At 39.5% G+C, this 144,179-nt stretch overlaps 4 protein-coding genes, 1 long non-coding RNA gene and 2 pseudogenes across 7 annotated transcripts; 6 read left to right on the plus strand and 1 right to left on the minus strand.

Moving 5' to 3' along the window:
• Window positions 1-31,330: 31,330 nt before the first annotated feature.
• On the minus strand, window positions 31,331-33,759 carry LOC146667562 (uncharacterized). 2 transcript variants are annotated; one of them, XR_014912082.1, is made up of 4 exons: window positions 33,638-33,759; window positions 33,222-33,540; window positions 31,617-31,826; window positions 31,331-31,391 (listed from the first exon to the last, which is right to left on the minus strand). It is a non-coding gene; the product is annotated as an uncharacterized LOC146667562 (long non-coding RNA). The 2 variants fall into 2 exon arrangements; XR_014912081.1 differs by having other exon boundaries at window positions 33,222-33,759.
• LOC146667563 (serine protease 1-like) lies at window positions 33,446-42,466 on the plus strand. Its single transcript, XM_085409249.1, has 6 exons — window positions 33,446-33,550; window positions 40,801-40,996; window positions 41,091-41,264; window positions 41,714-41,775; window positions 42,073-42,215; window positions 42,296-42,466. Exons 3-6 carry the CDS (start codon window positions 41,095-41,097, stop codon window positions 42,452-42,454), a joined length of 534 nt encoding a protein of 177 aa, XP_085265375.1. The 5' UTR covers window positions 33,446-33,550; window positions 40,801-40,996; window positions 41,091-41,094; the 3' UTR covers window positions 42,455-42,466.
• Window positions 42,467-53,993: 11,527 nt separating this feature from the next.
• Window positions 53,994-64,551, plus strand: LOC146667564 (uncharacterized). Its single transcript, XM_085409243.1, has 2 exons — window positions 53,994-54,045; window positions 63,362-64,551. Exons 1-2 carry the CDS (start codon window positions 53,994-53,996, stop codon window positions 64,549-64,551), a joined length of 1,242 nt encoding a protein of 413 aa, XP_085265369.1.
• Window positions 64,552-77,495: 12,944 nt separating this feature from the next.
• Window positions 77,496-80,393, plus strand: LOC146667565 (ras-related C3 botulinum toxin substrate 2-like; annotated as a pseudogene).
• A 14,952-nt stretch (window positions 80,394-95,345) lies between these two features.
• Window positions 95,346-98,554, plus strand: LOC146667566 (uncharacterized). The gene is made up of 2 exons (XM_085409244.1): window positions 95,346-95,397; window positions 97,374-98,554. Exons 1-2 carry the CDS (start codon window positions 95,346-95,348, stop codon window positions 98,552-98,554), a joined length of 1,233 nt encoding a protein of 410 aa, XP_085265370.1.
• A 12,081-nt stretch (window positions 98,555-110,635) lies between these two features.
• Window positions 110,636-123,970, plus strand: LOC146667567 (somatostatin receptor type 3-like). The gene is made up of 2 exons (XM_085409247.1): window positions 110,636-110,709; window positions 123,086-123,970. Exon 2 carries the CDS (start codon window positions 123,151-123,153, stop codon window positions 123,931-123,933), a length of 783 nt encoding a protein of 260 aa, XP_085265373.1. The 5' UTR covers window positions 110,636-110,709; window positions 123,086-123,150; the 3' UTR covers window positions 123,934-123,970.
• Window positions 123,971-126,143: 2,173 nt separating this feature from the next.
• LOC146667568 (ras-related C3 botulinum toxin substrate 2-like) lies at window positions 126,144-129,970 on the plus strand (annotated as a pseudogene). Its single transcript, XR_014912079.1, has 5 exons — window positions 126,144-126,242; window positions 126,666-126,783; window positions 126,925-126,987; window positions 127,386-127,545; window positions 129,465-129,970. The product of XR_014912079.1 is annotated as a ras-related C3 botulinum toxin substrate 2-like (transcript).
• Window positions 129,971-144,179: the final 14,209 nt, after the last annotated feature.

Raw genomic sequence — 144,179 nt, forward strand, 5'->3', positions numbered from 1 at the left:
GGTAAGTAACTTTCTTGCACTGAGGTCTGTTTATTGCAAATATCTTTGACTTGTTTTTATGCCTTATAATGTTTATGTGTGTATTTATGTCTTGTATTGCTGGTAAGTAACTTTCTTGCACTGAGGTCTGTTTGTCGCAAATATCTTTGATTTGTTTTTATGTCTTGTAATGTTTATGTGTGTATTTATGTCTTGTATTGCTGTTAAATGTGTATTTTTGTCTTGTATTGCTGTTAAATGTGTATTTTTGTCTTGCATTGCTGGTAATGAACTTTTTTGCACTGAGGTCTGTTTATTGCAAATATCTTTGACCTGTTTTTATGCCTTGTAATTTTTATGTCTGTATGTATGTCTTCAATTGCTGGTAAGCAACTTTCTTACACCGAGGCCTGTTTATTGCAAATATCTTTGACTTGTTTTTATGTCTTGTAATGTTTATGTGTGTATTTATGTCTTGTATTACTGGTAATTAACTTTTTTGCACTGAGGTCTGTTTATTGCAAATATCTTTGACCTGTTTTTATGTCTTATAATGTTTATGTGTGTATTTATGTCTTGTATTGCTGGTAAGTAACTTTCTTGCACTGAGGTCTGTTTATTGCAAATATCTTTGACTTGTTTTTATGCCTTATAATGTTTATGTGTGTATTTATGTCTTGTATTACTGGTAATTAACTTTTTTGCACTGAGGTCTGTTTATTGCAAATATCTTTGACCTGTTTTTATGCCTTATAATGTTTATGTGTGTATTTATGTCTTGTATTGCTGGTAAGTAACTTTCTTGCACTGAGGTCTGTTTGTCACAAATATCTTTGACTTGTTTTTATGTCTTATAATGTTTATGTGTGTATTTATGTCTTGTATTGCTGGTAAGTAACTTTCTTGCACTGAGGTCTGTTTGTCACAAATATCTTTGACTTGTTTTTATGTCTTATAATGTTTATGTGTGTATTTATGTCTTGTATTACTGGTAATTAACTTTTTTGCACTGAGGTCTGTTTATTGCAAATATCTTTGACTTGTTTTTATGTCTTATAATGTTTATGTGTGTATTTATGTCTTGTATTGCTGTTAAATGTGTATTTTTGTCTTGCATTGCTGGTAAGTAACTTTCTTGCACTGAGGTCTGTTTGTCACAAATATCTTTGACTTGTTTTTATGTCTTATAATGTTTATGTGTGTATTTATGTCTTGTATTGCTGGTAAGTAACTTTCTTGCACTGAGGTCTGTTTGTCACAAATATCTTTGACTTGTTTTTATGTCTTATAATGTTTATGTGTGTATTTATGTCTTGTATTACTGGTAATTAACTTTTTTGCACTGAGGTCTGTTTATTGCAAATATCTTTGACCTGTTTTTATGTCTTATAATGTATTTATGTCTTGTATTGCTGTTGAATGTGTATGTATGTCTTCAATTGCTGGTAAGCAACTTTCTTACACCGAGGCCTGTTTATTGCAAATATCTTTGACTTGTTTTTATGTCTTATAATGTTTATGTGTGTATTTATGTCTTGTATTGCTGTTGAATGTGTATGTATGTCTTCAATTGCTGGTACGTAACTTTCTTGCACTGAGGTCTGTTTATTGCAAATATCTTTGACTTGTTTTTATGTCTTATAATGTTTATGTGTGTATTTATGTCTTGTATTGCTGTTAAATGTGTATTTATGTCTTGTATTGCTGGTAATTAACCTTTTTGCACTGAGGTCTGTTTATTGCAAATATCTTTGACCTGTTTTTATGTCTTATAATGTATTTATGTCTTGTATTGCTGTTGAATGTGTATGTATGTCTTCAATTGCTGGTAAGCAACTTTCTTACACCGAGGCCTGTTTATTGCAAATATCTTTGACTTGTTTTTATGTCTTGTAATGTTTATGTGTGTATGTATGTCTTGTATTACTGGTAATTAACTTTTTTGCACTGAGGTCTGTTTATTGCAAATATCTTTGACTTGTTTTTATGCCTTATAATGTTTATGTGTGTATTTATGTCTTGCATTGCTGTTAAATGTGTATTTATGTCTTGTATTGCTGGTAAGTAACTTTCTTGCACTGAGGTCTGTTTATTGCAAATATCTTTGACTTGTTTTTATGTCTTGTAATGTTTATGTGTGTATTTATGTCTTGCATTGCTGTTAAATGTGTATTTATGTCTTGTATTGCTGGTAAGTAACTTTCTTGCACTGAGGTCTGTTTGTCGCAAATATCTTTGACTTGTTTTTATGTCTTATAATGTTTATGTGTGTATGTATGTCTTGTATTACTGGTAATTAACTTTTTTGCACTGAGGTCTGTTTATTGCAAATATCTTTGACTTGTTTTTATGCCTTATAATGTTTATGTGTGTATTTATGTCTTGTATTGCTGTTAAATGTGTATTTTTGTCTTGTATTGCTGTTAAATGTGTATTTATGTCTTGTATTGCTGGTAAGTAACTTTCTTGCACTGAGGTCTGTTTATTGCAAATATCTTTGACTTGTTTTTATGCCTTATAATGTTTATGTGTGTATTTATGTCTTGTATTACTGGTAATTAACTTTTTTGCACTGAGGTCTGTTTATTGCAAATATCTTTGACCTGTTTTTATGCCTTATAATGTTTATGTGTGTATTTATGTCTTGTATTACTGGTAATTAACTTTTTTGCACTGAGGTCTGTTTATTGCAAATATCTTTGACCTGTTTTTATGTCTTATAATGTTTATGTGTGTATTTATGTCTTGTATTGCTGGTAATTAACTTTCTTGCACTGAGGTCTGTTTATTGCAAATATCTTTGACTTGTTTTTATGTCTTGTAATGTTTATGTGTGTATTTATGTCTTGTATTACTGGTAATTAACTTTTTTGCACTGAGGTCTGTTTATTGCAAATATCTTTGACTTGTTTTTATGTCTTGTAATTTTTATGTGTGTATTTATGTCTTGTATTGCTGGTAAGTAACTTTCTTGCACTGAGGTCTGTTTGTTGCAAATATCTTTGACTTGTTTTTATGTCTTGTAATTTTTATGTGTGTATTTATGTCTTGTATTGCTGGTAAGTAACTTTCTTGCACTGAGGTCTGTTTATTGCAAATATCTTTGACTTGTTTTTATGTCTTGTAATTTTTATGTGTGTATTTATGTCTTGTATTACTGGTAATTAACTTTCTTGCACTGAGGTCTGTTTATTGCAAATATCTTTGACTTGTTTTTATGTCTTATAATGTTTATGTGTGTATTTATGTCTTGTATTGCTGTTAAATGTGTATTTTTGTCTTGTATTGCTGTTAAATGTGTATTTTTGTCTTGCATTGCTGTTAAATGTGTATTTTTGTCTTGCATTGCTGGTAAGTAACTTTCTTCCACTGAGGTCTGTTTATTGCAAATATCTTTGACCTGTTTTTATGTCTTATAATGTTTATGTGTGTATTTATGTCTTGTATTACTGGTAATTAACTTTTTTGCACTGAGGTCTGTTTATTGCAAATATCTTTGACCTGTTTTTATGTCTTATAATGTATTTATGTCTTGTATTGCTGTTGAATGTGTATGTATGTCTTCAATTGCTGGTAAGCAACTTTCTTACACCGAGGCCTGTTTATTGCAAATATCTTTGACTTGTTTTTATGTCTTGTAATGTTTATGTGTGTATTTATGTCTTGTATTGCTGGTAAGTAACTTTCTTGCACTGAGGTCTGTTTATTGCAAATATCTTTGACTTGTTTTTATGTCTTATAATGTTTATATGTGTATTTATGTCTTGTATTGCTGGTAAGTAACTTTCTTGCACTGAGGTCTGTTTATTGCAAATATCTTTGACTTGTTTTTATGTCTTGTAATGTTTATGTGTGTATTTATGTCTTGCATTGCTGTTAAATGTGTATTTATGTCTTGTATTGCTGGTAAGTAACTTTCTTGCACTGAGGTCTGTTTGTCGCAAATATCTTTGACTTGTTTTTATGTCTTATAATGTTTATGTGTGTATGTATGTCTTGTATTACTGGTAATTAACTTTTTTGCACTGAGGTCTGTTTATTGCAAATATCTTTGACTTGTTTTTATGTCTTGTAATGTTTATGTGTGTATTTATGTCTTGCATTGCTGTTAAATGTGTATTTATGTTTTGTATTGCTGGTAAGTAACTTTCTTGCACTGAGGTCTGTTTGTCGCAAATATCTTTGACTTGTTTTTATGCCTTATAATGTTTATGTGTGTATGTATGTCTTGTATTGCTGTTAAATGTGTATTTTTGTCTTGTATTGCTGTTAAATGTGTATTTATGTCTTGTATTGCTGGTAAGTAACTTTCTTGCACTGAGGTCTGTTTATTGCAAATATCTTTGACTTGTTTTTATGCCTTATAATGTTTATGTGTGTATTTATGTCTTGTATTACTGGTAATTAACTTTTTTGCACTGAGGTCTGTTTATTGCAAATATCTTTGACTTGTTTTTATGTCTTGTAATGTTTATGTGTGTATTTATGTCTTGTATTGCTGGTAAGTAACTTTCTTGCACTGAGGTCTGTTTATTGCAAATATCTTTGACTTGTTTTTATGTCTTGTAATGTTTATGTGTGTATTTATGTCTTGTATTGCTGTTAAATGTGTATTTTTGTCTTGTATTGCTGTTAAATGTGTATTTTTGTCTTGCATTGCTGTTAAATGTGTATTTTTGTCTTGCATTGCTGGTAAGTAACTTTCTTCCACTGAGGTCTGTTTATTGCAAATATCTTTGACCTGTTTTTATGCCTTATAATGTTTATGTGTGTATTTATGTCTTGTATTGCTGGTAAGTAACTTTCTTGCACTGAGGTCTGTTTATTGCAAATATCTTTGACTTGTTTTTATGTCTTATAATGTTTATGTCTGTATTTATGTCTTGTATTACTGGTAATTAACTTTTTTGCACTGAGGTCTGTTTATTGCAAATATCTTTGACCTGTTTTTATGTCTTATAATGTTTATGTGTGTATTTATGTCTTGTATTGCTGTTAAATGTGTATTTATGTCTTGTATTGCTGTTAAATGTGTATTTTTGTCTTGCATTGCTGTTAAATGTGTATTTATGTCTTGTATTGCTGGTAAGTAACTTTCTTGCACTGAGGTCTGTTTATTGCAAATATCTTTGACTTGTTTTTATGTCTTATAATGTTTATGTCTGTATTTATGTCTTGTATTACTGGTAATTAACTTTTTTGCACTGAGGTCTGTTTATTGCAAATATCTTTGACCTGTTTTTATGTCTTATAATGTTTATGTCTGTATTTATGTCTTGTATTGCTGGTAATTAACTTTTTTGCACTGAGGTCTGTTTATTGCAAATATCTTTGACTTGTTTTTATGTCTTATAATGTATTTATGTTTTGTATTGCTGGTAAGTAACTTTCTTGCACTGAGGTCTGTTTGTTGCAAATATCTTTGACTTGTTTTTATGTCTTGCAATGTTTATGTGTGTATTTATGTCTTGTATTACTGGTAATTAACTTTTTTGCACTGAGGTCTGTTTATTGCAAATATCTTTGACTTGTTTTTATGTCTTATAATGTTTATGTCTGTATGTATGTCTTCAATTGCTGTTAAGTAACTTTCTTGCACTGAGGTCTGTTTGTTGCAAATATCTTTGACCTGTTTTTATGTCTTTTAATGTTTATGTGTGTATGTATGTCTTCAATTGCGGTTAAGTAACTTTCTTGCACTGAGGTCTGTTTGTTGCAAATATCTTTGACCTGTTTTTATGTCTTTTAATGTTTATGTGTGTATGTATGTCTTCAATTGCGGTTAAGTAACTTTCTTGCACTGAGGTCTGTTTGTTACAAATATCTTTGACCTGTTTTTATGTCTTATAATGTTTATATTTGTACTTATGTCTTGTATTGCTGGTAAGTAACTTTCTTGCACTGAGGTCTGTTTATTGCAAATATCTTTGACCTGTTTTTATGTCTTATAATGTTCATATTTGTACTTATGTGTTGCATTGCTGGTAAGTAACTTTCTTGCACTGAGGTCTGTTTGTTGCAAATATCTTTGACTTGCTTTTATGTCTTATAATGATTATGTGTGTATGTATGTCTTCAATTGCTGTTAAGTAACTTTCTTGCACTGAGGTCTGTTTGTTGCAAATATCTTTGACCTGTTTTTATGTCTTATAATTTTTATATTTGTACTTATGTGTTTCATTGCTGGTAAGTAACTTTCTTGCACTGAGGTCTGTTTGTTGCAAATATCTTTGACCTGTTTTTATGTCTTATAATTTTTATATTTGTACTTATGTGTTTCATTGCTGGTAAGTAACTTTCTTGCACTGAGGTCTGTTTGTTGCAAATATCTTTGACTTGCTTTTATGTCTTATAATGTTTATGTGTGTATTTATGTCTTGTAATGATTATGTCTGTATGTATGTCTTCAATTGCGGTTAATTGACTTTCTTGCACTGAGGTCTGTTTGTTGCAAATATCTTTGACCTGTTTTTATGTCTTATAATGTTTATATTTGTACTTATGTGTTGCATTGCTGGTAAGTAACTTTCTTGCACTGAGGTCTGTTTGTTGCAAATATCTTTGACTTCTTTTTATGTCTTCTAATGTTTATCTGTGTATTTATATCTTGTAATGATTATTTGTGTATGTATGTCTTTTATTGCTGGTAAGTAACTTTCTTGCACTGAGGTCTGTTTGTTGCAAATATCTTTGACTTCTTTTTATGTCTTCTAATGTTTATGTGTGTATTTATGTCTTGTAATGATTATGTGTGTATGTATGTCTTGGATTGCTGGTAAGTAACTGTCTTGCACTGAGGTCTGTTTGTTGCAAATATCTTTGACTTGTTTTTATGTCTTGCAATGTTTATGTGTGTATTTATGTCTTGTATTGCTGTTAAATGTGTATTTATGTTTTGTATTGCTGGTAAGTAACTTTCTTGCACTGAGGTCTGTTTGTTGCAAATATCTTTGACTTGTTTTTATGTCTTGCAATGTTTATGTGTGTATTTATGTCTTGTATTACTGGTAATTAACTTTTTTGCACTGAGGTCTGTTTATTGCAAATATCTTTGACTTGTTTTTATGTCTTATAATGTTTATGTCTGTATGTATGTCTTCAATTGCTGTTAAGTAACTTTCTTGCACTGAGGTCTGTTTGTTGCAAATATCTTTGACCTGTTTTTATGTCTTTTAATGTTTATATTTGTACTTATGTCTTGTATTGCTGGTAAGTAACTTTCTTGCACTGAGGTCTGTTTATTGCAAATATCTTTGACCTGTTTTTATGTCTTATAATGTTTATATTTGTACTTATGTGTTGCATTGCTGGTAAGTAACTTTCTTGCACTGAGGACTGTTTGTTGCAAATATCTTTGACTTGCTTTTATGTCTTATAATGATTATGTGTGTATGTATGTCTTCAATTGCTGTTAAGTAACTTTCTTGCACTGAGGTCTGTTTGTTGCAAATATCTTTGACCTGTTTTTATGTCTTATAATGTTTATATTTGTACTTATGTGTTTCATTGCTGGTAAGTAACTTTCTTGCACTGAGGTCTGTTTGTTGCAAATATCTTTGACCTGTTTTTATGTCTTATAATGTTTATATTTGTACTTATGTGTTGCATTGCTGGTAAGTAACTTTCTTGCACTGAGGACTGTTTGTTGCAAATATCTTTGACTTGCTTTTATGTCTTATAATGATTATGTGTGTATTTATGTCTTCAATTGCTGTTAAGTAACTTTCTTGCACTTAGGTCTGTTTATTGCAAATATCTTTGACCTGTTTTTATCTCTTATAATGTTTATGTCTGTATGTATGTCTTCAATTGCTGTTAAGTAACTTTCTTGCACTGAGGTCTGTTTGTTGCAAATATCTTTGACCTGTTTTTATGTCTTATAATGTTTATATTTGTACTTATGTGTTGCATTGCTGGTAAGTAACTTTCTTGCACTGAGGTCTGTTTGTTGCAAATATCTTTGACCTGTTTTTATGTCTTATAATGTTTATATTTGTACTTATGTGTTGCATTGCTGGTAAGTAACTTTCTTGCACTGAGGTCTGTTTGTTGCAAATATCTTTGAACTGTTTTTATGTCTTATAATGTTTATATTTGTACTTATGTCTTCAATTGCTGTTAACTAACTTTCTTGCACTGAGGTCTGTTTGTTGCAAATATCTTTGACTTGTTTTTATGTCTTCTAATGATTATGTGTGTATGTATGTCTTGTATTGCCGGTAAGTAACTTTCTTGCACTTAGGTCTGTTTATTGCAAATATCTTTGACCTGTTTTTATGTCTTATAATGTTTATATTTGTACTTATGTCTTGTATTGCTGGTAAGTAACTTTCTTGCACTGAGGTCTGTTTGTTGGAAATATCTTTGACTTGATTTTATGTCTTATAATGTTTATGTGTGTATTTATGTCTTGTATTGCTGGTAAGTAACTTTCTTGCACTGAGGTCTGTTTATTGCGAATATCTTTCACTTGTTTTTATGTCTTATAATGTTTATGTCTGTATGTATGTGTTCAATTGCTGTTAAGTAACTTTCTTGCACTGAGGTCTGTTTGTTGCAAATATCTTTGACCTGTTTTTATGTCTTATAATGTTTATATTTGTACTTATGTGTTGCATTGCTGGTAAGTAACTTTCTTGCACTGAGGACTGTTTGTTGCAAATATCTTTGACCTGTTTTTATGTCTTGTAATGTTTATGTGTGTATTTATGTCTTCAATTGCTCTTAAGTAACTTTCTTGCACTGAGGTCTGTTTATTGCAAATATCTTTGACTTGTTTTTATGTCTTTTAATGTTTATGTGTGTAAGTATGTCTTCAATTGCTCTTAAGTAACTTTCTTGCACTGAGGTCTGTTTATTGCAAATATCTTTGACCTGTTTTTATGTCTTGTAATGTTTATGTGTGTATTTATGTCTTCAATTGCTGTTAAGTAACTTTCTTGCACTGAGGTCTGTTTGTTGCAAATATCTTTGACCTGTTTTTATGTCTTATAATGTTTATATTTGTACTTATGTCTTGTATTGCTGGTAAGTAACTTTCTTGCACTTAGGTCTGTTTATTGCACATATCTTTGACCTGTTTTTATGTCTTTTAATGTTTATGTGTGTAAGTATGTCTTCAATTGCTCTTAAGTAACTTTCTTGCACTGAGGTCTGTTTATTGCAAATATCTTTGACCTGTTTTTATGTCTTGTAATGTTTATGTGTGTATTTATGTCTTCAATTGCTGTTAAGTAACTTTCTTGCACTGAGGTCTGTTTGTTGCAAATATCTTTGACCTGTTTTTATGTCTTATAATGTTTATATTTGTACGTATGTCTTGCATTGCTGGTAAGTAACTTTCTTGCACTGAGGACTGTTTGTTGCAAATATCTTTGACTTGCTTTTATGTCTTATAATGTTTATGTGTGTATTTATGTCTTCAATTGCTGTTAAGTATCTTTCTTGCACTGAGGTCTGTTTGTTGCAAATATCTTTGACTTGTTTTTATGTCTTATAATGTTTATGTGTGTATTTATATCTTGTATTGCTGGTAAGTAACTTTCTTGCACTGAGGTCTGTTTGTTGCAAATATCTTTGACCTGTTTTTATGTGTTGTAATGTTTATGTGTGTATTTATGTCTTGCATTGCTGGTAAGTAACTTTCTTGCACTGAGGACTGTTTGTTGCAAATATCTTTGACTTGTTTTTATGTCTTTTAATGTTTATGTGTGTATGTATGTCTTCAATTGCTGTTAAGTAACTTTCTTGCACTGAGGTCTGTTTGTTGCAAATATCTTTGACCTGTTTTTATGTCTTATAATGTTTATATTTGTACTTATGTGTTGCATTGCTGGTAAGTAACTTTCTTGCACTGAGGACTGTTTGTTGCAAATATCTTTGACTTGCTTTTATGTTTTATAATGTTTATGAGTGTATTTATGTCTTGTATTGCTGGTAAGTAACTTTCTTGCACTGAGGTCTGTTTGTTGCAAATATCTTTGACTTGCTTTTATGTTTTATAATGTTTATGTGTGTATTTATGTTTTGTATTGCTGTTAAGTAACTTTCTTGCACTGAGGTCTGTTTGTTGCAAATATCTTTGACCTGTTTTTATGTCTTATAATGTTTATATTTGTACGTATGTCTTGTATTGCTGGTAAGTAACTTTCTTGCACTGAGGTCTGTTTATTGCAAATATCTTTGACTTGTTTTTATGTCTTATAATGTTTATGTCTGTATGTATGTCTTGTATTGCTGGTAAGTAACTTTCTTGCACTGAGGTCTGTTTGTTGCAAATATCTTTGACTTGTTTTTATGTCTTATAATGTTTATATTTGTACGTATGTCTTGTATTGCTGGTAAGTAACTTTCTTGTACTGAGGTCTGTTTGTTGCAAATATCTTTGACCTGTTTTTATGTCTTATAATGTTTATATTTGTACGTATGTCTTGTATTGCTGGTAAGTAACTTTCTTGTACTGAGGTCTGTTTGTTGCAAATATCTTTGACCTGTTTTTATGTCTTATAATGTTTATATTTGTACGTATGTCTTGTATTGCTGGTAAGTAACTTTCTTGCACTGAGGTCTGTTTGTTGCAAATATCTTTGACCTGTTTTTATGTCTTATAATGTTTATATTTGTACTTATGTCTTGTATTGCTGGTAAGTAACTTTCTTGCACTGAGGTCTGTTTATTGCAAATATCTTTGACTTGTTTTTATGTCTTATAATGTTTATGTCTGTATGTATGTCTTCAATTGCTGTTAAGTAACTTTCTTGCACTGAGGTCTGTTTGTTGCAAATATCTTTGACTTGTTTTTATGTCTTATAATGTTTATATTTGTACTTATGTGTTGCATTGCTGGTAAGTAACTTTCTTGCACTGAGGTCTGTTTGTTGCAAATATCTTTGACTTGCTTTTATGTTTTATAATGTTTATTTGTGTACTTATGTCTGGTATTGCTGTTAAATGTGTATTTATGTCTTGTATTGCTGTTAAGTAACTTTCTTGCACTGAGGTCTGTTTGTTGCAAATATCTTTGACCTGTTTTTATGTCTTGGAATGTTTATGTGTGTATTTATGTCTTGTATTGCTGGTAAGTATCTTTCTTGCACTGAGGTCTGTTTGTTGCAAATATCTTTGACCTGTTTTTATGTCTTATAATGTTTATATTTGTACTCATGTCTTGTATTGCTGGTAAGTAACTTTCTTGCACTGAGGTCTGTTTGTTGCAAATATCTTTGACCTGTTTTTATGTCTTATAATGTTTATGTCTGTATGTATATCTTGTATTGCTGGTAAGTAACTTTCTTGCACTGAGGTCTGTTTATTGCAAATATCTTTGACTTGTTTTTATGTCTTATAATGTTTATGTCTGTATGTATGTCTTCAATTGCTGTTAAGTAACTTTCTTGCACTTAGGTCTGTTTGTTGCAAATATCTTTGACTTGTTTTTATGTCTTATAATGTTTATATTTGTACTTATGTGTTGCATTGCTGGTAAGTAACTTTCTTGCACTGAGGTCTGTTTGTTGCAAATATCTTTGACCTGTTTTTATGTCTTGGAATGTTTATGTGTGTATTTATGTCTTGTATTGCTGTTAAGTAACTTTCTTGCACTGAGGTCTGTTTATTGCAAATATCTTTGACTTGTTTTTATGTCTTATAATGTTTATGTCTGTATGTATGTCTTCAATTGCTGTTAAGTAACTTTCTTGCACTGAGGTCTGTTTATTGCAAATATCTTTGACTTGTTTTTATGTCTTATAATGTTTATATTTGTACTTATGTGTTGCATTGCTGGTAAGTAACTTTCTTGCACTGAGGTCTGTTTGTTGCAAATATCTTTGACCTGTTTTTATGTCTTGGAATGTTTATGTGTGTATTTATGTCTGGTATTGCTGTTAAATGTGTATTTATGTCTTGTATTGCTGTTAAGTAACTTTCTTGCACTGAGGTCTGTTTGTTGCAAATATCTTTGACCTGTTTTTATGTCTTATAATGTTTATATTTGTACTCATGTTTTGTATTGCTGGTAAGTAACTTTCTTGCACTGAGGTCTGTTTGTTGCAAATATCTTTGACTTGTTTTTATGTCTTATAATGTTTATATTTGTACTTATGTGTTGCATTGCTGGTAAGTAACTTTCTTGCACTGAGGTCTGTTTGTTGCAAATATCTTTGACCTGTTTTTATGTCTTGGAATGTTTATGTGTGTATTTATGTCTGGTATTGCTGTTAAATGTGTATTTATGTCTTGTATTGCTGTTAAGTAACTTTCTTGCACTGAGGTCTGTTTGTTGCAAATATCTTTGACCTGTTTTTATGTCTTATAATGTTTACATTTGTACGTATGTCTTGTATTGCTGGTAAGTAACTTTCTTGCACTGAGGTCTGTTTATTGCAAATATCTTTGACTTGTTTTTATGTCTTATAATGTTTATGTCTGTATTTATGTCTTCAATTGCTGTTAAGTAACTTTCTTGCACTGAGGTCTGTTTGTTGCAAATATCTTTGATTTGCTTTTATGTTTTATAATGTTTATTTGTGTACTTATGTCTGGTATTGCTGTTAAATGTGTATTTATGTCTTGTATTGCTGTTAAGTAACTTTCTTGCACTGAGGTCTGTTTATTGCAAATATCTTTGACTTGTTTTTATGTCTTGGAATGTTTATGTGTGTATGTATGTCTTGTATTGCTGGTAAGTAACTTTCTTGCACTGAGGTCTGTTTGTTGCAAACATCTTTGACCTGTTTTTATGTCTTGGAATGTTTATGTGTGTATTTATGTCTTGTATTGCTGGTAAGTATCTTTCTTGCACTGAGGTCTGTTTGTTGCAAATATCTTTGACCTGTTTTTATGTCTTATAATGTTTATGTGTGTATTTATGTTTTGTATTGCTGGTAAGTAACTTTCTTGTACTGAGGTCTGTTTGTTGCAAATATCTTTGACCTGTTTTTATGTCTTATAATGTTTATATTTGTACGTATGTCTTGTATTGCTGGTAAGTAACTTTCTTGCACTGAGGTCTGTTTATTGCAAATATCTTTGACTTGTTTTTATGTCTTATAATGTTTATATTTGTACTTATGTCTTCAATTGCTGTTAAGTAACTTTCTTGCACTGAGGTCTGTTTGTTGCAAATATCTTTGACCTGTTTTTATGTCTTATAATGTTTATATTTGTACGTATGTCTTGTATTGCTGGTAAGTAACTTTCTTGCACTGAGGTCTGTTTATTGCAAATATCTTTGACTTGTTTTTATGTCTTATAATGTTTATATTTGTACTTATGTCTTCAATTGCTGTTAAGTAACTTTCTTGCACTGAGGTCTGTTTATTGCAAATATCTTTGACCTGTTTTTATGTCTTATAATGTTTATATTTGTACTTATGTGTTGCATTGCTGGTAAGTAACTTTCTTGCACTGAGGTCTGTTTATTGCAAATATCTTTGACTTGTTTTTATGTCTTATAATGTTTATATTTGTACTTATGTGTTGCATTGCTGGTAAGTAACTTTCTTGCACTGAGGTCTGTCTGTTGCAAATATCTTTGACTTGCTTTTATGTTTTATAATGTTTATGTGTGTATTTATGTTTTGTATTGCTGGTAAGTAACTTTCTTGTACTGAGGTCTGTTTGTTGCAAATATCTTTGACCTGTTTTTATGTCTTATAATGTTTATATTTGTACTCATGTTTTGTATTGCTGGTAAGTAACTTTCTTGCACTGAGGTCTGTTTATTGCAAATATCTTTGACCTGTTTTTATGTCTTATAATGTTTATATTTGTACGTATGTCTTGTATTGCTGGTAAGTAACTTTCTTGCACTGAGGTCTGTTTATTGCAAATATCTTTGACTTGTTTTTATGTCTTATAATGTTTATGTCTGTATGTATGTCTTCAATTGCTGTTAAGTAACTTTCTTGCACTGAGGTCTGTTTGTTGCAAATATCTTTGACTTGTTTTTATGTCTTATAATGTTTATATTTGTACTTATGTGTTGCATTGCTGGTAAGTAACTTTCTTGCACTGAGGTCTGTTTGTTGCAAATATCTTTTACTTGCTTTTATGTTTTATAATGTTTATTTGTGTACTTATGTCTGGTATTGCTGTTAAATGTGTATTTATGTCTTGTATTGCTGTTAAGTAACTTTCTTGCACTGAGGTCTGTTTATTGCAAATATCTTTGACCTGTTTTTATGTCTTATAATGTTTATGTGTGTATTTATGTCTTGGAATGTTTATGTGTGTATTTATGTCTTGTATTGCTGGTAAGTAACTTTCTTGCACTGAGGTCTGTTTGTTGCAAATATCTTTGACCTGTTTTTATGTCTTGGAATGTTTATGTGTGTATTTATGTCTTGTATTGCTGGTAAGTAACTTTCTTGCACTGAGGTCTGTTTGTTGCAAATATCTTTGACCTGTTTTTATGTCTTGGAATGTTTATGTGTGTATTTATGTCTTGTATTGCTGGTAAGTATCTTTCTTGCACTGAGGTCTGTTTGTTGCAAATATCTTTGACCTGTTTTTATGTCTTATAATGTTTATGTGTGTATTTATGTTTTGTATTGCTGGTAAGTAACTTTCTTGTACTGAGGTCTGTTTGTTGCAAATATCTTTGACCTGTTTTTATGTCTTATAATGTTTATATTTGTACGTATGTCTTGTATTGCTGGTAAGTAACTTTCTTGCACTGAGGTCTGTTTGTTGCAAATATCTTTGACTTGTTTTTATGTCTTATAATGTTTATATTTGTACTTATGTGTTGCATTGCTGGTAAGTAACTTTCTTGCACTGAGGTCTGTTTGTTGCAAATATCTTTGACCTGTTTTTATGTCTTGGAATGTTTATGTCTGTATGTATGTCTTCAATTGCTGTTAAGTAACTTTCTTGCACTGAGGTCTGTTTGTTGCAAATATCTTTGACTTGTTTTTATGTCTTATAATGTTTATATTTGTACTTATGTGTTGCATTGCTGGTAAGTAACTTTCTTGCACTGAGGTCTGTTTGTTGCAAATATCTTTGACTTGCTTTTATGTTTTATAATGTTTATTTGTGTACTTATGTCTGGTATTGCTGTTAAATGTGTATTTATGTCTTGTATTGCTGGTAAGTAACTTTCTTGCACTGAGGTCTGTTTATTGCAAATATCTTTGCCTCTTTTTTATGTCTTATATTGTTTATGTCTGTATGTATGTCTTCAATTGCTGTTAAGTATCTTTCTTGCACTGAGGTCTGTTTGTTGCAAATATCTTTGACCTGTTTTTATGTCTTGTAATGTTTATGTGTGTAAGTATGTCTTCAATTGCTCATAAGTAACTTTCTTGCACTGAGGTCTGTTTATTGCAAATATCTTTGACCTGTTTTTATGTCTTATAATGTTTATATTTGTACTTATGTGTTGCATTGCTGGTAAGTAACTTTCTTGCACTGAGGTCTGTTTGTTGCAAATATCTTTGACCTGTTTTTATGTCTTATAATGTTTATATTTGTACTTATGTCTTGTATTGCTGGTAAGTAACTTTCTTGCACTTAGGTCTGTTTATTGCAAATATCTTTGACCTGTTTTTATGTCTTATAATGTTTATATTTGTACTTATGTCTTCAATTGCTGTTAAGTAACTTTCTTGCACTGAGGTCTGTTTATTGCAAATATCTTTGACCTGTTTTTATGTCTTATAATGTTTATATTTGTACTTATGTGTTGCATTGCTGGTAAGTAACTTTCTTGCACTGAGGTCTGTTTATTGCAAATATCTTTGACTTGTTTTTATGTCTTTTAATGTTTATGTGTGTATGTATGTCTTCAATTGCTCTTAAGTAACTTTCTTGCACTGAGGTCTGTTTGTTGCAAATATCTTTGACCTGTTTTTATGTCTTATAATGTTTATATTTGTACTTATGTGTTGCATTGCTGGTAAGTAACTTTCTTGCACTGAGGTCTGTTTGTTGCAAATATCTTTGACTTGTTTTTATGTCTTATAATGTTTATATTTGTACTTATGTGTTGCATTGCTGGTAAGTAACTTTCTTGCACTGAGGTCTGTTTGTTGCAAATATCTTTGACTTGCTTTTATGTTTTATAATGTTTATGTGTGTATGTATGTCTTCAATTGCTCTTAAGTAACTTTCTTGCACTGAGGTCTGTTTGTTGCAAATATCTTTGACCTGTTTTTATGTCTTATAATGTTTATATTTGTACTTATGTGTTGCATTGCTGGTAAGTAACTTTCTTGCACTGAGGTCTGTTTGTTGCAAATATCTTTGACTTGTTTTTATGTCTTATAATGTTTATATTTGTACTTATGTGTTGCATTGCTGGTAAGTAACTTTCTTGCACTGAGGTCTGTTTGTTGCAAATATCTTTGACTTGCTTTTATGTTTTATAATGTTTATGTGTGTATGTATGTCTTCAATTGCTCTTAAGTAACTTTCTTGCACTGAGGTCTGTTTGTTGCAAATATCTTTGACCTGTTTTTATGTCTTATAATGTTTATATTTGTACTTATGTGTTGCATTGCTGGTAAGTAACTTTCTTGCACTGAGGTCTGTTTGTTGCAAATATCTTTGACTTGCTTTTATGTTTTATAATGTTTATGTCTGTATGTATGTCTTCAATTGCTGTTAAGTAACTTTCTTGCACTGAGGTCTGTTTGTTGCAAATATCTTTGACCTGTTTTTATGTCTTGTAATGTTTATGTGTGTATTTATGTCTTGTAATGATTATGTGTGTATGTATGTCTTGGATTGCTGCTAAGTAACTTTCTTGCACTGAGGTCTGTTTGTTGCAAATATCTTTGACCTGTTTTTATGTCTTATAATGTTTATATTTGTACTCATGTCTTGTATTGCTGTTAAGTAACTTTCTTGCACTGAGGTCTGTTTGTTGCAAATATCTTTGACCTGTTTTTATGTCTTATAATGTTTATATTTGTACTTATGTGTTGCATTGCTGGTAAGTAACTTTCTTGCACTGAGGTCTGTTTGTTGCAAATATCTTTGACTTGCTTTTATGTTTTATAATGTTTATGTGTGTATTTATGTTTTGTATTGCTGGTAAGTAACTTTCTTGCACTGAGGTCTGTTTGTTGCAAATATCTTTGACCTGTTTTTATGTCTTATAATGTTTATGTGTGTATTTATGTTTTGTATTGCTGGTAAGTAACTTTCTTGCACTTAGGTCTGTTTATTGCAAATATCTTTGCCTCTTTTTTATGTCTTATATTGTTTATGTCTGTATGTATGTCTTGTATTGCTCTTAAGTAACTTTCTTGCACTGAGGTCTGTTTGTTGCAAATATCTTTGACCTGTTTTTATGTCTTATAATGTTTATATTTGTACTTATGTGTTGCATTGCTGGTAAGTAACTTTCTTGCACTGAGGACTGTTTGTTGCAAATATCTTTGACTTGCTTTTATGTTTTATAATGTTTATGTGTGTATGTATGTCTTCAATTGCTGTTAAGTAACTTTCTTGCACTGAGGTCTGTTTGTTGCAAATATCTTTGACTTGTTTTTATGTCTTATAATGTTTATATTTGTACTTATGTGTTGCATTGCTGGTAAGTAACTTTCTTGCACTGAGGTCTGTTTGTTGCAAATATCTTTGACTTGCTTTTATGTCTTATAGTGTTTATGTGTGTATTTATGTCTTGTAATGATTATGTGTGTATGTATGTCTTGGATTGCTGCTAAGTAACTTTCTTGCACTGAGGTCTGTTTATTGCAAATATCTTTGACTTGCTTTTATGTTTTATAATGTTTATGTGTGTATTTATGTCTTCAATTGCTCTTAAGTAACTTTCTTGCACTGAGGTCTGTTTGTTGCAAATATCTTTGACCTGTTTTTATGTCTTATAATGTTTATATTTGTACTTATGTCTTGTATTGCTGGTAAGTAACTTTCTTGCACTGAGGTCTGTTTATTGCAAATATCTTTGACTTGTTTTTATGTCTTATAATGTTTATGTGTGTATTTATGTCTTCAATTGCTCTTAAGTAACTTTCTTGCACTGAGGTCTGTTTGTTGCAAATATCTTTGACCTGTTTTTATGTCTTATAATGTTTATATTTGTACTTATGTGTTGCATTGCTGGTAAGTAACTTTCTTGCACTGAGGTCTGTTTGTTGCAAATATCTTTGACTTGTTTTTATGTCTTATAATGTTTATGTCTGTATGTATATCTTGTATTGCTGGTAAGTAACTTTCTTGCACTGAGGTCTGTTTATTGCAAATATCTTTGACTTGTTTTTATGTCTTATAATGTTTATGTGTGTATTTATGTCTTCAATTGCTCTTAAGTAACTTTCTTGCACTGAGGTCTGTTTGTTGCAAATATCTTTGACCTGTTTTTATGTCTTATAATGTTTATATTTGTACTTATGTGTTGCATTGCTGGTAAGTAACTTTCTTGCACTGAGGTCTGTTTGTTGCAAATATCTTTGCCTCTTTTTTATGTCTTATATTGTTTATGTCTGTATGTATGTCTTGTATTGCTCTTAAGTAACTTTCTTGCACTGAGGTCTGTTTGTTGCAAATATCTTTGACCTGTTTTTATGTCTTATAATGTTTATGTGTGTATTTATGTCTTGTATTGCTCTTAAGTAACTTTCTTGCACTGAGGTCTGTTTGTTGCAAATATCTTTGACCTGTTTTTATGTCTTATAATGTTTATATTTGTACTTATGTGTTGCATTGCTGGTAAGTAACTTTCTTGCACTGAGGACTGTTTGTTGCAAATATCTTTGACTTGCTTTTATGTCTTATAATGTTTATATTTGTACTCATGTCTTGTATTGCTGGTAAGTAACTTTCTTGCACTGAGGTCTGTTTGTTGCAAATATCTTTGACCTGTTTTTATGTCTTATAATGTTTATGTCTGTATTTATGTCTTCAATTGCTGTTAAGTAACTTTCTTGCACTGAGGTCTGTTTGTTGCAAATATCTTTGACCTGTTTTTATGTCTTATAATGTTTATATTTGTACTTATGTGTTGCATTGCTGGTAAGTAACTTTCTTGCACTGAGGTCTGTTTGTTGCAAATATCTTTGACCTGTTTTTATGTCTTATAATGTTTATGTGTGTATTTATGTCTTCAATTGCTGTTAAGTATCTTTCTTGCACTGAGGTCTGTTTGTTGCAAATATCTTTGACTTGCTTTTATGTTTTATAATGTTTATTTGTGTATTTATGTTTTGTATTGCTGGTAAGTAACTTTCTTGCACTGAGGTCTGTTTGTTGCAAATATCTTTGACTTGCTTTTATGTCTTTTAATGTTTATGTGTGTATGTATGTCTTCAATTGCTGTTAAGTAACTTTCTTGCACTGAGGTCTGTTTGTTGCAAATATCTTTGACCTGTTTTTATGTCTTATAATGTTTATATTTGTACTTATGTGTTGCATTGCTGGTAAGTAACTTTCTTGCACTGAGGTCTGTTTGTTGCAAATATCTTTGACTTGCTTTTATGTTTTATAATGTTTATGTGTGTATTTATGTTTTGTATTGCTGGTAAGTAACTTTCTTGTACTGAGGTCTGTTTGTTGCAAATATCTTTGACCTGTTTTTATGTTTTATAATGTTTATATTTGTACTTATGTGTTGCATTGCTGGTAAGTAACTTTCTTGCACTGAGGTCTGTTTGTTGCAAATATCTTTGACTTGCTTTTATGTTTTATAATGTTTATGTGTGTATTTATGTTTTGTATTGCTGGTAAGTAACTTTCTTGCACTGAGGTCTGTTTGTTGCAAATATCTTTGACTTGCTTTTATGTTTTATAATGTTTATGTGTGTATTTATGTTTTGTATTGCTGGTAAGTATCTTTCTTGCACTGAGGTCTGTTTGTTGCAAATATCTTTGACTTGCTTTTATGTTTTATAATGTTTATGTGTGTATTTATGTCTTCAATTGCTGTTAAGTATCTTTCTTGCACTGAGGTCTGTTTGTTGCAAATATCTTTGACTTGCTTTTATGTTTTATAATGTTTATGTGTGTATATATCTTTGACCTGTTTTTATGTCTTATAATGTTTATATTTGTACTTATGTGTTGCATTGCTGGTAAGTAACTTTCTTGCACTGAGGTCTGTTTATTGCAAATATCTTTGACCTGTTTTTATGTCTTGTAATGTTTATGTGTGTATTTATGTCTTCAATTGCTCTTAAGTAACTTTCTTGCACTGAGGTCTGTTTATTGCAAATATCTTTGACCTGTTTTTATGTCTTATAATGTTTATATTTGTACTTATGTGTTGCATTGCTGGTAAGTAACTTTCTTGCACTGAGGTCTGTTTGTTGCAAATATCTTTGACCTGTTTTTATGTCTTATAATGTTTATGTCTGTATTTATGTCTTGTATTGCTGGTAAGTAACTTTCTTGCACTGAGGTCTGTTTATTGCAAATATCTTTGACTTGTTTTTATGTCTTATAATGTTTATGTGTGTATTTATGTCTTGTATTGCTAATTGTTAGGAACCCTAACTTTATTTATTTTTTTAATAGTAAGATGTATGTATGTATGTGTGTGTGTGTGTGTGTGTGTGTGTGTATGTATGTATGTGTGTGTGTGTGTATATGTCTGTCTGTGTGACATGAGCACCCAAATAAGGGCTATGGTTACCGTGATCATTTACAAATATCTCTAAATCACAGAAAATACTAAAAACTCTTAAATTTTTTATCGCATAAAAGTGATTTTTGAGTAGAAATAAAAAGATGGTTTTTGCACTAGGATTTGTAGTGGTCTGAAACTTACACAGACTGCAATTTTCCTCATTATGACACAATGCCAAATCTTACACTTCAAAACCCTTCATTTAGGCTGACTGGCATCTGACTATTTAGACCTGTTTTCTCTTGTATTTCCCTGCCTAAGGTTTCTGACCGAAAAGAAGAATCCTGATACAAGCCGCAAGCAAACATGTATATGAATCTACAGCCTGCAGAAAAGAGTGATGCATGCATGCAGTACAGTAACATTCAAAAACACATGGACTGCTCAGGATTAACTGACTAAAACCACAATGCCAGTTGCTGGGATAGATTGTAAAAAAGTACTCTGGATTCACCCCAGTGTCATCTCCCTGGTTTCAGTATGATGGCTAAAAATGATTTGTAGATGGATGGATAGATATCTCTTCACTGATGTCAACATCATAGACTCAGATGATAAATGGTAAATGATCTGATTGGTATATAGTGCTTTTCTACTCTCCAAGAGCACTCAAAGCGCTTTATATAACATGCCCCATTCACATATTCATACAAGCACTTTCTCCTATTCTGAAGTGCATTGTATTTAACATTCACACACACATTCATGCTTCAATTGATACATCGAAGAGCAACTTGGGGTTAGGATCTGGGTCAATAATGAAGAAAATTATGTTGTCCTTCGCATGATTAAAAAAAACCTCTGATCATTCTGGCAAAACCTCACAAAATAACTAAAGTTGTATCTTTGCTGAAAGCCACACATCTTCATGATCGCAAAGAAACAGTAAACATGATAAGCATTTATGAGCTTTCAGCACACAACAAAACTGAAAATACAGTGGACATATAGATCATGTGGACAACTGCTGCTGTTTGCAAGAACTGGAGGACACTTTGAAATAACTGTAAATTTGTTACCTGATCAAAATTTTTTTTAGCTATACATATTTCAAAAAATTAAAAAAACATAACACTTATTAACAAAACATATAAAAAAAACATTTCATTCACAAAGAGATGAATTTCATTCCTTTGTGTGTGTGTGTGTGTGTGTGTGTGTGTGTGTGTGTGTGTGTGTGTGTGTGTGTGTTTATTGTCCACAGATCAGGTTTGAAGTGTCTGTGTGGTGCAGCTGGTCTGGTCTGTCTCTGTACAGTCGAGGCTGCACCCACCCATAAAACGGTGGAGGCTCACCAGGACATGCACACCTCACAAGTTCCCGGCTCTCTCGGCTCGGTTGAAGACGGGTTTCTTGGAGAAGGGGAGGGCAGTGAGGCACAGTCCCCCGTCCCCCGACGCCCCTCGCGATGCCCCTCCTTCTTCGACTAACCCTCTGCAGAGGAGCCGTGAGAGCCAGGAACTTGTGAGTTTTGTATGTCCACTCAGGCATCCTTCATACCTGGTCTGTAGGAAGTTCCTGTCAGAAGGAGGATGGACAGTGAACATTTTAAGCCCACTCGGCAGCGACAGATGGCCACCCCTTCCTGAGCCTGGTTCTGTCGGAGGTTTCTCCCTGTTAAAAGGGAGTTTTTCCTCCCCACCGTCGCCAAGTGCTTGCTCATAGGGGATTTTTTGGGCTTTTTTTCTTAAAACCAACCGCTGATAAGTTCACTGGCATCAAGTTTAGGACTCTGCAAATATTTAAATGGATAATTCGTCATCAAGTGAGGAATGATCCATTTAAATCATATTTGAGAGTCACATATATTTGTATATAAATATGATTTGTTGGACAATAAGGCAAATCACAGACTAATTTGGACAATTGGGAAAAATTAAATAAATAAAAAAAATTGGATAAAATGCATGTGTCATTGTTTCATATTGATTTCAAATAACATACCATTTGATTTCAACATATTTTTGTTACACTTGCAGTGGTGTTATTTTGTTATGATCCTGTTCCTTTTAAATATAAATATAAATCATCTAAATAGAAATGGAAAACTAGAAAGATTAAAAATATAGCTTTACTAATCTGAAAGTTATTTGTCATTGGATCCATCATTCCCACAGTGGAAACACATTATCTCATATTATGTTCAATTCAGTAGTTAAAAGCATAAAATTTAATAATGTCTATTTTTAGTTTACTTTGTTAATAAACACATTTTTTAGTATTTTAGAAACACTAACATCATACATATCCAAATATGAAGCAATGTTTTAACTCCCATTTACATACAGACCTGTGGCCAACTTTACAAACCATTTTGAATTTTTCCAGCTGAGGCGTTCAAAATAGATATACTTTTGATTGTCACAGTGTTATTTGGGCAGCTGCCTGCCTAATATAACATAACATCACCACAATATTTTACATTAAATGAGGAAATGTATCTTTGTTTCCTCAGCTAAGACTGCTTGGCTGCTGTAGCTTGTGTTTATGTTGAGAGTGACATCTGATTTAAAAGCAAGAAGCAAAAGCCACTGAGCACCATCAGTCAGCACAGAGGCAATGCTACAAATTTAAGGAACGAAGGTCAATTCTTTGTGTGTGTACATGCACAGAGCACATGTGCACACGGTTGTGCAGATTAACTCACAGATGTATATGACAACTCACGTTTGTGGCATTGATATTGTTTTCCAATCTTAAATGTAATACATACATTTCCGTCATTGGCCATAATTCTTGCAAGGAAGGGACTCAAAGGTCACAAGTTATTAAATAAAATTAATTAAACACACCATTAAAAGAAGTTCACTATTCACTCCTTAAACGTCATAGCTAGCAGCAGTTATTTATATCTATGAAAGAGAGAGCTTAATTGTTTGATTAAGCTTGATTGGAATGTCAGCTCCACACTGTGGCTGGTTGATTAAATAAGTTGGGGGAGCAAAAGTAAAATGAGCTACTTGTGGGATACTATTTAACTTGGCTTGGGTAAGCTGCTCATTTTATGCTCATTTTACTTTTCAGATGGTGTCAAGCCTGGCAGTTTGGTGTAATTGTTAGCCTTGTAATTCATAGTAATATATTTCTCACACACAACCTCAACCTCTGCCTCTCCATGTGAGCAGAGACGCAGCAGCATCTTGTTTCTACAGGAAGCTTGATTAAAATGTGAGGCATTTATACGGTGTACAAGATTAAAGAATATAAAACTGATATTACTAAACCTGACTTCCTTCCATCTATTTTCTGCTGCTTATCTGAGTCCGGTCATGATGCCCAGACGTCCCCCTCCCCAGCCACCTACTCCTGCTCTTCCTGGAGAACAGTGAGCCGCCACTCTGGTGCCTTTCGGTGTAAACGAGTAGCTTTCCAAATAACTCAGCTCTTCATCGTGTTTCTAAGGCAGAGGTCAGACATCCTTCAGAAGATGCTCATTTGTGTCAGATTTTAGTCATAGGTAAAGGTATGACTGTAGACTGACGGGTAAATCAACAGGGATCAATACCCTGCTCCTCTTTTTTCCAATACAAGTTCCTCTATCAAATCATTTTTTGACACTTGAGTCAGCAGTCCAAGCAGAGATGTCCAGAAGTTCCTTTTCCCACTTAAGTGGTATTTATGGTCACACAAATGCGTCTGACAACAGACAGGCAGCGAATACTGGGATACCACGGCGAGCCGGCCGAGATACATAATGTGTCCAGTGTGTGTTTGGTCTGCCCTTACCAGCTCGTCTAGGAGACATTCTGGAGGCCTCCTATTTCAGATGCCAGTCAAACCACCTACACTGGCTCCTTTCCTTTCTGTGAATGATCGCAGTTGAGGAGGAGAAGCTATGCTGTCCCCTGGTATGGTCTCCCCAAGGCAACTGGTTCTTGATGAGGGGCCAAACTTAAGTACAATTCAAAAGACCAAAGTTACTAGCCTGGGACCAGTACTGGGGAGGTTTCTTTGTTTTCCAGAACAGCTAATAGCTGTGCCCCATGAGTTCAGCTTAAAATATCCACACAGGTACTTCGTCCTCCCTCGGGTGGGCAGAGAGCTTTGTGGTCCAGGTTGTGGTCCAGTCCCCGGCTGCTTTAGCTGGCTTTAGAAAAAACCTGAAATTAGAATTAAAACTGTTTGTACCTTCACCTGTGTTACTTACAGTGATATGTTATGTAATTTGTTAACTGTCTCTTTAAGCTTTCAGCAGCTGGAGAGTTAAAAATAGTCTGTGTGAAAATAGGCAGGCGGTGAACTCGAGCCTGTGATACGTTTTTAATGTCAGGCTGTGACCACAAACACCAGCGTGGTCATCAGCATTCAGATCAGCTGATAGTAACCAGAAACGGCTTTATGGTCATTCTCTTAATTGTTATTGGCGTTTTCTTTTATTTGACTTGTTTAAAATAATAAAAAGCTGATTTGGGTTCATTTTATAAGCAAATCACATAACTTAATACAACAGAAATAAACTGACAGAGTAATGGAAAATAAAAAATTATAAATGTGGCCCAAAGCTACACGGATCACTGGCCACAATTCATTCAGCTGGAGGTCTTTTTTTTTTTCAAAGTTAATTTTAAATAGAAATAAATGTGGGCAAGAAATTAAAACTAAATAGGGAGCAAGCCTGAACCCTAAAGGCTTTACTAAGTGTTAATTATGCAGGTTTAGACATGGGCTGATTTGTAAGCTTGTGATAAACCTTAAATAAGTATATATGTATATTTTTGTCTGTTCCCTTGAAACGCATGCAGGTTCTGCAGGAGTTTCAACAGCAGCTGTTTGTGCAGAAGAACATGGCGTTCCAGCAAGCACCAGACTTCATGTTCCAGCCTGTCGACTCAGATACGGTAAATACTGATGTTTTTCTCTTTTTATTCATTATTAAATGCATAAAATATCACATGCGATTGCTTTTAGTGATTATTGGGGAAAATAAAATCGTATTTATTATGCATGGAATGAAATCCCCAACCTTAAAAATTTAGAACTTAACATGATTTCTCTAAAATGTTCAAGTAAAACTTGAAGAATAATTTTTGAAACTATTAAAATCCAAATCTCAAAGTGTTTGGGTTGCTTTTAATACAAATTTTGTAGCATAAAATAAGGTTCGTGTTTGACTAATTTAGTTGGCAGGAGGTGTTAATCAGTTTACCGGAAAATCAATTTCTACAGAAAAGTGAAGTGAAATGTGGATCCTTCAGGTTTGAACTGCACAGGTTGGAAACCACAGGTAAAATGCTGTAATGAACACAGATCAGAGGAGATTGTTGAGAAGTGGAACAAAGCTCAACAGATGACAGATTAATTTGTTTAGACAACAATCAATACAAAATCAGACGAGTGGAACAAGCAGCTCACGGGCATCCTGAAAGCTGAGCTGGCCGTGGCCACAAAAGCCCGGACTGGACTCGGCTCAGGACCTTGATGCTCAAAGCGGCTTTAGGCAGAGCAGATCCACCTTTTTGGTCCAGAGTTAAACATCTCAACAATACCAGATGCAGAAAAGATTTTTTTTTTTTTTAGACATTCATGATCACTGGAGTATGAAGCTTGAGAAGCTGGGTGATGACCTTTCCTCTAAATTGATACACAAGCAGGAAAAAATGTTCTAATTTTCTAAAAAATTGTAAGTAACAGACAAAGTAGCTCCATTGTTTGAGTGTCAATAATCTGTCTGCACTGAAATAAACAACTAATTTAAATAGATTTTAATCACAAAAGTGCTGCACACACATTATGGAACAGTCTGGGTAAGAAGTCAAAGCAGGAAACATAATAAGTCCTGCGTGATTGGTCTTTATCTTTGTTAGTCTGAACTATGAGCCTGAAGGCAGAACAGTGAACTTTGTACTGTACTCCTTTCCCTGCACAGGAACTTAGATTATTTCCCATTTTTAGTTTTTATTTACAGATGTGTCGTCCTGCTTCAAGTCCTCCACCATAATCCCTGTCCCCAAGAAACCTAGGATCACTGGACTAAATGACTACAGACCCGTGGCTCTGACATCTGTGGTCATGAAGTCATTTGAGCGCCTAGTTCTCTCCCATCTCAAGACCCTCACGGCCCCCCTCCTGGACCCCCTGCAGTTTGCATACAGAGCCAACAGGTCTGTAGACGACGCCATCAACATGGCCCTACACTTCATCCTGCAGCATCTGGACTCCCCAGGAACCTACGCCAGGATCCTGTTTGTGGACTTCAGCTCTGCCTTCAACACCATCCTTCCAGACCATCTCCGAGGCAAGCTTTCCCAGATGAATGTGCCTGATCCCATCTGCCGGTGGATCACTGACTTCCTGACGGACAGGAAGCAGCATGTGAGGCTGGGAAAGAATGTCTCGGACTCCCGGACCATCAGCACCGGCTCCCCTCAGGGCTGTGTTCTTTCTCCTCTGCTCTTCTCCCTGTACACCAACTGCTGCACCTCCACCCACCAATCTGTCAAGCTAATCAAGTTTGCAGATGACACCACCGTTATCGGACTCATCTCGGACGGGGATGAGTCTGCCTACAGGAGGAAGGTTGAACGTCTGGTGTCCTGGTGCAGCCACAACAACCTGGTGCTGAATGCCCAGAAGACAGTGGAGATTATTGTGGACTTCAGGAAGCACACAGCTCCACTCCCCCCCATCATCCTGACTGACACCCCCATCACCTCTGTGGACTCGTTCCGCTTCCTGGGTACCACCATCACCCAGGACCTGAAGTGGGAGCCCACCATCACTTCCGTCATTAAGAAAGCCCAGCAGAGGATGTACTTCCTGAGGCAGCTGAAGAAATTCAACCTGCCAACACGGACGATGATGCAATTCTACACTGCAATCATCGAGTCCATCCTCACCTCCTCCATCACCGTGTGGTACGCTGGAGCCACTATCAGGGACAAACAGAGACTGCAGCGTGTTGTGCGCTCTGCTGAGAAGGTGATTGGCTGCAGACTCCCATCTCTGCAGGACCTGTACACCTCCAGGACACTGCGGCGTGCAGCTCGGATCTCAGCTGACCCTTCTCACCCTGGACACAGTCTGTTTGACCTGCTCCCCTCAGGCAGGAGGCTCCGGTCCATTCGCACCAGAACCTCTCGCCACAAGAACAGTTTCTTCCCCTCTGCTGTCGGACACATGAACAATAACCGTATGACTGTTCCCACCACTAACACATGACCCTACGCTGTGTTCACTGCATCATTCCATGTTTGGCACTGATCACCACCTGCACTCATGTATATATCATGTATATATCTATCTACTTAGCACTTTTAATTCTTACTCTTATTTTTATATTTTTATGACAGTATGTTTGCACTGAAGCACCGCAGCAATTTCCTAATGTTGTAAACCTGCTCAACATTTGGCAATAAAACCCTTTCTGATTCTGATTCTGATTCTGATTCTCATTTCCTCACCGTGGGACTATTTCCAGCTCGTGTTTGTTCCGACTTTATCAGACTGTTTATCTTCCTAATTAAATGCACAACCTCCACTTTTAATTAAATATTTGGATTGGACGTGGATCTTTAACATGTCACCAGGTGAAGGACTGGTGACATCCTTCAGAAGATGCTCATTTGTGTCAGATTTTAGTCATAGGTAAAGTTATGACTGTAGACTGACGGGTAAATCAACAGGGATCAATACCCTGCTCCTCTTTTTTCCAATACAAGTTCCTCTATCAAATCATTTTTTGACACTTGAGTCAGCAGTCCAAGCAGAGATGACCAGAAGTTCCTTTTCCCACTTAAGTGGTATTTATGGTCACACAAATGCGTCTGACAACAGACAGGCAGCGAATACTGGGATACCAGTTATAATTCTGACTTTGAAGTGAAGCCACTTTTTGTTTTGGCTGTTTTTAATCAGTTCCAGTCGTGTTTAACCCCCATTTAGATTTACTTTCCCAAACTTTGTGGCACTAATGATTCTGTGTCCAGGTTTAAAACACCTGCTCTTTGAATTTGTACAGAAATTCTAGTTTAAGTCTGAGTTTTGTGCTGCTTTGGAGTATTAGTTGTTTTATATTACCTGAGTCCTGAGTAAAGTGTGGTATAAATGCAGGCATGGTCTCAGTGTTTTCTTCAGTGTTCTGGCTGATGTTATTGAAGCCACAGTGAGCATTTTTGTCCGTTCACCAGTGTGGCGGTATTTGAAAAATATACATCACGGGTGAAATGAAGATGGTTAAACTGTTACATCGCAGCTTTAATTTGAATGAACGTGTTTGTCTGTCTGCAGGCTTCTCAGCCAGACGAGCTGACCATCGAGGAGCAGGAAATCTTGGAGGGCATCGATGATGGCGACATGGAGGACTGGGTCAAGGTACAAAAATAACACAAACACAGTTATGTAGCAGATGCACTCTCATGTTTGAGGCTTGGTTGTTTTGTGTATTAGTTCACTCTCTGGCTCTTAGACTGTTTGACAAACATTTAGTTTCAGTTTTTATAAGACCTCGCACCGGTACAGACTATCTACTGGACGTTTTAGTGTTTCTCTGGGATCAGTTGAACTGATGTGGCTTCAGGAATTAGAATAATTCAACTAAAATGCGTGCGGTGCATTGAGGCAGGTCAGGTTGGCCTGGGTGGTAGAAGCTCTGCTGAACATAAAGACAAATCAAAAAATGTACAAATACACAGTTCTCTGCTTCTTTTTTGGCCCTGCAGCCGTAAAGGGCTGATGGGAGATTCTCGTCACGCAGCCGGGCAGGCAGGTGGGCGGGCATGGCACCCAAGTTTGTGAATGCAATAATTCATGATTGAGGCAGTTTTTAAATTCATACCTTAAGTGCAGCTACTGAAAATCTGGACCAAATCCTGATTGATGGTGATCCAATCCTGCCTCAGCAGCACTCCGGTTTGATCACAGTTTGTCAGCTTCTGCTTTTTAACAGCGGTTCGTGGACTCTTGATCAGTTTGAGATCTGCGGAGTGACCTGGTCATGGATATAAAATGTTAATTTGATGATCTCCCAGCTACTTAGTTATCATTTTCACTTTGTTTGTCACAGACTGTTACAAAGTTGCTCCTGGACCTTTGGGAGAAAATTTGAGAAGTCTTTGAGGACATTTTTCGGGTGGTCAGTGGTGTCTACTTAAATGTAGAAATGTCAGCTGTGGATGCTCCCATCATTGTGTGAAGTCATTCTTTTATAAACGCCTCTGCAGAGCTGCTGGTGTGTAGTCATTGTGTACTTTGTGTGTGGTTGTTTTCAGATCATTTCCCTGAAGGAACATTGTGCATTGTTGCTGTTTTACTTTTGTTTATTGTGTAAGTCTGGCTTTCCTGTGAGCCATTGTGCAAATGTTCCACGTGTTGAGCCAATATTTTATGTGTATTTACTTAGGTGATTATCTTTTCATATACAGATATAGTGTTTTAATGGGGTATTTATTTTAATGAATATAATCATACATAAAAATGTGAGCAATATCATTTATATAGATCTGTTTTAGTGCTGTGATTCCCCACAGCATGCCCCAACAGAGATCCCAATACCTCTGAGTGTTTTCAATCTGAATGAAAATAAGTAAGCAGCGGAAGGGGAGGCCACCGGTGTTCATGAAATCAAGCTTCATGAATTCAGCAGAGGCTTGTTTAGGATTTTAGATTTCTCGTTAATTCAGGAAGAGCGAACAAAAGCTCTCCTATTATTCTCTTTGTGGCTGTTATTAAATTCTGGCGACGATGCAGTGATATTGTTACAGCCCTACTCTTTACATCTGACTTTATTTTTTCTCATTAGGAGTTTTCCTGTTGAAACATTTTTGGCTGTTGTCATCATCTGTGTGCATTGTCTGTGTTTCCAGGCCAGAAACCGTAGCGGACAGGTGGGCTACGTCCCGGAGAAATACCTGCAGCTGCCCTCCTCCAACAGCCTGCTGAGCATGCTGCAGTCGCTGGCCGCGCTGGACGCCCGATCCCAGTCCTCCAGCAACTCCACCGAACCTGAAACCGAACTCCCAACCGGCTCTGTCAACGGAGACTCGAGGAGTGAGATCCGCCTCCACCAGATAATATCGGAGTTTTGATTTCCTGCTTTGTTTAATACCCTCGTTGCCACTGTCTGTGTTGCAGTTTCATTCGCAAAGGCTTTGTACGACTACGCGGGACAAACGGAAGATGAGCTGTCGTTCCCAGAAGGCGCCATCATCCCCATCCTGAGCAGAGAGACCCACGAGGACGATGGCTTCTGGGAGGGCGAGTTTAACGGCGTTGTTGGTGTAAGAGTTCAAATAATAGTTTGCAAAAGCTTGTGACTGCAAAATTGTGTCTGCCTAAGGGACAGTTTGTTCCAGGAGATAAGCGAGAGTTAGAAGATTAATAGGAAGCACCTGGCCTCCAGACGGAGAAGATGTCCTTTTAAATGTGTCAAAAGTCGTCAACAGAACATTTGTGGTTTTGAAACTTATGCCTGTGTTGTATCTGCTTGACGCATGAGGGGGCGTCATAAAAGTAAACCCTGATGGTATAAAACAACTGCTTGTGTATCATTGGGCGGAGATCGATGCTGTCTGTGGGCAGTGTTCATCTCCCCACGCGCGTGTTCATTAAAATCATTGTTTGACCGAAGCTCTTCTGGACCATTATTGTTTTGTGCTCACCCTCAATATTTGAACTCGTAACAAACAGCAATAACGGCAAAACATGTAATGGACGTGCTGGTCCACTAGACAACATCATGTTGATGTAAAGCTTTGGGTCTCTTATGCAAAGTAAAGAGGCTGAAATAAGGTGTCCATGAGTATCAGTTTTCAACATTCAGTATTAAGAGACGAAGACTGTACGGGTTGGGCCAGTCGTCAAGTCCTGGAGCAAAGTGAGCCTGCAAATCAATAAGATGCAAATCAGTTTATACCTTTCATATAATGTTTGAATTTGTTTATTCTGAGTTTTATTGTTCAGTTAGTTTCCACAGTTCATATATCATGTGTAATTTTTCATTAGTTTCAGTGTTTGTTTGTATTTTATTCTATTCTTGATGGTTGTGTTGACAGATTTGTCCAAATTTAAAGCTATAGATGTGAACTTTTGGTTCCTTTATTATTACCTGTATAATTAGTTTCAGTCTTTGTGAAGTGGGGAAGGAGGACCCAAAAGCAGGACTCGTGCGATGGAGAGTGCTCTTTATTTACAGTGGAGTAAATAAGACAACACAATAATCTCTTGAGCTCCCTCGACTCCTGTGTCATGTCTTCACCCAAAACTCCGTGCTCTCTGCTCCGTGGCTGCTGTCCACCTGTGCTCCACTCTCCTCCTCCTGGGAAAAAAAACAACAGAGGCAGCCGTCAGGACACCATGCCGCCTAATCAACAAAAAACAGTCCCAGTCTAAATAATCTAAAAGACCAACCACGGCTCCAGTGATGGCAACACACAGTTCTAGTGACCAACCCAGTGGGCGGCACTCGAGACAAAGCAGTTCAGGTGGCCTGCATACATTTAGTATCAGGCTTTACAAAAAAAAGTATCAACTATGTTAGGATCCATGTTCATCATGTGTGATGTGTGTTTACATTTGAAGGTGTTTGTGGATTTGTCACCTCTCTTCAAGGTGTGGTTTGTGTTTGATGCTGAAAGAGATAAAGACTGCTGATTGGCTGAAGTAGGGTTCAATAAAAATTGTTTGGTTGTTGTTTTGGGCACTGCTCAGGTCCACATTAAATAAACTGCTGCTCATGTGTGTTTGTAGGTTCTCAGTCATCCAGGTCATGGTTGTCTAAGGAGCCTGGAAAGAAAGCGACTTTACTTCTTTAAGGTTCTGGATGATGTTTAACTTCTGATCCAAGAAGCTTCTTCAGTTGATGTGCTTCCTTTGCTCATTTTCCACCTCTGCACAGTTTCGTTTGATGACAGTGCAGTGCAGTTCTCCCAAACATACAACAGAGGGCGCTATGCACATTCACTGAAGTGCAGAAAAATACAAGTGGAGGAGGAAACAAACAGCAGCATCAAGAGAGAAAACTGAAGTGTTCAAAGCGAGTTACTTTAGTCTCTTATTGTAATATTAATCGACATCTAAACATCACGTTGATGCTTCATGTTTGACTTCCGTGTCCTTTTACTGCTCAGTTGGAAAATATTGATGCAATTTAAAAGAAGAGGAGAAGAGTAATTTCTGTGTACTACTTCAAAAGTAATTTGAAAGCACTGCCTCATATGGAAAATGAATCATGATGAAATCCTGAAACAAATAGTGTTTGTGAATATGAAGAGTTTAGTTTTCATTTTGGTCTTAGAAGTATAAAAATGCAGGACTGAAGACAAGATGGAAATGATGTGTTATGAGAAATAAAACACATATGTCACTATGTACTATCATTTTATTTTGTTTATTTTTTGTTCTTGTAGGTTTTTTGCTTTAGTGTAAATTTTGAAAGCACTGCTTTTAGTTTGAAAATTGGATTCAGTGTTTAGAGTTCGGACAAAACAATGGACGGTTTCAAGAAATGTATTTTATCAACAAAACTTATTTTCATGGTTACTGTATTTATTTTAATGCCCTCAGTGCAGTGATTGAAAAAAAGTTCATCTGACACCAATGAGCCAACAGCCTCCACGTAAACATTTCTTTTTTTCTTTCTTTTTTTTTAAACAGGGTTTAATCAGCGCTGACATACAGACATTTATGCGCTGGGTATAACAGACATGCTTACCGTGTGAAAGGACCGCGGATGTCTTGGAGCAGAGAAACATGCTGTATTGTTGTTTTTCTTTATTGCATAAGCAGCGCCCGACTGTCAGAAACGCTCTGTGCGGGTAGCAAAGTCGGCTCCAACGCACCTGCAGGCATCCATTTGAAAGAAAGGTGTCGCTGCGGCTAGGCTCTCGGGATAATCAGACTTTTATTTATATTTGCGGCATTCTGGTGCGTTAAAACTAGCAGCCTCTGTGTCCCGCTTGGATCACCATTCTGAAAATTCAGATATTTAAATAAAATGATGAATCGGCGAGTGATGAGGAGCCACGTAGATCCTGAAATGAGGTTTGATTAAATTAAACTCTTATGAACAGTGATGACGCGTTCCAAACAAACGATGCTTTCTACATGGCCAAATTGTGTGCTAACTACCTCACAGCGCTGTGTCCGGGGTCCGAAAAAAAAAGTTAAAACGATATACCTTGCGAAAGTTGTGAAGTGCTGAGGAAAATACTGTGTGTCTGATGGGGTGTTTTTATATAGGTGGACTTGGTTTCAGTTGACCTCTGACATGGAGAGATGAAAAGAGCAGTTTGTAAAGAAAAAAGGTGGAAACTATGGAACTACAGTTGGGATGTGTGTGCTGGGATGCTCTTGATAAGTATGCAGCTTTTATTGTTTTATGACTTGTTTTGCTGACTGTTGGGGCCCTACCTGTAACCCCCTCTGTCTAATCATCAAGTCTTACTGTTGCAGTGCGTTTGTGTGGCTACTAGACAATTATAGGTTGTATTAAAGCAGGGGTGTCAAACTCAAATACACAGTGGGCCAAAATTCAAAACTGGAACAAAGTCGTGGGCTAACATTAATATTTATTGAAAAAAAAATCTTCCTCCAGATATAAGAATGAATATTTTCTTATGGACTCAAATAAGTTTTGCTGGAAACCTGAATATGGAACAAGCAAAGCTTAATACTAAACAATATATATATTAGCTGTATAATACCAGTAGGCCAGCTCTAATAGTAATTTGGTATGGCTTCGCGGGCCAAATGTAATTAGGCTGCGGGCCAGAGTTTGACACCTGTGTATTAAAGGAACATTGGGGGGTCGATACAGTGCTATTGTGGCTAGTTAAGAATGTGGTTTTTAGAAGTATCACAAGAAAAGTTTATTTCTAAAGGGATACATGTTGTTTGTGGTACTCTGTTTTAAAAACTATTAGCCTCTGTGTCTTTCAGAGCACAAAAGAAAAGTGAAATGCTCCTAAACTAGTTATATTACTACTGAGGTTGAGGCAGTAACAAAGTTCTTTAAATCATCAGGCAAGAAAATCCAGAAACCTTGGGTTAGCCGTGGCTATCCGGGTCATCTGAGCCCGAATAGCCTCCTTCTCCTCCTCCTGCACAGGAAATAATCCAAAGTCCGTTAAATTCAAAAGAGTCACTGAAATAAATGTCTGCTGGGTAAAACACGGTCAGGTTAAAAGCGAGCCGTTTAATGTGGCTGATAAACGAGTACAAAAACAAAAGGCAGATGCACACAAGAAAGAACCTAACTAGAAGTAAACTGGGAAAACTAAATGCAAAGAACAAAACCTTGAACGTTGCAAAAACATAAACATGGACACTCCTGGAGACATGGAACAACAGACAACCTGACAAAGAATGAACAGAAACACACAGAATAAATACACACAAGGGTGATTAGGGGGAAGTGGAAACACATGGGGAAACAGCTGACACTACTCTGACATAAGGAGACAAAGGAAGCAAAGCTGACTACACTGAAATAGGACACAGACCTTCAAAATAAAACAGGAAACATGAGACGCAGACAAGACAATATAAACTTGATAACATAAGAGGGCAAAGGGAGACTAAAACACAGGGGTAGAAGACACAAGAGGAATCTAAATAAACAAATGAGCTTAGATAACCTGATGAACTTAAAAATAAACCATAAACATCAAAAATAAACTAAAACTTAAAACGCTGGGTCAAAAGACCCAGGATCGTGACAGTGGGAGGTTGAAGCTGCCACAGGGCAAAAGCAGGACAGGCTGCCAGTTTATCACAGGGCTAACACAATATATGTGATAGAAAATCAACTGAAATGTTTGATATTTATTTATAATAATAAGAGAATAACTACTATTTATAATAATATTATAGTTGTTATTATAAATATGTGTATATTTTTTATAACACCCAACATAAAAGGCTTCTTTCCAAACCTGAGCTGTTTCAGACGCTTCTTGAAATTCTGACTTCTCTGAACTCAAATTCAAATACAAATACAAATTCAAAATACAAATACAAATTCAAATTTTATTTGTCACGTACACAGTCATACACAGTACGATATGTAGTGAAATGCTTGGACAACTGCTCGTGACCTAAAGAAAACAAAAAAAGGAAAAGGCTATGAATAAGATAGGAAATAAATATGAAAAATTAAAAAGGGTAAATTTAACTAGGAAGGAATAGAATATAAATTAAGGTTAAAAATGAAATAACTGTACAACACAAATTAGAATGAAGGGTAAATTTAACTGGGAAGAATAAGATAAAGATAAATATATACATTAAAGTTGAAAATAAAATAACTGTACAACAAAATACACAATATAGAACTATATAAGAATGTATGAAGAAATCTAAATATAAATAAATATATACACAATAACAGCAGCTGTACAAGTATTAACCGGAAATGAAGAATATCCGGTTGTTCAGTGATGACGCGACGAATCCTACTTCCGGGTCTAAAGTAGTCTGCGTTTAATATGGCTTTTGTGTTGTTAACATGTTTAATGTTATGTATTTTCTTCTATTTGATCTCAAAAAGCTCCTAAAACAGTCAGTGATCCCTGTTGACCTCCTCGGCTTTTATTACCGCTAATCATTTATTTAAGCTCAGTTTTTAAAACCTTAGGATGTAACTACAGCCCAGCCCATGCAGCAGTATATGAATGACTAACCTCGTATTGTGGATGGATTATCTCAGTTGTTCTCCTAGCTGAAGTTTGGTCCTTTTACAGCATTCTGCCATGCGATTACATTTGTTCCTGACCACCGAGAACACTCACATTAACGTTTATGGAGTGGAAAAAAAGTTAGCTTGTTTATATTATGCTAACATAGCTGTGTTGCTAGCGGTCACGTAGCACATCATTATATACCAGCTAGCCCAACTTCAGTAACCCTACAAACGTCACTGCTGTTTAGTTTTCTGTCTTCATTTATGCTGGAAGTGATAACAGAGCTGTACGTTTTAATTTGTTTCCAAAACCCCGCAGTCAGGACATGCTATATTGTATTTAGATAGAAGCTAGCGAGCCAACTCCCTGCTAACTTCTAACTCCGTTTAATGTCATAAATTCCGTTTTCATGGATGCCTGGATGTTAAACTCAATTGTTACACCTGGTAGAGCAGAACGCTGATAATTTTATTAAAGATGAAAGACTTTAGACAGTTTTTCAACTCTCAGTAATGCCATAGTGATCGTTTGATATATGGACCTGCAGCGGAGTTTAGACCCAGACACAGCTAGTGACGTCAGACTGAACAACCGGATAGTGACCAGTGTTGTGCAAAACCAAAGTCCAGAAAGTCCAGTGTGTGTGTAAGAACTGTATGTGTGGGTCAGTACTGTGTGGTGGTGTGATTGAGAGACCGTATCGCCTGCGGGAAGAAGCTCCTCCTCAGTCTCTCTGTGTTGGTCTTCAGGGAGCGGAATCGCTTTCCTGACCTCAACAGAGAGAACAGTCTGTTGTTGGGATGGCTGAGGTCCTTCACGATCTTCCTGGCCTTGGTCCAGCACCGAACTCAGTGTAAGGTGTCTGCTCCCTCACTGTGGCTGTGCCTGGAAGTACTTCTGCTTCTTGTCTTCCCCTAATGCAGCTTTAAAGTATTAAGTATGAAGCAACAGTGCTTCTCTTTGCGCCTCTGAAATCTGTGTTCTCTCTACTGATAAACAAAAGAAACAATGTAAAATGTATTAATAAATCAGTAACAAAAATATAGCGTAGAAGGTAAGTAGAGATTTTCATACCATCTTCAAGCCTAATGCTTTTAAGTCCCACACTCAATGCAGCCTGACTCAAAACCTGATTCTAAATGGTTCAGCACAGACACAGACTCGCTGACTTTTTATAGTCACTCTATAAATGCTGTCCATTTAAATCATCTCACTTGTAAACACTGCCGTATCCACCGGAGATCAGTGAGAATGGATTCTGGAGTCTTCCCATCCTCCTGTTAGTGATCCTCCATCTGAATGGATGATAACAACCTTCTGAACTGACTAGCAGGTGTAGAAGGCCCGACTAGCCCATATCTATGGGACTGATCACTGCTGATAAACCCACTAAATGGATGGATAAGAGCTCTGGTCACATTTGGAGTTGGGCCACAGCTCTGCACAGTGGCTGCCAAATGGTCGTCTTCTATTGTGAAATTCAGCACAGCAGAGAAGAAATAGCACATTATGACACAGTATGATGGAAAGGCAAATAAGAAAAGTGTGTAAATTAATAGATTCAACTCATGTTTTACTTTACATTTTGACAGCATGACTGCTCTTCCCTTCCATCAAGTACATTTTTCCACTTCTAGAATCCCTAGAAGCCAGAAACACAAAACAAGGCTACGTCCACACGTACACGGGTGTTTTTGAAAACGGAGATTTTCCGTTTTCGTTTTTTTTTTAAATCCCGTCCACACGTAAAAGCCAAAGACGAAGGAAAACGCTGCTAGGAACATGCCAAAGCAGCAGATGGCGCTATATTCCTATCCATGTAGAAATGTTGGCCAATCAGAAGTCAGCCTGGGTGGGAAAGAGTAAACAAAGATGGCGCATAGAAGCAGAACTGAGTCCTATGTGTGGAGGGACAGTAACTGTGTAAGCATTTAAACACTGCAGAGAGTAAAATGAACAGTAATGGTATTTTATGTAAGTCCGCCATTGTAGAAATTCATTTCACCGAAACAATAACCTGGCGCACAGTGTGACGTCAAAAAATGCGCACACCTTTGACGCTGCGTTTTCTCCGTTTTTCTCGTCCACACGTAAACACAAAAACTGAGTTTTCAAAAATATCCACCCTGGCCGGAGTTTTTAAAAATCTCCGTTTTCAGTGACCGAAAACGCCGTTTACGTGTGGACGAAAGGTGCAAACGCATAGAAAAATCTGCGTTTTCAAAAATACCCGGGTACGTGTGGACGTAGCCCAAGATACTGCTGTTATTATTAAATAGTTTCAATTTGTTTCTTAGTTTATTTGTGATTTAAATTTTCACCTTTCATCTTTATGCTTAGTTTGTTCTGGTTACTTTGAATTTTGTAGCCTCGAGCTTATTTCTCAGACTATCTCCTTTTGTAATTTGTAAAAATAGTTCAGTGAGTTTATTTTCCTCCATTGTCCTGCGTTCTGTGTCACGTCTGTGTTTCTGTTCTTGCACACCAAGTTACTTATTGTGTTAGTCTGTTGTCTCTTGTGGTTTTTATTTAGTTTTACGTCGCTTGTCTCGTTTTCTTATTTAGGTTCAGCTGCCCTCCCAGGTGTCTCCTGTTTGTCCTGAGCTCCTTGTGTATTTACTCCCTCAGTTTGTCTTAATTGGTTGCTGTGTCCTCCCTCTCTGTATTGTTTCCTTCCTCAGTGTTTCCCTGGTTTTGCTAGTATCCAGTTTCCCTGCTGCTGCCCTGCCACTGTGTTTTTGTATTTTTTGCTACTGCATTGAAGCTGATCTTTGAGTTCATCCTTTGTCTCCTGAGTTCTGCATTTGGGTCCATATTTGAAATATATTCGAAAAACTAACTCTGTAGGTGCTCACACGCCACTGCACGCTCATGCATGTGTGGGAAAGAAAGAGAAAGAGAGAAATACTGCTACAAGCTAGTTCAGAAATCAGAAATCAGAAAGGGTTTTATTGCCAAATGTTGAGCAGGTTTACAACATTAGGAAATTGCTGCGGTGCTTCAGTGCAAACATACTGTTATAAATTACGTTTAAATAGACATGAAAATAAAAATAAGAGTAAGAATTAAAAGTGCTAAGTAGATAGATATATACATGATATATACATGAGTGCAGGTGGTGATCAGTGCCAAACATGGAATGATGCAGTGAACACAGCGTAGGGTCATGTGTTAGTGGTGGGAACAGTCATACGGTTATTGTTCATGTGTCCGACAGCAGAGGGGAAGAAACTGTTCTTATGGCGAGAGGTTTTGGTGCGAATGGACCGGAGCCTCCTGCCTGAGGGGAGCAGGTCAAACAGACTGTGTCCAGGGTGAGAAGGGTCAGCTGTGATCCGAGCTGCACGCCCCAGTGTCCTGGAGGTGTACAGGTCCTGCAGAGATGGGAGTCTGCAGCCAATCACCTTCTCAGCAGAGCGCACAACACGCTGCAGTCTCTGTTTGTCCCTGATAGTGGCTCCAGCGTACCACACGGTGATGGAGGAGGTGAGGATGGACTCGATGATTGCAGTGTAGAATTGCGTCATCGTCCGTGTTGGCAGGTTGAATTTCTTCAGCTGCCTCAGGAAGTACATCCTCTGCTGGGCTTTCTTAATGACGGAGGTGATGGTGGGCTCCCACTTCAGGTCCTGGGTGATGGTGGTGGTAGTTGTGATAAATGGTAGTTTAAATTGTGTCCAGGTAATGAACCATTAAATCTCCTCTTACACCATCTGAATCTCTCTGCAATCACATCACATAGTATGCATATTTTAATTTATACAGCCAAATATCACAAATCTGACCTTAAGGTCTTTGCCACCTGGACACACACACACCAACCGCTCTGAAGAAGCTTAGAGTGGATTTGGAAATAGACACCTGAGGTGAAAGAATTCAATTGATTAAAGTTGTGCTATTATTAAAAAGGTAACAATATCAAGATATGATTCAGGAGGAAGTGAAACAACTTCTTAGGTTATGTACTTATTGATTATCAATAATTAACAATGAATATGTTTATTTTACAACCATGCAAACATGACTGATTAACCTGCATGGGGAAAAACTGAATATTGAGTATTAACAACTAAGAGTGCAATAAGTGACCACTGAAAGAGGCCCACACAAAAAGTTTTAAGGCTGTAAGACAGCTGTATGTCACAGAACAATGAACTTCATTTTGAGCTTACTCATAATCAAATAGCATTTCATATCTTTGTTCACTAAGGCAGGAAAACAGCCTCAAGGTTTTGTACTGAGTGAATGAGACATTGTGGATTCGTTTCTGTCAAACATCGGTGTTCAATGTTGTCACTTATGGAAGTGCAATAACGATATGTACAAGACAAATAAAAGAAAAGAAATTGTTATATCAAGTGAGCCAATATCACATTAACTGAACAACTGATGTTTCATGCTTTTTTTATACTGCTTTTATAAAAAGTTTGAGACAGACCCTAATGAGCTACTGAAGCAAATAAATAACTGTCACTGAGCTTTGCATCTATATCACTGAAAAAGGCAAAGAGTTTGTGAAACAGAACAATTGGGACTGCGAGTATAGTTGCTGCACAATATGTTGTTCAGGTGGTAAGCCAACCATCTGTAAGTATATTACTCTTCTCTCAGGTTTCACGGTGTGCACAGAGGTGGATTTGCACAAGAGAATCTTTCACGACCATAGCTGTGAGAAAAATGATCGTCTGTATCACGTGCACATAACTCTGACCCATGGAACACATTACCATCATCTATGTGGCGGCTCTCTGATCCACAGCCAGTGGGTTCTAACTGCAGCTCACTGCTGGAAAGATCAACCTGGATGGTGAGAAATGACTGTTTCACATATTTAAAAAAAACCAGTCCAGAGACAAAAATCATTACTGGTATTTTGTTCTTTTACCATTTCCATTGTTTAGGACTATGTCTGCATATGTAGGAATTCATCCAGGTCCAGGAAGAATGGTGACAATTATTGATCACAAAATCTTTGAGGACCAAACAGGAAAACATGACATCATGCTTCTGAAAATCGACCCACCAGAGAATAAGATTAAGCCTGTTGTCTTCCCTAAATGTACACGTCGCAAAAAGTGAGTTTTGAGTAACCTTTTAAGTGTAAAGTTTGAATTCTGGAATATGTTGACATAATATGTATTTTTCTTGTTTAGTTGGTTGGTTTTTTAAACTTCCAGGAAGAGCAAAAAAATGTAGCAACATCTGTAGTCTATGAACAAAATGACATCATGCTTTTGAAGTTACAAACCCCCATTAGTGACTGCAGAGCTTCTTTATTAACAATAATGTAACTGAGACTTGAATATTGAGCAGAGGGTTCTGGTTTTGATTTTAGGTACCTGCTTAGGAGCTACATCCATGATCTATAATAACTGACAATAAAACACGAGCATGAGGAAATGGAAGGAAATGGAATGTTTTAATAAAATGTTTGAATCTGAAAAGATTAGCTGACTTAGAGTGAACTGGAAATACTCAGCCTGCAGACATGGAGATGGAATTTTATTTATTTTTTAATTTGTAGGATGGATGTCATTCAGATTGCAGGCCATGGTGGCTATACGGTTGATGTAAACTACAACAAACGTAAGACCAGTATTGTTTTGATTATTTCACAATTTTTTAGTTTATATTATACTTTGATTTTGTCTTGTGTGCCTGTTATAGTTACTTTTTCATTTTATTTGAAAACTGTGATGACATAAAGTATTTATTTCATTTTTTTGTGGATATACTGTCAATTTCCCTCCTTTTTAAATGCTGCTCAGCTTCTTTTAAAGAACACATTTTGTTCCAGAAATGAGGCAAAGCATGTTTCTTTCAATATCTGATTTCCTTGCATGAAACATGCAGTAGCATTTGTTATTTTCCTTTTTTCTCTAGTCCCTGATGAACCGCCTCATCTCCAGTGTGCAAAGATGCATGTTGTTGAGTGTGAGCTTAACCTCCATCCATGTAATTCAGCATTCTTATGGCCAAATGGAAACACGATGTGTTACAAAGAACCTCGAGTGGACATATGTAAGGTGAGTTACCATGCTGCCAACATTTTATCTGTATCATTATCAGATGTTTTGGTACAAAATATTTATGTTTTCTCTCTCAGGGTGATTCTGGTGGTGGAGTGATGGCCAAAAACAACAAGATTCATGGTGTGCATGTTGGTGGTTGTGAACCTGCCTGTACCGGACCAACTATTTCTCTGAAGGTCTGCTCTTACATTGGTTGGATAAATCAAGTCATTACACGGAGTAATGGAAAATAATAAAATTAAAATAACATTCAAAATAAACAGTCCGCTCTGCAAGAAGCTGCTTCGGTGTGAATTGTTTCTACATGTGAACTTTCGATTGTTAAAATATAAATATGTCATGTGTGTTTTCAATGTAGTTTCAGGCATCAAGTAGATCATTCAGTTGTTCAGAAACTGTGAAGTTTGCATGAAGGTTGTTGGGTCCTTTTTGCCAGATGATATTAAGTACAATTACTACAGTAAAGTACAAATGTAAGGAATTTGTACTTTATTTTATTTTATTTGGTCTTTCCATCACATTTGTGGCTTCTTCTCCGCTGCTTCTAAGTGGAAATTGGTACATTTAACTTCACTACAATTATCTGACATCTTTAGTTGTTATTTTACAGATGAAGATTTGTGCTCATGAAACACATGAAGTACAATTTTGTTTCTGTAGTTGATCAATCAGTTATTTGACTTGCATGAATTTAGCAACTATTATTATATGTTTAATCTTTAAAAGTACTTACTGTTGATATTATTTACTGTAAATTGTTCAAAATCATAAATGTGTGAGAAGCACTCAATCAGGGGCGACTCCAGCATCAAACCTTTAGGAGGGCTCAGCTCAGTCTTAATGTCATGCTTTTAGTGTTGCCTTCAAAAGAAATGTAATTTTTGGATGGCCTACAGCAGTGTCTAAGAATAACAGATTTTAATATAATACATCAGCTTTACGGTGGTCACTTTAGTTTAAAACCCGATGCAATGGCACAGTCATGTTGACTGTTCCTTTCACCAAACTGCTCACTCTTGTTCTCCTCTGATCTCACTTCCTGTTCTGGTTATAAGAAGAATGCAGTCAGCACGTGTCAAAGACACTCCCTCCAAATATATGATTTTTGATATGATGATTAGATATTTAACATTTTATTTATCAACTATTTTATGCACTAAATCAATTATTAAACAAATATCATATTGTAGAAAAGCAAATAATAATGCACTAAGCAGTTTCATGCCACAAGAGCTAAATGGTCACTTCACTGTATTTATTTCCCACAAACTACTATACCTAGGATCTTCAGGTTTCCACTATATTTCATTAATCTGCAGCGACTGTAGAACATAAAGTATATTGACCTCTATTGTTTTCTTTATGACTTGGCCTGAATACACACACATACACATCTTTGAATAGCACAACAAATGAGGTAATTTTCCATGTGTTTTAATAGGTTTAAGTGATTTATGGGTTTTATGTATGTGTGTGTATTTTGGTCTTCGGTGTAAATTTATACAAACTGTAATTTTTTCAGATGAAAGATCCGTTATTTAATGTTGCTTTATGTTGACTCTATGGAGAATAAAGCCTTACATGAGTGTTGCTATTTTTAATTGCGGAGTGGAAGACCTACTGTACTTGTTGTTTAGTCTGTGATCTGAATGATGAATTTAACCAAACTGAAAGCAAAGGTTACAGCTGGGATATTCCACACATTTGAAAGACTCATTGTGTAACTCAGGTGTTTATGAGCTTTGATCACTCCAGCATAATAATTATCATGTAACTGCAAGAAGACTTAATGAAACTGAAACAATGCACCCTAACACAGGCATTTGAACTGTAGACGAATGAGTACATGAAGTGTACCTCTACAGCTGAAAAGAGTTTGCCTCTATAATTTCTGGATCTACTGATTTGTTTCTGATGTATCTCTTCTTTTATTTAGCCTGTATTTGTATAGCGCTTTACTAGTCCCTAAGGTCCCCAAAGCGCTTTACACAACCAGTCATCCACCCATTCACACACTGGTGATGGCAAGCTACATTGTAGCCACAGCCATCCAGGGGCGCACTGACAGAGGCGAGGCTGCCGGACACTGGCGCCACCAGTAGGCAACGGGGGAAGTGTCTTGCCCAAGGACACAACGACCGAGACTGTACAAGCCGGGGCTCAAACCAGCAACTTTCCAGTTACAAGGCGAACTCCCAACTCTTGAGCCACAATCGCCCCATTATGTACAGAAAGATGATGAAATCCTCTTTATTTGAGAAAGTGTCCTTAAACTATTTTTCCTCCTTCTTACTGAGTTTCCGAGCTACCTCTTTGTTAAGTGAATAAACTATTTGAACAAGAAAGATATCATGGCATTTATGATGATACTCTGTGTGTGTGTGTGTGTGTGTGTGTGTGTGTGCGTGTGTGTGTGTGTACGCTCGGCAGAGGGGAGGTCAAGACAGGAGCTCGCTGAGTTGACCTGGTACATCAAGTTTGGATTTGCCCAGTTGTTGGTAAACAAAAAAGATTTAAACTTAAAAGATTTTGAGTTCATGCACACTGGAAAAAAAAATTCTCTTCATCACAATCATTTGTTTAAAAATATGGCTATTTTACTGATCTATGGTTATTATTAAAGAGGAAGGAAAGAAGAAGAGGAAGCCTGAGCCCAGGTTCTGTCCATTTTCATAACAAGTGACAGCACAGACATCTGAGCTTTTTCGTCATAAAGATTGTGATGTGAAGCATCAGCAGGTAAAGTGTCGTTAAAGTGTCACTTCAATAATGCTGCTGGCAGAAAGAAGTGTTGACACATACTAGCTTTGAATAAAAGGCTTAAAACACAAACAGTCTAATCCTGGGTGTTGCTTTTAAGCTTAAAGAATATAATAAGTTCTAAGACAATTCAGTTTACTTCTTACTGTCCATGTTGTGTTGTGGTATTTACTTTATCATGAATGTACGCTACTTTGTTCGAGCGACTGTAAAAAATAATTGTATTCATGAAATAAACTAGACTTTCACAGTCTGCATCTTCCACAGTTTTTATGCTTTTGTTCACTCCAAGTTTGACACAAACCCACAGACAACCAGAGTTAACTATGTGAAGCAATCACAGACACTGTAATGGCTGATTTTTCTAATAAACACAATCAGGTTAACATTAAGGTTTAACATTGAAGGAGATTTGTTCCATAGTCACAGTTATGCTTGTATTTCCTTTACTTACATCCAACACTACTATGTTCTGTTTCAGTCCAGGTGCTGGCAGTTTATCCTTTGTTGTTTGGACAAATAAGCTTAAAGCTAAACCTTCATGTTTTTGATGGGAAAGTTTGTTAAACCATTGCTCAACTTATGTCTGCACAGAGCAGATAATTATGATGTACTTGTAAAAAGACTTGATAAGCAGGTCACAGCTGAATCAAGGGGTAATAAAAGTAAGACCACGCGGTCTCAGCACGACTACACATGCAGTGGGTTATCGCACACATTTGAAAGACTCATTGTGTAACTCAGGATGTGACCCCTTATAAAGGAGACAGAGAAGTTCTGTTGTTCAGTCAAGTAAAACCTGGTGAAAGTGCAATTCTAAGACTCTGGTCGTTGCTTAAGTGTATAGATAAAAAATCTTTTTTTCATGCATTATTTTCTTACTATATTAGTATAATCACCAAATCGATTATTTCGTATTTATCTCCTGAAACGATCTACATTAACTTTTCTATCCCTAGAAATGTGTTTCCAGAGTCCCAGGTTTAGTGACTTCCTGTCCACCATCACATTAGCTGAGTAGTTGTCAAATTTGAGGGGAGCAGAGAAGATCAGACACCAGTCAGCAGGTCAGAGGCCATCTCTCATTTTACAAATCAATCGCTTGATTTATAAATGGAACAAACACCCCATCAGACCAGGTAATGACCCATTATGAGACAACAGCCGTCTGAGAGGAGATGTTCTGTATCACAAAACATGGGAAACAAACAAACTCTAGGCATTCTGAAATATATAAAGCTCAACAAAAAAACAAAACCATATCAGATCCTGATGTAATTCATTTTGTTGTCTTTATTAGTCATTTAAAAAGGTCTAGAAAAAGTGTCCAGGAAGAGATTCTACTATTTATGCAGCACTGCCCCCGTGTGGCCACAAAGACACACAACAGCTTCATTTCTCAGCCTGTTGCCTTCTTTTTCCTTCATGATGTAAACAGTGAATGAACTGAAAGAAGTCAACCCATAAACTGTTAAACTGATACAACAGTCATGATGATTATGTAACAAGTTGTAGTTGACTTTCTGGTGGTGGTTTTGGTATACAATTTAAAAGCCATTTTCTTTTATAAATACACCATACACTTTGTTCTTGACCATTTCTTTTCCTCATATCCTTAATGGACAGTGGAGGAACACTACATCTAGCTTCTGTTTAACATTTATCCAGGCGCCCCCACACTGTACCTCTACAGAAACCAAGGGAGAGAGACAGACACACAAAGATTTCCACTTGAATCTTGATCTCAAAATAGAAAAAGTTTTATCACAAAATAATTACAAGAGCTCAGCCAGGTGAGATATAGCAGAACCATCAATTCAGAGTCTGACAGTAAGGGTGAAGACGAGCCTGACTGTTGGTCTGCTCCAAAACAAGCCCATAAGCAAGCTTTGAAATAATATGTTACAAAAGTGTGAAACTGCGACATGAAATTTGATTTGAAAATGAAATTCATCCTGATCAGGAGCTGTTATGATCTAAATGGTGTTCTAGATCCAGTAAGCATTCATTCAACTTGTCTGCAGCAAAATTAAAAATAAGTTACCACAAGTTGTTTTTTAATTTGGTAAATAATTGATAAAATGTTAAAAGTACTGGTTGTGTTTGACCTCATCACCAGGATGAGTTGGAAATACTTCAAATTCCCTCAGGTGGCCTTTTGCTGGTTGGATTGCCACTACAGTCTGTAAACTGTGGAGGTAATTTTGTGAGCTCATTGGATGAGCAGTTTCTGAAATACTCAGACCAGCCCATCTGGCACCAACAACCACGCAATCTCTTTCCCCCATTCTGATACTTGCTTTGACCTTCAGCAGGTCATCATGAACATGTCTGTATGCTTAAATACTTTAATTTGCTGACGTCTGATTGGTTCACTAGACATTTGTGTTTAACGAGCAGGTGAACAGGTGTACCTGGCAAAGTGTGTGTAACCCTCAGTGTTACTGACATGTTCCACACTGATGCACAACAATACTCTGGGCCCCACACTGTTTTATTAAGTATGTCTAATCACTGTAGACATTACATGTACCTTCTTAGAGGAGAGGTCAAAGGTCAGTTACCTTTATAGGTTCCTGCTATATGTTGTGACATATACACAGCACAGTTGTAGGAATGATAGTTTCTAAGTTCTAAAACTTTTTGTCAATTTTCAACCAATAAATCTTAAAGTTGACCTCGAAGACCACAAGTTTGAATGGATTGTTAACATGACCCCACTCTACAGCACTGCAACATTTTAACATGAGTTATTTAAGACTTTCCAGGTATCCTGGTTACAGAAAAAGATTGATGAGCAGAAAAAAAGAAACAAACTTTAATTGTTTCTGATTAGAAGCTGTACAATCCGGACTGACTTTAACAAATGTGCTATAGGCTCAGCTGGAAAATAGTGAGCTTTACAAGACTGATTTTGTTCCAAAGGCTTTCACAGACCTCAACCAATCCTAAGGCTAATTAGCACGGCTAGAATTTTAAAAACATTTGTTAAATGTTGTCATTACTAACATATACCTGTTTTAGAGCATGGTGAGTAGCGAGAATGCAAAGTTATTGTTACCTCTAAAAAAAAATGTGAAGATGTGATATTAGCATGTACGGAGCCCCTCTGATGACATGGTCCAAAAAATAAATAAATTGTGGCCACAAAATACTACTTCGTGGCCACGAAATGGGTATAACGTGCGCACGAAATGCTTATTTGTGAGCACGAAACACTTGACCAATAACCGTGATCCTTCCCAGGCCCTTGCAGTTGGTTGACAATAGAATCTATCCCAACGTCCGGGTCGTACTTACGTCTGCAATGCAACTGGGCTCTTAATATCCTGTTTAACTGTCTCTCCATAATAATGGTTCCTTTCAGTGCCAGGCTTTTCAAAATGCATGTGTAGCTCATTCCCAGCCTAAAATTGTCAGGGATCTGGGTCTGAGGGACCTAGACCTATTATTGTGTATTGTTTACTCCACTGTAAATAAACGCATTTTGGGTCCTCCTTCCCCACACACCCAAGGTCTGCCACGCAGACCATGACAAAAATAAAACTCAATCATACTGTCTCTGGCCATGTTGTACAGGTTTAGCCTACTCTTATGCTTATGTCTCTACACAGCTGTCCAATGTATCAATATGATGTGCGCACGTCATCTATTTGTTGCCACAAATGCGTAATTCGTTGCCACGTTATACCCAATTCGTGCCCACAAATTAGCATTTCGTGCGCACGTTATTTCGTGCCCTCGAAATAGTATTTTGTGGCCACAAATAAGTATTTCGTGGGCACTTATACTATTTCGAGGGCAGGAAGTAGTATTTTGTCGCCACAATCTATTTATTTTTTGGAGGATGTCATCAGAGGGGCTCCGTAAGCATGAGCTATATAGTATCTCCAAGAGAAAAGCGATCAGCTGATCATTGATCAGTTTCATGATTTAAGTAGCAACAGGAGAGAGAGGGAGAGAGAATGGGAGAAGAAGAGGCAGCTGGCCACGTAAAGACACAGAAGAACTCCAGCTTTGTGTATTTTTTTTCCATTCAAGCTGAAGTCCGGGACAAATCGGGTTCCTTTTCAATACGAGACGCGGCCGGTCCGCGGGTCTCTCCTCCTCCTTCCTCCCCTTTCCCTCATCCACCTGCTGTACTCAAAATTTGTACTCAAGTACAAGTACTGTTACACTGGTTAAATTGTACTCAATTACAAGTAAAAGTACTGGTGTTAAAAAAATACTTGAGTAAAAGTACAAAGTACTCTTCTCAAAAACTACTCAGAGTATTAATTACTTTTTAACAGACTGATGTTTTATTCTGTCGTCAATAGCAGGCATTCAACTCGATTCACCAGTATAAATATTTATGTTCAAAGCACATTTCTCAGATGAACAATGTATAGAAAGGTAACTTGTTTTGTAAATAAATGTAGATATAAAAGAAGGAATTTTGTTTGTTAAAACAATGACAAATATGTTTCTGAACATGCGTAGAACCGTTTAAACTTTTCCCCATACACTGAACAACAGGCAGGTGAGTGTCTTAAACTCTTAGCATTTCTGTCACACTTGAACCTTTTGTTCAGTTTCAGCAAGAGCTGGTTTTCTAAATTAACAGAGGCAATCCGACTTGGTTTGGCTGTGAAGAGTAGACCAGCACAGCTAAAAAGTCGTTCACACGCAGCAGAAGCAGGCAGAGCTGTGTTCAGTTTAAGAGAGAGGTTTTTGATACCTGAGAAGGAGTGCAGCAGCTCCATGGTGTCTGTGGCACAAGCAAGGTAACCATCAAGCTCAACTGCACTTTGCAGCCTTCTGGAGATTGGTCTGGAGAAGAATTCATCTTCATCAGATGACTCTCTTTGCTGATCCTCACTCTCATGCTCTGTCGTTTCAAGATGTTGTTTGATGTATGTCAAGGCTGTAATTGTAAGTAGATAACACAATTTTGTTATTTAAATTTCAGTGATTATTCCTGAACACAAATTTAAAAACGGCAAATTCTCAAAAAGGATTGTTTAGTATTCAGGACAGACCATCAATAGCTTACAATGTATTAGGTGAAATACTCACTTAAGCATGTGTTCAAATGTAAAAATACACAAAAATGGGATCACATGAATCCTTACCAGCCTCTGTTACATCTGCTCTGTCAGTCCAGGAAGTCTTGAACTTGGGTAAGAGGACTGCAGCTGCAGCCAACTCTGGATCCTCCATCATCGCTCCAAAACGCTTTTGAAGGCCATTTTGCAGGGCTCTGATAAGATAAGATAAGATAAGATAAGATAAGATAAGATAAGATAAGATAACCTTTATTAGTCCCACATGTGGGAAATTTGTTTTGTCACAGCAGGAAGTGGACAGTGCAAAAGTTATGACGCAAAAATTAGAATACAATAAGAATAAATACAGTACACAGCTGTACAGAATAGAATAAAATAATATACTATATACAGTAGAATAAAATAGAATAAAAATATACAATAAGATAAAAATAGAATACGAATGCTATATACAACTGAGTAAAATACAACGATGCCAGAAAAGATTATTGCACTTAGTGTTATTGCACATGTGTGGATGTGTGTGTTTGTTCAGTTAAAGTCTTTGTTGTGGAGTCTGACAGCAGTGGGGAGGAAAGACCTGCGAAATCTCTCCGTCCCACACCGTGGGTGCCGCAGTCTCCCACTGAAGGAGCTGCTCAGTGCTGTCACAGTCTGCTGCATGGGGTGGGAGACGTTGTCCAACAGGGATGACAGCTTAGCCGCCATTCTCCTGTCACTCACCACCTCCACTGGGTCCAGAGGGCATCCTAGAACAGAGCTGGCCCTTCGGATCACCCTGATGAGTGGCACACATGTCTTGCTTGATGTCTCCAGCCTGCTAAGTTTGGACAGTAGTTGTTGGATTACTGGCAGGAGCCATCCCATAAAGGAAGTGGACTCAGACTGAAGAATGTTTGAAGCTTTCACCAGTGGCTTCATGGTGGTACAGTACTCCCTAAGGAATGCAACTTCTGCAGGACTCAACCTGTAAGACACAACAACAAAACCCACCATGACTAGAATAGGGATCTTCTGATTTAATATTAAGAGTCTGCTCACGTTTTTAACCATCCATTAAGGAAAATTCACAAAATTTGCAACCATATTGGTAGGTGTCCAATTTTACTCACATTTTCACCTTGAACTCCTCACAAATGCTCCTGATGGCATTTTCCCCCTTCTCATCAATGATGCGTATTATCCTTTCAATGGCAAGGTAGGTTGAATTCCATTGTGTTGCATTGGGACGAATGATCTGTAGTTCACACTTGTCCTCTACCACTTCATTAGCCAAATGAGTTTTGTTCCAAATGGCCTGGCATTTTGCAAAGCTTGCACGGGAGAGCCTCTTGTAGGTTTCATTCATGCTCTCTGCTAGGGCAGCATCAGATGTTGCCACAAGGTTTAGCAGGTGACATGCACATCGCTGATGAGGCGGGAGTTGATACTCCAAACCAGAGTCTTCATCAAGAATTGCACTTGCCTCATGGTAGTCAATATGGTCAGTCAGGTCAATAGTTTCTGGGTCTGCTTCATCTTCAGCTTCATCTGCATCATTTTGTGCCCCAAACATGTGGAAGGCCTTGACAAAGTTGGATCCACTATCAGTTGTGGTTCTTACAACTTTGCCTCTAATCTTGTATTGGCAATGGATATCATCAAGCGCACCAGCAAGCATGTCAAATGTGTGAGACCCTCTCAATCTTTTGCATGCTGGTGCTGCAGATCTTCTTTCCAGGGACTCTTCCTCCAATGGCATGTGACTCCAAGGTAACTTTTCTGATGAGCTGACCAACAATCAGTAGTGGTAGCAACCAATTTGACTTTATCCAATGCTGCAACCAAAGTCATCTTCATGTGATCAGCAGCTTCACAGATTCTGGCACGGACAGTGGGTCTGGAGATGACTTTGGCTTGAGGTTGTAATGTGGTAACCAATTCTTTGAAAGATGGCTGTTCTACCACTGCAAATGGCTGTAGACCCTCACATGTGAAATTGATGACAAGCATGTCAACAGTTGCTTGTGGAACATGTTTGTTTGCAGCTCTCAACATCAGGTCTGGTAACTTGGCTTGTGTATTTGCTGAGAGCTTGTTTGGTGTGGCTGTGGTCTTTCGCTGACGAGATGTTGATGCCACAGTGATATTGTACTGCTCAATCTTCGATGGATGTTTCCTCTGTAGAGATAAATATTATCATACGTCAGGTTCATACATTACTTCATAACATCACTGTGATTAACACTACAGGAAAACACATTTTTAAAACATCATTCAACTAGACATGAGCTAATCTTTGATTGTTTAGCATAGTATAAAAGAGTGGTGAATTTGGTCAAATCTTGCAGATATATTGCTGTATTTATTTACAAATGTAAACCAATTTTGAACGATCATTGCAAAAAACATGAATTTCTGTATACATTCTAAGTTCTGTAATCTGTATACTATCTGTAAAAAGAGTATCGACCAATGTATCAGTATCTAAATTTTTAACTCCTTTTTATCAGTATCACCCTAAAGTTTTCAGTATTAGTCGGGTTCTAAAAATACTAAGAGAGCAAAATATGTGTATATAGCAAATGTAATTTAAGAAAAGGGATCACATACACAAAAATGCTGCCCATACAGCTAACAAATAAAAACAATCCACATTATGTTCTTTAAAAAAAAAAATCATATTGGGAAACATATAACCCTACTGATTAAGAGCCATGTCACTATGATAGACCTATATCAGGCCAATGATCCTGATCAACTGATCCATCGGGCTCTGATACATGTCAGCTGAGAGCTGGAAGATTAATTTGAGATGCAGCTCAGCACTGTGTTCAAATTTTGTTTTTGTTTTTTATATAGGCCAGCTGATTGTAGGCCTGTGAGTTTTAAATGACTACAAATTTAATTTATTGTAATGACGGTGGTTATCCAAATAATAAGCTAAAACATTCCTACGAATTTAGCTCAATTATGCACACACACGCACATTAGCTAGCTCCGTCTTATTTTAATATCAGGCTAACCAATGGCGGTGACAATATCTTAGCCAAACTAATAACCTTAACACACATGAAAAATAAGAAGGCAATATTGTACACGTATAGTTGTAAAACCTCTTACCTCAATGTGTTTTTTTAAGATTAGACGCTGAAGTCTTGTAAGCTGAAATGACTGTAGAGGTCAAACAAAGTTTGCACTGCATCTGGACGCTGTCTCCTTTTCTCCCTCTGCACATGAAAAATTCCTCCAGGTATGGCCACGGGCACGCGTCCTCCGTCTTTTCTACGTCGTTTTCATGGTTGACAGTGTTGTCCTCTGTCTCCATTTTGGCTTCTTTGTCTCCAAATCTTCCGTCTATAAAGTAGTTTGTACTCCACCATGTAGCACCTCCAGACACCTGTGCCTGCTGCTGCAGCAGAGTTTATCTTTGCTTATGTCTTAAATTGGCCGGTCGGGATTGCACGGCCTTATTGGCTGCAAAAATGCAGACGAAAGGTTTGAATATTAATTCAAATTGTGGGCGTACTCAGTAGTACTCAGTAGATTACATGGTGTAAGTTGTACTCAAGTATGAGTAAAATTACACACTTGAAAAATTACTCATAAAAGTACAAGTACCCAAAAAAATCTACTTAATTACAGTAACGTGAGTATTTGTAATTCATTACTTCCACCCCTGACAGTAAATGACCATAAATTAACTGTAATTACACTGTGGTGAGCTCCATTCCTATACTTCTATCACGTGCACGTGTACAGGTTGACAACCGTAACCATGGCCGCCGAGGGTATATAAATGCTGCACAAGGTTCCAAACGTCTGTTTACACTTGCTCGTGGACTTGTTTCGACCTGCTCCAACCTCAGCCTGTGGAAAGCTAAGTTTTGCAAACCATTTTACTAAAAGCGGATATAACTTGAACGCATAACAAGTACTTCATCTGTGGATCGTTTGTACTTGTTTTTGTTTTTCAAGTTTGAAGATGGCTCGCCGTGGACCCGGACTCCCCGACTGTCACCTGGACTTCGCTGCAGGTAAGTGTGAAAATTTCTTTAAATGTAAATTACTGTAATAATTTAACAAGTTCCAGTGTGAATATCAAGTTTTAACGTGATCAAATATGTGTATTCAAGATTGTTTCCCGTAAATTGTTTGTATGTTTTAAATTTTCCGGGAGAGGTGTAGAAATTATTAACGACTGGTGTATGAATATGAAAAAAAGGTGTTACTTTGATTTGAAGGCTTCAAATTTGACACTTTTCTTTAAAATGAAATGGTTAAAAATAGCTTAATGGACTAAAATTTGTAAAATGCCCAAAAATCAGTTTCTGTGGTAACGGCATCTTCAAGATGTCATGGCCTCAGAACACGCAGGCGTAAACACACAGATCCAGGTCCCCTCCTGACATCCTTTTCTTCTCCGGATCAAAGACTTTATTGACATAAACTATATTTTTTCTCTGCTGCAAAACACAAAGATAAAAAAATACAAATAAAATAATATCAAAAGAATATGAAAACAGTAGTAATAATGGCATTAAGACCTATCTTCTGTTACGGTAATGCTTTTAACCTTATTAGATAGCAGAGAGAGATATTGTACACAGGGATATTTACACAGGGATAGCATGTTTACCACAGATTAGATGTATCTGTCCTTATGGCAGATACAGTCCTTGTGCACATTTCTAAAAATGTGGATTCTGAGTTAAGAGTTTCTGTTTGTTTGTTTGTTTGTTTTTCACTTGACCATCATTTTCAGACATACCTGCAGAGCTTTGTGTGTGCAATTCTTGCCAAGAAGGTTGTGTTTTTATTTATAAAAAAAAAAAAAAAATTATATATATATATATATATATATATATATATATATGGCGAGACAAGGTTGGGATATAAGGTAAATACTCTTCAGTTTTAAAGAACGACAACGCCACCCTGGGAATTTCACCCAGAGAATACTGGAAACAACACTAAATCACCAAAAAGGCACTTGGGTTCGCTATACTCAATCCAGAGACGAGGTTCAATAATAAACAAATTAACAATTTATTAATAATTATTTAAAACACCATATAAAAGCACAATCATAAATATTCAAGTACAAATATGCTTAAAAGGGTATTCAGAGCTGAGGCTTACCAGTGGAGGGGCAGGGATGCCACACACAAACTAAAGAAAGAAAACACACCAACACACAGGTGCAACACACTATCACACTAATAAACTAAACAAGGCGGGTGTGTACACTCAAGGGATCCCACCACCAAGGCACCCTAGTCTCCTCCACGTCGGCACTCCGCATCTGAATAAAAGAAACAAGGAAAATTTTAATATATTACAACAAACTAATGTGTAGCACCGGGGGATAACCCAACTGCAAGACCACACTGGTGATCTACAGCTAGAAAAAGGGCCTCCCACCAGTGGTGTAACAAAAATCCAAACTACAAATCAAAAGCAATAAAACAACATACAATCTGGATAAAACTCTAAAATCTGGAGCAAACGGAATCGCCGTACTGCTCCAACTTGCCGTCCACACGACGAAAAGTTAACAGTCGATCAATATGCACGCCAGCTGACTCCGATAACCGGCATGCATATGGCCGTTGTCCACGCCGACGTCCACTGTAAAAGCCGACAGCAGCAGGGAAAGAATTCTCACAACGGGAACAGACGGTAAAAGCACAGCAAGGCAAAACAGCAGCACTTCAGTTCGCGTAGCTTGGCGCAAAACTAAGGTCCACACTTCCTGCGAAACATAATAAATAATTACTATAAACGAACAATAGAAGGCAGAGAGCGTAACAAAAGTTGATTACGTACCAAGTAAGCCGGGTCATAGAATGTAAGCAGAATAGCTCAGAGGAGGCTTCTATAGCTACGACCAGCCGCGATGGAGACTTTAGAGGAGTAACCCACAAACGATCTCTACCACACCGAGGAAGTCAGGTGACCAAAAAGGAGATCACAGGCAAGCAATGCAGAGACACTCAAATGGCCACTATTTATACCAGCGCCCCCTAATGGGCCAGGCTAAAAGTGGGTTGGACCGAGGGATAACATTCATCCTGCCACATTCTACCCCTCCTTCTTGCATCGTCGCCCCGACGATGAATTACAAAGACACCCAGATTAGTCCCAAGGCCTAAAAAATGCAGAGACAGCATGTACCCTAGGCTCAGAAATAGAGTTAGCAGCCCCTTGTGCCACCTCCCCTGTTGGTCTTGGGAGATGATGGATGTTTGAATGCTGGCCAGCTGTGGACCGGGTTGTTTTTCGCACCACCACATTTCTTGTATCAGAACTCGTAGAGGGAGCAGGAAGAGAGCTAGATGGAACTGGTGCTACACTCGGAGTAACCGTACAAGTGGCTGGGACATCGGAAGTTCGGTCTTCTGGCCGGAGCAACAACTCAGGGCTACTTGGAATCACTGCCACTGGGCTGTAAGATGGTGAAACATTTACTTGAGGAGCTCCTACGCTCAGGAATAACAGGTCACTGTCACTTGATGAGTCATGTCCTGGTTCTGGGGAGGATATTTCTGGGCCACGTGGGCTACTGCTTGGAGCAGGCCCTTCTGATGGTGTGGCTGCCGTTATCACAGCCTTCAACAAGGTACGATGAACATGCTTCACACTGCTGGGATCATCTGCAGGTGCAATGGTATATACTGCCCCACCTCCTTTAGGTGCCTTCAGGATTCTATATACCACGGGTTTCCATCGATCTTGGATTTTACATCTCCCCCTTCCACTCAGATCGCGCAGGAACACCAACTGGCCGTCGTTCAATGGTGCCTCTTTCACCTTTTTATCATGGTGCCTCTTTCTGCGGTCGGCAGCCAATTGCAATCGTTCCTTGGCTCCTTCATGTACAACCTGTAGCCGGGCTTGATGCTCCTGAATCCACTCGTGCACATCTCCACTGATGGGGTCCGGTACTCTGCCCAACAGAAAGTCCACTGGCAACCTGGGTTCTTGCCCAAACATCAATAAGAATGGGGTTTCCCCAGTAGCCTGATGGGGAGTGGTATTATAACAGTAGAGTAACTGGGGCAAACATACATTCCAGTCTCTTTTTCTGGATACTGGCAGGGTCCGCAACAAATTGTGCAAAGTCCTATTAAAACGTTCACACTGACCATTTCCAGCCGGATGATAAGGAGTAGTGTGGGACTTCTCGATACCATAAAACCTGCAGAGCTGCTGGATCAGGGAGCTTTCAAAGTTACGACCCTGATCGGAATGGATACGCGCTGGTACACCAAACTTTGAAAACCACTCAGTCACGAGAACCTGGGCCACTGTAGCAGCACATTGGTCACGAGTGGGGACAGCCAATGTATACTTGCTGAAAACATCAGTCATCACCAAAACGTTCTCCAGCCCATTCCGGGAAGGTTCGAGCAAGGTGTAATCAATGGCCAAGATTTCATTTGGTCGAGAAGCCAACAAATGTCCCATGAAACTTTGAGCTGCTGGTTGGGTGTCTTTTGCAACTTGGCAACGTTCGCATCTCTGACACCAACGAGCTACCTCAGCAGACATACCTGGCCAGTAGCACCGTGAGCGGAGAAGCGCTAGGGTCCTTTCCACACCTTGATGGCCGTGCTCCTGATGAACATGAGTCAACACCTGCTCAATTAGTGCACTAGGCAGCAAAAGCTGAAGTACCACCTCGGCACCGTCAGGGCGATGAACCTGACGATACAGAACTCCTTCCCTTTCAATCAGACGATCCCATTGTCGTAGCAGCACCAGAGCAAGTGGAGCAAGCTGCTGCCGCTCCTCAAAGCTGGGTCGCTGCTTCCGTCTCCAGAACACCAAGATCTCTTTTATCACTGGGTCGACCTGTTGGAGGGTATGAAGATCAGGAGTAGTGAGATGGGGCAAAACTGTAATGGCAGCTTGTGATACCTCAGCGGGTCCCAGCCGCAAGGCTTGTTGAAGAGGTCCAGGCAAGGCTGTACCAGGAACCATGGCTTTAATCTCCTGAGGATCAGGTGGATGCTGGCGAGATAAAGCGTCTGCGTTCTTATTACTCCTTCCTGACCTGTACTTTAAGTCGAAGTCGAACGAAGCGAGCTGAGCTGCCCAGCGCTGTTCAGTAGCCCCAAGTTTAGCAGAAGACAAGTGACTAAGAGGATTGTTGTCGGTGTAAACAATACACTTATGGCCCAACAAGTACTCTCTAAATTTCTCAGTCATGGCCCACTTAAGTGCCAAAAACTCCAGCTTCATTGAGCTATAATTTAGCATATTGCGCTCAGGGGGCCTCAAACCCCGACTGGCATAGGCTATTGGCCTCACTTTACCTCCCTGCTCCTGGGAAAGCACTGCCCCTAGGCCGGCATGGCTGGCATCCACTTCTAAAATAAAAGGCAAAGAGAAATCTGCATAAGCGAGCACTGGTGCTGTTGTCAGTTTAGTTTTTAATGCCTCAAAACTTTGAGCACACTCTACAGTCCAGTTCTCCACGACACCATGCTCTGACCTCTTCTTTGATTTTCTGCCTCCCCACTCTGCCACCAGTCTATGCAGAGGTGCCGCCAACTTGGCAAAACCCTCCACAAAACGGCGATAATAGCTGGCAAACCCAAGGAAGGAGCGTAGTTCCGAAACAGTCTTAGGAGGCTGCCAGTTAGCCACCACTTCCACCTTGCTAGGGTCCGTAGAGACACCTTGATCGGAGATGACATGGCCTAGGTAGCGAACCTCCCGCTGGAAAAAGGCACATTTGGCAAGCTTGGCTTTTAAACCTTCCTGCTGAAGCCGACCTAGCACCACATCCAGCCGCTCAAGATGTTGCTGTACTGTTGATGAAAAGATTACAATGTCATCAAGATAGAGAAGCAGAGACTGGCACTGTTGATCACCGAAAAGGCGTTGCATTAGTCTCTGGAAGGTGCTAGGGGCATTACAGAGCCCAAATGGCATTCGGTTCCACTCAAATAGGCCGAAAGGAGTACAGAAGGCAGTCTTGGGCCTATCCTCTTCCGTAACTGGGACCTGATTATAGCCACTTGCTAAATCCATGGTGGAAAACCAACGGGCACCAGTCAGCGCATCTAAGGATTCTTCAATGCGCGGCAGGGGGAATGCATCTTTCCTTGTCTTGTTGTTCAGTTGCCGATAATCAACACACATGCGCGGGCTGCCATCCTTCTTCTTAACGAGCACAATGGGAGAAGCATAGGGGCTGCTACTCTCTCTAATCACCTCGGCCCCTAACAACTGGTTAATATGCTCTTTCACAACCTCGTACTCTGAAGGGGGGATGCGCCTATAACGCTGCCGCACGGGGATATCGTCTAAGACTGGAATGTCATGGGAGATCAAGTTAGTGCAACCCAAATCAGTGTCATGAGCAGAAAAGACCGAGCTGTATTTCTTAAGGAGAGACCTCACCTGTCCCTGTTCCTCTGCTGACAGTTTAGACAAATCAATCCCTTCCATCTGATCCTGCACAGTAGGAGTGGCGGTGTGAGATGCCATTGTGGCTACGTTAGGGAGTACTTCTGTCACACCAGCGGGCAAACTGACCACATGAACATCTTCCAGGGTCCCTATAATGGTCCTAGGGTAAAGCAAGACCGCCGTAGTCCCTACATTAACAACTGGTATGTATGCAGTACCTCGAACCACTCGAACCAATGCAGGGGACGCTAAAAGTCCAGCAGGCAAGTTAACATCAGTAGGTTCAAATAACACAGTGGCACCTGAATATTGCTCAGAACAGGTGGCGGCCACTACTTTCATTACACCACCCGGAATGCAACATGCTCGCTTACCCCTCACTCTCACATGGCCAGACAAATCCAGTGGGGCTCTTATACTAACGTCATGGCACTTTTGCAGCGCCTGCACAAGGGGTTTAGGGGCCTCTGTGACAAAGCCCAAACTAAACAATGCTTCACCGTGTTGCCCAAAAAGCTCGTGGTAACACTTCCGAATGACATTCATCCCCAATACACCCGGAACCGTGGAAGGTCCTGCACCTGGAGGATCTTTAACGACCAACACGCCACACTGTGGAAGAAACTTGTCACAGAGCTCTACACTTAGCTCGATATAGCCAAGGTAAGGAATGGACAACCCATTAGCCGCTTTAAGCTGCAACCAATGACAAGCTTGGAGACGCTCTTGACCCCAGGACTCAAAATGCTGGCGGAAAAAACTTTCAGTAATGGTGGAGACCATGGACCCCGTATCAACCAAACAAGGTACTTTTATACCGCCCATGTCCACATCTATATGAGGACAGGATGAAATTAATTTCGAGACTGCCTCTGGACCATTAGAAACAACCCTTGAGCCAATAGACACCCCACCCGAACTGTGGCTCGGCAATACGGAGGGTGCTAGTTTTCCGAAGCCGTATTTAAAGGAGAGTGCCTGCGGTTATGCAGAGGGGCCTGCGAAGGAGGCCGGGAACGAGGAACGCGTTCCCCATCACACTCCCGAGCAAAATGTCCAGGTTGCTGACAACGACGGCATATAATGGAGTCGCCCCGTCCTGAGCGAGGCATTCGATGGGGGCCCTGCAATCGAGCAATGCTCTGAGTGAGCTGATTAAGTTGCTCCTGCTGGCACTTTAACAATTCCTTCATCTCGCTCATCTCAGACAAATGGGTAGACTGGGCTATTCCTGAAGGACCGCTATGGACCCCATACTGAATGCCATAAACAGAAGGGACAGAACTGCTTCTATGCCTAACGCCACTAGGCAACCCTTCACGTTCCCACCTAATAGCTTCCCCTCTAATCTCCAGCAATGTCAGTGTGGGCTGCCTCCTTACTAACTGCTTTAACTCCCGCCGCAAGGTACTATCTAAGACCTGTTCAACAAATTGATCTCTTAATAAAACGTCAGCATTGGGCATGCCATTGGGGGCACTCGATTTAACTTTCTCCATAAGACCCAAGAGAGCGAGGGAAAACTCTTGCAGTGTCTCACTTTCCTGCTGTTTTCTAGAGAAGAAAGCTTCCTGCAATGCTACATAGGATTCTGAACAGCCATAAAGTTCTTGCAATATAGTAATTATCTTAGCAGGATCAGTCCTCTCTGCACTAGAGCGATATTTAATCTCCTCACGTGCTTCTCCTTCTAGGTGGTCAAACAGGAAAAATGCTTTATCAGCCAAAGACAAATGACGTGCTCTAGCACAACCTTCTATTTCCTCCAACCATTCATTCAACCCTATACCTGATTTTCCTCTAAACATAGGGCACTTTCTGTCACGGGGCACAAAAACTAGTCTCTCTGCTACAGAGACACCAGCCGTTGGGGGGTTAACAGATGATGCAGTTGAAGTAGAAGGTGTAGCACTAGTACCTGACCCAACAGCCCTCTCCTGACGCAGCCTCTCATTGTCTGCTTTCAGCTGCGCGATCAAGTCCCTGAGTTCCTGTAACTCTTCCTCCATCTCTGTAACACAGCTGTGAAATCCCACACCAAAGTAGCTGCTGCTTTGCCTTTATTCTGTACAAAATAATATAAAAAACAATTTACGTTACACCAAACAAAAAAAGAACACACGTCTCTGTTTTAAAGAGTATATCGTGTCGACAACAACGCCAAGTTTGTGGCGAGACGAGGTTGGGATATAAGGTAAATACTCTTCAGTTTTAAAGAACGACAACGCCACCCTGGGAATTTCACCCAGAGAATACTGGAAACAACACTAAATCACCAAAAAGGCACTTGGGTTCGCTATACTCAATCCAGAGACGAGGTTCAATAATAAACAAATTAACAATTTATTAATAATTATTTAAAACACCATATAAAAGCACAATCATAAATATTCAAGTACAAATATGCTTAAAAGGGTATTCAGAGCTGAGGCTTACCAGTGGAGGGGCAGGGATGCCACACACAAACTAAAGAAAGAAAACACACCAACACACAGGTGCAACACACTATCACACTAATAAACTAAACAAGGCGGGTGTGTACACTCAAGGGATCCCACCACCAAGGCACCCTAGTCTCCTCCACGTCGGCACTCCGCATCTGAATAAAAGAAACAAGGAAAATTTTAATATATTACAACAAACTAATGTGTAGCACCGGGGGATAACCCAACTGCAAGACCACACTGGTGATCTACAGCTAAAAAAAGGGCCTCCCACCAGTGGTGTAACAAAAATCCAAACTACAAATCAAAAGCAATAAAACAACATACAATCTGGATAAAACTCTAAAATCTGGAGCAAACGGAATCGCCGTACTGCTCCAACTTGCCGTCCACACGACGAAAAGTTAACAGTCGATCAATATGCACGCCAGCTGACTCCGATAACCGGCATGCATATGGCCGTTGTCCACGCCGACGTCCACTGTAAAAGCCGACAGCAGCAGGGAAAGAATTCTCACAACGGGAACAGACGGTAAAAGCACAGCAAGGCAAAACAGCAGCACTTCAGTTCGCGTAGCTTGGCGCAAAACTAAGGTCCACACTTCCTGCGAAACATAATAAATAATTACTATAAACGAACAATAGAAGGCAGAGAGCGTAACAAAAGTTGATTACGTACCAAGTAAGCCGGGTCATAGAATGTAAGCAGAATAGCTCAGAGGAGGCTTCTATAGCTACGACCAGCCGCGATGGAGACTTTAGAGGAGTAACCCACAAACGATCTCTACCACACCGAGGAAGTCAGGTGACCAAAAAGGAGATCACAGGCAAGCAATGCAGAGACACTCAAATGGCCACTATTTATACCAGCGCCCCCTAATGGGCCAGGCTAAAAGTGGGTTGGACCGAGGGATAACATTCATCCTGCCACATATATATATATATATATATATTTAGGACATGCAATTGGTACATGTGGTCTAAATGTTACATTATGGTTTGCATCCACATATTTAACCTATGAGCTTTTTTCAAAATGTGTGACATCGTGAATTGTAAATAAAACAGGAGAATGAGCTGCATGGTTAGTTATAAATGTACTGTAGTATATTTATATAATAAGTTACTCATGTCCGGCTATTTACAAATCAATACCTATTATCCATTACCTATTCCAACATAGTGTTTGCATAAAGGCTTACAAAGAACAAATAAAACAAATTGAATGTACACAAAATACAGTGACATATATAGTGTCAATATAGTGTCACCTTAAAAGTACACAGAGTGAGCTGCCTTGGTGGAGGTTTGGTGGTCTTCTATTAAAAAACTTGACTTAAAGATTGAACAAGTAGAAGTGTCATTCAGTCTGACATAAAATGCTTTTCTCTCATCCTCTGCTCAAACTAACAGATGTAGGTCTGTTGCTTTAACACTGGGTGTCTATTACATTCCTAATGTTATTTTAAAAATTGTTTCCTCACAGGGCGTCTTGACTATGTGGTTGAACGCCCTGCAGAAGAAGGCCTTCCTGAAGTCATCAGGATCCTGGATGACAGTCTCCAGAGCTCCACCTCTTCTGGTGAAGCTCAGGACGCTGATACCCAGCGTATCAGCGAAGGTGAGTATGGTGAGTATTTTATCCCTCTCTCACCCTCACCCTCTTCTGATGAAGCACCAGATGCTGATGACGGTGAACAGCAAGGTGAGTATGGTAGGTATTTTATCCCTCTCTCACCCTCACCCTCTTCTGATGAAGCACCAGATGCTGATGTCGGTGAACAGCAAGGTGAGTATGGTGAGTACCCCCCCTACCTACCTGTAGACGATGAAGAGTTTAGTGAACAGACTGACAATTCATCTGACTGGAACGACTCAGAAGAGTGGGGGGATTGGCTTAGCGATGACTCTGGGTATGACACCATGGATGAGAGAGATGATTCCCCTCTCATCCGGGAGCACCCTCCAGAGCCGTTTTGGCACGATTGGCAACGTCCTATTGCTCCAGGTGCTGCCCCCATCGCCATGCCGCCTTTCGGCCAGGCCAATGCCCCACTCTTCCCTCGAGTTGTTGCCCCAGTTGGTGATCCGCCAGCTGCTCCTCCCTCAGCTGCTCCCTCAGCTGCTCCCTCTGCTGCTCCCTCTGCTGCTCCCTCTGCTGCTCCTCCCTCAGCTGCTCCCTCTGCTGCTCCTTCCTCAGCTGCTCCCTCTGCTGCTTCTTCCTCAGCTGCTCCTTCCTCAGTTGCTCTCTCTGCTGCTCCCTCTGCTGCTCCTTCCTCAGCTGCTCCCTCTGCTGCTCCTTCTTCAGCTGCTCCCTCTGCTGCTCCTTCCTCAGCTGCTCCCTCTGCTGCTCCTTCTTCAGCTGCTCCCTCTGCTGCTTCTTCCTCAGCTGCTCCCTCTGCTGCTCCTTCCTCAGCTGCTCTCTCTGCTGCTTCTTCCTCAGCTGCTCCTCCCTCAGCTGCTCCCTCTGCTGCTTCTTCCTCAGCTGATCTCTCTGCTGCTCCTTCCTCAGAAAAGAGAAGCAGAGAAGACATCTGCACCGAAGAGGTAAGTGCAAAGAGGTGCAAGGTGAGTGACCAGTTTGATGCCCCTTCAACATCCTCAGGTAGTTTTGGAGTCAGACGTTTCTGGGAGAGGCCTTTTAGCCTTTCCATGGATGACAGTGACTCTGATTAGTTTATGTTAGAATGTGTTTTTAAACTTTGTTTTTACAGATATAAGAACATGTGACTCGCACATGTGAAATGTATTGCTTTTTTTGTTGATATGTGACATTAATATTAATATTACATTGTGAATTAAAGGTCGTTTTTTAGTTGTTATTACTTCCAGTTACGTCCAAGATGGAGCAAACACCCCACCCAGAAGACAGCCTTACCCCAACCAACCCGATGAGAAGGATGGATGACCAAGTGAAAAACGGGAGAGTGGTGCTGTGTTCCAACTATGTAAGTTATCACCTCACATTGACAACAAACTGTATTGAAGACAAAATTCTTCCAATAGTTGGTATAAATCATCATCCTATGTCAGCAGCACTGTAGGTTTAGCTTTATTTATATTTTTCATGTGTATACGTTGGGTTTAAAATTGCTTTTTAACAACATACTGCAGCTACCAACAATGAAAATGCTGTTTTGTGTTAAAATGACGTCTTTCTTGTGTTATTACTTTGCAGGGCAGCTGAGAGTGGACAGAGCTGCACAGAGGACCAAAGATCCACTCTCAGCACTTCATACCTGACTGGCCACAGCACCAACCCTCCTCACCCTAGGTGAGGAGGGTCCTGACCCCGCCTGCACAGAGGGAGTTGTGAACATGCACTTCTGTGTTGGTGGGTTTAGGATCCTCCTCACACTCACACTGATGAAGACTGTCACTGGAAGATGTCTCCATTGCATCAGCAGGACGTAAGCATTTGTAAAATATTACAGTTTGTGATGTTTTGTACATATTTTTATTGCATCATTTAAAACTATGAGATATAAAATAAACCAATTTTCATAAAATTTTCTGTGTATTTAGTTGTTTTCTTAATAAGTTCTTTGGAACATCATTGCAACCTGTCAGCTTTTTATTGAGGATTTAGAAAGTTGCTGGTGGCCCGAGTGTGTAGAGTGGGGTGTTGTTTTTGTCACATGGTGAAAGTGACCTCATGGGGAGCAAAGAGAACAACTGAACAATTTGGGGATTCACAGACTTTCGTAATCGCTAAAAACAATTAATAAAAATTGTTCTGTGTGAACTAAAAGCTCAAATATAAACCATCCTGACACTGACACAAATGATCTGCTGTTTATAAGCAGGACAGTGTTTTCATGAGCCTGGATGAAGCTAATTTGCATGAGTTTAACCTGCTGGTCAAAAACTTGCATGACTCTGATATCACTCTAACTTTCTTCTGTTTATTTATTCATTTTTGCTAATTGTAGTAGATTAATATGTTCACCAACTGATTGTTGGCCTGAATGTTTGAATGTTTGCAGTTTCAGGTCCTACTGATCAGTTTTAAGTATTGTAGAAAGTGAGCAGCAATTTAATCAAGTCCTGGGATGAAATGGGACAAAAGGGTAATGTGACAGCCACATTAGTTCCCTTCCCTCGTTTAACAATGTGTAAGCAGACTGCTTTAACCTGCAATTTACTGCATGTTGTTAGGCTGCATGGTACAACCACAGTCTGCTAACCACCCGTGGTGATCGAAGGTTTTGAGGTCTTGCTTGAGCTACTGATGAAGTTTTATCAAAGCTTGTTAAGTTTCCCAACCACATTTTATCCTGATGGTCCAAGGCTTACATCTTTATGCTCACAGACGTACTTCTGTAATTAATCAGTGACCGATTTATTACTTTAAGTTACAGTGTGAGGGGCATTAATGAACATAAATCAGATTTAACTGGATTATGTGTTTAGGTCAAGAGACACAGACCTTCATCTTTAAGAGGCTCTTCTTGAATATCTAATCACGATGTTTGCCATGCAAGTACACTGGGCGGTTGTTTTTAACAGAATCATTTGAAGATTCTGATGAAATGAAGTATTGTTTCAATGAGCTGTGGCACCATTCTTGCTTTAGCAGTGAAAGGAGTCAGGTAGGGCTCCATCAGGAAGAGGGCCCCAGAGGTCCTATCCCCCCGCCCACTTCCCTGGGGCTTGAACATCAGTGGATTTCCACTTAAGCAAAGCCTCATCAAGTTCCTGCAAACAGCACCATACACACACTATCATGTACAGAGTGTGGATGCTGTGTCTAAGACCACGATCAATGTGTTTCCACCATCTGGTGCAAGCTTCATCTGTCTCACTGTGTTCTCCTAAAGGCCAAGACAGCAGGACAGTGAAATCAAGCTCACTTATAGGTGCCAGAAATCAGAGGATGTGAGATGGTGGTAATCAGGTTATGCATTTGTTGTCTTCTCAGCAGGTGGGAAACATCTCTCTTTATTTGTTTATGTACATGTGTATCAGAAATCTATTTTCCTGTACAGCTCAGGATTAAGGAACAATGTTGATCTAATCTAATGAAGATCAGTGCCTTTTTAGAGTCAGTGAAAATACTGACATTAGTGACGTTAACCCTTGACTAAGAGTTTCTTAGTCAATTGTTAATGGGAAACACATTTCCACACCACCATCTTCTAAGCTGTGATGCTACATGTGCAGCAGCAAACGTCCAATTAGTACCGATCAGAAGGTTGGAGGTTCGATCGCAGCCTGATCTGATCTGTATCTCAAAGTATCCTTGGACACGATACTGAACCCCAAACTGCTCTTTCATGTGTCCATCAGAGTATGAATGTTAGATAGAAAGAACTAAGGTACAGAAAAGTGCTTGTATGAATGGGTGAATGAGGTGTATAAAGTACTTTGAGTGCTTGAGTAGAAAAGTGCTATTTAAGAACAAGGATGTGCAAGAATTTGCTAGACACGCTCTTCTTTTTCCAAAACTAAAAATGTTATTTCAAATTTGGCAGCCTGTGTGTCAAAGAGACTGAAGAGTAACTAAAGGGCAAAGTCCAGGAATACAGCCAAACTCAGGAGATCAGTTAGGAGCACAACTGAGCAAAGGTGATTCAAAAAAATGGAGAGAAACTCTGCCATGCAGTGCCATGCTGAGCAGACTGGTTTACAGCCACAAGAGAGACTCAGCGTTCACAGATCATAAAATCTTCAGGGAGCAAAGCTCTCAGAGAAGCTATAATGCAATCCACAGATAGAATACAGTCAATAAACTCCAAGTGAAATGTTAAACAGTGCATGGATAGCTTTTTGTTCAGCTTTTTCGTCGTATCCTTTTTCCCCCTTTCTAAAGTCTCTTCAGAGGCTTTGCAGTTTGTCAAACAGCAGCTGGTAAAAAGGCTTTTGCAGTGAGGCAGGGAGCCTGTTCAAACCAGATTATGCTTGATTTGATGACTGCAGAGAACTTGGGGCTGACAGCTCAGATTAGGATCGGTTCTCCCTTGAAAAGGCATTAGTGTGTTCTGTCATGGCAGGATTTCTGTTCAATGTGCAGGTAGATTGAAATCAAAGGGCACCAAAGACACCCAAACCTGAGGGATCATTACGTGACACCCAAAGCATCTGAGCAGTCTTATTCCTTCATCTGTACCAAATTACTCAGATTCACAGACGTCGTGCACAGCAGACCTGCAATACAACAATGAATAACAGGAGTTACGCCTGCGTTTGACAGGTCAAAATGTCACAGGGAGCAGTTCAGTTAAGTTTCATTCCCCTCCAGAAATCACTTCATGCATGATTATCAGGAACCTTTGAGTAATGACAGCACTTAAATGAGTGTTTCCTTACCATATTCCACTTTGTCACCAAGTTTTAGGATGAGAATGTTTTTTTTCTACTTTATTTTTTTTTATATCGTTGTTATTATTTCTGTTGTAATTTGTGTTTGTTTTTTGTTTGTTTGTTCAGTTTTTCAGCCCTGTTGCATTTTTTTCTATTTCCGTTGTGTTTTATTCAACTTCTGTTACATTTTGCAGGATTTTGCAGCTTTTTCTATTGACGGGTGTTTTCTTCAGGGCCACCATATTATCATTATCTTTAAAACTGCATTTGAAACTTAATGCTGAGTTTTTACTTTCTGCAGTTGAAGTTATCTAAAGAAACTGTGTGTGGGTGCAGCTGAAAAAACGTCTTTTGGCAAATAACACAGAAATTCTGAAATCCTCTACTGCTTATATCAAAGAGAATAAAAGAAACCAAAGCTAAACTCTAAAAGATTATTTATTTCAGCTTGTTTACAGTTATCCACACCTCACAGCTTTTTATGGGTTGATAGTTTTCCTGATCCAATCTGCATACTCAGGATCACAGAGGTCCATGAAGGCAGCCGGTGCTCTGCATACAAAGTCCGGATCTCCCACAAAAGAAGAGACACCATAAATCCTGCCATTATGAACCACTCCTCCACCAGAGTCTCCCTGCAAGACAGAAATACAGTTTCCCAGTTTTATAAAATCTTTCTGTATTTTGAATGTTTAATAAATGCAGCTGTGAGCTGAGGGATCATGCAAACTCACTCGACATATATCTTTCCCAGGACTTTGTCCACAGAACCAGTGCTGATAGCTCCTGACTCGGTGGACCTCGGGGAATTATTTCTGTAAAATATCATTGAGCTCTGTACAGCTGACAACCTCAGTCTCTGCACAGTGAAGAGAGGGTGATTCACCAGGTTCTAGAAATAAAGGGACAATTAGTTCAGCTTAAAGCACTTTTTTAGAAAATGATGCAGATTTGTATTTTATGCAGAAATGCAGCAGAAAGAAATAAAATGGTCTGAGCTCACAGGAAAAGCTTGTTTTTGCTTTGAACACATTAGAAATGAAGAAAAATACAATTTCAGTACAAATATCTGCAACATCTCTTTACTAATAAAGTAACAGTTTGGATGGTTTGTTTTCTTTTTTCTTAATACAACAAATTTGTTAAAAATCATCTTCCTTCTTTTCTCATTAGCTAGTCCAGTGGTGGCACCATAACCTGCGACCTCAACTCTGGAATGACACAAGAAGTGTTTGGACGCTTTTCTCTCCTTTTTTTGTCAGTTACATACAAATACATATATTGATTGTTTTGCACGTTAACTTTGAAATGTTGCCCTGAGGCCTGTACTATGAAGCAGGATCTCATCTCTCCAGGTAACTTCAGAGTTCTATATGAAGGATTTTGACTTCTTACCAGAGAAAATTGTAAGAGTAACCCTGACCTGCTGTTATATTAGTTATGTCCTTTATAGAGTTTTAGTCACCACTTTATCATCACGCACCACACCTGGCTAGCATGCTTGCACTGTGCTTGCTCAGCGCATTGGGACACCATTCAAGCTCACTGCAGCACATGCTACTTCCTGTTTTAAAGGGCCTTGTAGCAGCCCTTGTTACATGCGTGGGCACGGAGCGTGAAGCAGAAAGCACAGCTTAAAAGAGAAGTTGATATACCCGGCGGCGTGACACTGACTGGTGTTTTACGTTTTCTCAAGCCAGCTAACGCAAAGTAAGCCAAGCCTTGTTGAATTTTCTTTGTACTATATCCCTCTGGTTAAGTTCAAGCTTAGAGATCATTTGTCCAGAAAAGCAGCATCACCATTCCTGGAAGATCCCTTGAAACTTTCAACTTTAGACCCTCCTACTGTACTACATGGACAGTGGGAGGGGCTAAAATTCTTCAATAGCATTTTTTCGTAGACATTTTTCAGTTTGCAGCCTATGTTTAAATTCTGTTGTTATATTAAGTTTTATTTTCTCTTAAACTAATAAACAGCAGAAAGTTTGCAGCTGACAGAATAAAAGCTGAAACTGTCTTTCAAACATTAATTAAATGAAATACTTGATTATCCATCCATCAGATTCTCCTGTGTAATGATAGGTCGTGATGTCAGTCAGGATTTTTGCTGTCTTTTTTTTTTTTTTTTTTTTTGCCTGTCCCATTTGGTTCTTTAACCATCAGAATTGTTGTCTGAAGACCAACAAGGATACCCAATGGATTTACTTTGCCAAATGGATCATCGTGGCATTGCCGTATTGGTCCATTTGGTCGATCTTTGTTTTTATTATTTATTATATTTTATTTTCAGATTTTACAGACGGGACAGACATGAGTGAGGGATAGGAAAGGAAGAAAGAAAGAGGAAGGAAAGGAGAAAAAGAAGGGGAGAGGGACAGTGAGAAAGGGGGGGGAGAAAAAAAGTCTCCTGGATCACCTGTTGAGAGAAAAATAGAAAACAAGCAAAAAAAACAAAGCAACATACTAAACACAACACCATCGCATTAATCTAGCTAAGTGTAAACAGCAGTAAATACTAAATATTCAATGTTGTTGTGCAGCACGCAGGACAGATGTGCTTCGAAGTAGCGGCCAAGAAAGGTGTAATTTGGGTCTACGAGCAGTGAACACCCGTGTACATACCTGTGTGGATCAGCGCGCTTGTATTCCAAAGGTTTCTCCATGTAACGATCTGCTAGGGAGTGTGTGGGGGGGCCACAGCCCCGTCCTCCAGGGTGTGAAGCGGGTATGGAGGAGGTCAAAACTCCAGACATCCAGAGGCCCCCAGAACACAAGAGACCATGGAAGACCAACAGAGGGGCAGCCGCGCCACTGTTCCAGTAAGAGCTGAGGAGAGTCCCAGATGAGGGTTCACTCAGCAGCCGCGGAGCAGAAGCCAGGGGGAGTTGCAGTGACGCGCCCATGAGCTCCGCCGGCCCCCAGCTGCGCCTGAGTGACCGAGCCCCAGGCCGAGAGGCCGGGGGCACCCCACCTCCGAAGGGGCCCGAGCGAGCCCCAGGCTCCAGGCCCCGATAAGCGGCCACCAAGGAGTGAGCCGGTGTGTACCTGGACACCCACCCCCAGACACAAAGAACCACCAACGCACCGACACCTGAGGGAGTCCGCCACCGGCAGGGGAAGTGGTGGTGGGTGGAGATAGGCCTCCAAATCTTGGAGGGCCTGAGGTGTCCCCAGAGAGGTGGCGTCTGATACCCAACCTGACATATAGACACAGACATACAGGCACACACAGACACAAACATCCATTCCCACCCTCATGCTCTCATGTGCACTTACTCCACACTCAACCAACGTGGAGACAGACATAAAGAGACGCTGTACACACGATCACACTCCCCAAGCGTACTCTACAAACCGGGTCTAGGTACCCTTGCCCCTGGAGGGGGGAATTGCACCCAGACCCAGGTGGTGTTACCCTTTTCCCTGCGGTGGGGAGAGGCAGACCACCCCGACTCCGTAGCAGCAGGGAGGCCCCACACCCCAGACCGCAGTCGGACGGCCAACTTCTCCTAGCCCTCCCGCTCCAGCAGGCCGCAGAGAACGGGGGTGGGAGAAGACTCCAAACCTCCCTCCACCCGCTCATTGTAGTGTTGATGCATGTGTGTTCTAAGGTGCAATTAAAACCCAGGAGGGCATAGAGCTACCTGCCAAGGAGCAGCAGGTAAGCGCATAGTCCCTCCTGCTAGTCTTATTGAACAAAGCATCTGAAGTTCTTGCACATTCATATAGTGCTTTTACTACTAAGCAATTTTCCACTCACACACACACACACACACACACACACACACACACACACACACACACACACACACACACACAACACTGGTTTTTCTGCAGCAGCTGTTACTTTCAGTCTGTATTATGCATTTAAACCCTTCATATTTTTCTAATATTACAGTTTTATCTTCCTTTTTAAAACCTGCACTGCCAGTATAGTTTATCCACATCCATTAGGATTGAAAGCCCTGGTTAACTTGATAACCAGGGCTTTCAATTGATAAGCAGCTTCCTGTGAGTACTTATCCTGATTCCCACTGTTGGGATAAGATAAAGGAAATATATTCTACATATGCTGAACTCACTTCACAGCACAGAGCTCAGGTCAAGAAGAAACTTTAAGAAAATTAAACTTCAAAGCAAGAAACTTTGAGCCACAGGAACATCAAAGTATCATTTGAATCTAAAACTGAAGTTAGCACGACGTATCAGTATCTGTCAGAACACATGAACCTGAAGCAGAAACATCCACAACTCACAGTCAGGTAGTTTTATAGGATGGACATCAGAGCTGCTAGTAGCTGCAGCAGCATGATGTCATGAACTCTGCCTGTGCTGGTGTCTTTGTCTGTATAGATCTCAGCTTCTGCTGTTATCTGCACTTCTTGTTCCGGACCCCCTTGATGCACACTTAGATTTGCAAACATGGTCCTGCATGTGCACAGCAAACATAAAACATGATTACTGATGGTCACCATATTTTATTTCTCATCTTGTCTGAATGTATTTTACTTTTTACTGAATAGCAAAAACACGGCTACTAGACATTCCTTGGGTTAACAAGTTTTAGTTGCTGCTCTGATCTCCTCACCCTCCTGGCTTCAGACGGTGAGCTGCAGAATCCAGCGGTCGCTGATCAAAGAGCCTCCACACAAGCTGGAAGGTCCATGTGGATAAACTGCTCTGAGCTGTACACGATACTGTCGCTCACATTCATCACCTCCAATGACTCTCTTTTGCAGAGCGACCTCTGTGTTCGCCGTCACACCTGAAAGAGGAATCCCCCGCCCACCAGGTCACTGCCAGTTTTTCTTTGTACCTGTAAAATATCTGCTCTCAGAAGTAAGGCAGAAACACACAGTGAGGACCAGAGCCATTAAATATAGATACTGTAGCTGAACACTCGCTGATACACAGAGAAAAGAGAAGAGGCACCACACATAGTGTTGCTGCCATTCACTCTCTAATGACTGCATTTCAGTTTGAATATTGGACACTGCATAGTCACATAGTGTCATTATGAAGCTTTATGAACTGCAAAGCTGCAAAGCTCCACACATTTATGCAAAGTTACTTATCGTCTCTTTTTGCTTTTGGCTTTCATAAAGTTACAGAAGGGAAATGAAGGTAAAATATTTCTATAGAGAAAGTGCTTCACAATAATAATCAATAAAAATAAATACAAACATTAAAAGACAATAATAATATCCACTACCTAAAATTAAGCCTGTACAAATAAGTAGAGCTGCTCTTTCAAATGTTCAGACCGCAGAGATCAAATGTAATATTAGTGCATTCCATAGATTATCAGCCAACAGCCTTGAAGACACACTTAGTCTCTTTTGGTTTTCAGCCTAGAACGAGGAACCACCAGCAGGTTTCTGTCAGAAGACCTCAGTGACCTGCACCTTATAGATGGAAGCAAATGAAGTTTGATCTCAGCTTCATGCTCTTGTTCTGCTCGTGCTCTGATTTGAATTACATGTTCTACACGCTTCACTGTATCTCACTGTCAGTTTGTCAATTTGTGACATTAATTCAGAGGAATGTGGTGTAAACCAATGATTTATAAACCTAAAACAGGCCATGATCACTAACCAATGCTAACTTTGAGAAGCAATGCAGAACATATTGTGCCCTCTGTGTGGCTAATGGAGCTCTTAAGAGTAGAAGAGCAAAACCAAAGAAAAAAAAAACCTCGCTCACGAGTCTGCGACTGTGTGCTGACAGAGAGCGAGTGGGTTACCTCTGTGTGACTTCAAGCAGCAGAGGGTAAGGCTCTGACTGTGGTCTGCATATATGTGCCGAGCAGCAATTCAGAATACCCACCGTGCACAGTTTTTGTGAGGTTTGGCATAACTCGATGCATTGAATCATTTTCATATTATACAGACAGAATTATGCAGTAAGAACCTGCAGTTAAATATAGAAACTGTTGTTGAATACTCACTGATACACAGAGGCAAGAGAAGAGGCAGCAGACACAGTGTTCCTGCCATTCACCCTCTAACAACTGCCTTTCTGTTGAGCAAACACTTTGGCGACAGTGGGAAGGAAAAACTCCCTTTTAACAGGAAGAAACCTCCAGCAGAACCAGGCTCAGGGAGGGGCGGGGCCATCTGCTGGGACCGGTTGGGGTGAGAGAAGGAAGACAGGATAAAGACATGCTGTGGAAGAGAGACAGATTAATAACAAGTATGATTCAGTGCAGAGAGGTCTATTAACACATAGTGAGTGAGAAAGGTGACTGAAGAAGAAATACTCAGTGCATCATGGGAATCCCCCAGCAGCCCACCGCATTGCAGCATAACTAAGGAAGGATTCAGGGTCACCTGGTCCAGCCCTAATTATATATTTTGGAAAGTTTTAAGCCTAATCTTAAAAGTAGAGATAGTGTCTGTCCAAACAGGAAGCTGGTTCCACAGAAGAGGGGCCTGAAAATTGAAGGCTGTCCCTCGTATTCTACTTCTAAATACTCTAGGAACAACAAGTAAGCCTGCAGTGTGAGAGTGAAGTGCTCTAATAGGGTGATATGGTACTACAAGGCTTTTCAAGGAGTTTTTAGGACATCCTGATAATAATGAATTACAGTAGTCCAACCTGGAAGTAATAACTGCAGCTTCACTCTGAGACAGGATATTTCTAATTTTAGAGATGTTGCTCAAATCGAGGAAAGCAGTCTTACATAGTTGTTTAATATGTGCATTGAAGGACATGTCCTCGTCAAAAATCACTCCAAGGTTCCTCACAGTGTTACTGGAGGCCAAGGTAACGCCATCCAGAGTAAGAATCTGGTTAGATGCCATATTTCTAAGATTTTAAGGGCCGAGTACAATAACCTCAGTTTTATCTGAATTTAAAAGCAGAAATTAGAGGTCATCCAGGTCTTTATGGCTTTGAGACATTCATGTAGTTTAACTAATTGGTCTGTGTTATTTGGCTTAGCTAAGCTAAGGTAGCAAATTCCTAAAAATACAGGGAGTGAATACAAGAGAGTGTGCTTCGGATGAAGCAAGTGAAGATTAAACTATGAAATAAGAAGTTATCTATAAGTTTTTAGTTATTTCGGCTATCCAGATAAGCTACACAAAAACACAACCATGTGTTGGAACAGGAAGTGATAGGAGGTGAGAAAAATAACCTTAGGACAGGTGAGATTGGTCAATGGTAGAGCTATTTTTCTGAAATTACACACGTTAGTAACGTGTGTAATTTCAGAAAAATAAAATAAAAATAAAAATAAATAAAATAAAAATAAAAAATAAATAAAAATAGGAAGACACAGTGCTGGTTCAACAAGACAAAGTGGACAAGTTTACAACACCATTCAACGCAACACCACACAAAGTTGTAAGCAGAACTGGAAACCAAGTCATTATTGAATCACCAACAGGAGCTCGCTATCACCGGAATACCACACATGTGAAGAAATACGAGACAAATGAGACCAGAGAAGGACACTATGACACAATACCTGAAAGGGAGGAAGGTGAAACACCCACAAAGACTGACACCTTCACTCCAACACCACAAGAGGGCTCCCAGGGGCCAGAGAGACCAAGTAGATCACAGAGGGCTAAAAAGATACCCGAGAGGTTTCGTGATTTTGTGGTGAAATGAACTATAATATGTTAAGGTGAAGAGGTAACTTACATTTGGCAAGTTTCAAGTTCATATGTGTATTTCGACATGTATATATTGAAAAAAGAAAGGTACATGTGTGGTGAGACATTTAGATTATATAATTGTTAGAAAGTAAGACAAGAAGAATGTTCAATGTTGGGGGAAAAAAAGACATCAAAGTTATTACAACTAAAGTTTGAATCTAAGGAAAAGGGGGGTGTCATGTATTGATATGGCTATGTCTTAATGTGATGACCTTTGAACCGGATGTGGTTGTCCGAAGGAAGCCCCGTTAAGTGGCTAGTTGTAAGATGGACAGTGTTCAATAAAGCAACATAAAGACCGTGCTTTATGTCCTGATTCAATTCAGAGTGCTCTGCCTAATTTAGTAATAAGGTGGGCACACAACAAGTGGGCTTGACTTTTGCGCCTATTGGCTGATCGTTTACTATCGACTAGTTTTCCTGGATACCTGCTCCGCGGACGGCTGCCACAGGTAGCAAAAACGTGCTAGGTCAAAGGTCAGGGAGGATGGCGGACTGGTGTGAACTTCAGTCAATTCTGCTCATTTTAGCAGATCAGATAGAGAGGGATCATTTACCTGTAGATACTGTTTTGAGTCGTTTAGATGATGTTTCTGAAATGCTTGGGATGATAATTGCTCTTCAAGATGTTAGCATCGATGACAGCATTGTCGAAAGTTTAAGATCAATTCAGCACCGTGTTCGTTTGGAATACGCCGAGGAAGAACAGTCTTCAAATGTTGGTCGTCCACGTCTTGAAATCCCGGCTGCAGCACTCAGGACTTTAGTGCTGTCCGGGATAACCATCGGGGTAATTGCCGATATGTTTTCTGTGTCTCCGAGCACAATTAGGAGGAGAATGACGGAGGAAGGTCTAAGGTAAGTTTATGCTGTAATTTAACACCTGTGTGAGTCTGTACACAGCATTATTTAGATGTTGACCTTAATTATGACGTTTGATATTGAAATATTATCGCTTACTTTTTTATTGTGAATGTCTAAAATAAGCGGGGCAGCTACGGCTAGTATAATAACTATACTAACTATATTATATATGTCAAAAAATACACTCTGTTAATATCACTAATGGCACAGGAGGATGAGTGTACTTAAGTAGTATTTGCACAGACCTAATGGAAAAGCAGAGTGTGCCATGGTTAGCAGGTGTTTCTACATTTTGGGAGAAAAACAGCAATCAGACTGCGTGAATGTTGTTCTTCCAGCAATCTGAACTCTTAACTCTATAAATATGTTTAAACAACAAACAGAATCACGTATATCCTCCCTAACCACCAGCAGGATCTCAGATAGTGTTGACTGTTTGTCATAGTTGTTCTATGTTTGACAGTTAACGTTATTTCAGTGACTTTTCTATTTCAGGAAATCCATCCATCTTTTTAACTACTGGGTCATTAAGGAGGCTGAAGCCCATCCCAGCTGTCATTAGGCAAAGGGCGGGGTAGACCTCGGACAGGCCATAAAACAGGATTAATCTGGTACACTAGTCTCTTTCTTTCTGTAAAAAAACATCTGTGTCTGCAAACATTTGTGTTATCAGTTTCATTTGAGCCTGAATACATTTGAATATGAATATGAAATTTCTCAAGTTTTTAAAAATGAGAAATTAAACTGTTATTCTACTATGAGACCACACGGGGGCAGCCCTGCCTTATTATGTATTATTCTCTCTTACTAGACATGGTTAGGATGGCTTTTGTGTCAAACTAACCAAAGTAATGTTGTTGGTTAATGTTTTTGTGAACAGTGGTATTTCAAGTATGGTCCTGTTTTTTTCTCCATTACAGGAGTTTCACTGGTTAAACAATCAGTGAATTGAAAGATTGTTGAATGAATGAATAACCAATGAAATGAAAGGTTGCCTATGACTTGTTGGCTGATCGCTGACCTTCTCTACTCTCCCCACAGATTCGACAAATATTCAGCTAATGTGATGGTGGACAGCAAGCCGGTCAACCTGGGCCTCTGGGATACAGCTGGACAGGAAGATTATGACAGGCTCCGCCCACTGTCCTAGCCACAGACGGTACAGACTCACACAGGCACACACAGTAACTAATGGACATAAAGTTACACAGACAGAACTTGTATAACATGTCAGCTAATTAAAACTGCAGCAGCTATTCTAATTCTTTGTCTCCTTGTCTCTCCATCCAGGATGTTTTCCTAATCTGCTTCTCCCTGGTTAGCCCGGCATCCTATGAGAACGTCAGAGCTAAGGTGAGTTTTGGCTGTTTTTTATGAGGCCTGTCTCTCAGCTGCCGAGGAACAAAATGTAAAAAAGAACAAACAGAACAAAAGCAGGAATTTATTATAGAGAAAAAAAATAGGTACTTGGATTACAAAATGGAGAAAAAGCCTAAACAGGTCTAATAATTGATGTGAATGAATGATTGATGCTGTGGGTGAAAGTTGGATGATGTATTTCTCTAATCTTTAATAGCTACAGCATATCATTTGTTTTTCATGCCTTCATCCACCTTTCTGTAACACCTGGCATCAGAGCTTCATCTCCCTCCACCTTTGATTCTGTTTTTTGCCTCTAACACGTTCCTTGATTTTGCGTGTTCCCCTTTCTTGCCTCTTATTTAGTTTTCCTTTACTCTGTATTCTGCCAGTGGTACCCTGAGGTCCGTCACCACTGCCCCTCCACGCCCATCATCCTGGTTGGCACTAAGCTGGATCTGAGGGATGAAAAGGATACCATTGAGAAACTGAAGGACAAGAAGCTGGCGCCTATCACCTATCCACAGGGCCTAGCTCTGGCTAAGGAGATAGGTCAGTCACTCTTACTTTATTTGCTTGAAAAGCACTTTAAGATTTGAAGCTCTCCTCACCAGTGAAGATATGAAACTAGCAGATGAAGATGCTAGAGAACTTTGTAGCCTGACTGCCTCTGCAAATTTTTGTTATTCCCCTCATTTCCTGGCATCACAGTAAAAGTATAGTAGCTGTAGTTGACTATAGTGTTCTTTGAAAGTTGAACTTATTCTTCTCCACTACCAGCAAACCTTTCTTCTCTTACTTTGTCTTTGTAGTTCTTTCTCTTCTTTTATTAACATATATGTGTCTTCGCATGTATAGATGCAGTCAAATACCTGGAGTGCTCAGCCTTGACCCAGCGTGGTCTGAAGACTGTGTTTGATGAGGCCATTCGTGCCGTCCTCTGCCCTCAGCCCGCCAAGGTCAAGAAGAAGCCCTGCTCGCTGCTGTAAACGGTACGACTGAATAAAACACAGAGGAAGAGGAGGAAGAGAGATTAGACGTTTGAGAGAAGAGAGAAACAAAGTGAACTCGCTCATTAAATCAACACATAAAGTAGAGTAGAGGTTTGAGGGCTTCTTTTCTTTTCTTTGAACATAAGTCTGAAGCTATTCAATCAAGCCTTTTATTTGTCACATGCAATGTTTACATCTGCAGTGAAATTGGACCCCCCGAACATACATACGTATCAGCTCCAGCCTTGAGACCACAGCTGACACCGATACGGTAGCTGCATGAAATGATGGTGGTTTTCCTTTAGTGCGAACAACTGCATGTCAATTTCACAGTTGGTCTAACAGTCCGTCACTGGTCTCTCAGTCTCCCGTTGGAGAGCTTCTCTGAGATGTTATCAATCTTGTGTTCAGAGAGCAGAGACTGCCGTGAGCTTCTCCAAGATCTTATCCGTGCTGCGTTCAATGAGCCCATTTTGAGAAGTCACGACCCGTCCCATCATTTCCATCATAGCGGGCAGCCTTGTGGGGTTTTGAAAAGTCGACTCCGCCTTCCTTGATAAGCCAGGGCCAAGCCAACTCCGAACAGCAAGAACCCTGTTATCATGGTTCCGAAAAGGTAGATGTCTACAATGTCCTCGATTGACAGTCCCGCCAGGCACACGACCCTCCAGTTCCTCCACCCGTCCATTGTGTATCCAGAGGGGAACGTCCCTCTAGGACACTCGGACTTACTCAAGCCCAGGCTTCTCGTTGAGAAGAGCGTGTCAATTGCATTCAGGGACCAGTTGTTCAAATCCATAATTCCTCTTTTAGGTTGTAACAGACCGTGAGAGTCATCCAGGGCAAAAGTAGAAAAGTAGACGAGACTAGACAAGGACATTGAGAAGCCAAGCAGGAAAGAGAAGGAAGAGGGAGAGGAGAAAAGTGCGACTGCCTTCATCCAGAGCCAAACGAGAAAGGAAACTGTAGACACTTATCACTAAGAGGTGATTCAGAAGTTTGTTCTTGCACATATAATGGACAGAAACATTAAAGAGAAAAGAAAAGACATAAATGAACACAACACAAGACAGAAAAGTTTCACATGCTTTGTACTCAATTTCATTTTTTTGCAGAGGAAAAATAAATTTGTCCTGAATATTGTTGGAGTAATTTTGTCCCACAGGCATCAATTTAACCCCATGATTTATGTGACCTTTGTTTTAGATTCTCACAGGAGCACAGAAGAAGAGAAAAGGACTGCAGACCCTGAAGAATATATGCAAATCTGCCATGTCTCTAATGTATATCTACAACTTTAAACAAAACAAAAAACCAAACAATGTATGGTGTGCAGGTTTGCTATTGTTTTAGAAATGCCAACGAGCTCTTCAGTCCAAATAAAGACGCTGCCCAGACAGGATTTCTTTGTAAAATATATCAGTTTAGAGATTATAGACCCTTTGAGTTTAAGTGTAAGTCTGAGAGCAGCATGCTGCCTTCATCTAAAGTACTGCCAACAATATATATGTGTTTCATGAAACCTAAAATAAAAATAACTTTTGTAACTGAAATAAACACAGTGTTTCAGTATGATTTGTTCACTGTGCTGTTTTCAGGGTGATGAATGTAAGGAGCAGAAATGGTCGTTTGTGAGGAAGCAAGCAACAAGCAAACTTGTGTCTGAATAAGATTTATTAACAAATGTATTATTTGTTGTGCTATTAAAATAAAAATAAAACATTTGATTGCACAAAAGATTCACATTATTTCTCCACAACATGTGACCTTTTGGATTGAATGCCTATACTCAACTATGGGGGATATAAAATTCTCATTTTGATACAGCTGCTGATATCGCCTATACTCTATCCTTATTTACATATTGTGGAGAACAGCATCTTTTTCTGGTGGTGAGTTGAAAATGTTCAGACTCAAACAGCACTTTCAGTTTTGCAGTTTAATGTTTGACCAGCTTTTTTTGCCAAAACACCTTCATGTCTGTGAAGGTTCTCAGTCATCCAGGTCATTGTAGTCAAAGGAGCTTGACATGTGTCCTAGCGTCTGGACTTCTTTACAGTTTTTTACAGACGCTAGGACACATGTCTCAATACTTAGGTCACTTTTGCAAAACTCTTCACACAATTCTCCTAACTGACCCTCAGCGTGGCAAAGCAGTTCATTTCACATTCAAAATGCACTACAACTACCAAAACACTTCATTCAGGTCTCAAATAAACTCATTCTTCCAGAACACTAGCAAAGGTTGACAGCCGACAAACACACTTTGTCACCCACAAAACAATGACCTAAAAAACACTAACAACATGTAGCATTACACAGTGTTTTCCTGTGTAAAACAAGGAAACATCTCTGTTTATAATTTCAATATATGTTACTGGAATGAATCAGACATCATGCAGAATTCATTAATATTTGTTTATGTATTTTTATTTTTCTGCACTAAGTAATCCCAAAATACAAGAATTTGTATACACACCATCCACTGATACTCATACAATAGTAATGCTAATCTACTCGGTCTTCTCCATTTGGCCACAGGTTCTCATCCACATCACATCTTATGTCATCTAGGGTAATACACCTAGGAAAGAATCTTCTGGCTGCCAGAATTGAAGGAGTTGAAAAATTGAAGGAGTAACACCTGTGTAGATGTTCATCTACAATGAGAATAAGCTGTGGCTGGTTAAACTGCATTTTTAGATTTAAAATATGTGTCAATAAAATATTGCTGTTGGATTTTGCTGTCTTTTCAAGTTTTGCATTGTGTTATTGTTTTGGCCATAAGTTTAACAGTTTTGAAAACAGTATGTAAGCACATGCAAAATGTCCTGCACGTACAAAGGTTTTTGGCAGTTGTTGTGTCTGAGTGAGAAGATAATTCATGAAATTTGAGAGATGTAGTCATTGAATGCATTTTGTGCCAAAACAATGATAACTGGTCCTCAGTTTAGCCCACATAGACTTCTGTTGTGCTCACTGTGTGAGGAGTTTTGCAAATGTGACCTAAGTATTGAGAAATGTGTCCTAGGTCTGTAAAAAACTGTAAGTTACTTGAAGACGTTTCACCTCTCATCCGAGAAGCTTCTTTAGTTCTAAGGTCAAATGGTGGAGAGTCCCAGATATAAACCTAGTGGGAGTATCCCCCCACAGAGGGACAAAAGGACCCCCTGATGATCCTCTAATCGCCTGAGCCAAGGTGTGAAACTGGGTGTGGGTCCCAATCAGCCAGAGTTTCGGGTGAGTTCATTGTGAAACCTGGCCCCACCTTATCATGCGAATTCCTGAGATCAGATGGCCCAGGATGTGAGTGGGCGTTAAGGCGTCTGGGGAGGGAACTCGAAACTGGATTATAGATGGCAGAGAGTTGGTGTCGTAAACCCCCGCCTCTGTTCAAAGATGGTCGCTCACAGTGGACATAGATGGCTTCTTTCACTCCTCTTTCAAACCATCTGTCCTCTCTGTCCAAAATGTGAACATTGGCATCCTCGAAAGAGTGTCCTTTATCCTTAAGATGCAGATGGACTGCTGAGTCTTGTCCTGTGGAGGTGGCTCTTCTGTGTTGTGCCATGCACTTGTGAAGTGGCTGTTTGGTCTCTCCAATGTAGAGGTCTGGGCATTCCTCGCTGCACTGTACAGCATACACCACATTGTTAAGTCTGTGTTTTGGCGTTTTATCTTTCGGGTGAACCAGTTTCACTGGGGGACAGAAACGCGTCTTACAGAAGACGTTACAGGTCTGTGAGAGCCAGAGATTTTCCATGTTTGAGGTGACCAAATACTTATTTTCCACCCTGATTTACGAATAAATTCTTTACAAATCCTACCATGTGAATTCATGGATTTTTTTTTCACATTCTGTCTCTCACAGTTGAAGAGTTGAAGTGTACCTCTGGTGCAAATTACTGACCTCTGTCATCATTTTAGGTGGGGGAACTTGCACAATCGGTGGCTGACTAAATACTTTTTTGCCCCACTGTATGTAGCCAGGTGGAAGGTCTTTATTATTGGACATGTCGCTGACTTTGACTTCATGTCCACTCTTACCTGTTTCTTATGTGTGCTGTGTTCCTCCATCTTTCTCCCTTTTTCTCCCCAGCCCTGAAGTCTTTTGAATTTTCACTCAATAACAGCACCTTTTAAAGTTATTTGTTTTTATTTATTTAAACATATAGTAAAATTTATATAAAGTGGTAAATGTTATGCACTACCTAAAGTGTGAAGTCACAGAATGATACTATTTAGTGCAGTTTTTAATCATTACCAGTCTTCATCTTAGAGCTTGTGCTCTTATTGTGCCATAATGTCTCCTTTTAAACTGTGTGGATGTTCACCTCTTCTTCATCCTTCCTGTTCCTTTCACCAAACTGCTCACTCTTGTTCTCCTCTGATCTCACTTCCTGTTCTGGTTATAAGAAGAATGCAGTCAGCATGTGTCAAAGACACTCCCTTAGATTAGATATTTGACATTTTATTTATCAACTATTTTATGCACTAAATTAATCAATTATTAAACAAATATCATATTGTAGAAATGCAAATAATAATGCACTAAGCAGTTTCATGCCACAAGAGCTAAATGGTCACGTCACTGTATTTATTTCCCACAAACTACTATACCTAGGATCTTCAGGTTTCCACTATATTTCATTAATCTGCAGCGACTGTAGAACATAAAGTATATTGACCTCTATTGTTTTCTTTATGACTTGGCCTGAATACACACACATACACATCTTTGAATAGCACAACAAATGAGGTAATTTTCCATGTGTTTTAATAGGTTTTAGTGATTTATGGGTTTTATGTATGTGTGTGTATTTTGGTCTTCAGTGTAAATTTATACAAACTGTAATTATTTCAGATGAAAGATCCGTTATTTAATGTTGCTTTATGTTGTGTGTGTGTGTGTGTGTGTGTGTGTGTGTGTGTGTGTGTGTGTGTGTGTGTGTGTGTGTGTGTGTGTGTGTGTGTGTGTACGCTCAGCAGAGGGGAGGTCAAGGCAGGAGCTGAGTTGACCTGGTACATCAAGTTTGGATTTGCCCAGTTGTTGGTAAACAAAAAAGATTTAAACTCAAAAGATTTTGAGTTCATGCACACTGGAAAAAAAATTCTCTTCATCACAATCATTTGTTTAAAAATATGGCTATTTTACTGATCTATGGTTATTATTAAAGAGGAAGGAAAGAAGAAGAGGAAGCCTGAGCCCAGGTTCTGTCCATTTTCATAACAAGTGACAGCACAGACATCTGAGCTTTTTCGTCATAAAGATTGTGATGTGAAGCATCAGCAGGTAAAGTGTCGTTAAAGTGTCACTTCAATAATGCTGCTGGCAGAAAGAAGTGTTGACACATACTAGCTTTGAATAAAAGGCTTAAAACACAAACAGTCTAATCCTGGGTGTTGCTTTTAAGCTTAAAGAATATAATAAGTTCTAAGACAATTCAGTTTACTTCTTACTGTCCATGTTGTGTTGTGGTATTTACTTTATCATGAATGTACGCTACTTTGTTCGAGCGACTGTAAAAAATAATTGTATTCATGAAATAAACTAGACTTTCACAGTCTGCATCTTCCACAGTTTTCATACTTTTGTTCACTCCAAGTTTGACACAAACCCACAGACAACCAGAGTTAACTATGTGAAGCAATCACAGACACTGTAATGGCTGATTTTTCTAATAAACACAATCAGGTTAACATTAAGGTTTAACATTGAAGGAGATTTGTTCCATAGTCACAGTTATACTTGTATTTCCTTTACTTACATCCAACACTACTATGTTCTGTTTCAGTCCAGGTGCTGGCAGTTTATCCTTTGTTGTTTGGACAAATAAGCTTAAAGCTAAACCTTCATGTTTTTGATGGGAAAGTTTGTTAAACCATTGCTCAACTTATGTCTGCACAGAGCAGATAATTATGATGTACTTGTAAAAAGACTTGATAAGCAGGTCACAGCTGAATCAAGGGGTAATAAAAATAAGACCACGCGGTCTCAGCACGACTACACATGCAGTGGGTTATCGCACACATTTGAAAGACTCATTGTGTAACTCAGGATGTGACCCCTTATAAAGGAGACAGAGAAGTTCTGTTGTTCAGTCAAGTAAAACCTGGTGAAAGTGCAATTCTAAGACTCTGGTCGTTGCTTAAGTGTATAGATAAAAAATCTTTTTTTCATGCATTATTTTCTTACTATATTAGTATAATCACCAAATCGATCATTTCATATTTATCTCCTGAAACGATCTACATTAACTTTTTATCCCTAGAAATGTGTTTCCAGAGTCCCAGGTTTAGTTACTTCCTGTCCACCATCACATTAGCTGAGTAGTTGTCAAATTTGAGGGGAGCAGAGAAGATCAGACACCAGTCAGCAGGTCAGAGGCCATCTCTCATTTTACAAATCAATCACTTGATTTATAAATGGAACAAACACCCCATCAGACCAGGTAATGACCCATTATGAGACAACAGCCGTCTGAGAGGAGATGTTCTGTATCACAAAACATGGGAAACAAACAAACTCTAGGCATTCTGAAATATATAAAGCTCAACAAAAAAACAAAACCATATCAGATCCTGATGTAATTCATTTTGTTGTTGTCTTTATTAGTCATTTAAAAAGAGGTCTAGAAAAAGTGTCCAGGAAGAGATTCTACTATTTATGCAGCACTGCCCCCGTGTGGCCACAAAGACACACAACAGCTTCATTTCTCAGCCTGTTGCCTTCTTTTTCCTTCATGATGTAAACAGTGAATGAACTGAAAGAAGTCAACCCATAAACTGTTAAACTGATACAACAGTCATGATGATTATGTAACAAGTTGTAGTTGACTTTCTGGTGGTGGTTTTGGTATACAATTTAAAAGCCATTTTCTTTTATAAATACACCATACACTTTGTTCTTGACCATTTCTTTTCCTCATATCCTTAATGGACAGTGGAGGAACACTACATCTAGCTTCTGTTTAACATTTATCCAGGCGCCCCCACACTGTACCTCTACAGAAACCAAGGGAGAGAGACAGACACACAAAGATTTCCACTTGAATCTTGATCTCAAAATAGAAAAAGTTTTATCACAAAATAATTACAAGAGCACAAATAAAAACCAAAGACAAATGAAATAAAAGGCAAGGCCCTGCGACTGAACACAGCACATCTTGCACCTTTAAAATTCACAAATTTCAGTTTTCTTTGTCAGTCTGTGGTATTAAAAAAATCTCAACATGATGACCAACGTTTGACCTTTCACCTCTAGCATAGTTTTCTCTGGATTTCAATCTGGCCACTCCAGAAATGACATTTATCAGTGTATGTACAGCATCCATTTTTGGTTTAGACAGTCTGACACAGACCGTCTCCATGGCAACCTCCAAGACTCTTCTTTTCCTAAAAAAAAAAAAAAGTCTCTATATGACCACCAACAAACCTGTTACACCATATTTTTTTCACCAGCTCACCTTTGCTGAAGGTTCTCATACAAATCTAAACATCTTTTGAGAAAGTCCACATCACTCTGATCTGTAATGAAAACAGAAAAACAATGACAACACCAGCAGAGGCCTCCGACATAAACCTGGCAACATAAATCCAGATAACTTTGCTTATTTATCTCTTAAAACATTCAACAAAGATTACATTTCTAACAAATATACCAATATCAATATATATTCCAGAAACAGGACATTCCAGTTAGATCCTCTCCAAACTTACACTGGGCAGCTCAGCCCATCATCCACTTTTACAAAACAGAAAGCCGCCTGATACAACAGCCCCAAAAGTGACAAAAATCCACCTCCAAAAAGCAAAACTTCTCATAATGGAAAAACAAAAAAGATTGTCAGTCCTATCAAACACTTTCTCTTAATCTAAAGAAATTATTCCAACATCAAACTGTACAATTTACAAATAACTACCAAGTCTCTCATGAGAAAACTCTTGTTCACATTAGAGCTGTGTGGTACACAGTACGACTGATCTCTGTGAGTGATTCATTTCACAAAGTGTTTCGGCCTGGTGGCCAGTACCTTTGAAGGAAGTTAGTAATCTGTGCATAACAGAGCCACGTCTCCAGTTCTAAGCAGAGACAAATCTCTGTTTTTTAGGGAGAAGAGAGAGCCCCACATGATGACTCGATGCCAGTAACAGTCTTTTACAGAAGTCTGCAGGCAGCCCACCCTGTGCAGGAGCCAGCTGACCAGCAGCAGCACTAATCTCCTCCAAAGAAAAGTTAGCATCCAGGACAGCTCTGTCCTCAGAGCTCAGCTGAGGAAGCCCCTGCAGCAGCTTCTCCACGCAAGCTTTGTTACTTTACTCCATCCCTAACATGGTGGTGTAAAAGTCCACGGCATACTGACCTGCTCTGCATCCAGGAAAAACCACTAACGCCACATAAACTACACTAACAACACCATACACAATTACACTAACTCATCATCAGCCTCACAACACGCCACACATAAAAAAAACACAACTTTCAGCCAGACAAACCACACAGTCCACCAAACTTCCATCATTCACCAGAGAGAGGGAGAGATATAGAACGAGAGAGTTTAGTGGATGTGTGTTTGTGTGTGTGATACACACAATTTATGAATGTACTCTCCAATAAAGGTTATGTAGTTGATGAAAAGTGGGTTAGATTAAATGTTTACATTTCTTGTGCATGAAGTAAACTATAATATTTATATGTAAAATTCCACACCTACACCTGTGCGCCCTCACACTGCAGCACATTTTACTCCCCTGGTTGCAGAAACCGTTCTATATTTTGTCACAGCTGCAAAAGAAGCTCCACTCAAAGAAACTCAAAGATGATGGAGAGGAAGAGATTTCAGAACATGAGGCAGGAAGGTGGGGAGAGAGTGAGGCGGTATGGCACACAGGAAACGGTCGAGGGCAGACTCAAACCCAAGCTCCTGCAGTGGGAACTCTAACGTTTAGTACGTGTGTCCCCACTCAGCCAGGTGAGATATAGCAGAACCATCAATTCAGAGTCTGACAGTAAGGGTGAAGACGAGCCTGACTGTTGGTCTGCTCCAAAACAAGCCCATAAGCAAGCTTTGAAATAATATGTTACAAAATTGTGAAACTGCGACATGAAATTTGATTTGAAAATGAAATTCATCCTGATCAGGAGCTGTTATGATCTAAATGGTGTTCTAGATCCAGTAAGCATTCATTCAACTTGTCTGCAGCAAAATTAAAAAATAAGTTACCACAAGTTGTTTTTTAAATTGGTAAATAATTGATAAAATGTTAAAAGTACTGGTTGTGTTTGACCTCATCACCAGGATGAGTTGGAAATACCTCAAATTCCCTCAGGTGGCCTTTTGCTGGTTGGATTGCCACTACAGTCTGTAAACTGTGGAGGTAATTTTGTGAGCTCATTGGATGAGCAGTTTCTGAAATACTCAGACCAGCCCATCTGGCACCAACAACCACGCAATCTCTTTCCCCCATTCTGATACTTGCTTTGACCTTCAGCAGGTCATCATGAACATGTCTGTATGCTTAAATACTTTAATTTGCTGACGTCTGATTGGTTCACTAGACATTTGTGTTTAACGAGCAGGTGAACAGGTGTACCTGGCAAAGTGTGTGTAACCCTCAGTGTTACTGACATGTTCCACACTGATGCACAACAATACTCTGTGCCCCACACTGTTTTATTAAGTATGTCTAATCACTGTGGACATTACATGTACCTTCTTAGAGGAGAGGTCAAAGGTCAGTTACCTTTATAGGTTCCTGCTATATGTTGTGACATATACACAGCACAGTTGTAGGAATGATAGTTTCTAAGTTCTAAAGCTTTTTGTCAATTTTCAACCAATAAATCATAAAGTTGACCTCGAAGACCACAAGTTTGAATGGATTGTTAACATGACCCCACTCTACAGCACTGCAACATTTTAACATGAGTTATTTAAGACTTTCCAGGTATCCTGGTTACAGAAAAAGATTGATGAGCAGAAAAAAAGAAACAAACTTTAATTGTTTCTGATTAGAAGCTGTACAATCCGGACTGACTTTAACAAATGTGCTATAGGCTCAGCTGGAAAATAGTGAGCTTTACAAGACTGATTTTGTTCCAAAGGCTTTCACAGACCTCAACCAATCCTAAGGCTAATTAGCACGGCTAGAATTTTAAAAACATTTGTTAAATGTTGTCATTACTAACATATACCTGTTTTAGAGCATGGTGAGTAGCGAGAATGCAAAGTTATTGTTACCTCTAAAAAAAAAGTGAAGATGTGATATTAGCATGTACGGAGCCCCTCTGATGACATGGTCCAAATATAAATAAATTGTGGCCACAAAATACTACTTCGTGGCCACGAAATGGGTATAACGTGCGCACGAAATGCTTATTTGTGAGCACGAAACACTTGACCAATAACCGTGATCCTTCCCAGGCCCTTGCAGTTGGTTGACAATAGAATCTATCCCAACGTCCGGGTCGTACTTACGTCTGCAATGCAACTGGGCTCTTAATATCCTGTTTAACTGTCTCTCCATAATAATGGTTCCTTTCAGTGCCAGGCTTTTCAAAATGCATGTGTAGCTCATTCCCAGCCTAAAATTGTCAGGGATCTGGGTCTGAGGGACCTAGACCTATTATTGTGTATTGTTTACTCCACTGTAAATAAACGCATTTTGGGTCCTCCTTCCCCACACACCCAAGGTCTGCCACGCAGACCATGACAAAAATAAAACTCAATCATACTGTCTCTGGCCATGTTGTACAGGTTTAGCCTACTCTTATGCTTATGTCTCTACACAGCTGTCCAATGTATCAATATGATGTGCGCACGTCATCTATTTGTTGCCACAAATGCGTAATTCGTTGCCACGTTATACCCAATTCGTGCCCACAAATTAGCATTTCGTGCGCACGTTATTTCGTGCCCTCGAAATAGTATTTTGTGGCCACAAATAAGTATTTCGTGGGCACTTATACTATTTCGAGGGCAGGAAGTAGTATTTTGTCACCACAATCTATTAATTTTTTGGAGGATGTCATCAGAGGGGCTCCGTAAGCATGAGCTATATAGTATCTCCAAGAGAAAAGCGATCAGCTGATCATTGATCAGTTTCATGATTTAAGTAGCAACAGGAGAGAGAGGGAGAGAGAATGGGAGAAGAAGAGGCAGCTGGCCACGTAAAGACACAGAAGAACTCCAGCTTTGTGTATTTGTTTTCCATTCAAGCTGAAGTCCGGGACAAATCGGGTTCCTTTTCAATACGAGACGCGGCCGGTCCGCGGGTCTCTCCTCCTCCTTCCTCCCCTTTCCCTCATCCACCTGCTGTACTCAAAATTTGTACTCAAGTACAAGTACTGTTACACTGCTTAAATTGTACTCAATTACAAGTAAAAGTACTGGTGTTAAAAAAATACTTGAGTAAAAGTACAAAGTACTCTTCTCAAAAACTACTCAGAGTATTAATTACTTTTTAACAGACTGATGTTTTATTCTGTCGTCAATAGCAGGCATTCAACTCGATTCACCAGTATAAATATTTATGTTCAAAGCACATTTCTCAGATGAACAATGTATAGAAAGGTAACTTGTTTTGTAAATAAATGTAGATATAAAAGAAGGAATTTTGTTTGTTAAAACAATGACAAATATGTTTCTGAACATGCGTAGAACCATTTAAACTTTTCCCCATACAATGAACAACAGGCAGGTGAGTGTCTTAAACTCTTAGCATTTCTGTCACACTTGAACCTTTTGTTCAGTTTCAGCAAGAGCTGGTTTTCTAAATTAACAGAGGCAATCTGACTTGGTTTGGCTGTGAAGAGTAGACCAGCACAGCTAAAAAGTCGTTCACACGCAGCAGAAGCAGGCAGAGCTGTGTTCAGTTTAAGAGAGAGGTTTTTGATACCTGAGAAGGAGTGCAGCAGCTCCATGGTGTCTGTGGCACAAGCAAGGTAACCATCAAGCTCAACTGCACTTTGCAGCCTTCTGGAGATTGGTCTGGAGAAGAATTCATCTTCATCAGATGACTCTCTTTGCTGATCCTCACTCTCATGCTCTGTCGTTTCAAGATGTTGTTTGATGTATGTCAAGGCTGTAATTGCAAGTAGATAACACAATTTTGTTATTTACATTTCAGTGATTATTCCTGAACACAAATTTAAAAATGGCAAATTCTCAAAAAGGATTGTTTAGTATTCAGGACAGACCATCAATAACTTACAATGTATTAGGTGAAATACTCACTTAAGCATGTGTTCAAATGTAAAAATACACAAAAATGGGATCACATGAATCCTTACCAGCCTCTGTTACATCTGCTCTGTCAGTCCAGGAAGTCTTGAACTTGGGTAAGAGGACTGCAGCTGCAGCCAACTCTGGATCCTCCATCATCGCTCCAAAACGCTTTTGAAGGCCATTTTGCAGGGCTCTGATAAGATAAGATAAGATAAGATAAGATAAGATAAGATAAGATAAGATAAGATAAGATAAGATAAGATAAGATAACCTTTATTAGTCCCACATGTGGGAAATTTGTTTTGTCACAGCAGGAAGTGGACAGTGCAAAAGTTATGACGCAAAAATTAGAATACAATAAGAATAAATACAGTACACAGCTGTACAGAATAGAATAAAATAATATACTATATACAGTAGAATAAAATAGAATAAAAATATACAATAAGATAAAAATAGAATACGAATGCTATATACAACTGAGTAAAATACAACGATGCCAGAAAAGATTATTGCACTTAGTGTTATTGCACATGTGTGGATGTGTGTGTTTGTTCAGTTAAAGTCTTTGTTGTGGAGTCTGACAGCAGTGGGGAGGAAAGACCTGCGAAATCTCTCCGTCCCACACCGTGGGTGCCGCAGTCTCCCACTGAAGGAGCTGCTCAGTGCTGTCACAGTCTGCTGCATGGGGTGGGAGACGTTGTCCAACAGGGATGACAGCTTAGCCGCCATTCTCCTGTCACTCACCACCTCCACTGGGTCCAGAGGGCATCCTAGAACAGAGCTGGCCCTTCGGATCACCCTGATGAGTGGCACACATGTCTTGCTTGATGTCTCCAGCCTGCTAAGTTTGGACAGTAGTTGTTGGATTACTGGCAGGAGCCATCCCATAAAGGAAGTGGACTCAGACTGAAGAATGTTTGAAGCTTTCACCAGTGGCTTCATGGTGGTACAGTACTCCCTAAGGAATGCAACTTCTGCAGGACTCAACCTGTAAGACACAACAACAAAACCCACCATGACTAGAATAGGGATCTTCTGATTTAATATTAAGAGTCTGCTCACGTTTTTAACCATCCATTAAGGAAAATTCACAAAATTTGCAACCATATTGGTAGGTGTCCAATTTTACTCACATTTTCACCTTGAACTCCTCACAAATGCTCCTGATGGCATTTTCCCCCTTCTCATCAATGATGCGTATTATCCTTTCAATGGCAAGGTAGGTTGAATTCCATTGTGTTGCATTGGGACGAATGATCTGTAGTTCACACTTGTCCTCTACCACTTCATTAGCCAAATGAGTTTTGTTCCAAATGGCCTGGCATTTTGCAAAGCTTGCACGGGAGAGCCTCTTGTAGGTTTCATTCATGCTCTCTGCTAGGGCAGCATCAGATGTTGCCACAAGGTTTAGCAGGTGACATGCACATCGCTGATGAGGCGGGAGTTGATACTCCAAACCAGAGTCTTCATCAAGAATTGCACTTGCCTCATGGTAGTCAATATGGTCAGTCAGGTCAATAGTTTCTGGGTCTGCTTCATCTTCAGCTTCATCTGCATCATTTTGTGCCCCAAACATGTGGAAGGCCTTGACAAAGTTGGATCCACTATCAGTTGTGGTTCTTACAACTTTGCCTCTAATCTTGTATTGGCAATGGATATCATCAAGCGCACCAGCAAGCATGTCAAATGTGTGAGACCCTCTCAATCTTTTGCATGCTGGTGCTGCAGATCTTCTTTCCAGGGACTCTTCCTCCAATGGCATGTGACTCCAAGGTAATTTTTCTGATGAGCTGACCAACAATCAGTAGTGGTAGCAACAAATTTGACTTTATCCAATGCTGCAACCAAAGTCATCTTCATGTGATCAGCAGCTTCACAGATTCTGGCACGGACAGTGGGTCTGGAGATGACTTTGGCTTGAGGTTGTAATGTGGTAACCAATTCTTTGAAAGATGGCTGTTCTAGCACTGCAAATGGCTGTAGACCCTCACATGTGAAATTGATGACAAGCATGTCAACAGTTGCTTGTGGAACATGTTTGTTTGCAGCTCTCAACATCAGGTCTGGTAACTTGGCTTGTGTATTTGCTGAGAGCTTGTTTGGTGTGGCTGTGGTCTTTCGCTGACGAGATGTTGATGCCACAGTGATATTGTACTGCTCAATCTTCGATGGATGTTTCCTCTGTAGAGATAAATATTATCATACGTCAGGTTCATACATTACTTCATAACATCACTGTGATTAACACTACAGGAAAACACATTTTTAAAACATCATTCAACTAGACATGAGCTAATCTTTGATTGTTTAGCATAGTATAAAAGAGTGGTGAATTTGGTCAAATCTTGCAGATATATTGCTGTATTTATTTACAAATGTAAACCAATTTTGAACGATCATTGCAAAAAACATGAATTTCTGTATACATTCTAAGTTCTGTAATCTGTATACTATCTGTAAAAAGAGTATCGACCAATGTATCAGTATCTAAATTTTTAACTCCTTTTTATCAGTATCACCCTAAAGTTTTCAGTATTAGTCGGGTTCTAAAAATACTAAGAGAGCAAAATATGTGTATATAGCAAATGTAATTTAAGAAAAGGGATCACATACACAAAAATGCTGCCCATACAGCTAACAAATAAAAACAATCCACATTATGTTCTTTAAAAAAAAAAATCATATTGGGAAACATATAACCCTACTGATTAAGAGCCATGTCACTATGATAGACCTATATCAGGCCAATGATCCTGATCAACTGATCCATCAATCGGGCTCTGGTACATGTCAGCTGAGAGCTGGAAGATTAATTTGAGATGCAGCTCAGCACTGTGTTCAAATTTTGTTTTTGTTTTTTATATAGGCCAGCTGATTGTAGGCCTGTGAGTTTTAAATGACTACAAATTTAATTTATTGTAATGACGGTGGTTATCCAAATAATAAGCTAAAACATTCCTACGAATTTAGCTGTTCAGTGATGACACACGAATCCTACTTCCGGGTCTAAAGTAGTCTGCGTTTAATATGGCTTTTGTATTGTTAACATGTTTAATGTTATGTATTTTCTTCTATTTGATCTCAAAAAGCTCCTAAAACAGTCAGTGATCACTGTTGACCTCCCTCGGCTTTTATTACCGCTAATCATTTATTTAAGCTCAGTTTTTAAAACCTTAGGATGTAACTACAGCCCAGCCCATGCAGCAGTATATGAATGACTAACCTCGTATTGTGGATGGATTATCTCAGTTGTCCTCCTGGCTGAAGTTTGGTCCTTTTACAGCATCCTGCCATGCGATTACATTTGTTCCTGACCACCGAGAACACTCACATTAACTTTTATCGAGTGGAAAAAAGTTAGCTTGTTTATATTATGCTAACATAGCTGTGTCGCTAGCGGTCACGTAGCACATCATTATATACCAGCTAGCCCAACTTCAGTAACCCTACAAACGTCACTGCTGTTTAGTTTTCTGTCTTCATTTATGCTGGAAGTGATAGCAGAGCTGTACGTTTGAATTTGTTTCCAAAACCTGCAGTCAGGACATGCTATATTGTATTTAGATAGAAGCTAGCGAGCTAACTCCCTGCTAACTTCTAACTCTGTTAAATGCCATAAATTCCGTTTTCATGGATGCCTGGATGTTAAACTCAATTGTTACACCTGGTAGAGCAGAACGCTGATCATTTTATTAAAAATGAAAGACTTTAGACAGTTTTTCAACTCTCAGTAATGCCATAGTGATCGTTTGATATATGGACCTGCAGCGGAGTTTAGACCCAGACACGGCTAGTGAGGTCAGACTGGACAACCGGATAGTTCTATCCCGTGCACGTGTACACGTTGACAACCGTAACCATGGCCGCCGAGGGTATATAAATGCTGCACAAGGTTCCAAACGTCCGTTTACACTTGCTCGTGGACTTGTTTCGACCTGCTCCAACCTCAGCCTGTGGAAAGCTAAGTTTTGCAAACTATTTCACTAAAAGCGGATATAACTTGAGAGCAGAACAAGTACTTCATCGTTTGTACTTGTTTTTGTTTTTCAAGTTTGAAGATGGCTCACCGTGGACCCGGACTCCCCGACTGTCACCTGGACTTCGCTGCAGGTAAGTGTGAAAATTTCTTTAAATGTAAATTACTGTAATAATTTAACAAGTTCCAGTGTGAATATCAAGTTTTAACGTGATCAAATATGTGTATTTCAAGTCTGTTTCCTGTAAATTGTTTGTATGTTTTAAATTTTCCGGGAGAGGTGTAGAAATTATTAACGACTGGTGTATGAATATGAAAAAAAGGTGTTACTTTGACTTGAAGGCTTCAAATTTGACACTTTTCTTTAAAATGAAATGGTTAAAAATAGCTTAATGGACTAAAATTTGTAAAATGCCCAAAAATCAGTTTCTGTGGTAACGGCATCTTCAAGATGTCACGGGTCAGAACACGCAGGCGTAAACACACAGATCCAGGTCCCCTCCTGACATCCTTTTCTTCTCCGGATCAAAGGCTTTATTGACATAAACTATATTTTTTCTCTGCTGCAAAACACAAAGATAAAAAAATGCAAATAAAATAATATCAAAAGAATATGAAAACAGTAGTAATAATGGCATTAAGACCTATCTTCTGTTACGGTAATGCTTTTAACCTTATTAGATAGCAGAGAGAGATATTGTACACAGGGATATTTACACAGTGATAGCATGTTTACCACAGATTAGATGTACCTGTCCTTATGGCAGATACAGTCCTTGTGCACATTTCTAAAAATGTGGATTCTGGGTTAAGAGTTTCTGTTTGTTTTTCACTTGACCATCATTTTCAGACATACCTGCAGAGCTTTGTGTGTGCAATTTTTACTCTTGCCAAGGAGGTTGTGTTTTTATTTAAAAAAAAACAAATAAAAAAAAACAAATATATAATATATATATATATATATATATATATATATATATATATATATATATATATATATATATATATATATATATATATATACACACACACACAGTCCTTGTGCACATTTCTAAAAATGTGGATTCTGAGTTAAGAGTTTCTGTTTTCTGTTTGTTTGTTTGTTTGTTTGTTTGTTTGTTTTTCACTTGACCATCATTTTCAGACATACCTGCAGAGCTTTGTGTGTGCAATTTTTACTCTTGCCAAGGAGGTTGTGTTTTTATTTAAAAAAAAAAAAAAAATATATATATATATATATATATATATATATATATATATATATATATATATATATATATATATATATATATATATATATATATATATATATATATATATATTTATTTATTTTTTTAATATTTAGGACATGCAATTGGTACATGTGGTCTAAATGTTACATTATGGTTTGCATCCACATATTTAACCTATGAGCTTTTTTCAAAATGTGTGACATCGTGAATTGTAAATAAAACAGGAGAATGAGCTGCATGGTTAGTTATAAATGTACTGTAGTATATTTATATAATAAGTTACTCATGTCCGGCTATTTACAAATCAATACCTATTATCCATTACCTATTCCAACATAGTGTTTGCATAAAGGCTTACAAAGAACAAATAAAACAAATTGAATGTACACAAAATACAGTGACATTTATAGTGTCAATATAGTGCAGGGGTGGGCAATCTCAGTCCACGAGGGCCGGTGTCCCTGCAAGTTTTAGATCTCACCTTGGGTCAACACACCTGAATCACATGATTAGTTCGTTACCAGGCCTCTGGAGAACTTCAGGACATGTTGAGGAGCTAATTTAGCCATTTAAATCAGCTGTGTTGGTTCGAGGACACATCTAAAACCTGCAGGGACACCGGCCCTCGTGGACTGAGATTGCCCACTCCTGATATAGTGTCACCTTAAAAGTACACAGAGTGAGCTGCCTTGGTGGAGGTTTGGTGGTCTTCTATTAAAAAACTTGACTTAAAGATTGAACAAGTAGAAGTGTCATTCAGTCTGACATAAAATGCTTTTCTCTCATCCTCTGCTCAAACTAACAGATGTAGGTCTGTTGCTTTAACACTGGGTGTCTATTACATTCCTAATGTTATTTTAAAAATTGTTTCCTCACAGGGCGTCTTGACTATGTGGTTGAACGCCCTGCAGAAGAAGGCCTTCCTGAAGTCATCAGGATCCTGGATGACAGTCTCCAGAGCACCACCTCTTCTGGTGAAGCTCAGGACACTGATACCCAGCGTATCAGCGAAGGTGAGTATGGTGAGTATTTTATCCCTCTCTCATCCTCACCCTTATCTCATGAAGCACCAGATGCTGATGACGGTGAACAGCAAGGTGAGTATGGTAGGTATTTTATCCCTTTCTCACCCTCACCCTCTTCTCATGAAGCACCAGATGCTGATGACGGTGAACAGCAAGGTGAGTATGGTGAGTACCCCCCCTACCTACCTATAGACGATGAAGAGGTGAGTGAACAGACTGACAATTCATCTGACTGGAGCGACTCAGAAGAGTGGGGGGATTGGCTTAGCGATGACTCTGGGTATGACACCATGGATGAGAGAGATGATTCCCCTCTCATCCGGGAGCACCCTCCAGAGCCGTTTTGGCACGATTGGCAACGTCCTATTGCTCCAGGTGCTGCCCCCATCCCCATGCCGCCTTTCGGCCAGGCCAATGCCCCATTCTTCCCTCGAGTTGTTGCCCAGGTTGGTGATCCGCCAGCTGCTCCTCCCCCAGCTGCTCCTCCCCCAGCTGCTCCCTCTGCTGCTCCTTCCTCAGCTGCTCCCTCTGCTGCTCCTTCATCAGCTGCTCTCTCTGCTGCTCCCTCCTCAGCTGCTTCCTCTGCTGCTTCTTCCCCAGCTGCTCCTCCCCCAGCTGCTCCTCCCCCAGCTGCTCCCTCTGCTGCTCCTTCCTCAGCTGCTCCCTCTGCTGCTCCTTCCTCAGCTGCTCCCTCTGCTGCTCCTTCCTCAGCCGCTCCCTCTGCTGCTCCTTCCTCAGCCGCTCCCTCTGCTGCTCCTTCCTCAGCCGCTCCCTCTGCTGCTCCTTCCTCAGCCGCTCCCTCTGCTGCTCCTTTCTCAGCTGCTCTGTCATCTGCTTCCTCAGCTGATCTCTCTGCTGCTCCTTCCTCAGAAAAGAGAAGCAGAGAAGACATCTGCACCGAAGAGGTAAGTGCAAAGAGGTGCAAGGTGAGTGACCAGTTTGATGCCCCTTCAACATCCTCAGGTAGTTTTGGAGTCAGACGTTTCTGGGAGAGGCCTTTTAACCTTTCCATGGATGACAGTGACTCTGATTAGTTTATGTTAGAACGTGTTTTTAAACTTTGCCTTTGTGTTTTTGTTTTTACAGATATATGAACATGTGACTCGCACATGTGAAATGTATTTCTTTTTTTCTTGATATGTGACATTAATATTAATATTACATTGTGAATTAAAGGTCGTTTTTTAGTTGTTATTACTTCCAGTTACGTCCAAGATGGAGCAAACACCCCACCCAGAAGACAGCCTTACCCCGACCAACCCGATGAGAAGGATGGATGACCAAGTGAAAAACGGGAGAGTGGTGCTGTGTTCCAACTATGTAAGTTATCACCTCACATTGACAACAAACTGTATTGAAGACAAAATTCTTCCAATAGTTGGTATAAATCATCATCCTATGTCAGCAGCACTGTAGGTTTAGGTTTATTTATATTTTTCATGTGTATACGTTGGGTTTAAAATAGTTTTTTTAACAACATACTGCAGCTACCAACAATGAAAATGCGGTTTTGTGTTAAAATGACGTCTTTCTTGTGTTATTGCTTTGCAGGGCAGCTGAGAGTGGACAGAGCTGCACAGAGGACCAAAGATCCACTCTCAGCACTTCATATCTGACTGGCCACAGCACCAACCCTCCTCACCCTGGGTGAGGAGGGTCCTGACCCCGCCTGCACAGAGGGAGTTGTGAACATGCACTTCTGTGTCGGTGGGTTTAGGATCCTCCTCACACTCACACTGATGAAGACTGTCACTGGAAGATGTCTCCATTGCATCAGCAGGACGTAAGCATTTGTAAAATATTACAGTTTGTGATGTTTTGTACATATTTTTATTGCATCATTTAAAACTATGAGATATAAAATAAACCAATTTTCATAACATTTTCTGTGTATTTAGTTGTTTTCTTAATAAGTTATTTGGAACATCATTGCAACCTGTCAGCTTTTTATTGAGAATTTAGAAAGTTGCTGGTGGCCCGAGTGTGTAGAGTGGGGTGTTGTTTTTGTCACATGGTGAAAGTGACCTCATGGGGAGCAAAGAGAACAACTGAACAATTTGGGGATTCACAGACTTTCGTAATCGCTAAAAACAATTAATAAAAATTGTTCTGTGTGAACTAAAAGCTCAAATATAAACCATCCTGACACTGACACAAATGATCTGCTGTTTATCAGCAGGACAGTGTTTTCATGAGCCTGGATGAAGCTAATTTGCATGAGTTTAACCTCCTGGTCAAAAACTTGCATGACTCTGATATCACTCCAACTTTCTTCTGTTTATTTATTCATTTTTGCTAATTGTAGTAGATTAATATGTTCACCAACTGATTGTTGGCCTGAATGTTTGAATGTTTGCAGTTTCAGGTCCTACTGATCAGTTTTAAGTATTGTAGAAAGTGAGCAGCAATTGAATCAAGTCCTGGGATGAAATGGGACAAAAGGGTAATGTGATGGCCACATTAGTTCCCTTCCCTCGTTTAACAATGTGTAAGCAGACTGCTTTAACCTGCAATTTACTGCATGTTGTTAGGCTGCATGGTACAACCACAGTCTGCTAACCACCCGTGGTGATCGAAGGTTTTGAGGTCTTGCTTGAGCTACTGATGAAGTTTTATCAAAGCTTGTTAAGTTTCCCAACCACATTTTATCCTGATGGTCCAAGGCTTACATCTTTATGCTCACAGACGTACTTCTGTAATTAATCAGTGACCGATTTATTACTTTAAGTTACAGTGTGAGGGGCATTAATGAACATAAATCAGATTTAACTGGATTATGTGTTTAGGTCAAGAGACACAGACCTTCATCTTTAAGAGGCTCTTCTTGAATATCTAATCACGATGTTTGCCATGCAAGTACACTGGACGGTTGTTTTTAACAGAATCATTTGATGATTCTGATGAAATGAAGTATTGTTTCAATGAGCTGTGGCACCATTCTTGCTTTAGCAGTGAAAGGAGTCAGGTAGGGCTCCATCAGGAAGAGGGCCCCAGAGATCCTATCCCCCCGCCCACTTCCCTGGGGCTTGAACATCAGTGGATTTCCACTTAAGCAAAGCCTCATCAAGTTCCTGCAAACAGCACCACACACACACTATCATGTACAGAGTGTGGATGCTGTGTCTAAGACCACGATCATTGTGTTTCCACCATCTGGTGCAAGCTTCATCTGTTTCACTGTGTTCTCCTAAAGGCCAAGACAGCAGGACAGTGAACTCAATCTCACTTATAGGTGCCAGAAATCAGTTGATGTGAGATTAATGGTGGTAGTCAGGTTATGCATTTGTTGTCTTCTCAGCAGGTGGGAAACATCTCTCTTTATTTGTTTATGTACATGTGTATCAGAAATCTATTTTCCTGTACAGCTCAGGTTTAAGGCACAATGTTTATCTAATCTAATGAAGATCAGTGAAAATACTGACATTAGTGACGTTAACCCTTGACTAAGAGTTTCTTAGTCAATTGTTAATGGGAAACACATTTCCACACCACCATCTTCTAAGCTGTGATGCTACATGTGCAGCAGCAAACGTCCAATTAGTACCGATCAGAAGGTTGGAGGTTCGATCGCAGCCTGATCTGATCTGTATCTCAAAGTATCCTTGGACACGATACTGAACCCCAAACTGCTCTTTCACGTGTCCATCAGAGTATGAATGTTAGATAGAAAGAACTTAGGTACAGAAAAGTGCTTGTATGAATGGGTGAATGAGGTGTATAAAGTACTTTGAGTGCTTGAGTAGAAAAGTGCTATTTAAGAACAAGGATGTGCAAGAATTTGCTAGACACGCTCTTCTTTTTCCAAAACTAAAAATGTTATTTCAAATTTGGCAGCCTGTGTGTCAAAGAGACTGAAGAGTAACTAAAGGGCAAAGTCCAGGAATACAGCCAAACTCAGGAGATCAGTTAGGAGCACAACTGAGCAAAGGTGATTCAGAAAAATGGAGAGAAACTCTGCCATGCAGTGCCATGCTGAGCAGACTGGTTTACAGCCACAAGAGAGACTCAGCGTTCACAGATCATAAAATCTTCAGGGAGCAAAGCTCTCAGAGAAGCTATAATGCAATCCACAGATAGAATACAGTCAATAAACTCCAAGTGAAATGTTAAACAGTGCATGGATAGCTTTTTGTTCAGCTTTTTCTTCGTATCCTTTTTCCCCCTTTCTAAAGTCTCTTCAGAGGCTTTGCAGTTTGTCAAACAGCAGCTGGTAAAAAGGCTTTTGCAGTGAGGCAGGGAGCCTGTTCAAACCAGATTATGCTTGATTTGATGACTGCAGAGAACTTGGGGCTGACAGCTCAGATTAGGATCGGTTCTCCCTTGAAAAGGCATTAGTGTGTTCTGTCATGGCAGGATTTCTGTTCAATGTGCAGGTAGATTGAAATCAAAGGGCACCAAAGACACCCAAACCTGAGGGATCATTACGTGACACCCAAAGCATCTGAGCAGTCTTATTCCTTCATCTGTACCAAATTACTCAGATTCACAGACGTCGTGCACAGCAGACCTGCAATACAACAATGAATAACAGGAGTTACGCCTGCGTTTGACAGGTCAAAATGTCACAGGGAGCAGTTCAGTTAAGTTTCATTCCCCTCCAGAAATCACTTCATGCATGATTATCAGGAACCTTTGAGTAATGACAGCACTTAAGTGAGTGTTTCCTTACCATATTCCACTTTGTCACCAAGTTTTAGGATGAGAACGTTTTTTTCTATTTCTGTTGTGTTTTATTCAACTTTTAATAAAACACAACTTTTATTCATCCGTCAATAGAAAAAACTTTTGCAGTTTCAGTATTCAGGGCCACCATATTATCATTATCTTTAAAACTGCATTTGAAACTTAATGCTGAGTTTTTACTTTCTGCAGTTGAAGTTATCTAAAGAAACTGTGTGTGGGTGCAGCTGAAAAAACGTCTTTTGGCAAATAACACAGAAATTCTGAAATCCTCTACTGCTTATATCAAACAGAATAAAAGAAACCAAAGCTAAACTCTAAAAGATTATTTATTTCAGCTTGTTTACAGTTATCCACACCTCACAGCTTTTTATGGGTTGATAGTTTTCCTGATCCAATCTGCATACTCAGGATCACAGAGGTCCATGAAGGCAGCCGGTGCTCTGCATACAAAGTCCGGATCTCCCACAAAAGAAGAGACCCCATAAATCCTGCCATTATGAACCACTCCTCCACCAGAGTCTCCCTGCTAGACAGAAATACAGTTTCCCAGGTTTATAAAATCTTTCTGTATTTTGTATGTTTAATAAATGCAGCTGTGAGCTGAGGGATCATGCAAACTCACTCGACATATATCTTTCCCAGGACTTTGTCCACAGAACCAGTGCTGATAGCTCCTGACTCGGTGGACCTCGGGGAATTTTTTCAGTAAAATATCATTGAGCTCTGTACAGCTGACAACCTCAGTCTCTGCACAGTGAAGAGAGGGTGATTCACCAGGTTCTAGAAAAAAGGGACAATTAGTTCAGCTTAAAGCACTTTTTTAAAAAATGATGCAGATTTGTATTTTATGCAGAAATGCAGCAGAAAGAAATAAAATGGTCTGAGCTCACAGGAAAAGCTTGTTTTTGCTTTGAACACATTAGAAATGAAGAAAAATACAATTTCAGTACAAATATCTGCAACATCTCTTTACTAATAAAGTAACAGTTTGGATGGTTTGTTTTCTTTTTTCTTAATACAACAAATTTGTTAAAAATCATCTTCCTTCTTTTCTCATTAGCTAGTCCAGTGGTGGCACCATAACCTGCGACCTCAACTCTGGAATGACACAAGAAGTGTTTGGACGCTTTTCTCTCCTTTTTTTGTCAGTTACATACAAATACATATATTGATTGTTTTGCACGTTAACTTTGAAATGTTGCCCTGAGGCCTGTATAAGCAGGATCTCATCTCTCCAGGTAACTTCAGAGTTCTATATGAAGGATTTTGACTTCTTACCAGAGAAAATTGTAAGAGTAACCCTGACCTGCTGTTATATTAGTTATGTCCTTTATAGAGTTTTAGTCACCACTTTATCATCACGCACCACACCTGGCTAGCATGCTTGCACTGTGCTTGCTCAGCGCATTGGGACACCATTCAAGCTCACTGCAGCACATGCTACTTCCTGTTTTAAAGGGCCTTGTAGCAGCCCTTGTTACATGCGTGGGCACGGAGCGTGAAGCAGAAAGCACAGCTTAAAAGAGAAGTTGATATACCCGGCGGCGTGACACTGACTGGTGTTTTACGTTTTCTCAAGCCAGCTAACGCAAAGTAAGCCAAGCCTTGTTGAATTTTCTTTGTACTATATCCCTCTGGTTAAGTTCAAGTTTAGAGATCATTTGTCCAGAAAAGCAGCATCACCATTCCTGGAAAATCCCTTGAAACTTTCAACTTTAGACCCTCCTACTGTACTACATGGTCAGTGGGAGGGGCTAAAATTCTTCAATAGCATTTTTTCATAGACATTTTTCAGTTTGCAGCCTATGTTTAAATTCTGTTGTTATATTAAGTTTTATTTTCTCTTAAACTAATAAACAGCAGAAAGTTTGTAGCTGACAGAATAAAAGCTGAAACTGTCTTTCAAACATTAATTAAATGAAATACTTGATTAATGATCCATCAGATTCTCCTGTGTAATGATAGGCCGTGATGTCAGTCAGGATTTTTGCTGTCTTTCTTGCTTGTCTCCAAATGGGCTAGACTTTATTGATATAGATTTCATCCAGTCTTATTGAACAAAGCATCTGAAGTGCTTGCGCTTTTACTACTAAGCTACCCTACAGCAATTTTACACACACACACACACACACACACACACACACACACACACACACACACACACACACACACACACACACACACACACACACAACACTGGTTTTTCTGCAGCAGCTGTTACCTTCAGTCTGTATTATGCATTTAAACCCTTCACATTTTTCTAATATTACAGTTTTATCTTCCTTTTTAAAACCTGCATTGCCAGTATAGTTTATCCACATCCGTTAGGATTGAAAGCCCTGGTTAACTTGATAACCAGGGCTTTCAATTGATAAGCAGCTTCCTGTGAGTATTTGATTCCCACTGTTGGGATAAGATAAAGGAAATATATTCTACATATGCTGAACTCACTTCACAGCACAGAGCTCAGGTCAAGAAGAAACTTTAAGAAAAAAAACTTCAAAGCAAGAAACTTTGAGCCACAGGAACATCAAAGTATCATTTGAATCTAAAACTGAAGTTAGCACGACGTATCAGTATCTGTCAGAACACATGAACCTGAAGCAGAAACATCCACAACTCACAGTCAGGTAGTTTTATAGGTTGGATATCAGAGCTGCTAGTAGCTGCAGCAGCATGATGTCATGAACTCTGCCTGTGCTGGTGTCTTTGTCTGTATAGATCTCAGCTTCTGCTGTTATCTGCACTTCTTGTTCGGACCCCCTTGATGCACACTTAGATTTGCAAACATGGTCCTGCATGTGCACAGCAAACATAAAACATGATTACTGATGGTCACCATATTCTATTTCTCATCTTGTCTGAATGTATTTTACTTTTTACTGAATAGCAAAAACAAGTTTTAGTTGCTGCTCTGATCTCCTCACCCTCCTGGCTTCAGACGGTGAGCTGCAGTCAGAATCCAGCGGTCGCTGATCAAAGAGCCTCCACACAAGCTGGAAGGTCCATGTGGATAAACTGCTCTGAGCTGTACATGATACTGTCGCTCACATTCATCACCTCCAATGACTCTCTTTTGCAGAGCGACCTCTGTGTTAGCCGTCACACCTGAAAGAGGAATCCCCCGCCCCACCAGGTCACTGCCAGTTTTTCTTTGTACCTGTAAAATATCTGCTCTCAGAAGTAAGGCAGAACCACGCAGTGAACACCAGAGCCATTAAATATAGATACTGTAGCTGAACACTCGCTGATACACAGAGAAAAGAGAAGAGGCACCACACATAGTGTTGCTGCCATTCACTCTCTAATGACTGCATTTCAGTTTGAATATTGGACACTGCATAGTCACATAGTGTCATTATGAAGCTTTATCAACTGCAAAGCTGCAAAGCTCCACACATTTATGCAAAGTTACTTATCGTCTCTTTTTGCTTTTGGCTTTCATAAAGTGACAGAAGGGAAATGAAGGTAAAATGTTTCTATAGAGAAAGTGCTTCACAATAATAATCAATAAAAATAAATACAAACATTAAAAGACAATAATAATATCCACTACCTAAAATTAAGCCTGTACAAATAAGTAGAGCTGCTCTTTCAAATGTTCAGACCGCAGAGATCAAATGTAATATTAGTGCATTCCATAGATTATCAGCCAACAGCCTTGAAGACACACTTAGTCTCTTTTAGTTTTCAGCCTAGAACGAGGAACCACCAGCAGGTTTCTGTCAGAAGACCTCAGTGACCTGCACCTTATAGATGGAAGCAAATGAAGTTTGATCTCAGCTTCATGCTCTTGTTCTGCTCGTGCTCTGATTTGAATTACATGTTCTACACGCTTCACTGTATCTCACTGTCAGTTTGTCAATTTGTGACATTAATTCAGAGGAATATGGTGTAAACCAATGATTTATAAACCTAAAACAGCTCATGATCACTAACCAATGCTAACTTTGAGAAGCAATACAGAACATATTGTGCCCTCTGTGTGGCTAATGGAGCTCTTAAGAGTAGAAGAGCAAAACAAAAGAAAAAAAACCCCTCACTCACGAGTCTGCGACTGCGTGCTGACAGAGAGCGAGTGGGTTACCTCTGTGTGACTTCAAGCAGCAGAGGGTAAGGCTCTGACTGTGGTCTGCATATATGTGCCGAGCAGCAATTCAGAATACCCACCGTGCACAGTTTCTGTGAGGTTTGGCATAACTCGATGCATTGAATCATTTTTATATTATACAGACAGAATTATGCAGTAAGAACCAGCAGTTAAATATAGAAACCTTTGTTGAATACTCACTGATACACAGAGGCAAGAGAAGAGGCAGCAGACACAGTGTTCCTGCCATTCACCCTCTAACAACTGCCTTTCTGTCTGAATGGTGACCATTGTATAGTCACCAGTGTCATGATGAAGCCTTATCATGCTGCATGAAAAGCTGCAATACTCCACACATTGATGCAAAGTTACTCATCAGCAGTTTTTGCTTTTGCCTTTCATAAAGTGCTGGGAGGGAAATGAAGCTGAGAAATGAAACTTTGAGTATTGTGTAAACCGTCGATTTTATAGAAGATCTACAGTATGAACTGACCATAAATGTACTTTGGTCAAGACCTGAATTAAATTTCATCCAAAGGCTTGTGGCTCAAATTTGAGCAGGGCCTGACAGCTTCAGTAGAAAGACGCTGAGGGTCCTGTCACTGTTGTTGATGTCTCTGTCCTGAAAGATCACAGACTGCCCTGTGATTTGTGGTGTTTCTTGTGGACTCGTAAAAGGATTTATTTACTTAGGATTTATTTACACTGAGGGTTACACACACTTTGCCAGGTACACCTGTTCACCTGCTCGGTAAACACAAATATCTAGTGAACCAATCAGACGTCAGCAAATTAAAGTATTTAAGCATACAGACATGTTCATGATGACCTGCTGAAGGTCAAAGCAAGTATCAGAATGGGGGAAAGAGATTGCGTGGTTGTTGGTGCCAGATGGGCTGGTCTGAGTATTTCAGAAACTGCTCATCCAATGAGCTCACAAAATTACCTCTACAGTTTACAGACTGTAGTGGCAATCCAACCAGCAAAAGGCCACCTGAGGGAATTTGAGGTATTTCCAACTCATCCTGGTGATGAGGTCAAACACAACCACTACTTTTAACACTTTATCAATTATTTACCAAATTAAAAAACAACATGTGGTAACTTATTTTTCATTTTGCTGCATACAAGTTGAATCCAACAAAGTCACATGACCTTTTATCATCCTTGAACTTATTTCTAGTACAACATTTAATATAAACACTGTACTTTTATTCAAAAAATAATTATTAAAAACACTCCTTTTAATACGTTAAAATCAGCCAAACTTTTATTTTAAAATATAAATAAAGTATATCAGCCAACATACTGGTCACTGTTCTGCTGAACAACACACATATTACCAATATTGTACCCGGTGTTATTTAATAATAGTTAAATATTTTCAAAATTAAAGTTCATATTTTTATTTGTCACACAATCAAAAACTTTATTAACCTTACAATAAAACAAAGTCTCAGATTTAATTATTCTGAAACTAAGTTTAAGCTTCTCATAACTTTGTATTGCAAGTTACATTACTGATATAATAAATATAAAATGGTTTTATTGTTCATCCACAAGTGCAGTCTCTGGCTCAAATAACACAGAAGCTTGGTGTGTTCTAATATCTTTAAGGATGGTTTGTTTGTCAGTCCAGGCAGTGTTTCACTTTTTGTGGAAAAACTTGCGATACATTGAGTATATTCAGTATATCGCACAGCCCTGCTGTGAACCCCTCCAGTGTGAGCTGGAGGCCGCTGAGTGATGGCCAACCAAGCCCGATAGAACTCCGCCTTCAGTTTAATGGCTCCTTTCTGGGAGGTTACCACCACGACAGGCACCAAGCACCTTGCTGCCACAGCTCCTTGCAGCAGGCTCAGCTATGGAGGAGCAGAACATTGTCCATTCTGACTCAGTGTCCAAAGCCTCCCTCAGAATGCTGTCGAACTGGCAGTTAAAGGGGTGTCCAGCATCCTCCCCCACCACCTGACCCAACTCACCATCAGGTGACCATCAGTTCATAGCTCAGCTCTGTTCTTCACCTAAGTGTCCATAAGATACAGTTGAAGAACCCAAGCTGTTTGTTGAGGTCAGTATCTCTCAAGTAAAGTAAAAGCAAGTGTCTTTAAACAAAAGCTAAACTCCAGATATTTTCTATTTTGAGCTTAAGATGATTCGATCGGTTAATTAAGTCCATTTGAGTTCATTTGTGGCACACTTGTGGATGCATGTAAAACCACACCCCCAAACACAGAGCCTCTTTCTTTGACATCATAGGAAAATCAACCAAGACATCAGGAAATGAATTGTAGACTCCACAAGTGTGGCTCATCTTTAGGTTATAAGGTTATAATTAAACTGCTACGCAGATAAGCTACACAAAAACACCACTATGTGTTGGAACAGGAAGTGATACTCTACCGCAGAGAGAGCGAACACCAGCTGGATGGCGCTGTAGTCTGCACTATAGCTTTGTATTATTTATTCATTAATGAAAAAGCACACACATTGCAGCTCTTCCTGTTTGCTTACTGGATCTAGAACACCATTTAGATCATAACAGCTCCTGATCAGGATGAATTTCATTTTCAAATCAAATTTCATGTCCCAGTTTCACAATTTTGTAACATAATATTTCAAAGCTTGCTTATGGGCTTGTTTGGAGCAGACCAACAGTCAGGCTCGTCGTCACCCTTACTGTCAGACTCTGAATTGTTCTGCTATATCTCACCTGGCTGAGTGGGGACACACGTACTAAAGGTTAGAGTTCCCACTGCAGGAGCTTGGGTGTGAGTCTGCCGCACAGGTGTAGGTGCTTGAAAAGTAACAATGTTGGAACTGTGTGCTGGAATGACAGACAATAGAAGAACACACACATGCAGGCACACCTTCAGAGTACTCTCTAAGGAGACCCAAACTACTTATGCACCACTCAGCATATCTCACACTGTGAACATGACATTTGCTTCAGCCATGTTCATGAAGCCCATTCTCACTATGCCTTGGGTTGAACTGCATTTTTGCCTTAGTTATTGCTAAGGAGGAAGGTGAAATGCACTGGCTGACGGTCGTAAAGTGACTGCCTCGTTCAGTTAAAAAGTCTGGTCTGAACATGGACTGTTAGTCAATGGCCCCTCCATTTTTACTTACAGCTATTCACAGAGGCAGAAAGACGAGAGAGCAAAGCAAAGTGCCTGCTATGTTCGTATGAATCTCTATTTTTGAACACTTTGTTTGCATTTCTGAATCAGAATTAAATGTCTAAACAAACACAGCATTTTAAAATTGCTTTGTGTAAAATATGTGACACTGTGATTGCACTATCCCTGTACTTTGTTATACAGTACTTCTTACCGCCAATTTGTCTTGAGGACTCAAATTTAAGTGCACAAAAAGTAAAAAATGAACCCATGTTAATGGCACTTGTTTAAAAAGCATAAAGTGATGGTTTTCCAAAGCTGCTGCTATGAGTAATGGCTCCAGAGATTCAGGTGCTTAGCTGTTTGTTCATTTGTGCACTCCCCGCAAAGGTATTAACAACTGATTAGTGTAATGGGAAATTTTAAGACTGTGTGAAGCTGACCTGACTCAGTGAAAGGCTCCATGTTTTGTCATTCTGTCTTCATGCACTCAGAAAATATTTATGCTCAAAATGCTGATTTTAATTTAATTACATGTCAACTTTCTGTGTCTTTGTTTTTTTAAGTCCATGAAAAAAGTTTAATGGAATCTGGCCAAAAGAAATGTACTTGATTGGTATGTATTCAATTTATTATGAGCATATCTTCCTAATAATTTGAATAAATAAACAGATTTTATTTATTTCAGTTGAATTAAAGTATTGTTTTGTGTTATGAGGGCAAAGAATAATCTTTCAGGTATACCACACGCTCATGCATCAGTTATCTTTCGCACACAGCGTTCTGACCGTATTGTGTGATCGTGGCAGTGATGTGTAAATATTGGAGGTGTTTTGTAAAAAAGCACATGGACCTGCTGGTAATTTGAACCAATGCAAAGTCAAATTAAAGTCGCAGAGAAAACCTGATTTATTTCAGATTTCCACAACATTTGCGCTCAGCTACGAGAGAGGATAATACAGGATGTGATTAAGCCGAGCATAACCATTATAATATAATGTATATATAAAACATCTAAAACTGTTTCTAGAACTAGGGTTGTGGTTTCTATTGGTTAAGAGAGTTGCTAATACGTCGTGTCTGCAGGGTCCTCGAAATTCCAACAAAAAACAGAAGGAAAGAAAAAAAAAGAAACACGTGCGCGTGTGTGCGCGCGTGGGTATTGTAGGTGGAGGCTGTTCTTACAAACCCCCTCAGCTCTCAGAGCTCTGAGACAGTCTCCGCTGTTCACGGCTCCGAGTGAGTCTGTTCTCAGCTGAAGTGCAGACCGGTGAAACACAGTGAGCGGATAGTTGTAAGTATTTTTTTCCCTTCGTCATGTCTTTAGTCTCTGTTTAGAGTGTGCAGGACAGCCTTTTTAATCCACACTGCCGCTAACACAAGCCTGTGAAAATGAAGCGTCGTTAAGTTTGTCTTACTTAGTAACATAAACTTGATGGCTCGTCCAAACAACAGCAGCCATTGCCGTCAGCTGGATACATTTTTATTTGCAGAATTCACCTGTGATAGCGGACAGCACACAGCCATAAACTCATGCTTACATGTAAATACATCAGGTGAAGGTGGCTGGTGTCGTGTTTAGGTTCACTTTAGCAGTCTGTGCTTTGTGTGTTGCTCGTGTCTTTCTGTTTTGTCCTAGTTGTTGCTGTGTATTGGTGGGATTTATTTTAATCTCTAATACTCTTTATTAATGTGAGATACATTTCGCGCCGTGTCTCTGGAGGTGCAGCAAGCCAAAAACATTATCAGTCACGGTGCTCATCTGTCTGCTGCTGATACAGAACTCCTGGAATTACTGTAAAAATGAGGATTTTTGTGTATGTGGCTTTTAAAAACGATACAGGTGGAAGTGGAGGCCTTGATTTGCTCTAAAGGGTCACACATACAAAAAGGGGACTGGAATAGAAATTGAACTCAAACTAAAAACAAAAAATGCAGAATTAAGAGGAATAGGAGTCACGAGAGAAGAGATGAGGAGAAACCAAGTGAGATGAAGAAGGGTGACATGCAGTGTAGGAGATATAAGAAGAGATGAGGGGAAAACAACAACAGGGTAGAGAGGAAATAAAAGAAAGAGGAAAGAAGAGGAAGGAATATGAAATCTGCTCCACTATCACTGATAAGGTTTAGAACACTGTTATTGAAGCCCTGCTGCTTGAATTAATGGACTGCTGTGAAACAGGTAAAAAAAATAATTAACCTCTACGTGACCCTTTGTTTTCTCTTTCTTTCACTGTCCGAGGAAACAGAGCTTTTAATTTAATTGGTCACCGCTCTTTAGCTTTTAAAGCTTTTCATTCTCGTCTGTTCACCTGTGGTACGTTTTTTTTTTCATAAACTGCATGTGTCCTGCACGCTGTGTAGGAAGAGGATAAAAGTGTTGCTGATATTGGTTTTAGCAGAACTGTGGCAATGCATGTAAGCATTAATGCACCCCCCACAAATTCCTGTATACCTTCCCAAAAATCTACCCTCCACAAGCAGTGTGACACTGTGGGTGCTGCAGAGTCTCCTGTGTTTTTTAACTTCAGTCACTGCCTTAGGGCCAAATGACTCATGTGTGCACACGAACACCTCCCTGCGTGTTTATCTATCCATAGATAAGTCCATCCATATGTGTCGTTCGGAAAAACTGAAATACAACCAAAACCATTCTGTGACCATGTTTGCATTTGCAGATCTTTGATCCACATGACATGCTTGTAAGATTATTGATCACACTCTGTGCAATCTGTGAGCACTTGTCAGCTTTGTAATAAAAAGTGTGGAGGCGGGCAGCGGTGTGGAGGTGACTGGATCCAGTCCAAATCTGTTTATTAAACCGCAACAGAGGAAGTAGATTCCCTGAGGGAGTAGGACTAATGGATAGCCAATTAGCTGATGGTGTATCTCTGCTCAATCTATGCTCTCCTGCTTCGAGTGAAATTGCTTTAAAAAAAAAAAAAGAACGGTGGACGAGAGGGTTTGTTCCCTGCGCCTTAGGGTCGGGGAACGGGTCCTGACTGTCATCTGCGCTTATGCACCGAGTGGCAGTTCAGAGTACCCAGCCTTCTTAGAGTCCCTGGGGGGGGGTGCTGGAGGGTGCTCCACCTGGAGACTCTGTTGTCCTGCTGGGAGACTTCAATGCTCACGTGGGTAACGACAGCGAGACCTGGAGGGGCGTGATTGGGAGGAACGGCCTCCCTGATCTGAACCCGAGCGGTGCTTTGTTATTGGACTTCTGTGCTAATCACAGTTTGGCCATAACGAACACCCTGTTCGAACATAAGAGTGTCCATAAGTGCACGTGGCACCAGGACGCTCTAGGCCGTAGGTCGATGATCGATTTTGTAATCGTATCAGCAGACCTGCGACCATATGTTCTGGACACTCGGGTAAAGAGAGGGGCTGAGCTGTCAACTGATCACCACCTGGTGGTGAGTTGGATCAGGTGGCGGGGGAGGACGCTGGACAGACCTGGTGCACCTAAACGCGTAGTGAGGGTGTGCTGGGAACGTCTAGCAGAGGCCCCAGTCCGCGAGATCTTCAACGCACACCTCCGGCAGAGCTTCAACAGCATTCCGAGGGAGACTGGGGACATTGAGTCCGAATGGACCGTGTTCAGCGTCTCCATTGCCGAAGCTGCTGCATTGAGCTGCGGCCGCAAGGTGGTTGGTGCCTGCCGCGGTGGTAATCCCCGAACCAAATGGTGGACACCAGAGGTGAAGGGAGCCACCAGGCTGAAGAAGGAGTCCTATCAGGCTTGGTTAGCCTGTGGGACTCCGGAGGCAGCGGACAGGTATCGACAGGCCAAGCGGAATGCGGCTCGGGCAGTGGCTGAAGCAAAAACTCGGGTGTGGGAGGAGTTCGGAGAGGCCATGGAAAAAGACTTTCGGACTGCCTCGAAGAGATTCTGGCAAACCGTCAGGCATCTCAGGAGGGGAAAGCGGTGCTCTACCTGCACTGTGTATAGTGCTGGCGGAGCGCTACTGACGTCGACTGAGAAAATTGTCAGGCGGTGGAAGGAATACTTCGAGGACCTCCTTAATCCTACTGACACGTCTTCCGAGGAGGAAGCAGAGTCTGGGGATGAGGGGAATGACCCGCCAATTTCCGGGGGCGAGGTCACTGAGGCAGTTAAACAACTCCTTGGTGGCAGAGCCCCTGGTGTTGATGAGGTCCGCCCCGAGTTCCTGAAGGCTCTGGACGTTGTAGGGCTGTCCTGGTTGACACGCCTCTGCAATGTTGCGTGGAGATCAGGGGCAGTACCTGTGGACTGGCAGACCGGGGTGGTGGTCCCCATCTTTAAGAAGGGGGACCGGAGGGTGTGTTCCAACTACAGGGGGATCACACTCCTCAGCCTCCCTGGGAAAGTCTATGCCAGGGTGCTGGAAAGGAGAGTTCGTCCGCTAGTCGAACCTCGGATACAGGAGGAACAATGCGGTTTTCGTCCTGGTTGCGGAACACTGGACCAGCTCTTTATCTTCTCCAGGATACTTGAGGGTGCATGGGAGTTTGCCCAACCAGTCTACATGTGTTTTGTGGACTTGGAGAAGGCATTCGACCGTGTCCCTCGGGGTGTCCTGTGGGAGGTGTTGCGGGAGTATGGGGTGTCTGGCCCATTGCTACGGGCCATTCGATCCCTATACAACCGTTGCAAGAGCTTGGTTCGCATTGCCGGCAATAAGTCGGACTCGTTCCCGGTGGGTGATGGGCTCCGCCAGGGCTGCCCTTTGTCTCCGGTTCTGTTCATAATTTTTATGGACAGGATTTCTAGGCGCAGCCAAGTGGCGGAGGGCTTTCGCTTCGGTGGCCTCAGAATCTCATCTCTGATTTTTGCAGATGATGTGGTTCTGTTGGCTTCATCGGGTGAGGGCCTCCAGCTCGCACTGGAACGGTTCGCAGCCGAGTGTGAAGCAGCGGGAATGAGGATCAGCACCTCCAAATCTGAGGCCATGGTTCTCAGCCGGAAAAGGGTGGAGTGCCCACTCCGGGTCGGGGATGAGTTCCTGCCCCAAGTGGAGGAGCTCAAGTATCTCGGGGTCTTGTTCGCGAGTGATGGGAGAAGGGAGCCGGAGATCGACAGACGGATTGGGGCTGCGGCTGCAGTAATGCGGACGCTGCACCGGTCCGTCGTGGTGAAGAGGGAGCTGAGTGTAAAAGCGAAGCTCTCAATTTACCGGTCGATCTACGTCCCTACCCTCACCTATGGCCACGAGCTGTGGGTAGTGACCGAAAGAACGAGATCGCGGATACAAGCGGCGGAAATGAGCTTCCTCCGAAGGGTGGCTGGCCTCTCCCTTAGAGATAGGGTGAGAAGTTCGGCCATCCGGGAGGGGCTCAGAGTAGAGCAGCTGCTGCTCCACATCGAAAGGAGCCAGCTGAGGTGGTTCGGGCATCTGACAAGGATGCCCCCTGGGCGCCTCCTGGGTGAGGTGTTCCAGGCATGTCCCACCGGGAGGAGGCCCCGGGGCAGACCCAGGACACGCTGGAGAGATTATATCTCTCGGCTGGCCTGGGAACGCCTTGGTGTTCCCCCGGATGAGCTGGAGGAGGTGGCTGGGGAGAGGGAGGTCTGGGCCTCTTTGCTTAGGCTGCTGCCCCCGCGACCCGGCTCCGGATAAAGCGGATGAAGATGGATGGATGGATGGATGGATGGATGGGAAAAAAAAGAACATTACTGTGTATTACATGTCATAAACAGTGTACACACATCACAAACCCACTATTTTCCCCAAAGAAATATCACAAATGAATATTTATAGTCCAAATATTTGCCTTGCTGAAAGCATATATGTGTTTTTGTGAAAATACAAGCTTAGGATCTTTGTACTTTGGGCTAAAGTAACTCACAAATGTTTACTGGTCTATCTTGCAAAGATGGGGCTTTAGTAACTGTAGATATTGAATAGGCGAAATTTAGTAAACAAAAAGTACAATATTTCACACTGATAATATTATCACTATTTAAATGTTACCTAAAGTCAAACACTCTACATAAAATTTGGACCCAATCACAACAAGAGCACATACTCTTTTGTGGACTACTGCTTTGAAGCTTCAAGTTTGTCATTTTGGCTGTCACCATTGTTTTTCTTTGGAAGTAAACAATGGCCATATTTGGATGAGAGGCTGTAGTGCTAGCAGCTAGTTAGAAGCTAATGTGGTTTATCTTGATTAGCAACTTGCATACATAGACTGAAGCATATTCATACAGTATTACAATTTAAGTCACAGACCTTTTTGTGACAGAAGACATATAATTTGCCAGATAAACTCGTTAAAATGGTCCAAAAGAGCACAAACATGTTCAGTGATTTTTAACTAGCTGAGGCGTTACCTAGCATTTGCTAGCAGCTTTAGCGACCCTAACCCTGGAGACTGCTGCCAACCTAGAATGTACTGACTTTGGTAAGCTTTTTTTTAAATGTGTGTGTCATTAACATTATTGTTGTATTTTATTGGCATACAATGCAAATTCACAGATGCAGGAGTGTGTTTCAAGCTCCAGTCTCTAAATGTTTTGTCTACACGAAGTGTACATATACTTAGGTGTGTTCATGTCCAAGCTCAAAGCGTCGCAGCAAGGAATTCAAGTGATGATTTTGTGCAGCATCATCGTCGTGTGATGATCAGTTGTATCCACAATTATAACTAACATTATAAACCATATGAAATAAATGGACAGATGCACATAAATGTATATAGTTTATGCTGCAATTCCTTGGCACCTTCTTAATGACAGCGTGATAAGTAAGGCTTTGAAATCTATTTTGTGCAGTGAGTGATGGTTACTCTTCCCCATTTCCCATGACCCTTTATGAGATACCCTCTGCAGCCTGGTGGCCACACCACCAACAGTCTTTGCTTTTTCCTGTCCTATTTTTTATATGCTAGGAATAAGGGTGGCAAAAAAAAGAAAAGACCAGACTGACATTAAAAGAAACAATAGAAATGCCCTAAAATGCACTTAGTGAATGTAACAATAATGAGCGGCCCTTTGGGCAATCAGCAGGCATTCACTTCCCCAACGAAACAGTTGCCAGACAGGCGTCTGTGTTAATGGGTACCTTGTGGCCTCTAGATTGCATCAGGAGGTTGTTTGTTCCAAGCTGTGGATTGAACAATTACGAGGTATTACGCAGGCGTCAACAGAGTTTTCAGTGAGGAGGAAACATGTATTTACCACCAGTATCAACCATGTAATCATCACCAGGCCTCTTATAAAGAGAGTCACCATTAATGTTTGTATAAATGCTTTCTAATAATTCAACTATTGAATTTTATTCAAGGACATCTCTTTTCCATCTCTTATGCTCTCTTTTGTCTTTAAGAGAGGTTAATCACACCAGAAATATGAGAGGTTAAAGCCAAATTGATGGTTGTACAACACGTAATGGTGATAGGAAAAAAACAAAAACATTAAAAAAAACCATGGAAACTGATGTTAAAAGTGTTTATTAAAGCATCGTGCACCAAACCGCTGTCAGCATGAATGTGGATTTTTGAAAGTTTTCAGCTTGTCCCTTTGAAAGACACAACAGCTGAAGCTCACAGCAGGTGCAAGCTATTTTCATTAGCAGAAACCATAACAATAGTATCCAGGGTTATTATGTGCCAAGCAATTGTCGCTTCACCAGCTAATCTCTCAGAACAATACTGCTAGTGTCGCTTTGCAGTTATGAGCAAGCATCATTATGGAAATAACTGAATTTGGGATTCAGTGATGTTGTGGATGAACAGCTGGAATGATCGATATGGGAGTAGAGAAGTGTGTTGTCCTGCAGTGTCAGCCGTGGCATCCAGTTATGAGTACACACACCTTCAGTGAATTCCATCGAGGGACAATAACTGCTGAGGTGGTGCATGACTCAGTATAATAGTCTTTCCTCTGGAAAAGGCTCTGAAAATCTCAAGATGACATCTTGGCTTCAGCTAATTCAAAGGCTAACTGTAAAGCCTATGCTGAAATACACTGAGGCTTCAGTGAAAGTGGATTTTATTTTCTACTGATTCATGAGGAACAAAGTGACATGCATTTGTTGGTAATCACAAACTGAGTTTGCAGCATTGAGTTTAGTCAGAGTTGAATTAGAGCAGTCTCTAGAGCAGAAAGTCTCTGACGTGAAAGCCTAAAGGTGTTCAAGCCAGCACAGGAAAACATGGGACTGATGAGATTAAGAAAAAACACATTGAACTGTAATGTCGTTAAAGTGTGTAGTGAACAAGTGGATAGAAAGGACTGCTGCTTAGACCACCGACAGTTTGAAAGCGTTGCATAATTTTGGTAGGTTATGAACTGCTGCTGTTGCCTCAAATTATACTGTACAAATGGACTGATTCTTACATAGCTTTCACTTTTCTACTCTCCCGGAGTACTCAAAGCGCTCTATACAACATGCCACAAACACCCAATCTCACAAGCACTGTCTCTAAACTGAGTGCTTTCTATCGACATTCACACACATTCATACTCCGATGGATGCATCGAGAGCAACCTGGGGTTAGTATCTTGCCCAAGGATACATGAGCCAGGGATCGAACCACCAACCAGGCCTCTCATTGTACTGCCTCAGCAAATAGGTACAATTTCACCAGTTCATTTGTAAACCCTGTGCTGTCTCACTTAAACAGAGTTTTTTTCTAGACTTTTTTCAGTTTTTTAAATATATTTACATTCAATTTATTAATTTAAAAAAAAAACTGCAAATCAAGGTTTTAAATTAAATTTTTTATTCCTTTTCATTGTGTCACTTTGTAAAATTAATATATATTATATTTTTTATTCAGTCTCATATGTGGCATATGGCATTCACTTATTATTAATAGTTAAATTACTGTAAATGACAACCAGTAAGTTACCATTAAAGTTTAATGATCAGGCAAAATACATATTTCAGTTACACATGAGATTTTTTTCTATATTTATTTTTTTCAGCACAGCTTCAACGTCATTTAAGTTTTTTCCTGCTTGCACAGAATGATAAGGTTACGAAACCACAGAAGATTACCGTTTCACGCCCTCGATCCAGTCTTGAGTCTTTTCCAAATGTGTTTGATATTCAAATTTGTATGCTTGGCATTTGCTTTTCCCTGCTGCAGCCACAAAATGAGGTAAAAAGTGGGGAAAGTGAACCAGAACACTGAATTAGTAAGCCATATGACTGGATAACCTTGTTTGCCAGAATGATAGAGTAATCCTTGAGATGTGAAATAATAAAAAAGTAAGTACCTTCCTATTTTTAACAAACTTTCTAGCTTCTGTTTCTCCGGATGTCTGCATTAGGAGAGAACAGACTATGCAAAATTTGCCAAAGCAGCAGCTCAATCATATTTTGTGTTGAACCTATTATTTTAAGATTTGCTTTGAAAACTATACATATTCCATTCTATGCCACAAATGGCAGATAAATATAGATATGTATAGCAAACAAGTGAACATTTAGAATTGTAATCATCACTTCAGCTAGCATCAGACTTTAAATAACAACCAGTTAACATAAATTTACCCTGAGATCTCTAAGACTATATTATCTTCACTCTGCAGATGCACAGAGGGCAGGTTTTGTGTACACACATGCACAAATGCATTTGTCACACACCTGGCCTCTCACACACAATACTCTTTGTATTTGAATGTAAATGCAAGGACTCTTCAATCAGCAGTCATTCAGACTCTCACTTATCTCGTCAATTTGCTCCATGCAGGGACCTTTAAGCCTTGTCTTGACCTTATGTTACCATAGCAACACCTCCTGGGAGGGTTTTCACAGAGCTGCTCGTGCAATGGCAGACAAGAGAAGTGATGCACTTCAGGAAGAAAAATTGTCAGTCTGCTCTTATTGTGTTTATCAGAGATTAGGGTGGGAGGCAATAGCAAAGGCAAAATGAGGAGAGTGTAGGGGAGTGTGTGTGTGATTAGGTTAGCCTTGCTGACTGTTCACATCTCAGTGGGACATTCAGTGACTATCTAATGTATGGTGTGAGTAAAAAACAAAACAAAAGATACCTGCAACCACTCCAGTTTGTGTTATGGAACCATTAAACTTCTTATTTCCCCTTTTATATATTAATTAACAGATATTCTCGTTATGACAGTGATGTGAAGCCTGTGATATGTTAGAAAATCATTTGTCTTCACTAACCATGGATGTGAATTGCATTACTATAGTTTTTATATGTTCAATTCCATTTTATTATTATAGTGCCAATTCACAGCCACAGTTGCCTCAAGGCGCTTTCTATCACAAGATAAAGATCCTACAAAATCATAGAGAAAAACCCAGCAATTCACTGTGAGCAACCACATGGCAACAGAGGGGAGGAAGAACTCATTTTAATAAGAGGCAACATGTGGCAGAACCAGGCTCAGGAAGGGGCAGCCTTGTGCTGTGACTGGCTGCTGAATGAGAGGAAAGAGAAGGAGGAAAAGGGAGCATAGAGAGACAAGGACAGAACTTAAAGGTAATTGTGGATTTTTTTAAGCTTAATAAATGATGCACATACTAGCCACAAGGTTGGATTACAAAGAGAATGCACTCCAAATAGTCACAATGTGTAACCACAGAAAGGTTTTGGTTTCCTACTATTTGTTCATTATCTATCCAAAACTGTTTTTTTAATAAATTTTGGAACCATAAAAACCAGAACGATAATTTTTTTAATATTTTTTTATTTATGGAGACAGGATTTAAGAGTGAACACTGGCTCTTGTGCCTCAGCTGATTTCTAATATTTTGCTGAACCACTTTTACTGCATTACAACATTCTTTTCTTTTGTGTACTCCTGATACGCTTTATTGAAAAGGACTTATTGAGACTTTATACGTCACTCAAGTTCGCTGACTGGAAAAAAAAAATCAATGACTGAGGCCAGAGAAATAATTGGTGCCTCGATTTAATCTGTTGAACCATTTTAGCTCCGTGTCTTTGTACAGTGTGACACCTGAACGTTGTACAACTCCATATTCACAATCACAGCACTGTTTGTGATACGAAGCCTGTCAAAGGTTAGTCAAGAAGACTGTCTCACGTTTATACCACCCATTCATGTTCCCTCTCACACAGCACCTAGTTTATAAAGGCGACTGACTGATGATGTTCCTCTCTGTGTTTATCATAGTTTCTGTCTCTTATCCAATTTTTTGCACTGTGGTCATTTAAAAAATGTCTAAGCCTCTGCTGCTCTCTGTGGTCATTTCCTTGTCAGATTGATGGAAAACTCTTCCACCCCATTCATCCTCACTTTTAATCAGGACCTCTGTCCTCAGGTCCATCCATTAATCTCACCATTTGTCATGCTTCACATCACATCCATCCAGATCTCCAGCATCATCCTTCACCCCTGCGCTGCTATCACCACCGTCTAGACTCCCTCCAGAGGATTTTTCCAGTACAGCTCAATATATCACTACTCCCTTATATGATGATGTCACAATAGGATCTCTTCACTAAAGACTCCTTACACAATGTGCACACATTATAAAAAAATCCATCTTAGCCTTCTTTCATTTGAATAATTTCTGATTTAAACATGAGGTTTTAAAAGCCTAAATAACCCCAAGTATAAGTGTAATTCGATATTAGGTACAAGTTAATATTTCTATATTTATCGACTTCTTGTCTTTACCCTGTTGCTTCATAAAAGCAGTAGCAGCATTAAGCAGTTGAGATCCACGGCATATACCATCCTCTGGCATTCACATTTAGTAATTGAGGTCATGACCTATGGATGGCTCTTAGGTTTGGTCTAAAAACTGTACATAAGGATTGACATTCACCATGATTTGATCACGTGTTTGACCAGTGAACACTGTGGTCTTATTCTCCACTGGTGGTACTGGTGCCCTTTAGGTTGTAATGAATGAAATGTAATTAAAGCAAAGCAAAAAAAATCTCCAAACACTGAAAGAGAATTCAGTCATGCTTCAAAGTGTGTACATTTCCTGTGTGCTGCCAATATTTGTACTTATTTTAATCTAAAGTAACTGTCTCTGGGGGATTCTTTAGTGGTGTATATAATTCACCTTACCTTCCCCGCTCTTCCGCTCATCTTCACATCTGCATTAATGTACTTTACTCAGTTGAGGTCGCAGAAGATATGCCTCTGCTATTTTTCCCCCATAGGTCAGTGCATTTTGTTCCACCAATTATTAACCATCGCTGTGAGGGATGAGGGTGTGCCTGTGTGTGGAACAGTGGTGATTAAGAAGCTGGGATGGCTTCATAAACAAGTCTCGTACTAATAAAACTAAATACCTTATGTCTGTGTTCTGGTGCTCGCTTGCTTTGTTGTGACGGAAGGAAGGTTGTTATGTTTATTAATAGCTTAGTATTCATCAAGCCACTGGGCAGATATGGCCAAACTTTTGAAACTTTTAGGTGTTGTCCAACATCAGCAGCAGTCAACGTTATGTGTACATAGAAAAGTGTGTCTTTGTCAATACATGTTGTTGCCTGTTCATTCTCTCTTACTGCTGTGTATGCCATTGTTTTCTATGTTTTATCTTTCTTTGCTACATATCTTTTAGAGACACAGTTTTATATTTTATTAAACTGGCTCACTCATTCTCTTGCCAATAGTAAGATGAAAAATGTAATAGTGCTTGCACGTCTATTTTTGACAGAAGCCTGTTAAAACATTTAAATACCCCTAAAGCTCACATTAGCTAGTTATATAGTATTGTTGTCTAGATGCAAAAAAATGTCACTTGTGAGTTTTACAGAGAAGACATAAACACTAAACATGCAGCAAAAGTCTCCTGCCCACTTGAAACCAAGAACAATACAGCACTTGAGTGCCGGCTGTCTCCAGGCAACCTCAAGGTAACAAGACTTCCCAAGTTGCTGTCTATCCAATAAAAATTCAAAGTCCATACTAGCAAAGAACAATCTAAGACGTGATGGGAAATCTGTTACCTTTACACAGTCAGCCTAGATGTTTCCTCTAAAACTCTAAAACACAATTATAATGCAGTTTAGTTGAAGTTTCATGGACCTGGATTAACGTTACATTAATGATAATCCAGGTGCTAAATAACACCGAGCACCTTTCTTACTCCTAAGGGTTTTACATAAATTCTATACTTATTATTATGTACTATATTTATATTTTAAAGTTAAGCAACAAGTTTGCTGCAGTGTGTATAATTGCATGCAAACTGTGTGCTGTGTCTATTCCACCATGTAAAGCAGGGTTCCCCAATCCCAGTCCACGGGGGCCGGTGTCCCTGCAGGTTTTAGATCTCACTCTGGGTCAACACACCTGAATCACATGATTAGTTCATTACCAGGCCTCTGGAGAACTTCAAGACATGTTAAGAAGGTAATTTATCCATTTAAATCAGCTGTGATGGATCAAGGACACATCTAAAACCTGCAGGGACACCGGCCCTCGTGGACTGGGATTGGGGACCCCTGATGTAAAGGATGCTACAAAGGATGAAGCATTTTCTCCAACAACAGATCTGCTCGAACAGAAACTGAAAACAGAACTCAGAAAAGGTCCCAGAAGAAACTTTATAGCTTTACAGACACATTTCAGTGGACGAACAACCAACACGGCTGATTTGTTGGAAGAGTTGATTAACTGGACATCTCCAAAATGTTAGAATACACCTTTAATGCATTAATTGCTTTATATTTCATGTCCACATGAAGTGTGCTAAATTAATTAACTTTGCTTTCTGTAGGGCTGCTGATCTTCTACTGATGTGAGCTTACCAACAACTGTTGCCTGATAGTCGTTAACGCCTCGATGGAGCTCGTCCAGTTTGCTTTGCTGCCTCAGGAAGTCCCTACAGCTACCTGGAGCAACACCTCTGCCCCCTCCTACTCTCATTTCCTGCTCCTTTCTACTCCCTCCGAACCGCTTCACAGCTTCAACCAAGATGACACTTCGTTTCTCCTTAACAGCTCCTGTCAAAATTGCACCAAAAGTAAACCAGGATCCCTCCCTGGCTTGGCTGGAATCTTCATCCCACTCATTTATGGCATCGTTTGTGTCGTTGGCTTGGTGGGAAACACTCTGGTCATCCATGTTGTTGTCAACTACACAAAACACGAGTCAGTCACAAACATCTACATCCTCAATCTAGCCATTGCAGATGAGCTTTTCATGCTGGGCCTACCCTTCTTGGCGGTACAGAACGCTTTGCTCTCGTGGCCTTTCGGCTCTCTGATGTGCCGAGTGGTTATGACAGTGGATGCCATCAACCAGTTTACCAGCATCTTTTGTCTAACTGTGATGTCAGTGGACCGATACCTGGCTGTGGTGCATCCCATCCGCTCTTCTTGGTGGCGGCGCCCCCACGTGGCTAAGGCTATCAGTGGCACCGTTTGGGCGGGGTCCTTTGTGGTGGTGCTGCCGGTAGTGGTGTTCGCGGATGTGCTGAAGGATGATGGGAACTGCAGCATCGTGTGGCCTGAACCAGCAGAAGTGTGGAAGACATCGTTTATTGTCTACACGTGCACTGTTGGATTCTTCTGCCCCCTGCTGGTCATCTGCTTGTGCTACCTGCTGATCGTCATCAAGGTATGACTTTTAGAGTAACACTGAAATAATTTGAGTTTTTAAGATAAAGGAGGAAGTATGAGGCTGCAAACTGTTTTAAGAGTATTGTGGCTGCAGTCAACTAATGTTGATGTACTTGATTGACATTTTATGATTGACATTTAACTGTTCATCCACTGTCTAAAAAAAGCCATTTCCTTTAAGGCCACTCTTACACCCTCAGGAAAGGGCTAGGGGATGAGGGGATTAACAATGATAAGCTCAGGGGACAGATAACGAGTCAACTATACTGTTATATCACTCCAACAAAGGATGTCAACAGACTAGAATCTGCTGAAAAGACAAGAAATGGGTAATCAAAGAAAAACTTCACTCTCACATAGGGCACTGGCTGCTCACTACTAGCTCAAACACAGCGCTAAACTCATCGTCAAATACGTCAAAGCACATCACTACACAAGCCTCTGCAGGCTGGGAAACAAACACCTAAGGTCACCACAGTACTGACACTGGCGTACACCGAGGAGCTCTTCACAAGCTTGTATCCAGCTATACACTGGCTCCTCAGGAGAAATGGGCGGCAGCTGAACCTGTGGGAGCCTGCTAGGGTTATAACAGCCACCCTCACTTTAAGCCAGCTTTCTTCTGTTCATTATAAACAGGTTGAAAGAGCAGGCGGTGGCTGTGTTCACAGCCAGAGCTGTGAGCATGAGATGACCATATTAACGATGTCCCCACATATTACACAGATAAACAAGCAGTAAACACTGTTCTAAACCTCACTGTGCACAGCGATTACTTGCACATGCATTGGCCACAAGGTTTACAAATTTGGGCCATGTTTAACATGAGTATCTAATTTTAACAGTATACACCAATGAGGCTTAATATTATGATCACTGATAGGTGAAGTGAATAACACTGATTATTTCTTTATCGGGGCACCTGTTAGTGGGTGGGATATATTACAGAGCAACTGAACATTTTGTAGTCAAAGTTTATGAGTTAAAAGCAGAAAAATGGGCGAGCACAGGGATTTGAGTAAGTCTGCAATATTAATAATATTAATATTGTGATGGCTGGATCATCTCCAAACTGCAGCTCTTGTGGGGGGTTCCCGGCTTGCAGTAGTATCTATCAAAAGTGGTCCAAGGAAGGCGCAGTGGTGAACCAGCAACAGGGTCATGTGCAGCGCATGAGGCTGCATAGCTGCAGACCAGTCAGGGTGCCCGTGCTGACCTCTGTCCATTCATGAAAGCACCAAAAATGGGCACATGAGCATCAGAACTGAACCACGGAGCAACAGAAATACATGGCCTCTAAAGCTGTGCCCTCTTTCAGCAACGCAAACATGTTTCAGGACTGGTTTAAAGAGTACAACAACATGTTTAAGGTTGAGAAGCTCCGAGGCCCCACCTCGCAACTTCCAGAACTTAAAGGATCTGTTGCTAGAATCTTGTTGCAGATACAGCATACCTTCAGGGCTCCAGTGGAGTCCATTCTTCAGGGCTGTTTTGGTATCAAAAGGGGGACCTGTGGCCTGTGGTCATAATGTTATCCCTGATCGGTATCTGCATGAGTGTGTGTGTACACTGTTACTGTAACTTGTTTATATGTAAACAAGGTTATAACTTTTCATCTTCCACTTTCACAGTTGCTAATCTTTTTGCAGTCATGATTAACATTGCTCATGTTGACTCATTGTGAATCATGTTGCTGCATCTGTGGGAAACATAAATGAACTTTGGGAACATAATGGCTCCTTCCACACTAAAACTCTGTCTCGGTTATTTTTGTTTAAAAAAAAGAACCTCACTCCTCTCCACAGTGACGTCCTCCTAAACTTACATTACTCAGAAAATCTGCCAACATGTGCGTAGATGCTGAAGCCCAACGTAAATGGACTACACTCTGTTAATATCACTAATGGCACAGGAGGATGAGTGTACTTAAGTAGTATTTGCACAGACCTAATGGAAAAGCAGAGTGTGCCATGGTTAGCAGGTGTTTCTACATTTTGGGAGAAAAACAGCACTCAGACTGCGTGAATGTTGTTCTTCCAGCAATCTGAACTCTTAACTCTATAAATATGTTTAAACAACAAACAGAATCACGTATATCCTCCCTAACCACCAGCAGGATCTCAGATAGTGTTGACTGTTTGTCATAGTTGTTCTATGTTTGACAGTTTACGTTATTTCAGTGACTTTTCTATTTCAGGAAATCCATCCATCTTTTTAACTACTGGGTCATTAAGGAGACTGAAGCCCATCCCAGCTGTCATTAGGCAAAGGGCGGGGTAGACCTCGGACAGGCCATAAAACAGGATTAATCTGGTACACTAGTCTCTTTCTTTCTGTAAAAAAACATCTGTGTCTGCAAACATTTGTGTTATCAGTTTCATTTGAGCCTGAATACATTTTGGATGAAATTTCTCAAGTTTTTAAAAATGAGAAATTAAACTGTTATTCTACTATGAGACCACACGGGGGCAGCCCTGCCTTATTATGTATTATTCTCTCTTACTAGACATGGTTAGGATGGCTTTTGTGTCAAACTAACCAAAGTAATGTTGTTGTTAATGTTTTTGTGAACAGTGGTATTTCAAGTATGGTCCTGTTTTTTTTCTCCATTACAGGAGTTTCACTGGTTAAACAATCAGTGAATTGAAAGATTGTTGAATGAATGAATAACCAATGAAATGAAAGGTTGCCTATGACTTGTTGGCTGATCGCTGACCTTCTCTACTCTCCCCACAGATTCGACAAATATTCAGCTAATGTGATGGTGGACAGCAAGCCGGTCAACCTGGGCCTCTGGGATACAGCTGGACAGGAAGATTATGACAGGCTCCGCCCACTGATCTAGCCACAGACGGTACAGAATCACACATACACACACAGGCACACACAGTAACAAATGGACATAAAGTTACACAGACAGAACTTATATAACATGTCAGCTAATTAAAACTGCAGCAGCTATTCTAATTCTTTGTCTCCTTGTCTCTCCATCCAGGATGTTTTCCTAATCTGCTTCTCCCTGGTTAGCCCGGCATCCTATGAGAACGTCAGAGCTAAGGTGAGTTTTGGCTGTTTTTTATGAGGCCTGTCTCTCAGCTGCCAAGGAACAAAAAGTAAAAAGGAACAAACAGAACAAAAGCAGTAATTTATTATAGAGAAAAAAAATAGGTACTTGGATTACAAAATGGAGAAAAAGCCTAAACAGGTCTAATAATTGATGTGAATGAATGATTGATGCTGTGGGTGAAAGTTGGATGATGTATTTCTCTAATCTTTAATAGCTACAGCATATCTTTTGTTTTTCATGCCTTCATCCACCTTTCTGTAACACCTGGCATCAGAGCTTCATCTCCCTCCACCTTTGATTCTGTTTTTTGCCTCTAACACGTTCCTTGATTTTGCGTGTTCCCCTTTCTTGCCTCTTATTTAGTTTTCCTTTACTCTGTATTCTGCCAGTGGTACCCTGAGGTCCGTCACCACTGCCCCTCCACGCCCATCATCCTGGTTGGCACTAAGCTGGATCTGAGGGATGAAAAGGATACCATTGAGAAACTGAAGGACAAGAAGCTGGCGCCTATCACCTATCCACAGGGCCTAGCTCTGGCTAAGGAGATAGGTCAGTCACTCTTACTTTATTTGCTTGAAAAGCACTTTAAGATTTGAAGCTCTCCTCACCAGTGAAGATATGAAACTAGCAGATGAAGATGCTAGAGAACTTTGTAGCCTGACTGCCTCTGCAAATTTTTGTTATTCCCCTCATTTCCTGGCATCACAGTAAAAGTATAGTAGCTGTAGTTGACTATAGTGTTCTTTGAAAGTTGAACTTATTCTTCTCCACTACCAGCAAACCTTTCTTCTCTTACTTTGTCTTTGTAGTTCTTTCTCTTCTTTTATTAACATATATGTGTCTTCGCATGTCAGGGCTCTAGAGTGCGACCAATTTGGTCGCAAATGCGACCAAATTTTTCAGTGGTGCGACTAAAAATAAATATTTGGTCGCACAGGTGCGACCAACTGTTCCGGTAACAAAAAAAAAATCTCTGTAACTCTCCGTGTGGTCAACAACAGACACACATTATGCCCCTATCGTGGACTAAACCAATCAGAGATAGTCAGGGGCGGGACCTCTCTGATTGGCCGTGGTCCAGTTGAAAGTGCAGGTGGAAGAGAGAGGTGAGTAGCTTGAATAAAGCGATATCAATTCATTAACGGATTCCACACAAAGACGTAAACACGGAGCGGACCCAACACATCAGAATCAGCTTCGTCTTTCTCGGCTTTCTCACCCGACGGCCTGAACACGGACACGCTGTCGGAGCTTAGCGATTCTTCGGGTCCGCGCTGTGTTTACGTCTTTTTGCGCTGATTCTGAGCTGCAGGTTTTGCCTCTCTCCAACCAAAATTCACCGAGCCTGCAGCAAAAGAAGCAGCAAACTGCGCTTCACATTTGATCAATGTCGTCATGAATTCCCTCTGACTTTTGCTGTTTTGCTTCCACCATGATAAAAATCACACTTCCTGCACAGCTCTCTCTCTCTCTCTGTACTTCAGGAACAGTTTCCCGTCTCAAATCTGTTTTCTGCATTATTCATTCGCTTATTACCCACCAGTCTAGCGTTGTTTACAGCGCTTTTTCTTTTTTCACTTAAATGACCTCGGACAAGAAAGCCTAATTTCTGCTGTTCAATACTGAAGAAATTTAAATTTCTTAAAATTATGCAAAATTGCAGAATATTTTTAAGGTTATCTGCTATAAAAAGCCAGACCAGGAAAATCTCCTTCATGTTTTCCTGTGTTTTATTCTCAGTTACTTTCACACAAAGGCATCTGCTGTGATTTTCACAATTCTGATGAAGTCTCATGTGTATCAGTACTGATACATGATCAGAATTATAATATTTCTGACTGTCTGAGGCTAAATTGAATCAAATCAGGACTTTGAGAACCGGAATTGAATGGATTATAGAAATCAGTGATGATACTCAGCCCTAGTGAGCAGCCTAGGCCTGAGAGAAGTGGATGTACTGTAGCTGTGGGTAATAAGAAAAGATGAAAAGAACTATTGATAACTTTTTTGTTAAGTTAAGGCCTGATCTGTCTGAAATTCATAGCCAGTGCTCTGACACGGTGCCATCAATATTTGAATGCTGAAAAAGCACAATGTATCCAGGAAACACATTGTATGCTGCAATAAATGCACTGCCCAAGCGTCCCCTCTCCCCACGGCCTTTCAGCAGCAGACAGCAGCAAACAGGTCGTCAGAGGAGGCCAAGATGATGATTAAGTTTTTAACATTTTCTACAATATTGACAAAGCACTTTAAGCACAAGTTTGTTAGTTAATAATTTAGAAATTAATATTGTCTGTATGGACTTCCCCCCCCAAAGAAAGTGCACATGTAAAACTGCGGTGTTAAGCGATGCGGTTGAAAAATTTGAGTGCGCCTAACTTTTGTGCCGGTACGCCTAAATTTTTAAAGTTAGGCGTACCGGTGCGCCCATGTCAAAAAGTTAGTCTAGAGCCCTGCATGTATAGATGCAGTCAAATACCTGGAGTGCTCAGCCTTGACCCAGCGTGGTCTGAAGACTGTGTTTGATGAGGCCATTCGTGCCGTCCTCTGCCCTCAGCCCGCCAAGGTCAAGAAGAAGCCCTGCTCGCTGCTGTAAACGGTACGACTGAATAAAACACAGAGGAAGAGGAGGAGGAGAGATTAGACGTTTGAGAGAAGAGAGAAACAAAGTGAACTCGCTCATTAAATCAACACATAAAGTAGAGTAGAGGTTTGAGGGCTTCTTTTCTTTTCTTTGAACATAAGTCTGAAGCTATTCAATCAAGCCTTTTATTTGTCACATGCAATGTTTACATCTGCAGTGAAATTGGACCCCCCGAACATACATACGTATCAGCTCCAGCCTTGAGACCACAGCTGACACCGATATGGTAGCTGCATGAAATGATGGTGGTTTTCCTTTAGTGCGAACAACTGCATGTCAATTTCACAGTTGGTCTAACTGGTCTCTCAGTCTCCCGTTGGAGAGCTTCTCTGAGATGTTATCAATCTTGTGCTCAGAGAGCAGAGACTGCCGTGAGCTTCTCCAAGATCGTATCCGTGCTGCGTTCAATGAGCCCATTTTGAGAAGTCACGACCCGTCCCATCATTTCCATCACAGCGGGCAGCCTTGTGGGGTTTTGGAAAGCCAATTCCGCTATCTTTGATAAGCCAGGGCCAAGCCAACTCCGAACAGCAAGAACCCTGTTATCATGGTTCCGAAAAGGTAGATGTCTACAATGTCCTCGATTGACAGTCCCGCCAGGCACACGACCCTCCAGTTCCTCCACCCGTCCATTGTGTATCCAGAGGGGAACGTCCCTCTAGGACACTCGGACTTACTCAAGCCCAGGCTTCTCGTTGAGAAGAGCGTGTCAATTGCATTCAGGGACCAGTTGTTCAAATCCATAATTCCTCTTTTAGGTTGTAACAGACCGTGAGAGTCATCCAGGGCAAAAGTAGAAAAGTAGACGAGACTAGACAAGGACATTGAGAAGCCAAGCAGGAAAGAGAAGGAAGAGGGAGAGGAGAAAAGTGCGACTGCCTTCGTCCAGAGCCAAACGAGAAAGGAAACTGTAGACACTTATCACTAAGAGGTGATTCAGAAGTTTGTTCTTGCACATATAATGGACAGAAACATTAAAGAGAAAAGAAAAGACATAAATGAACACAACACAAGACAGAAAAGTTTCACATGCACACACAAAAAACAAAACAATGTATGGTGTGCAGGTTTGCTATTGTTTTAGAAATGCCAACGAGCTCTTAAGTCCAAATCCAGACGCTGCCCAGACAGGATTTCTTTGTAAAATATATCAGTTTAGAGATTATAGACCCTTTGAGTTTAAGTGTAAGTCTGAGAGCAGCATGCTGCCTTCATCTAAAGTACTGCCAACAATATATATGTGTTTCATGAAACCTAAAATAAAAATAACTTTTGTAACTGAAATAAACACAGTGTTTCAGTATGATTTGTTCACTGTGCTGTTTTCAGGGTGATGAATGTAAGGAGCAGAAATGGTCGTTTGTGAGGAAGCAAGCAACAAGCAAACTTGTGTCTGAATAAGATTTATTAACAAATGTATTATTTGTTGTGCTATTAAAATAAAAATAAAACATTTGATTGCACAAAAGATTCACATTATTTCTCCACAACATGTGACCTTTTGGATTGAATGCCTATACTCAACTATGGGGGATATAAAATTCTCATTTTGATCCAGCAGCTGATATCGCCTATACTCTATCCTTATTTACATATTGTGGAGAACAGCATCTTTTTCTGGTGGTGAGTTGAAAATGTTCAGACTCAAGCAGCACTTTCAGTTTTGCAGTTTAATGTTTGACCAGCTTTTTTGCCAAAACACCTTCATGTTTCAATCATTTTAGTAATCCTGCGGATATCAACAGTTAATCATGTCACATGGTGCTCAAGTCTTCAGCTGTGATTTTATTTGTTATTTAATTAATACAGTTTAATGTCTTATAATATAGATAGCTACACAGGCATACAGAGAGATTGTTTACTTTATTAATCCCCAGTGCGACTGAAGATTAAACTGAATATAAAGCATTTAAAAGAAGCTCAATCTTAAACTCATAACAGAACAGTAATGTTAGTCCATATAAAACTGATGTGGAATATTTTCCTCTTGAATTATTAGGTTAACTTTGATATTTTGTGGTTAGTTTGCCAGGATGATGACTGTCATCCTCTCTGCCTTTCTGCAAGAGGCTCCATATGCCGCTGTTCTAGTGGATACTGTAAAAATAAATAAGCAATAATATATGATAATACATTATCATTAAACTCTTAACTATACAGTAGTAGTAAAAAATATTTTATATTTTTCCAAATATCAATGAAAGTATAGGCATTCATGTAATAATAATAATAATAATAATGAATTATGTTTCATTCACAAAATATTTTCTCTTGCCAGTTAGTATTGTATTGTAGTGGTATTGTAATTTTCAGGAGACTGACAGTAACAGAAATTGATTCCATAGACAAGAAATCAACATGGACGTGGACCGCCACACTGCAAAACATTTGGTAATTTTTTCTGAATGGTTTATAGCAGGGGTGCTCAATACGTCGATCGCGATCGACCAGTCGATCGCAAAGGTAGTATTGGTAGATCGCATGGCATTAAAAAAAATAGATGCCAGCCTATCATCCATCCCGTCACTTGATTGATACAGGGAAGCCAGTCAGATGACATCAGATTTTTTCTGACGCTTAGGTCGCTGCGCATGCGCAAACAGCGGCGCGAAGTGTAGTAAAACTGACAAGCTAGTCAGCGAGTTAACTCCAATTTTTAGCTCTCGGTTTTTTCTCTTAAACCTGGCCGTCAGCAGCTACTGTCCGGACTATGCATCCCTGGCTGATTCAATTCAGTGCAAGTCATCAGAGTAAACTCAGGTAATGACAAAAAATTTACATAGTTAATTGTGTTGTGAAATATTGGATATTGCGGTTATGCATGTATATACATTGTAGATATAAAGAATCCTCAATATATTTATAAATAAGTATATGTTTTGGATTTTTGTAGTGGGTAGATCATTTTGACTTGGTCATTTTATAAGTAGCTCACATGCGGAAAAAGTGTGAGCACCCCTGGTTTATAGTTATGACCCTATTAAGGATACACAGAAGACAATGGACGAATGGACAAAATAAAACATGTAGAGTACTTTTCAAATTCTTTTTGGTGTTTGCTCAAATATGGGACCTCCAATGGAGCTCTAACACCTCTGCGGTCTTAAAGAAGGCCCAACAGCGTCTCCACTTTCTGAGAATCCTCAGAAAAATGGACCTGAAGAAGGAGCTGCTGACCGTCTTCTACCGCTGCTCCATTGAAAGTGTGCTGACATATTGCATCGGTGTGTGGTTCTCCAGCTGCACCACAGCACACAGAAAGGCACTCCAGAGGGTCATCAACATGGCCCCAAAAATCATTGGACATCCTCTTCCCTCCCTGAAGGACCTGTACAGCACTCGCTGTCTCAAGAGGGCACGCAGCATCCTACGGGACTGCACACACCCAGGACACCGGGTGTTTAAGCTGCTGCCGTCTGGCAGGAGGTGCAGGCTGCTGAGGTCCCGAACAAATAGACTCAAGGACAGCTTTTACAACAGGGCAATAGCCCTGATCAATGTAAATAGCTGACCTGACTGGATACCTCCCTGGACTTTTTAGGGGGAGGTAACAATGTTTAAAACGATAACAATAATATTTATATTTATAACAAGGTGCAATAATAATTAATGTGCAATAATAACAGTGTGCAATACACATACACTTATTCTTCTTTTTTTATACTAAGTTAATATACTGTGTTGTGTTGTTTGTTACGTTGTGATGTGTCATATCGTGTCGTGTTGTGTTATATGTAGTGCCGACGTAGGACAGTTTTTCCAATTTCATTGTACTACTGTACTATGTATGACTGTGCAATGACAATAAAGAGTTATCTTATCTTATCTTATCTTAAATAAGTTTTTTTAATAATATAATTTAACTAGACCATACCTAGAATTTTTTGTGGTACATTTCCCTGATGACAGATCCTGATTTAATTTCATGGTTGGAAGGACCAGGAAAAATTCTAAAAATTGTTTGAGTTGAGACAAAATGACCCTATTAGCAAATCACCATCGGTTTAAGAAAGGACACAAAACAATTCAGTTAACATACAAAATCTGATATGAAAGAGGCAATATAGATAAACTACTGTCAAACAATAACATTTTTTGAGATTGAGCCCATTTGAATATAACAGTTTAATTTGACAGACAAGCACATCTATGTAATACCATAAAAGTATATGTTGGTGTACGTGTGTGTGTGTGTGTTCAAGACATGTTTGCAGTTGGAAGTGTAGATTCCTTTTGTGAACAGAAGACAGTTCTTAGATAACTCAGTGCTTGTTACCCCGGGCTCACGCTTCTCCATGTCGCAATCTGATAGATGAGTCTGCTTTTGGCAGTTAGCAGGAAAATGGTACTTGTTTGACTGCATTGTGCAAAGTGTAAAGTTTGGTGGAGCGGGGCTCATGACGTGGGGTTGTTTTTGTGGAGTTGGGCTCCACCCTGAGTCCTGACCTCTGCCCGTCAGAACACCTTTGGGATGAATTAGAGCAGAGACTTCAAGCTCATCCATCATCAGTGTCTGACCTCAAAAATATGTTTCTGGAACGGTGTTCTGCATGCGGTGTTCCTGAGTTCACTGATGTTATGGTGTGTAAAATTTTCACCACTGGATGTCAGTAGATTGCAGATTGCGGTTAACTTAGTTCTGTTTTTTTATACCCATCCCAATCATCCTAGCTATGTTGTTAGGATGGTAGATAGGAAGCACTTAAGCACAGAAAGAAATTGCTTATCTTGTATAGAGTGCTTTGAGTAGAAAAGTGCAATATCGGAAGAAGGCCATTTACCACAATGTCTCAGAACCCTACTGTGTTTGCAAATCAAGTAATTCTGTGAAATGATTGATTGATGACTGTCCTTCTCTGATCCCCACAATGCCTCACAACAACTTAACTAATGGGATGGTGCATAGGCAGCCAGTCAGCCTGGGCCTCTGAACACACAGTTGCTCAAGAAAATTATAGCAGGGCCAACCCATTGTCCCTCCTACAGATGGTATACAAGCATACTTGCAGTTAGAAAAAGTTAAACTTTAACATTAGTCTGCAAGCCTAAAATTCTGTTTGTGACCTTGGAAATAGCTTAATAAAAATCAAATCACATAGAGCACTTACATCATATCACACACACACACACACACACACACACACACACACACACACACACACACACACACACACACACACACACACACACACACACAAAGGAATGAAATTCATCTCTTTGTGAATGAAATGTTTTTTTTTATATGATTTGTTAATAAGTTTTATGTTTTTTTAATTTTTTGAAATATGTATAGCTAAAAAAATTTGATCAGGTAACAAATTTACAGTTATTTCAAAGTGTCCTCCAGTTCTTGCAAACAGCAGCAGTTGTCCACATGATCTATATGTCCACTGTATTTGCAGTTTTGTTGTGTGCTGAAAGCTCATAAATGCTTATCATGTTTACTGTTTCTTTGCGATCATGAAGATGTGTGGCTTTCAGCAAAGATACAACTTTAGTTATTTTGTGAGGTTTTGCCAGAATGATCAGAGGTTTTTTTTAATCATGCGAAGGACAACATAATTTTCTTCATTATTGACCCAGATCCTAACCCCAAGTTGCTCTTCGATGTATCAATTGAAGCATGAATGTGTGTGTGAATGTTAAATACAATGCACTTCAGAATAGGAGAAAGTGCTTGTATGAATATGTGAATGGGGCATGTTATATAAAGCGCTTTGAGTGCTCTTGGAGAGTAGAAAAGCACTATATACCAATCAGATCATTTACCATTTATCATCTGAGTCTATGATGTTGACATCAGTGAAGAGATATCTATCCATCCATCTACAAATCATTTTTAGCCATCATACTGAAACCAGGGAGATGACACTGGGGTGAATCCAGAGTACTTTTTTACAATCTATCCCAGCAACTGGCATTGTGGTTTTAGTCAGTTAATCCTGAGCAGTCCATGTGTTTTTGAATGTTACTGTACTGCATGCATGCATCACTCTTTTCTGCAGGCTGTAGATTCATATACATGTTTGCTTGCGGCTTGTATCAGGATTCTTCTTTTCGGTCAGAAACCTTAGGCAGGGAAATACAAGAGAAAACAGGTCTAAATAGTCAGATGCCAGTCAGCCTAAACGAAGGGTTTTGAAGTGTAAGATTTGGCATTGTGTCATAATGAGGAAAATTGCAGTCTGTGTAAGTTTCAGACCACTACAAATCCTAGTGCAAAAACCATCTTTTTATTTCTACTCAAAAATAACTTTTATGCGATAAAAAATTTAAGAGTTTTTAGTATTTTCTGTGATTTAGAGATATTTGTAAATGATCACGGTAACCATAGCCCTTATTTGGGTGCTCATGTCATTGCCCACATGAGCACCCAAGTTTCTCAATAAGATATAAGAGGCCCCAGGTGGAGCAACCTCAAGCAGCCCACTCAGGGACTCCAAGACAGCCGGGTACTCTGAACTGTCATTCGGCACACAGACAACTGTCAGGACCCGTTTCTTGAACCAAAAGCACAGGACCTGTTCCTCTCTCCCATTGGGAAAAACTCCAACGCACAGACAGCAAGATACCCACCCCGGCCACTGTGCTTTGGCCTTCTCCATCACACTGTTTCAAGGCATGGAGTGAAATCACAACATTACATGCAATCCTGGCCTCCCTTATGAGAAACTGCACAAACTGGCTAAGCTTGGAAGTCTTCTCTTCTATCATCGAGACCTTTCTGTTCCACCTTGAAGTCAGCCCATCATGAAGCTTAGAGAGGATTTTTTTGATTCTCATTATAGTCATTAAGGACCTGTAGACCCTTAATCTGGCTTTCAGCAGCTTCACAGCTACGCTGGAAGTCTACAAACACTTAAGTTCTAAACTGTCCTTGGAGCCAATTCTAGGCCATGCACTAAGTTTATCTCTAAAGGCTTTGACAATAAGAAAAGAGTTTTCAAATCTCTCATCTAAAACTTCCCATGGTGCTTTATAAGCAGCCTCAGTGCCTAACAGGAAATAGTTTTCAACAGCCTTCTTAGCTGGTCCACTAACGTACTTGCACAAATAGTAGATTTTCTCAGAGGCTGGTGTGTTTTTTTCTTTTGATCAAAGTTTGAAAGGCAGCTTTCCAGTTCTTATACTTTGGTGGGTCACAACTGAATGTAGTTGGCTTTGGCATAGGAAGATGACTAGCACTAATAGAATCTGCTATGGCAAGTGCTGCAATGCTACCGTCATGCTGTGGCTGTATAATAGCTTGTTGTGGTGAACATCTGTCACATATGTGAGTTACATATGTGACTTGTGTGATGACTTGAGTCTCCTTCCTTTTCCCTTTCAGATTTTCATGCAAGTAGTAACTGCTTAATTTCTTCTCCTGAATCTTCATCTTGCTCTTGCTTTTACACTTGCATGGATGCCTTAGCAGCCTTAACTGTTTGAGTGCTTCCAATCACTCCAGTTCCTTGCACTTCTCTTCCAAAACCTTTCGCCTGGCAGCATTTTCAACCTCAAGTTTTGCTTGCAACTGTGCTTCTTCTTCCTCCATCCTTAAACATCATCTACAGGCCTCAGCTGTTTATTCTGCAATCTGTCTTTTATTTTCAGCTTCCAGCTGCAGAAGCTCTGCTTGCTGACACTGTTGTTCATGTATGATTTTCAATGTTGCTTGAGCTGCAGCGATTTTAGCAGCAGTTTCTTGTCCGCTCACAGATGATGCGCTGGAGGACTTAGAGGTGACTCTTGATGACCTCCGAATTTTCCTTTCCGTCCAGTCCATCCTTTCCAAAATGTTATTCTGACTTATGAAGTGGTGTTTCATCATTAGGTGTCCTGCAGCTGATTGATGGCATGTCACGAACCCGGTTTCCATCTTCACAGTGTCAATTTCACAGTTTCTGAAGAACAAAATGATCTACTATCTGAAACTATATTCACACCACACATAAGGTGTGTGGTTTTATACACATAAATTTACATTTCTGAGAAAAAGTAGTTCTGGGATAGAAACAAATCACACCACACATATTTCTTGTAGAGCTGATTGTTTAATTTTTTTTCTTGAAATCTTATTTAATTGAATTATTTTCCATTATTTGGTGTAATGAAGTTTTTTATCCAACCAATGTAAGAGCAGACCTTCAGAGAAACAGCTGATCCGCTACAGACACATTCCTCACTTCCAACATGAACACCATAAATCATGTTGTTGAATAACACTCCACCACCAGAATCACCCTGAGAAAGAAAATATAATCCATAGGTTTATTTTAAAACATCTGATAATGGAGAGTAAACGTTAGCAGCATGGCAGCTCACCGGACATGTGTCCACTCCAGCTTCTTCATAACACATCGTGTTTCCATTTGGCCATAATAATGGTGAATTACATGGAGTGAGATTAAGCTCACAGTTAACAACATGCATCTTTGCACACCTGAGATGAGGCGGTTCATCAGGGACTAAAAAAAAAGAGGAAAAGAACAAAAGCTACTCAGTGTTTCATGCAATGAAATCAGATCAGAAACACGCTTTCACTCATTTCTGGAACAAAATGTGTGAAGCTGAGCAGCATTTAAAAAGGAGGGAAACTGAGAGTATATCCACCATAAAATCAAATAAATACTGCATGTCATCACAGTTGTAAAATTAAAACAGGCTCACAAGCCAAAATCAAATTCTAAAGTAAGCTAGAAAAATGAAAAAATAAAATAAAATAGGTCTTACGTGCGATGTTCTGTAGATCTACTAGATAACCACCAAGGCCTGCAATTTTAATTTCATTTCCTCTACAAATTAAAGAATAATAATTAATTAGTCCATCCATGTGTTGTGAGTACAAGATAAATTCATATGATTGGAGTCCACAGGCTGGGTATTTCCAGTTCACTATGACTAAAGCTAAATTAACTTTGAGGATTCAAAAATTAAACATTAAATTTCTGATTATTCTCTGAATTTTATGCCACTCTCATATTTTATTGTCCTTTACTCTGGGTCATGAATGCATCTCCTAAAGTAAAGAGTCTTATTCTCATTCTAAAGCATACTTGCAGATTTGCTTTAAGCATGTAAGAAAATCTAAATAATTCAGGTTACAACAACAGTTTAAAAAGAAAACCTATCGTGCTTGTGTTGGAACTCACATGTTCGGAGGAATGGAACAATCAGGTAACTGAACAGGGTCAGTCCTGATCGATGCTGGTGAGATTTTCAGTAGCATGATGTCATGTTTTCCTGTTTGGTCGTCAAAGATTTGGTGATCAATAATTGTAACCATACTTCCTGGACCTGGATGAATTCCTACATATGCAGACATAGTCCTAAACAATGGAAATGGTTATAACAAAGTCTTTATTATGAAAATAAAGAACAAATATCAGTAATGATTTTTGCCTCTGGCCTTTTCGATTCTGTCTAATCTTAAGTTTTAAGTGAAATTCTCATTTTCTCACCATCCAGGTTGATCTATCCAACAGTGAGCTGCAGTTAGAACCCACTCTCTGTGGATCAGAGAGCCTCCACATCGAGAAACAGCTGTTCCTTTGGTTGCAGTTATTTTCACATGGTACAGATGCTTGGTGTTTTCACAGTCATAACCGTTGAAGATTCTTTTGTGTAAATCCAGGACTGCGCTCTCTGTGACACCTGAAATAAGCCCAGTAATTTACTTACAAATAGTTGGTTCACTGTCTGAACAACATTATCTTTCTCAGCCAGTTGTTTGGCTAAAAAGATTTATCATAAATAACTGATGAAATTCAAACATATTGTATGAGCGAGTGTTCCTGATACTGGGAAATTCTGACAAATATACAAAACTGATATCAAAGGAGAAACAAAGAATTAGAAGGACATACATGATATTAACACAAAACAAGCAAAACAAGCCTTTATTAACATAGATGTGTCATAACCTAAGGAACAGTTCAAACAGACAAAGTTCAAACAAGCACAGGAAGTGAGTGCAGTAGTTCACTTACCAACCCACAGGAGGAGAAGGAGGAACTTCAGATGAGCCATTGCTGTCATTCAGCTTGTGTGAATGCTGTGCTGGGACCCTTTTAAGCCTGTTCTCACTGTGTTAGTGATGGATCCACCAATCAAAGAGCCTAATGTTATCAACAAAACCCCATTGGTTCGTTGGGACAGTTTTCATGCAAATGTTGAACATCTCTTCATCTTAACAAAAAAGTGTCCTCATTATTTGTAGTCTTTGTCATCCACATACTCCAGGAAATGATACTGCATTTGTTAAAATAAGTTGTTTTTTAACAGAATAATTTCAAAGTTGAAGTTAATTTATACACACACAACTTTTTAGGGTGTGTGTATATCTTTTTCTAAGAGTAGCATAAAGGAAAAACTATAAAACATCTGTTCTTCAATTAGCAAGATATTGACTGACTTAATTTAACAATGTGTTTATTTTCTTTTTTGTTTGTATTTTGTATCACACTTTCCTGTATTTTAATAAGTGATACTGCTGAACAACTACGTCTGGCTCACTGAGCACAAAACTCGGGGCCTTAGAATTTCCTGTTCAGTTCAATACTTGCTTATGAGAAGCAACATTTTCAAGAAGCAACACATATCAGTTGTGGTAAGAGCCTTAAAACCTTTCTCTGTGCCTCTTTCAGTGGTCAGCTGCTACTTTCTAAGTTTTTGTTGGTATTTCTTATTCTTTCAGCGCAGCTTAGTCATTCATGTTCGCATGGATAAATAATAATACTCATAATCAAATATAAATCAATTCTTGGATAAAAAGTTGTTTGACATCCTCCCGGATCATATTCTTAGCTTTTTAATAACAGCACAATTTTAATAATAATCAGTTTGTTTCTTTGATTTTTCATCATATTTTTCTGATATTCACTCTGTGCTGTTTCAGATCAGTTTGTGATGTGTCCAGGTGACAAAGCCTTTTGGGTCAAATTTGTGATATTATGCTAAGTAAATTAAAGTGGCCTTTGTCTTGACTGTTGTCACATATGATGATGTTTCAAAGGTTCTGCTATGGGCTCAGATGGTGCAACAGAAGATTTAATTTTTAGTTTTATTTTTTTCTTACCCGGACTAAAAACATATGCAGCAGTTTTTCTCAACTAGTCTGTAACACTTTCTGACATGTTCAGACACCAGGAATTCCTTGTGAAAGAAGACAGTGCGTTTATTTACAGTGAGAAAACACCAGGTGAATATATGTACAGAGTGCCAGTGAAAAGGCGGTCCGGGGCTCCAGGGTCCAAAGGAAACAGGGAAAGGGTCCAACATGCTCCACTCTCTCACAGAAAAGTCCAATTCCTCTCCTCCGCTGCTCCTCTCGCTCACATACTCAAACTGTGACCACAAGTTTGCATCATGGCGCTGATCCAGAATCCTTCCCTTATTGTTAATTCCTAGTGCTATAAAAAAAAAGCGATAAGAATAAAAAAATGAAGTAATAAATATACAATAATGTATGTATGATGATTCAATTTGTTTGACTATCCACTCGGTGCAGGCACAACGTTTATGTATTATTGTATAAAATACAATCATGTATTTTCTTTAAAATGTGTTTTTTGAATATCATAATTACAATAATCCAATCCATAATTGTGTTTTCTTGTCATTGTCTTTTCAAAGCAAATAGGAGTTTAAACCACAGCAGTGAAATATGAGCTGAGTCAACTGAAGGTGAACAAGAAAGAGCCTGACACAGCTGTTGTGTTGTGCAGTTTCACCTGCAGTATATAACATATCAGACTAGAGTTATGTCCTACAGCTTCGGTTCCTGAGAGTGTGAAACGTTAACATGGTCCTTGTGTGTGTGTGTGTGTGCACAATGTTTCTTTACAAGTGAAACTAGAACCACTAGATATGTGGTTCTAGTTTGGCTCTGTTGGCTCTGCTGCTGCTTTGTTTGCTTTACTTCCAAACTTTCTGCATTTAGCAGCATTTTGCTGTTAGCTAATCAAACAGAGGCAAGCAGAGAGAGTCTGTCACCTTCCTCCCTAAACTTGATTAAATATTACCACAGTGTAATAGTGTACATATAGTTGAGGACAGAGAGACAAAACAGGTGAGATGAGGAAGTGAAGAGAGAGCGTTATGCAGTTTTCCCACTCCCACCTGATAAAACCATCTGTTTTGTTTCTCATGACACTTCTTTCTCTCTGATTCTTTCACTGTCTGTGAAAACAGAAGACGTTATTCATAGAGTTGTTGTTTTTCAAGGTTTTTATTTTGTTCTGTTCCATTTTGGCATTTTGGCATTTTGTCTTGCACCGTATGAGTGCTGCACACTTTGGAGGAAGAATGAAATTGTTGCTAATAGTATTTTTGTCAGACTGTGCCATGTATGTCACCATAAATTCACTCAAAAGTCGTGTTTACCGTTCTAAAAGTGCTCTACATGTACTATGGTCCAGTGGGTGCTGCACAGTCTCCTGTTCTAACATTTAATCAGTCTCTTGGTGCTACATGACTCGTGCACATGAGCAACTAACAGATGATCACTCGAAACAGGAAGTATCTGTGCTCAATTTTCAGTGTCATGGCAAACGCTGTGGAGGATATTTTATGATCACTGACCATAATTTCAAAATACTTATTTGAGAAGTCGTTGTAATATTAACTTTGAGCCTTTTATTTTTGATGACAGATCATATTGACTGATTGTTCTGAGAGGCTGTGGCTGAGAATATTATAAGATGGAATCAGAAAAGGAAGATGAAAAAGGAATAGAGAAGGACACGGGGGAAAGAAAAGAAAAATATAAAGTGCGATGATGCAGAGTAGAGAGAGTAGATGTGAGATGAATCAGTAAAGAAGTAAGAAAAGAGCAGCCTGCAATAGTCCACTGTTAGTATAACGTACAGTGGGATGCAAAAGTTTGGGCAACATTGTTAATAGTCATTATTTTCCTGTATAAATCGTTGGTTGTTACAATAAAAAATGTCAGTTAAACAGACACACACAGTGATATTTGAGAAGTGAAATGAAGTTTATTGGATTTACAGAAAGTGTGCAATAATTGTTCAAACAAAATTTAACTCACTAACAACCTTGGAAGAGATTTTTATTTGTTTATTTTGCATAGGCTATTAGTATTAGGGACCCACTAATCCAATAGTTTGATTAGATATCAGTCCCATATTTACAAAAAAACCTTGGTCAGATATCGGTGACAATGAGCTGATCTATTATTCACTTCTGGTTTTACTTCAACATGCCACAGGAGGGCTAACGTAGCATGGAAGCAGCTAAGAGCACAGCAACAGTAGTGTGGGCGTGTTTTGCCCCACCCACAAGTTAATTATTGTAATTATTACTTGACTTGAAAAGAATCAACCTTTTGGGATTTGCTTACCTGGATGACTGAGCATGCATCATCTGGACGTAGCGTTTTCAGTGAGAGAAACGTTTCGTCACTCATCCAAGTGACTTCTTCAGTCTCAGCTGAAGAAGTCTTTTTCTTTAAGACAGGGATCCAGGTTTGATGAGTTGACTCGTGGGAGTGTCCATGAGTCAAGAGGAGGGGTCCAGGATTAACATTAAACAATGTTTTCTATTATTGTTGCAGTGATTTGTGTGATTAACAGTTTATTTATAGGTATTAAACCTATGCAAGTGGTGCATCCATGTTCAGATGAGGCTTTGATGGCCTATAAGTGAAGTTCACTGAACTAAAGAATGTGGTTTGATGATTGTTGACATGCTCTCCAAATAGGAGTTTTTCCTCCTAGCAAGGAAATACAGGTGCAGCAGTGAGAAGCAAGAAACATTCCAGGCATAGCTGAGCCCAGGCAGTGGTTGAGGTCAAAGGTCAAGCTGGTTGGGGCCCATCATGAGATCAGACCTTGGAGCCACAGCAAGGACCATTTCAACTGCCTGCAAACTTATCAGAGCCACTGCAAAGAGGTCGAGGTCCCAGGAAACCCCAGCACCCTCAAGACAGCACAATAGAGAAATCTCACACTTGGTTGTTTCAGTGGTGAGGGGGGAGTGCTGATTGAGCCCCCGTAGGGTAAGCTCGCACTTCAACCTCCAGCCTCTGATCAACTCTAGGGCAACCAAGTGCGAGGCGTGACGGCTGAATCAGCTGAACCAGGAGGAAGGCAGAGAAGCTGAGTGTTTTGAGACAGGTCCAGCAGGCCCAAAATCAGGACTATGCGTGACGAGAAGGAGTGCCTGAGAGGATCGTCCACAAGATGGGAGCTGAGGCCAGGAGAGAGACTTCAGGAGGATCAGAGAGCTGTGCTACTGAGCTTCCAGGAGATCAAGAGGAGACTTCCCACAGCAAGATTTAAATAAAATGAAAGATTCAATATTGACGCTGAGGAAGACTACTAAGGTGTACGACGTGCTCTGCCTTAAATCTTCAGCAGCGTTGAGACATGAAAACCTGAAGGATGGGGGGAGCGTGCCAAGCTCCATCGACAGCGCAGAGGGAATCTAAGGATGACATCATGATTCTGTGAAAAGCACAGGAACCAGAAGCTATGGTGGTGATAACGGCAGTTTCCTATGAGGTCTGCAGCTTTGGAAATAGCTGAGACCTATG

This window comes from Rhamphochromis longiceps, linkage group LG6, assembly GCF_057381845.1.
Source record: "Rhamphochromis longiceps isolate RC_006_pf linkage group LG6, R_longiceps_female_GT1.1, whole genome shotgun sequence".
In the NCBI taxonomy this organism is placed as follows: Eukaryota; Metazoa; Chordata; class Actinopteri; order Cichliformes; family Cichlidae; genus Rhamphochromis; species Rhamphochromis longiceps.

Bases quoted from the DNA above. Each gene is read 5' to 3' on its own strand.
- LOC146667563 (XM_085409249.1), top strand. From the start codon at position 41,095: ATGTCTGCATATGTAGGAATTCATCCAGGTCCAGGAAGAATGGTGACA. The intron at 41,776-42,072 runs GTAAGACCAGTA...TTTTTTCTCTAG, and splicing joins TGATGTAAACTACAACAAAC to TCCCTGATGAACCGCCTCAT. The intron at 42,216-42,295 runs GTGAGTTACCAT...TTTCTCTCTCAG, and splicing joins CTCGAGTGGACATATGTAAG to GGTGATTCTGGTGGTGGAGT.
- LOC146667564 (XM_085409243.1), top strand. From the start codon at position 53,994: ATGGCTCGCCGTGGACCCGGACTCCCCGACTGTCACCTGGACTTCGCT. The intron at 54,046-63,361 runs GTAAGTGTGAAA...GTTTCCTCACAG, and splicing joins TCACCTGGACTTCGCTGCAG to GGCGTCTTGACTATGTGGTT.
- LOC146667566 (XM_085409244.1), top strand. From the start codon at position 95,346: ATGGCTCACCGTGGACCCGGACTCCCCGACTGTCACCTGGACTTCGCT. The intron at 95,398-97,373 runs GTAAGTGTGAAA...GTTTCCTCACAG, and splicing joins TCACCTGGACTTCGCTGCAG to GGCGTCTTGACTATGTGGTT.
- LOC146667567 (XM_085409247.1), top strand. From the start codon at position 123,151: ATGGAGCTCGTCCAGTTTGCTTTGCTGCCTCAGGAAGTCCCTACAGCT.